Below are 120295 nucleotides of genomic sequence, written 5' to 3' on the forward strand. Positions count from 1 at the left end.
AGGCACCATTTCCTCTGCACATATTGATGAAACAGTACTAGTAGAGACAGATAAAAAAGGACATAAAGTAAATTTCGTGGGCAGCTGTTGTAGATTGTTGTGCAGCGTTGAATTTACAGCAGCTATATTTTTCCCTCTTAAATGGAGTTAAAAGTCTCACCATGGTTAAATAATTGGCAGCTTGGATGCCAGTTGTTTGTCAAGCAATAGGAAAACAGCCCAGCTCTTTGATAAAATAGACTGGGCAGCTTGTTTTGCTGCTGCTTTGCAGATTTATTCTCTTTGGGAAGGTTGTTGCTTTAATGACTTCTTAAAATATTTTCTCTCCCTTTGAGCAAGTCTTTTTCTCTCTTTTCCTTACTCCCTTTTGTGGTATGTAGTGAGATGGAGCATTTAGCTACAGGAAAATTTAGATTAAACTGCATTTTTATACAGTCTTCATTGTTTACCAAGGTTTGTTTGCATTCAGCACTCTCTCATGGGGAGTTGTATTCTCTGGAATTTAAAAAGTAGCAGTGTTTTTATTACGTTATTATTTCTATTTCCAACCAGAATGGACGTTTTTTACCATACTAAGGGGGCATGAACTGCCTTACCAGAATAATTCCTTTGTGTGATTTCACATTTAAAAAACGATGCAGCTTTTTTTGGTCAGTCTTCACAGGCACTGGCTGTGTTGTAACTGCTTGGAAATCCAGCACACAGCTTGTGATACAGTGAGTACAATTCCTGGGATACCAGGAGGATGTGTGACCAGTATCAGAAAAGTGTCTTAAAAACTTCAAACTGGGAAATTTTTCAAATTTCTATTTTCCAGGTATGGATTTGCAGCACAACCCCCGGAAGAGACATCTCTGTGTACCTGTTTATAGGACCCTGCCAAGCATCTGGGACCACAGCTCTGGGGTTTGCAGCCACCTCCATCCATGGAAACCGTAGGTACTCAATTCCTTGCAATGTTTCCTGTAACAAGGAGCCTAAAAAGGCCTTGTATCACTGGGCTGTATTGCCAGAATTTTGTTTTTGGTGGGAAATACATGAGATTGCCACAACAGGGAGTTAAAAACTGGGAGCACTTCAGCTGGAAGAAAGCAGGCTCCGAGTAGCCCTGAGGAAGAAATGCACTGTGGCAGCTCTGAGTTTTCAGCAACTAGTTTTAGTTTTTCAAATTTCTCAGTTGTGTGAAAACGATATAAAGTGAGATTGCTCTGTTTTAAATTCAGTCAAATAGAGAAATTCAGGCATCTCTCTATCTGTAGGTACTTGGACTTATTTCCTCCACATATGTGTAACAAACCCAGAAGACTTGGGATGTTAATGCTGGATTTCCAAAGCACTTTGGAATACACTTTGTAATGTGCTAGCCAGTTTTTCCTCTTTGTTTTGGGAGTTCCAGATTATAGTTTCGAAGATTAAAAAAAAAAATTACAAATTGTCAGGTTATACAGCAGAACTTTATTCCCCTCTGTATTAATGCAGAGCAGCCTCTCAAAAAAAAAAACAACAAACCAACGACAGAAAGACAGTAGAGGCTGCCCAAGAGGTATCAGTTTTTTCCTCTGGAGGTTCAGGTTCAACTGACATTCAAAAAGTACTTCCAACTTCAAGTTTTGAATGACTAAATCATTTGCAGACACGAGTGTTTGTAGGTGGTACAGACAGACCTTCTCAGGGATGGATGGCTTTATGAAGCAAAACTAACAGCACAAAGGCATTGCTGCAGCAAAGGTCGTGTGTAGCCTTAGGTTCTGCATTTTTCTTTGTCAAATGGAAGTGAAATAGGTGAGTGTTAGGTGCTCATATACATCTGTGCTCCAATCCCTGGTACCAGTTTCCTTCAGAGTGTTTCTCAGTGCAGAATTCCAATTCCTCAGCTTTGCTCAATGTGCCCATCCAGGTACAATCTTCATAGTTCAAGAGGTGAATTCATAACAACTTTTATAAAGATGCTCTAATTTGAATTAATTAGATGTGTTTGACAGCTTCCTACTTGTCTCTTCAGTCAGCTGGTGGGTAACCCCTTGGGAATAAAAAAGTTAAAATCATTTGGCCATCTCAGTATATCCTTCTTGGTTTTCTTCAGCTGAAGAGACTTGGTTTCCTATTAATGGTTTGGCTTTCAACAGTTTGGCTCTGTTGAGATGGATCTATGGTCTCTTGGCATTGATCATGATTTCACATCTATTGTCACTTGTAACTCTTTGTATCACAACATTTTTTTTGATCAGTATTTTTGGAACATACACGTTCTCTCTTGTGAGCTTCATGCATTAGAGACAAAGTTATACTCTTCGTCTTTCAATAGGACAAAAAAAGATAGCATTTGGAATTAATGTTTTTTTTAGATTTAAGGCAATGACTGTTATCTTTTGTGAAGACATTTGATTGGGAGATCCTATTTAATTAAATTTCTACTTAATTCAATTGCATTTATCATCTATTCCTCTTCTCTCATCGCTACCCAGCAAGTAATTATATGAAGCAAAGCAGTAAAAGACCTGTGGATTGAGGTTAGTAAACTGCTAAAGCATCTTCTTTACTGATTTTCCTTTTGCTTCATGATCTGAAAGCATGAAATACAGCATTGAACTGATCTAACGTTGTTAATTTTAAGATGACAATAACATTATGAAAATTTGTTTGAAATTCTGATAAATGCAGCTCTTAAAAGTTGAAAGCTCAGTGTTTTATTTTTTTTCCCGGTTGTGATTAAATACAAACATGTTCTGAATATCTTGTTTTGCTTTCAGGCAGATTCTTCCAGCACCAAAAATGTAGTTCTCTGAAGTGTTACATAAAAAAGGAAAGGCTTTATTGGAGCATTTGGTTGGAAACTAAAACCTGCCTGCACGCTTAATGAGGTTTCAGTCTTTCTGGTGGCAGCTGGTGTGGTATTGCTGTTGTTACTCTGTTTGAACCATGGAAGGATTCTTGATAAATCTTGATGCAGAGCATGTCTTTGCTTTTTGCCTTAATTTTCCCTGCTCTGGATTACACAGGAGGTGAATATACCCCTAAGTGTAATCTTAAAGCAAGTCGTGACTGTTTATAACAAATCCACTTTTACCTTCCAGTGAACTTGAAACTTCCATGGTATTAATTTAATATCTTTAATTTGAATGAAGATGATAATCTCTTGGCAACAATTAATCCTGAGCATGTAGCATGACAAACCTTATAAAAAGCTCTGCCAGACCATTTTCAAAGTGCTGGTGATAATCTGCCATCTCTGGACGGCTGCCACGCTCTCCTCGGGAGACGTGCTAGGGCTTGTTTTTTCTGATAAGGACAAAATGGCTCCACATGCAATGGATACGAGCTGACAAACTCATTTTTCTCTTTAGTCTGAGTATTAAACTGATGATCTCAACATAGGGAGTGTGCTTACTTCTTGTTGATATTTGGCAGTGTTAGTACAGCTGACTGCTCGGGGAAGAGAAATCCCAGTGTGCAAGACTGGAGGAGGGCAGGTTCTGACTTCCCCAGACAGCACAGAGTGGTAGATGTGGTACCTTACTGCACTGAAACTGGCATTATTTGAGCATCTCAGATTTTTCTTGTCCTGTTTGCTGTAAAGTTAATTCTAAGGATGTATTCTTCCAGGGAGAATTCCCATACATGCTCATATTTCCTCTGTTAAAAAGTAGGAGGATTTGGGGTTTCTCATTAAAATGCAATCCAAAGATGTGAATCTGCAACATTCTTTATTAGGATAGCTGTGGTGATTGTGGCACTCTGTTAAATCACTGCTCTGGCTTGTTATAACAGCTTTATTTCTCCAGAAATGCTAAAGCTTGAAAAAAAATACCCTTAACTAATCAAGAAACAGGTCAGAGGGTTTGGTATAACAAGGAAGGAAACAAAATCCGTAATCTTAGCTCTTCCTTTCTGAAACTCTCATAGTCTAATTCATTCCAAAGAAAAATTCATCTTATAAGGACTGATGAAAAGATGAGTGTTTTTCCACCTTGAGTAGAGTAACCAAGAGATGATATTTCAGCCTTAAACTATTGAGACATTCAAAAGTACACTTCCACAGGACTTTGAGTGTCCTAGTTTATGCACAATGAAGGTTGTAAATCACCAAGTGAAATGATTAAAAGACTTTTATCAAAATCATAAATTGCTTTAAAAAAGTGGTGGGATGGGTGGAGCCTGTGTTACAATGGCATTACTGCAGTCCTTTCTCAGTAAGCTGTCTATGCTGCAAAAGAAATTGTGACCTTGACCTTACCTAGAAACCTGCTCCCAGTGGATACTCAACACAGTGAAAAGACAGCTCTTCCAGAGGTATATTTGTTGCTGGAAACCTCTTATTGCCTTGGATTCTTATGGTAAACTATGTGGGATTTAAGTGTAATGCTGTAATAATGACAGACAGAGGAATAAAGGTTTTTTTAGATGCCCCAATCTATTGTTTTATATTCCCAGAACAAAACACTTAAAGCATTTCCATAATAAGAAGGCACCAGTTTACTCAGTTGAATCAGGAATTGTGAAAGCCTTTGAGTTTGTAAGTTAATAGTTTTCTCAAAATTGCCATTGCAGAGAACAGATGATCATTATCCTTTTGTGTCCCTTATCTGTTTGGGCTCACACTGTCCCTGTGAGTTGTGCTGCAGTTTATCAGTGGGGAGATTTTTCCAGCTCATCTGTGTTCTCTCTGTCAGGGCCCTCAATGCAGTAATGGACCTTAATGGTCCTGAGCAGCCTCCTGTGGGACCCTCACCCACTGACCCCAGCTGCTGTTCCTGGGCCTGGGAGTAGCTACTTCTGTTTGCAAACACCCCAAGAACTGCCCATCCTAATCAGGGTGGAAATGATGGGTTTGCCTCTGCTTGCACATTGCAGGGGAAGCTGTCCCCTGTGTCTCTGGACTAACTTTGCAGAGGTATCCTAAGTGCAAAGGAGAATGCTCTCTGTCTTACCACAACAGGCAATAGAAATTGCCTGGAAAAAAGGCAGTAAACTAAAGTAGCTTTTATTGAACTCCTTCATAAAATATACATTTAAAATATGATAATATCCTATGTAATCTGGGAAATCTCTTAGCTGAACACTGGCAGTTCTGTGATCCAATTAAAACACTCCCTGAACACATCCCATTGCCAAAAACCTCTAATGCTTTAAACCTTTGTGCATCACGTAACAATTTGTCTTCAGTTGCATCCTCTGTTTGTACTTCTTGAATGGGTATAAGCTTGCCTGATGTTTTTTAATCAGGAAATGGTATAAATTGACAGCCTCAAGCTGTCATTGCACACAGAAACAGTGAGACGTGGATCTATTAATTCTGCCGAAGGAGCGCGTTAAATTCCCGCTGTTCGTAATCTCCCCTTGGAACCAATACTGGCTAATGACTTTAATGGTATCGCACTTGGCAAAAATTAAACACATCTTTCATCCTCTCCTAACGCTGTTCCTGTTTTAAAGCACTGTAGGTAAGCAGGCAAAGTGGACAAAGAGTGATACTATCTGTTGAATTTCAGAGAATGCTGCAGAAATGAGTGAGCCGTGCTGGCAGATCTGATGGCGTTTGCCCGGAGTTTCTTCCCTGGCAAAGAGACTTTCACTCACTTCTGACAACCTAATGATTTTGATGACACCGTGATAGTTTTTCGAGCTTGGGTGCAATAAGTGGTGTTGAAAAGCTGTTGTTCACATACTGTGACAGGGAGAATTTGCTGGATTTTTGAGGCCAGTGCAACTTTGCCAACAAAATGAAGCCTTACATCTTCAGAGGCAGAAGCAATTCTGTGTTTCCTTCCCAGGATAATGACTACTTTACATGGAGCTGTGGATAACAGGCAGCGTGCAATCAGACTTGCTTTACAGAAGTGGTTGAACTGCTGGCCTTCAGAGTCATTGAACTTGCTGCCACTTTTGAAAACCTTCCCAGCCCGAGGCAGAGGTTATGATTTAGGAAAGCTGGGGGTATGCTTTCTGTAACATCTAAGCAGGTAGGTCCTTTTCTGTGGAGGGCAAATCGGTTGGATGCCGTTTGTAAGCAGGGGTTTGGTTTAATTGCCTGTGTCTCTATTTGAAGCAAGGAGCAGTTCACTCTTGCTACGGATAAGTGGGTGACACCTCACAGAGAGACAGAAATAGAAGCAGCTATTGAGGGCGTGCATGGGTGAGAGACCTCTGCTCTCTGCACTGGCTGCTTGCCATGAGGCAGGGGAGCACTTAGATTCCCCAGATGCCCAGTTCCAATTTGCTCTCTTGCTGCTTCAGTGTGCTGAAATGTCCCTGAAAGTTAGGTTTTATGTCTTGCTAATCTCTCAATATTTTCCTGGGACAATGCAGAAGAGCACTATTGTGGTGGTCTTATTCAAGCCACAAGCAAACACAAGATGTCAACTATTCAATAAAGAAAGACTATTCTTTGCCCTTATGCTTTAAGAATATGCACACAGTAAATATTATTATTTATCTTTAAAGAACAGTTATGTTGTGGAAAATCTCCTTCCATAAGTGGCCTGTCTACATGAGAAGAGAGAATAGAATATATTCTAAATATCAATTGAAGTAGTATACAGTTAAACATGGCAAGAATAGATTCAAATGGGTGTTACATATTGCATGTGGAGACTTTTTCAGGTTCAGGCAAACACAGCTGCCATCATTTGGGAAGTCAAACCATAGGTAAAATTCAACCAAGTAGGCTGATTTCCAGTTTCAACTCAGTTCAACATTATTCCACTAATGGGCACTCTTTTTTTTTTTAAATTCTAAAAGCGAGGTCGGTATCTAGAATAGAAGACAAAATTCTGTATTTCCTGGTGTTCAGCTCAAACTTACTGATGTGCTTTCTCCTTTGGGAATGAAGAAGGGGGACCAGGATTACAATTCAGAGTGTTCACAGGTTTGAGAACCAAGCTGTAAGAAATTACCAACTCGGTGCTTTCCCTCCTTTGCCAGTGGTCTGTAGCTGTGCCTGAAGGTGCTGCACTTGGCTGCTGTTCTTCATGCTTTGAAGTTACCTCTGCCCATTTCACCTGGCTGGAGAGCTCAAGAACATCTTGTGAAGTCTGAAAAAAGCAACAAGTTTGGGCAGCCATCAATTGATTTGATCCTCTCAGGGAAATACGTTCCTGGCCCTTTAAAAGGCTGGTGGCCAAGTATCTCCGTACAGTCTCTAATCTGCTGTTCTGTTTGAGTGAATCTCTGCTGGATGAAAGCAGATAGTTCCCACAGCCTTCTAAGTGCTTTTTCCCTTGTGGTATGTGCCTTCTGCTGGACTAGTGACTGACTCACTGATGACTGGTCCAGCTTGTTGCATTTGAAGTTGTACCCCGTGCTGAATTCTTGTGTTTCTAAATGCTGAATACCTCAAAGCTCAGTCCTAACTCTGAACCTGACAGCCCATTCAAAATGCGTTTTTTCAAGGTCTCTCATCATCTGAACACTGCAACTTTCAAGACCAAAGTTTTACAGCTTTTAGCCCTTTGCTAGTAATGAGTTTTACACCTTAATAAGAGCTTCAGCAAAGTAGGATCTATCTGCAATTTCTGTTAAGTCACTGAAGAGTCTCTGATTTCATTCAGGCATTGTCAGCAGTACAAAAGCAGCTTCTCAACAGTCTTCTATAAATTAACTGTTGCCTTAAGAAACAGCTTCCCATTACTTGTTCTTGTATAGTTACTTTTCTAGCCCTATCACATAGTTTGAATTCAACCTTGTTCAGTCTGTTATAAAAAGCTGTCTATTGCCTCCACAGAAATTAGCAGTGGGGAGGTTTTGCAGAACCTCCCTGAAAATGCCTGATCATTGCAGAATGGGCTGTTTCTAAAAAGCCTTCCAAATCCTCCTGTTGTTTATACCACAGAGGCCAGGACTGAGAATGATCTGGCAATTAAAAAAAAAAAAAAATGACATGTCAATCACACTTCCTTTTCTCCACCTTCTTAGAGGGTTATTTCAGGGTGTGAAAAGATGCCCTGTGCAAGGTCTTATCTCTGTTTGCTGCACTGCTCGAGCACTTCTGCTGCTGCACACTGGCACTGAGCTCCTACATGACTGATGGGACAAATAACTTCAGGACTGCTTTGAGAAAGCAGTGCTGACAACCAAAAGATTCAGAGGACTTTAATTCTTTTAAGAGAGGAGGGAGAGGTGTGGGTTAAATCTTCAAGTACTTAGGCCTGGTTTGAACCTGTGACTGTAACCACAGCTACCTGGAACCCTGGTTTTATGAAGAGAATGAAACACTGACATTGCAATGTAAAAATGTTCCTTTCAAAAAAGTCAGCAGCCTGTAAATGCAGAGGAAGTGAGCCCCATGAACAGCAAATCAAATTGAGTGGGTTTTATTCTGCCAACTGTTGATGTCCTGAAATAATAAGAAAAAATGCTGTAAACAGTGCTGGATTGAATCACTGAATCACCAAATCTAACTCTCCTTTTAATTGGACTGTCTGGAGGATGAGCCTCTGCAGTGTCTAGAAGTGCCCATGAAAACTCAACAGGGAGAAAAGGAATATATTAAAGCAGCTAATTTGTAGCATGGTGCCAGTCTGCCCTTTCCATTCTCCCTGTCAACAGGAATCATAACAAGCTAATTCCTTGCTGTAAAACGTGCTTTGTTATTTTGACTCGTGAAGATATTGGCCCCCTGCACGGAGTGGGAAACAGGGAGAGGGGCTGGTGCTATCAGAGAAAATAATCATCTCATTCCCTTGGAGCAGCACCAAAAGTTGTTCTGCAGAAATGCTCAGAGGGGAAAAGCTCTTTGCTGCCACAGGAAAAGCAAAGGGATTTTCCTTTTCTATTTAATATTTTAAATCACATTGCATAGAGTTTTAGTAAGAAAACTTGGTGAGAAAGAGGAGCTCCAAATTCCAGAATCTTCTGTTGTCTTTATCTACCCATATTCATAGCAAAAATGCAGGAGCTGTATTGAAGAGGGACCCAGGCTCACACCAGCTACCCGAGGACTGGAGAGGTCTGTGAGTGCTTCCCCCTCCTGCAGGCTGTCCTGCCTTGTTGGCTTGCAGTAAATTACCAGTAAAGGCACAAAGAAGGATTGTTTGGAGGTGTTCTGTTGCTCCTGTGTTGGCTGCTACAAAATTTAGAATTATTTCCAGTTTTGAGTTCAAGCAAAAAGAAAAATAACAAAGCAATCCTTCCACAACCAAAATAGAACCCGAACCCCTGGCAGCACACAGCTCTGCTGTCCCCAAATGCTGCTGGTCAGAGAGATCTGCAAGTGCCTTTAAAAGCCTGTTATAGCTTAAGTTTTAATGTTTATTCATTACAGTTTTTATTTGGGCACAATTTAGCCTAGCATTGTAAATCTTATTAGCTGCTGGCTTTAATTGTCAGGAATTGTACAAAGATGTTGCTATTTTGCTAATTAAAGTCTCTCCAAGTGCACAGCATCAGGCCTTGGGCTCTTCTGCTAATTGCACTGAGCTTTCTACCTGTTGGTTTATTTGGCTAAATATTATCAAAAGGCTTTGATAATTAACAACTATTCACGAAAAGTGCTTGTCACTACCCTCTCAGATTGCATGTTTCCGGACCAGGAGGCTGAAGTTTTATTCCCTAAAACAGCATATTAACATGCCAAGCAGGACAACTGAAAGAAAGAAGAATGAAGGTGAAGATTTTGGTGCTCTAGAAGTAAGGCAGAACCTTGGTTTTGTCAGAGCACTGGGCTGGCACTGGGTGGGAGCACGTTCAGATCTCAGCTCTCCAGCAGTCTCCTTACGTGGTGTTGTACAGATGGCTTCGGTTCTGTGCAAGAAAAATCGAGGTAATTTTAGTTCTTTGCTTTGTTCAGTGGTGTGGAACCATGGGCTTAAGGGCAGTGTGTTGTTTCTGAGACCTTTGAGCATAGCTCAGAGGTGACAAGAAAGAAAAGCTTAAACTGAGCCCAAGGGGGAGAGCAGAGCGTGATGCTCAGGTGTAATGGATGGTTGCAGATTACTGCTCTTGACTCTGAGCCCATAGGTTTGTTTTACTGTGCAATGAGGCTAAAATATTCTGGAGGCCACACTGCAATGCAGGTAGCAATCCTGAACTGAGGGTTCTGTGCCCCTGCTCTGTGAGCACAATGTTCTGCATGCACAGTGTTTGATAAATGCACTTCCCATAGTGCTCAGATGGACTGAGCTTTCCTCGTGCCAGAGATGCTGTACGAGACTTCTCTAAGTTTTTAAACAGTATTTTTTCCCCCCTTCTCTAGATATTAGAGCTTATGCAATTTTCAGCTGTATCCTACCATTAAAACTGGCTTTGGAGTTAATTTTAAATAGATTAAATTCTTGACTGTTGAAATCCGAATGGTAAATGCACATAATCTAGTATAGCAGTTTTCTTTGGCTCTGCATCTTAAACACCTTCGCACAGATAAGGAAATAGTTTGTACTTTTGTTTAAGAAAACAAGCTCAGTGATGATGTATGAAGAAACTTTTCCTGCCTGGTTCCTTCTGATGTGTTTGCCTTTTCTTCTTCCCAGCAGCAGGAGCGCTGAAGGCTTTCCTGACTGATGGGTTCATTCAGGACGTCTTGGAGGTAGGTAGGGAAGATAACTATTGACTTAACAGATGATGGTGGTTGATGTGAACCAAAAAGATGAATGCATGGCTAAAAATGACATCTCAGATCTTGAAACATGATGCTTTCTGGGGCTGTAAATAGTGTCTGTTTAATACTAAAAAAAAAAAGTGAAGCTGAAACTTAGTAATCATTCTTTCTTCAGCAGCGATCGGTCTGTGCCGGGATATTTTTATAATCCTACCTATTGATCTTCTGAAGAGCTGTTGTGTTTGAAATAATTATTTCAAAGAAAGATGGAAGAAAAAGCAAGATCATCTTTGCACAAGAGCTTTTTTCATCACCTAAATATATTCACTGTAGAAACATCTCCCTCAAAAGAGGTGAAGATCATTCCCAGCATCCCGGGCTGCTGTTTTTCTGCTCCATCTGCCAGAAGTTTTGCAGCTGGTACAATTCATTAATTCTGTTCAATCTGTGTTCTCTCAAACCAGCAATGAATTTGATAATCAGCGTGCTGGGTTTTAAACATACGGTTTTCTTTCTACTCTGAGCTACTCACTGAGTATTAACGTGCAACACAGCAGCTTTTTCCAGGGCTTTCTCTGGAGAGACACAGCAGCATATGGATGCTGTGATGGAATCTCCATCTCCTTGGTAGGAAACTGTTTAGTGCTGGTAGTGGAGCCTGTTAACATCCAGAGAGCTGATGCTGGGAGGGACTGGCCCAGCAGTGATAGAAGGAGATGGTGCTGCGCTTGAGACTTGTTGAGCAATGAATTTGAGTGGCCCAGCTCAGTTCTTGGCTACTTGGCTTGAATTTTGTTGATCAAACAGCACTAAGAGGGAGCCAGTTCTAAAATCATCTTGAAGGGAAAACCCCACACTTGCCAAGATGGCCCAGGGCATCAGAGCAGACTGGGAAAGAGATTGAGAGGAGGGAAGAATTTGTAACAGGGAACAGGGACAGGGGTGTAGGGATGAGGAAAAGTTACAGGGGCAGTGGGAATGATCAGTGATAGGGAAACCTGCGAAGTCCAAAGAGAGAAAAGCACGTGCCAGGAAAAAACCTATATAAACTTGCATAGATGCAAGTGTGGAAACAGGGAAATACAGGCATTTATGACCATCTCCATAACACTTTATACCATTGTTACAACCTCCAAAAGCATACTGCCTACCTGTTCTTCTAAAAATTACCATTTTCTGGCAAAAGCTCCTTATACATAATTCATGTAAGAACAGGATTCTGTGCTTATTTTACTCTTGCAAATCTTCCCGGAGTACTCCAGGGAGATCCGTTTATCAGGTCCAAAGGAAAGCTTTGTTTTTCCCCTCTCCTCCTTGGCAAAAAGCTCTCAGTGGGTGCTGCTGCTCAGAACCTGACGTGCTCAGGACCCCACAGTGCCACGTGAGTGACAAACGGCTTCCGCCTTCATCTCTGCACGTGTGCGAGATCAGCAGCTGATTTGGTGACCCCCAGGTCTCCTTTCAATGTGTCTCTGTAGAACTGAGGCAATACACACAGTTTTTTCTGGGAGAGAGATAACAGATGGGTGATTGAATGGAGAAATCCACCCACTCCTTTGACTGCCCTGTGCTGATGTTGCTGTGGCTGCTGCTGAACTGAGAGCTGCTGAACTGAGAGCAGCGTGCTGGGACAGGAGCTGATCCCAAGATCTTCAGCAGACCAGGGCTTCCCTCGGGGTTGGGGTTGTCTGGGTGAGCTCTGAGGGTTAGGGTTGTCTGGGTGAGCAGTGGGGACAGCAGAGATGCCCCTGTCCGTGCACAGCCACGCTGCTGCCTCCGTGTCATCCTTCCACCCTCCCCATCCTCACTTGCCCACAGCACCGTGCACTCCCCAGGGAAGCAGTCTGGAGTGTGGTCAAACTGGAGGGAAATCCTTGCCTCAGTTCACTGCAGGCACCTCAGGGATCCTTGCCTTACACAAAAAGCCAATAGGGCACCTCAAGCACAGTGCTCCACACAGCCCTGATCCATGCTCCGTGTTGTGCCCTCCATTGCTGCAGAAGGAGCCTGCTATGCACAGAAAATTTTATTACATTTATTTTCCCTGTGCCCCCTTCACATACCCACATTATTTGGTGTGAAAAATGGAAAAACAAAGATGTTCCTTTACATAATTTTATTCTTTCTTCTGCTAAACGTGGATTAGCTTTTTCTGATGGTTATTGTTAAAAGTCATGCTACTGATACTCATGGTACTCTTACTGTCAATATAGTTAAAAAATGACTGTGTGTTAGTTCAGAAGCCAGTCTTACTGAGTTCAATCTGCAGGTGCCATTCTGTTGCTTTCATTAGCATTTCAGCAACTCTTCAGCAGCCAGTTAAACCCATGTGCTGTTGGTGATGGCCTTGTTCCTACAGAACTGAGGGAGGATTCAGGAAATCTGGATTCAGTCCTGAGGATCCACTTCAATGTATTTCCTAAGTACCTTGGGCAAAGTGACCTCTTTGACCTGTCCCTGTTTGCAAAAAGGTGAGTTGGGACTCCTGTCCCATGGACTCAGCTTAAAGGACTGTGGTGGGTTGACCTTGGCCAACAGCAGAGTGAATTCTTTCTGTTGCTGGCTGTTGAGCTGTGTGTCATGTTTCCACTTTAAAATCCCAGATAATTAGTTAAATATACCCAAGGAAACCCTAATTCCTACAAGCTCACTGAATAATTGGTACATTCTCTCAAAATTAGCTAGATTGGAGCATTTTCTGTTCAGCCTTTGCCAATACCCTCTGGAAGTGGTGGAGATCTGTTTTGCTGAAGACAAGGACCTCTGAGACAGGTAAAACATGACCTTTATGCTCCTGGGGCATGTCCTCTTGCCTCAACACACTGGCAGTATCTGCTCAGGAGAAAAGGGAGCTGGGGATGGAATATGAGAAGTTTTTGATCACATAATTGACTTCTTTCTCCTCCCCTCCCCCCCGTGCACTGAAACACCTGTAAAAGTGCCTTACCTTCTGCTAAAAATAAATACAGCAGCAGCCTCTAACACCCAATTATCTCAGACTGGCAGGAACAGTTATGATTAAGGTTTAAGGCAGCCTTCAAACAGGCATCTGAGAATATGTCCAAACTGCAAACGTCGGCAGATGTAGGGCAGAAGGGAATGTGGATGGCAGTCATTGACTGGAGAGGTGCACGGGATAATAAAAGAGGTGTTAGTAGGTGGGAGATAAAAACACAGGGATGTGGGAAGAGCACAGTCTGTGAAGTAGCTGTTGATGGAAGAAAAAAAGTGGGAAACTGCTTGAGTGGAGCTGTTTGGAGGAGTGGTCCAAGGCCACCAGCACTCGGGCAGGAGAGCTGGCACTGCTGGCTGTGAGAGTGGGTTTGCCTTCTCTTGCGAAGGGAGAGCAGGGAACAGGGTGCTTTATGGAGAAAAATCAGTTTTCCAAATGTGTTTTTGTTCTTTTCTAGAGCAAAACCAAAACCTTTCTTGTGGTCCCTGTGCTGTGCTGCCCTGGCTGCACCAGGGCTGGGCTGGGCTCCATCCTGGGACAGAGCACTGTGCTGTGTCTGCCAGGGCTGGGTCCCATGGTGAAGCTTGAGCTGCTTGGTGTAAGTAATATACATTTGATCAGGGAAGGGCTGGCAGGGTGGTAAAAGTTTTCTTCTGACAGGCAATAAACCTACCCTGAGCAGAGCTGGGGCTCCTAAACCTCCATGTCCCCCTTGCTGCCATCCCTACCCACAGCAGCCCCCATGGATAGTCTGCCAAGGCACAAATGGTTTGGTTTTGTCAAAAATGCCCCAGGCAGCCCTTGCAGTGCTGCAGCAGAAGTGTCTTTGATGCCTCCACACTGTGTGCTGGGCTGTGAACCCAAGCCTGGGCTTTCCCTCAGCTGCTCTGCATGCCCACTTTCTAGTGGTCCCTTCCACAAAATGCCCTGAAACTCTGAATTCTGTCTGAAACCAAGAGCTAAGAACTCTAGAAATTTAGTATTATTTCCTCCAAACACCTCCCAGGTTCTGGCTGAGCAGGTGGAAAGACAAAACCAGTGCCCCTCTCAGTGCTTGCAGTGACCTGGCACATTCCTGGCTGCTGGAGGCAACCTGAGCAGCTCCAGGGCCTGTTCATGACACTTCCTTTTCTTGTGAAGGAAATGACATTTGACTCTTTCTCAGGAAAAAAAACACCCTACAGAACTCGAGGGATTCACTGCAATTGCCAACAGGCTTTCCTGAGCACGGAAATGCTCGGAGAGGGGCAGCCAGGGAGCGGCGTGGCTGCGGTGCCTGCCAGGCTCAGAGCTGGTGCTCCCCCCTGACATCCATCACAACACACGTGTGGAGGCCCAGAGGGAGACCCTGAGCGAGGGCAGGGAGGGAGCAAAGCTCCCAGCCCCTTTTCTGCAGTTGTTTTGCAGCAGGAACAGTTGGGTTTCTTTTTGGATTGAGATTTTGGATGTCTAGGAGGGACTTGGGCGAGGGATGGTGATGCTTGTAGGGGATTCTGCTGCTTGTACCAGCACTCAGAGCTGAGTTAAGGGACTTGATGTGGCAAGAGGATGAGGACACAGAGTCACTGTGCAATCTAGCCCAGTCTGTGAGGGCAGGGAGGGGGACTTTGGTCGTGCCTAATGGAGTGTCCTTCAGAAATGCAGTGTTTGCCTCTGGGAATGATGCACTCACCCGGCTGAGCCCGGAGTGCTTGGAGTGAATTAGGCTGTATAATTTCAGGTTGCCTTTGAGCCAAAAGAAAGTTTTTGGAGATTTATTCTTTATTTATTGATGTGTTTTCTTTTGCTTCAGAGAAAGAAAAGGAAATTTCCCGCAAGAGGAAAAAAAAAAACCGCTTTCCATCTTGTCTGTAAAAAGTGCCTCAGGATTTTTATGAATTCCTTGATAGAGATTGCCAACAAAGTTAATTGGAAGACTGGACAAAAACCCAGATTATTTTTTTGCTTTATGTGAATTCTTGCCTGTGCTTTGCCTAAGAGCACTCAGTGCCTGCGATATTAAATCTGTCCATGTGCAGAATGAAAATGGATTGCAAAAAAAAAGCAAACAAAACCCAACCTAGAATTGCTCAAAATAATTCTTGCATTATACCTCGTTGGCTTAAGGCTGACAGTACCTCAGATGCACAAAGACACAGCCCTTCTTCCTCAATAAAGCAAATTGGAGCAGTAAGTGAAGCTTTTGTTGTGCCCTCTGAACGTGCCCGATGTTTTGTGCTTCCCTTTGGCTAATTGGGGTGGCCTTTCCTGGTGCTGGGGATCTGTTCTGCTCCAGCAGAGGGAATCCCTGGGGCCTTTCAGAGCCTCCCGTGCCTGTTTGTGTCTGCATCTCCTCACAGCGGAGCGGTGAATTTATGGAACACCTCTGCTGGGAGACCACTGGCTTTTCTTCTGGTCCGGCTCTCGCAGCGGTGGAAGAAGCAATGATCCATGCTGAGAACAAACAGGAGGGAACAGGTTTCAACATGCTTTGCTGCACGGGAATTACAGTGTCACGGCAGCTGTTATCACTCACCGGGGGCACAGAGGCTGCTCCGTGCGGGAGCGCCGCCAAGGTGAGACCCGCTCCGTTATTTTCAATAAGAGGTGTGCAGAGCATAAACAGGTCGGGATCTCCAGCCTGAGCAGCAAAACGGTGCTGGATTAACTGCTGTGTAATGCCCTGCTTTATCTCCAGCAGCTCTGGGTGTGTGCCCCTGTAACAGCTCTCCCCACGTTTAACAAGTGTCCCGACCCGCTCCCGCTGCGGGTACGGCCCTAAATGAGCATCGCTTCTCGGGCTCCTCTCTTGGCTCTCAGAACAAGGCTTGGTGCAATTGATGTCATCCTTTTGTCAAGCAGCTTCCACACCAATAAGCAAAAATAACTCCTGTCTCCTGCCTGATTAAGGTTTTGGGGCTCAGGATTCTCTCTTAGTAGCTGTGTTCTGTATCCCCTACGGGATGGTCCGGTCTCAGTCAAGCCCTTTCACAGCTGTTTTTGTACTGGTGAATACAATCATATCCAGGTTGTTTCGGGGCTGGATGCTACCGTTATATCCCAGTCACATACCTGAATGGCAGCCAAGGTTCTCTGCCTGGTAAAGAAAATATATAGCAGCAAGTTTTATGGCTTTACTGACAGTACAGACAGAATGCAAGGTGGAAAGTCTTTCTTAAGGCACATTCATTTTCATCAGAATGCACTGCATTTTAAAATAAAAAGGTTATCCATTTTCCATATGTGCTGGAAAGCACAGAGAATCATAGAATCATAGTATATGCTGATTTGGAAAGGAACCACCAGGATCATTGAGTCCAGCTCCTGGACCTGCTCAGGACACCCTAAGAATCCCACCATGTGCCTAAGGATGTTGTCCAAATACTTCTTGAAATCAGACAAGCCTGGTGCTGTGACCACTTCCCTGGGGAGCCTGTTCCAGAGGCTTCACCTTCCAGAGAGGGTGTGTTGTCTAGCACAAGGGACTCTTTCTCGCATGCTGCTGTGAGTGTCACTGCCTGGGCTCACAGCTCACTGGCTCAGACACCAGTTCAGCAGCCAGACCCTGCTAATGCTCCCAGCACCCCCCGAGGTGCTTCTGCTCCCCCCCGACAGCAGCAGTGCTGCTGGCAGGTCCTGGGTGGGAGCCTGGCACCCCTCTGGTGCATTTAGAGTGAGAGGGAAAAGAGGAGCAGGACACGTGAGGGGGGAGAGCTCAGTGTCACAGTCCAGCAGCGACAGGATTAATGCTCAGCTGCTTTTTGTCTTGCATGAAATACCCAAGAGATGGGGAGTGAAGGGAGCCGAGTGGTGACTGAGTGAGTGCCTGGTACTGGGGTAGTGAAGTCAGTCGTGTCAGTGGTTTTTGAGCACGACTGGAGCCACCAGCCAGGGAAGGAATGTGGGTCTGGTTCTGCCCCTAGAGATGCTGCCCTGAGCCCTGCACTGATGTGCAGGGGGAGAGGGAGCCAGGGGGACTGGCACAGCCTGCCAGCACAGCACCTTTAGAGCGTGGGGACACTCCTGCCCAGGGGCTGGAAGCCTCATGGTGAGTGAACCAACCTGGATCCTGCACGGTCTTGTTGAGACAACAGTGTCCTCTGTTATGGATCTGCTCCTTTACCACTGGGCTCATGGATCTGAGACAGCTTGGCCTGGACTGGACACGCCACGTGAGCTGAAGTGCCTATTTGACATTAGCACGGTTGGTTTTTGGAATAACTTCTGCCAGGCCTTTATCATCCGCTGCTGATTGCTGATATTCACCTCCCTTAGACCCAAGCGAGGTGCAAGAGCCTGGTAATCCTTTTCTCTCAGCACATTAGTGTAAAGCCTCATGAATCTCTATTAAATTTGAGAGAGAACATGAAGATAGTTTGCAGCTGCCTTGTTGACTTTATATTTCCTCTCATTGCAGCGCCTCGCCATGAAGCTGAGAATTAAATGGCTAATAAGGCATCTGCTCCAAGCAGGAGTCTCAAGATTGTGACAAAAACAGCTTACATCAGGGTTTGGGTTATTGGTTTTTCTTGCCATCATATAATCATGTTATTAAAATCTTTAGGGATACCTGATTAGAGGTAGTGACTGTCAAAGGCAGCTCAGCTGGCAGAGCAGATAAGTAGGAGGTATGTCCTGGTCTTAGCTGGGTGCTGCAGCTCTGCCTGGAGATGATGGGGTTCCTCTGAGCCCCAAGTGCCTGTGCATGGGGGCTTGGGTGGGATGGGTCTGTCTCAGGAGGAGAGCTGAACAGGCATCTTGGAGAGCAGAAGATGCACTGTGTTGGGTTGGGTGCATATAACTAATACAATTTTTTTTTTATTTTCAAAAAATCTATTAAAGAAAATATATTGTCAGACCTGTCATTTGCATGTTAACTTGAACTCCAAGTTCACACTAATTCAGTTAATTAAAGCTATATCTTGATAGAATGTGTTTTATCCATTGTGACTCTGGTCTTCAGTGCTGTGATTAGCAATTCTTGAAGATAAATATTTTCAGTTGTGCTGGGCATTGCTTCTGTTGCTTCCATTGCTTCCAGTTAGAAAGTGTTGCTTATTGCAAAGTCTCTGAGACTGCTACAGTGATGGGCCTAGGAAAAATAAAATCTGGTTTTTAATGATGAAATACTGAATATTTGGTTAATGGAAATTTGTTGTAGGCCATTTTTAAAGATGAGATGCAGGTTGTGATGCACTGAACTGCCATTACAGGCCGAATAGAGCTCGACCCATGGCTTCCAGAAATAGAGACACTTTGGCTTTCCATGTTAAAAAACAAACATTAGCAGTGGAATAATGATCATCCTGTGTGTGAAGCAGAGCTGATTCTGCATTGTGGGTGGCCTTGTACAAAAACCTGTCTGCTGGGGACCTCTGAACTTGGATGTTCCTTGTGGTGTTCAGTTCTTTCTTCCCAGTGTCTGGGCTGTGGTACCCAGAACAGAGGTGTCCCTGCAGCTCCTGCTGCTGCAGAGGGCATGCAGACCAAAGGACTTCACGGTCATTCTGGTGATTAAACCTTCATTAAAGTTCACCTTTACCATCTTCAGCTCCTACGTGTTTCAGTACAGTTATAATTAACTTTTAAATGAAGACTTATCTCTAATAAGCAACTGTGTTTGCTGGGTCTTTGGCTGCGTGGAAATCAAATTGAAGCATATGGATGTTTTTATTCTTTGCTTTCCCACCTCCTCAGGCTTAACGGGCAGGCTCATCTCAAGTGTAATGTCACCAATTTCAGGGATTAATTAGCCCCACATTTTGTGGTATAGTTAAAATACCATAAAGAAAAAAAAACTCTTGCAAGAGATTTTCTGCTCTGCTCTAAACCTCTAGAGCTGTGTGAATGAGGGAGGCACGTTTGTACCAGCAAAGACAATTTTGACAGTTCCTGATGGATTGGTGTGATTTGGCACCTCTTTCCGTTGTGGTTTTTTTTTTTTCTTCCCTGCAGATGAAAATTCGCTGTTAAAATTGGAATTTGCTGTGTTAGAAATCATTCCAGTGCACCACCTTAGCCCCTGCTTTTGAATTTCTCACATGAACAGCAAGAGCAGGAGGCTCGTGGTGACTGATTTTGGGGAGGACTTGCCTGCATTCTGGGTCCTGCAGAAGGGGTCAATCCCTTCTGTTCTGTAGGTTCCTATTCCTCCCCTCCAGTAGTGACCACAGATGCCTTCAGGCTGATTTAAGTGCTGTCAGGCCTTGTGTGGACTATACAGAAAAATTTTATCCCTATAAAACTCTGAGGATGCAAAGAGCAGTGTGCCTTCCTCATTTGGCTGCTCAAACTCTCCTGTCTCTGCTTGCTGCAGGCCGAAACTCTTCCTCTGGGTTTTCTTCCCTGTCTTCTTGAAAGGGGAGAGCTACTAAAGCTTATAGGATTGTTTCCAGGATGCAGGACATTGTAGGATCATTTCCAGGCCGCTTCAGAGCAGGGCCTTCAGGTGAGTTTGTTTGGCATCAGCACCAGGCTGGGATCTGTGTGCAGGGCTGGTCCTCCCTCATCCTCACTTGAGACAGTCCTGCTGCAACCTGACCCTCAAATGCTGCTCATGCAAATCGTCCTTTGCATAACTAATGGCTGTTTATTGATGCTAATCTCACCCAAATAAATCATTGCTTATTAAAACCCCATTGTCTTCTCCTGACCTTGGACTTATTCTTGAAGTCTAACTTAAAAGAAAAGGACATTACATTGAAAGAGTCCTTGAGTGACTGTTGTCTTGGCTACAGAGAGTTTTCCCAACACAGTGCAAGCTGCTTTGGCTGGTTTTTTACTCTGGATCTCCCAGTTTTAAGCATGTGAACATGTATCCATGTTTCTCACACTGCTGCTAACTGCACCACACCAGGGGTTGCCTCTCTCTTAGTCAAGAGTCTTTGTGCTGTGTTTGTGTCCCTGGTGATGGAGGCAGGCCCTGCATGTCCAAGACAGGTAGTCACTTCACTTCCATTTTAAACATCTAATTCTACCTTCAACAAGGTTGGTCTTCACCCTTTCCCCTTTGCTCCCATCAAGTTAGTGTTAAACACCTTCCACGTCTTGTCCCGTTTGGTTTTAACATGCTCAGATTAACAATGACCATGTTCAGTGGGTAGGAAAGAATATATATATTCCACTTGACTTTGCTAGTGCTGTTCAGGTCAGTGGGAAGAAATTTCTCTGGTGATAAAGGGAAAGGCCATTTAAAAATAAAGCTGTGACAGCCTGTGCTGATAGCACATGAACTGAAAGGATGAGTTCATTTGGGGAATGTTACCTCCCCTCCTGAAATACTTCACTGCCCGTTTCTAGTCACAGCAGGTATGTGTTTGGCCCCAGCCACTCTCAAAGAACAGGATGGTGTTGGTGGCCCAGATGAGGAGCCATGGAGAGGCTGATGGCTGATCAGGCTTTAAAGCTCAAGAGAACCCAGTTTCCAGCTCTGCCACCAAACCCTGGCTGATACCTCAGTTTGGGGGAGTCTTTCTTGTGGTTTGCCCCAGGCAGGGAGTCCCTGGCTCGGGGGAACATGAGGCTCCCACAGCTGATCCTGCTGTGTGGGCAGCCAGGACACATCTGGGGCTGCAAAGGACACCTGTGATGGGGCACAGAGCTGAGCTGCTTTGCCCTGGTAAGGATAAGCTGAGCTGCTTTGCCCTGCTTGTTCTTCTGTTGTCATAAAGACAGATGACAGATGATCTCCTTGCAGACTTTGGGATCTCCTCCCAGACTTTGGGATCTCCTCCTTGATGCCCATTGTAGACATTTCTCCTTTCTCTTCCCCTCCCCACCGTTACATTTCTATGGCACAGGATGTTAAATTATGGAGTAGGAAATCATGAGGTGGATAGACCTGGGGCAACAATTCCAGGACCCATGAAGGGCTGGAAGTAGTGGAAGTGCTATTTGCTGGTCTGATGAGAACAGCATCGATCCTGACAGCATCAGGTGAGGGGAGAGAATGGAGTGGGGCATGAAATCCATGTCAGGGAGGACCAAGGGCCAGGGATGGGGTTGGCTTGAACTGGGACAAAATGCTTTGTGACTGCCTGGGGGGGGGGGGTAAAATCAGGATCCCTCTGCTGTGCTGCATCCCTGTCATCTGCCCTCAGATGTGCTGGGGAAGGGAGGCACGATTCCACCCTCCTCCGTATCGCAGGAACAATGATAAAATGCACGCCAGGAGCGCTTCCCGGCGGCGCCGGGCTCGGAGAGCAGCGGGATGCTGCAGTCTGCTGTCGTGCCGGGGGACTGGCCGGGGGACTGACCGGCTCACTGCTCCCCCTGCACCGAGCTTGGTTTGCTCAGGCTCTGTAAGGTGGCGGCTGCTGGAGCTCAGGGGTTTTGCGGCAGCTTGTAAAGGTCAAGAGGAAAGCTCTCAGCTCTGTCTGGTTTGCTTGTCAATACCTGGGCTGACAGGGCTGCCCTGCAGCACTGGGGTCACTGTGTCCCTCCCAGGGTGATGCCCTGGCTGTGAGTGGGATCAGCTTTGCTTTCAACAGAGGGCAGAGACCAAAACCCTTCGTTAAGAGCTACAAAACCCAGCTCTTAAAGCCCACACAGGCACCCAAAATCCCTACAAAGCCCATAGGGCAATGGACTAGAAGAACCTCCAACACAACTGATGATTAAGCTCCACTTTGACCTCACCACCAGTGCTCCAGTTTATCACAGTAATTTCCCACAGCTCCACACCTGTTGCTCTCGCTGGGAGCAGAGATGTCACAGTACCTGGAGAATGCTCAGGAAAACTGAGGATACAAGAAGATACTTCAGCCTGGGATCAGCTAAGGGTCCTGGAGTGGTCACACAATTAAATGAGACTTGTACCTTAAGCACCTGAAAGTCTTATCAAACAGAACCTGCTCATGAAGGATTTGCAATTTATGTTAAAGTCCCTGAATTTAGCCCTTAAACTTTTGGGTATTGGCCTGATGTGCCCACTCTGAGGATGTCTCAACAACATGTCACATACCAGCTTTACTTACTGCATTACAATAGCATTCAACGGGATTTAAATTAGCTCCAGCACTCTAATCGTGTTGCTTTTATAACAGCAGCGAGATAACTCCCAGGCATTGGTTATGTAGCCTCTGAGGGAAAGAGATTTCAGATGTGTTCAGCAGAAATGCACCGTGTGAGCCATGGTTATAATTTCATTAACAGGATGCTACTCAGCTCCTACTGGGAGTCGGAGGAGATTAGCATTATAATGGGGATCAGGCGCCTCTCCTTGTGTTCGCACCACTCTCCAGCCTGCAGGAGGATGAGCTGTCGGAAGATGTGAATCCTCAGACCTCCAGCCCAGTATTTGACCCCAACCTGAGGCTTCTCGGAACAGGCTGAGCTCTGCACAGCCCCGCCTGGGGGAGGCAGTGCTGCCATCGGCTGGGGGTTGGGACATTTGCTGGTGTCCTTTGCGGCGGGACCCGCCGGGTCTGGCATCCCGTGCTCAGGGAAGGGCTGTTCCCATCCTCAGGAACCTCCTCTGACAGCAAGGCCTGACCCACAGTGATGCTGAGGCAGCCGGGGCTCGTTTCAGAGGGGTGGTGGGATGCTGCGTGGGAGGGGAGGAGCCCAGTCCCAGTGGGATGTGCCTGCCACCCCTCACTTCCCTGGCACTGCCCCATGGCAGGATTTTGCTCTGCAATGCCCAAGGCACAGTCCTTGCAGGAGAAACCTTCACTAGGCACTCAGACATGCCCCAGCTGGATTGGGGCACCTTACAGAGGCAAGAAGCCTTGATTTACTGTCCAGGCACCTCCAGGACCCTGGAAACCTTCAGGTCATGTCCAGCCACCCCTTCCCCAAGCATGGGGACTGGCTGCAGTGTCCGGCTCTGGAGATGGGCAGGTGGGAATCCACCAGTGGAAGCCTTGGATGCTTGCCAAGGGAGACTCACAAATACTGACATTTAACTCCCTGCCTGCTCTGCAGACAGGGAAATGCAGCCCCAGCACACCAAAGCTGTACAAGGCTGACATTTCCAAGAGCCCTGAACACCCTTTGCTCAGATTATTGTGCTGTCCCTGGCTGTGAACTCTGTGCCAAGCACTCACAGTGGGCATCCTGTGGGAAACCCAAACTTTGCATTAGTGTCCACAGGCCAGCCAGTGCCAGCAGCCAGGTCCCAGCCCTGCCACCAGCCTGGGGATACTGAGAACAGCAGTGGGAAGAACAGGCATAGATATCTCCTCAAACAGAACTGCACCAGCACTGGCACACCCCATCAACAGCAATTTCTAGGGGTGCATTTAACTTTTTGTGTCACAGCAGTGACAGGCATGGACCACACAACCACAGGCAGGAGGCAGGAGCTTTCCAGGAGCTTTCCAGCAGTTCCTGAGCATTTTTAGAGGAGATCCCCAGTCCTGATGCAGACTGTGCACGTCTGCACACTCATAACCCCCATGGGAGCAGCAGGACCCCAGGAGGGGACAGGGACACTCGAGAGTGGCAGCAGGCCCAGGGCACGAAGCTCTCTGTGCCACTTTTCCTATTGCTTTTCTACAAGTTTATACAAAGTTTCTCTGGGATTTCTTCTGGAACTCCACTGTATCTCCATTGCTATGGCACCATCTCAAGTCCTTTCATGTGCAGAAGGCCCCGAGGCAGTTGGTTTTGCTGAGCAGATTTCTCACCTTATCACTTACTCCCATGGTTCATTTTCCTCAGCTCCTCTTATGCATTTCAGCTCAAAACATAAGATTTAACTCAACCTGTCAATGCCAGGATCAGACCCAGCAGGTTCACCCCAGCTGGGGACTATCACTGAGGGCTATTCCCCCAGGAAGGAGCTGGCCCAGCCCTGCACCAACTGGAAAACCAGGACTGAGATATGCCTGGAGGCATTTCCTCTCTTCCAGCAGTGCTGGGCATGATGTGGTGGTTGAATTCTCCAATGCAGGGAGAATATGTCCCAGAGAGGATCAGGTTTTGGCCCTGTGAGCTGCTCAACCACACATATGAGCAGGAGCTTCATATTTTTGAATAATGAAACTGTACATTTGTGGTAGAAAACTCCAAGTAGTTCACAAACTTTTTTTTTATTATTATTTTTAATTAACAGATCAAAGCATGTTAAAAATCAGAAGGGGAAAAAAAATAGTGCCCCTTAACATCTATATAAAGGTGTCAGCAGTTTTGTTTGAGTGCAGTGTGGGTCTCCTAACGCTCTGCAGGTGTAAGACTCTTCTTAAGCCACAGCTGCTGTCTAAATAGGTGGGGGATATGGATTTGTAAGGTCTGACATGTCTGATTGCTTAATAGGTAGAAGCTGGGGCTGGGAGGCAGCTTGAGAAGGGCACTGGAGCCCAGCTGCTCAGGGGTAGAGGATAAAGCCCCTGAGAATTCCCAAGAAATGGCTGAAAGCAGGCTGTGTGCCTGATGCTCTTGCCTCTCTCTTGGGGATGTGGGAGAGCACGTCTGAGGAAAATGGTTCAGGTAAGACTAAACTTGTGTGTTGTGTAATTTCTACAGTTGTATTGAGTGTGAAGGTGAGACAGCAAAGAGAAAAAATGATCTGGGAGTGCAGTTAGTCAGGGACCAAAAAATGAAGTGGCTCTGCTTTCTCAGTGTGGACTTTTTCTTTTCTAGTTATGTAGAGTCATCCTTTATAGAAAACTCTTAAGACAACGGCTGATGTTTAAAAAAAAAAAAAAAAGATCTTTTTTGCAAAAGAAGTTCCTCAAGTATCTGATTCTCTCAGATAAGAGAAAACCTTTGAACTAGCTTAGTTGAGGCAGCTTGCTGGGTTTCAGTGCTGTTGTTTTTTGTTGTCACTGGGTTCTTTCTGGGGTTGGTCACTGGCTGCTGTGGTGGTGACACACCTGACTGCTGCTCCTTCACTGGAGCACTCCAGAGCAGTGAAACCTCTTCCCCTGCAGAGGTTTGTGGTGCTTGAAGGGAGGTGTATCTTGCTTGGGAACTGAGCAGAATTGTGCCTGGGCTGGGGTGACAGTGCCACAGCTCTGCTCAAGCAAAGGGATGCCCAGGTGCTGAGAAGTTGCAGAAACCTCAATATTTTACCACAACCTCCTCGTTCAGTTTCTGATAAACAATAATAAAATCCTATCAGGGCAGCTTTTCTGTGGCTGGGTACCCAGGGCACTGCTGCTGTGGGCTCTGCCTGGGTGTGTAACACGCTGCCTCCCTGACACCGCTCTGGAGCAGCCAGAGCCGTGTCCCATCCCCAGCCTGGTATTTGCTGGGGTGTTCTTGGCTGCTTTAGGGTTGCAGGCTGCTAGGAGATGCTGAGGGGGGAAGCCTGGTGCTGGTCTTTGTGCTGCAGGCTCCGGGAGAGCCCTGCTGGGAGCTGCAGAACAGCGGGAAGCCTCTTCAGGCTATTCCCTGTGCAGAGCTGAACAAGGGCTGAGTGATGCTTTTGCTGTGTTTCTGTGCAATTTATGTACATAAATGTTCTATAAAGCAGTGGGATTGCTTCCCTTCTCTTGGTTACCGGTGCCAATAAAATGAGATTTCTCTCTGCTACCTTTGGAAGAAATTTCAGTGCTTATAGGACAGCAAAACTTTTCTGTCCCCTTGATTGTGGCTGTAAAGGTCCTGAGGGCTGTGAGGAAAAGAAAAAGTTTTATGGGTGGGGGAGAGGAAGCAGGAAAACACCCAACAAGAGCAGCAGTGAAAAAGCACTGCAGTTATGGGTGGAGAGCAGGACCTTGGCAGGGACAAGCTGCCCTGGGAGGGGGGATGTTCCTGTGCCCCTGGCTGAGTAGCTCTGGCCGTGGGGATGTGGAGGCTGATGGGGTGCAGTGCCCTGCCATCCCAAGGTGGCTTTCTGGGTGAGCAATGGAAGGTGCTGTAAATCTGTGGCATTGTAAATCTGCGAGCAAGGAGCTGTTCTTTGGCTCCTGACTCTCATAAAGTGCACACAGCTGCCTTGGGGCCTCACTTGTGGAGTTTAAACACTGCCAGGCTCTCAAGAGGCACTGCAGTGAGCTGGTTTGGAGAGTCTCTCCTTTTTATGGCTTCCACAAGCATTGGAGCTGCATCTCCCTCTCCTTCTGGTCACTGTCTGAGGAGAGGCTCTGGTTTTCCTTTGGCTCCATCTCCCCACCAAGAACAGCCCCAACCTTGGGCATGTCCACAGCCACGAGCTCAGTGCCAGGACTAACACCAGATAACCAGGATGCACCTGAGCAGATCAGAGGTGTGCAGGGCATCATTCCTTGTCCCCAAGCCACAGGAGCTGGGGGGTGGCTGGGGGGTATCATCTGATGAAATTCATACTGCTGGCATTTGGGAAGGCACAAAACCTCTGCTCCAAGTGCCTGTGAGTGACTGGCTATAAGCCATCCCCACTCCTATGACTGGGACAGGCTGTCCCTTCCCTTTCCTCCACAACACTGCCCATCCTGCCTTCTGGTCATGGGCTGGCTAAAGGCACCACACTAATACTGGGGTGCAACAATGCTCCTGATCCTAGTTACTTGTGTGAGCTTTTTCCAAGTGTTTCACTTGCTGTGCAGCTGGAACAGGCTGATGAGACTAAGCCAAGCCCCTGGGAGCTGCTTGGCTCAGGTGGGCACCAGGAAACCTGCAGATCAGCTGGTCTGGTGTATCCAGACAACCCATCTTTGCTGGGGAGTGATTTAAGAGGGACAAGGGGAATATGATGGTCCGTGGTTAGTATTTGGGTAGCCTGGGGTTTTTGGTGCTGGAGAGCTCAGTTTACCAGCCCAGCACTGCCTAAGGAGCCCAGCACTCGTGCTGGGGTGAGTTCCCAGTATGGGCTAATCACAGTGACTGGGGGATGTGGTAACTGCTGCTGATGTATAAAACAGCACTTCAGCTGCTCCTCTAAAGCCTCCCCAGGGCTCCAGTGAGTCTCCTGCTTCTTATTTGCTACACGATGGAAATATCCTTGCTTTTTAGTTGGCTGCAGTCAGTCGCTTGTGTTTATGGCCCATTTGGGAAGGTGAGTGCCTTCTCCCAGCTCTCCTCCTTAACCTCTCTTCAATCTCTCTGCTGATGGCACATTCAGCAGCTCTTCCCACTGCCCATCGGCAATTACTGATGAAATTATATATCTGTTACTACAACCTTTTGAAATAAATGACTCTATTGTAACTGTTAAATCTTCATGGCTGTCCTTTAAAAATCAGAGTGAAGGAAAAGTGTTTTGTTTTGGCAAGACAATTTAAAAGGAGGTGGAAACGTAATTTATTATCTTAATTTTTCTACTTATTGTAGATGGTGGGTTGTTTGGGGTTTTTCCTGCTAGTTTCTGCAAATAAAACACTATCTTATTCCCTGTAGATATACTGCTGTGCTTTTTTCCCTCTAAGGGACCACTTGCCTCTCTTGACACCAAAGGGGTCTTTTCTACCTTTAAGGTCTCTGCAGCAGCCCCTGTGATCCTCAGCTCTTGAAGCAAATATCAGAGCAAAACAGGCAGGACATGGCAAAGTTTGAGAATATTTTTATATGTTCTTGAAGTATCTGTCTTTAGGCATGTCTCTGGAGCAGGAGATGTGATGCTGTGATGAATTTCAAATCAGCCCTCCGTAGGTCTCCTATTTTTCAAATAGGTTTTATTTTTTGAAGCCTGAGGAAATAGTCTAATTATTTTTTTTTTCCATGGGAAAAGCTTGTCAGAGGGATACAATAGCTTTTGCACATTTAGCATCTGTGTGCAGAGCAAAGGATGTGAGAGGTATATGTTAGGAGACTTTATTTAGTCAAAAACTGGTACCTAAGATGCTCCTGATCCTGTAGGAAACATATAAAGATCAGTGAAACATCATGGGCACCAGCAAATACCGATTTGCACTAATTGTATTCTGATTTCTACTTCTTGGGTGGTTCCCCCTCCCCTTTCCCTCAGTGTTCTCAAGTGAAGCACCAGCCCTGTGCTCCCTTTGGAGTCACCCAAGTCTCATGGGAAGGGGGCCCTGTGCTGGCTGTATATGTCAGGCTTCCTTTGGCAAATCTTCTTGGTTGCTTTTTTTATTATTATTATTTATTCCTTCTACTTTTCTCTCACCTCTGTTGTTGCCCATCTCTCCCTGTCCCTTAACTGTAGCTGCCTCTATGCAGGAGCAACCAGAGGGCTCCTGGCTGGTGACCTCTGATGCCACGCAGGGTCATGGCAGAACAGGCTCATCCCAAATGTCCTGCCTTGCCCCAACAGATCCCCCCAGGGGCATGTCCCTGCCCCAGTCCCACCAGCCCTGTGCCCACTGCCCTTGAGCATCGTTCCAGGAGGGACAGGACAGAGCCCTGTCACTGCTATTGTCTGGTGACTGCAAAGTGCCACTAACAGAAGGAGCTACAAACACAGGTGAGCTCCTGTGCTGAGCCAGCATACTTGCACAAATTAAATTACATGTAGGACTAAGCCTAATTGTACCAGACAGCAATTAGTATGGCTTCATCGTCTGGAGACAGCTTGTCCTGGGCAGGGAAAGTTGCTCCTGTCCCCTGGGAGAAGACTTGTGTTCACTGAGAGCTCCTGAGGGGTGGCTCTGGTGGGATGAGGGGCTGCATCTGGGACAACGTGCTTTGCTGTGGGGCAGGAGGTGGGTATTGAGGTGCTCTGCAGCAGCACACCCCTCACAGAGCCCCCACAGCCCTGTCCATGCACACACTGACTGCTCCTACACACAGGCACAGCTGAGCAGAGCATGAGCATCCCCTGGTGTGGGGCAGGAGCAGGGGATTTCTTGGAAGCCACTGGATCTGGGATCCTGGACCTTTGCTGTAGCAGCCTCCCTCCTTCCTGCAGACACACCACCACAATAACTGAACATTTCATGCTCTGTCCTGTGTCTTCCTCAGGGAGCCTCTGAGACACACAGTTCTGCTGCCAGATTGGGGTGTCCTGGGGGCTGCTGGTTGTGCCCAATCTCACATGGCATCTCCGGGCCAAGGTGCCACCTGCTCACCCACCTCCACATAGCTGCCCCTTCTCAGGACAAAGCAGGGACAACAATGAGCAGAGCAGGACAGTTTTGAGCCTCCTGCCCACTGGATTCTCTTCTGACTGCTCAGCTGAGATGAGTTCAGGTCTGAATCACTCAGCAGAGAGGCTTTAGAACCCCCAAATTCAATTGACTGAGGATTTGCAGGCACTAGACCTTAGTCTCCTCGTTCAAGCTTTAATAACATTGGGAATTAGTGATAAAGTATTGGATGATTTAAAAATAATAAAACGTTTCTCTGGTGAAGCTTTAAAAAAAAAGGCTTTTGATTGTGCTTTGATTAATCACAGAGAGAGGCTGTGTATAAACCATCCCTTTGGACACCTCACTGCTATCAGCAACATAATGAAAGTTTGGTTTATGTAACAGCTTGTAATGTATATGATGCACTTTAGTCTGCACTGTGGACACAGAGATGAGCTGTGCTGTGATTGCCAGGAGCTGTGGTAATCTGTTATTCTGAGGGGGTAAATAAGAGCTTTTCTGTAAAACAGGGTGACTTTTCAGTAAGACCTTTAATAGAGCAGTGAGATTTTGTGCCGTATATACCTGGGCATCACTGCAAACAGGGAGATTTACTGGTAGCTTCAAGCCAGAAGGTTCATGAGCAATTTATTTCTGAAGCACTGTGCTAACGCATATGTTTGTTCTTTGGGAAACCATTCAGGGTTTTGGTTTGTTGGGTTTTTTTTTTACACTGGTCCAGGTCTGATGCTGTTCTGCCTGCTGCAGCTTCAGCTTCTAATGCAACATGACATCACTGGCTGCTTAGGATCCACGGAGTAGAGAGGAGTCGTTAAAGTTGAATCCTGAGAAATAATTAAGTTCCCAGTGTTACTCCACAAATTATGCTACTGTTGATTTCACATGACTCTGACATACAGAAGCATAATCCTCCCAGTCCAAATGGGGCTTTCATTCCTTGCATTCATCAATCCAGAGGAGGGCAAAGTAAGAGAAGGATGTTCCTCCTGGGACCAGACCTTGACTTTCCAGTAGTGAAGCCTTCCCCTTCCAACTTCCTCCTCCAACAGAAGCTCCTTACTTTCCACCTTGATGTAAACTGTCGTGGATGAGAACAGCTGCAAAGGCAAAATGAGTTTTGCCACCAAGAGCAGGTTTCCTTGTAAGGATCTGCCCTATTTAACTGATGTTCTTCCTTCAGGATTCAAGCAGGGAGGACCCATCAGGCAGAGGAAACTTTCCTTTGGTCGTTGCTTTGCTGAGAAGGTCCAGAGGAAGCTGTGGAGCACAAAGCCTTGCAGGTAATGGTTCCTCTGGATTGAATGCACTGAAATAGCTGTGCTTGAGAGGTGCAGGGTTTTCCTGTTGGGGCATTAGCAGGGAGGCTGAGCAGCACTGACAGCTGTCCTTAGGTTGTGCTTAGCTCTGCTAAGGGCCACTTTAGTTTTGTAGGTGGTGTATTTCAAATAGATGAATTGTTTATAGCAAGAGAAAGCCCTGAATTTGCAGTGCTGGCTCCAAAATGTCCCTGGGTTTTGCTGATGTTTTTAAAACAGGTTCTGTGGTTGCCAGCTGGGCTTTGTAACCAGCTGGGCTGGGGAAAACTCCTGGACATGTAATTTGTTAAGTGTTCAGCTCTGAATCCAAAGCTGTGGCTCAAACATGTCTTAAAGGTTGTTTGCTTACTGAAGAAAAAGTTGAATTTGAAAATTTGGGTTCTTAAATCCCATTATGTAGGGGAAGCAGCTTGGGCTGATCTCTGTGAGTGCAGCAATGGCTTCAGGCTAATGGCTGATTTTCCTCACCTTTTGAACTTGTTCATGAAGATCTTAAGGCAAGAAGATCAAGGTCAGATGAGGAGCACAAGAAATAAAATGTAAAACAAGATTAGGAAGACCATGAGGAGACTGTTCTCCATCCTCCTGTACCAGCCATGCCACCAGCTGGTCCTGAGAGCCTCTTTAGTCTGGTGGTGGGGACCCCACAGCCCTTCCAGGCAATGGGGTTAAATACTTCACTATTTTTACAGTTTTCCATACATTTCTCACATTTTCTATTTTAATCTCCTTTCTGCTTGTCCCATCTTCATGAGGGATTTCTTTCCTGCCCCTTTTCTGATGATGCTTTCCCAAAAAGCTGGGTAGGGTCAATCTGAAGTCCTTTCCCATAAAACATCTGAATGCTTTCTGTTGCTGGGTTGTGGAACACCAAGTTCCAAGTGGAACACTTCTCTAGAAGAGAGATTCGTAGAACTGGACAGTGAAGGACACCAGGATTTATCCAGAGTTCAAACCCAGGGCTCTTAGCACCTTAAATAGCCATTGCCCTCCAAGAGTAGCAGTCAGGGATGAGAGGGGAAAACTGAACTCAGTGGGGAGCAGGGTAGAGTCAAAACCCATTTTTCAGGGATTTCACAGAACTGGAAGGATGTATATAAGAAGGGTTGGGCAGAGGAAGAATTTAGGGGTAAAGCAGGAAGAGCAGAGCAAGGACCAAAGTTTGGGGGGTGCTGTTTGCAGGTGAGGGCTGTTATCCCATCACCCCTGGCTCTGTGATGGAAAGCATTGCAGTAGGAGCTTTACTGACCTTGCCAGCAAAATCCCCCAGTTGTCTGAGCCAGGTGTCTGGAAAGGTTGTCAATCAACATGTCAATGCTGAAAGAAGATATATGGCTACATTTAATTGAAGAGATGCTCTGCCATTACTACAGTGTGTATCTGTCTCTGCAGGGTACAGTGAACGTGTGCATATAACAGATTGCTGGCTTTTGATGTAGGCCACAGAATTTGCTGCCTTCCTGGCTGACAGAAAGCACAAACATGTATTAAAGCCTTATAAAAGCAGGTCAGAGGGCTTGTGGTTTTCCCTGGCCAAAGGACAGCCTGTTGCGTCTAAGTAGTGTTAAAATTACTACTGTTTTCCACTGGAAAATTCCATCAAGTGCTACTTTATAGTTTTTAAATTTGGTTGGTTGGTTGATTTTGCTGGACTTTTTTTTTTTTAGTAAAGTGACTGTGTTCTACTTCTCATGAATTAACCTCTGAACTTCTTGTCATTGCTTAAACAAGACATCAACATCTTTTCATGTCCTGTTGTTAAAAAGCAATGGGAACAAGGATGGGAATGCTGCTAGTGAAGAGAAAATTACACTTTGGTTTGCTTTAACGTGGCAGTCTGGCCCGTCTTTCTGCCTGGCTTGTTATTACAAGATCTTGATGGAGGCTCTGGTATATTGGGGCCACTGCAGAAAAGCTAAGCCTGGAGAACACGAGCTCCTTTTGTATTGTTTTATAATTCATAGGTATTAAAGCCTCAAACACTGCTCTGTGAGAAGCACATGATGCAGCAGGGAGGCAGAAGTGGCCAGAGTTGTGCTAGATGGTGTGTGCTTGTGTCTGCTCACTGGCAATGTGGCCTTGAGCTGAGTTTTTGGGTGTTGTAGCCATCACTGGAGTCACTGCAGTGCCAGGGCAGTCCAGCAGCAGCCTGGGATGACCTTGTGTTAGGTGCCTTCCTCTTGGAACAAAGAGCTTACCCGGGAGAAGATGGAAAACGAGGCGTGTCTGCAAGCAAAGGAGAGGAAAGAAATTACAAAATAATATCACCCAACTTCTTGGAGTGCAGTTGTATTGGAAAAAAATATACTGGGATGGAGGGGTGGTGTCCTGATCTTATAGGGTGTATATAAGAGCCAAAGGAGGGATGGCATGGCTGCCTTAGGTTTTCTTAGAAGGAAAAATTCCCAGGCAGAAGGGGCAGCATAGAAGGAAGTGTGAAATCATTTTTTAAGAGCCCAGCAAAGGAAGGGAGAGGTGGATTTCACGGCCAGGTGGAGGAAGGAGCTGATTTCTTGGTGCTAAATGACCAATAAAAGACAAAGCTGGACTGCCTGTGAAAATCTGTGAAATAAAAGGAGCACTTTATGTTTGATCTGATAGAATTCCACAGAGAGAACTGCTCAAGAGGAGTGCTGAGAGATGGTCAGCACGTTAGGCTTGGAAAAAGATCTCTGAAACAGAATTTGCCGCAGATACCTGCAGGAATGTGGTTGGCAGGGGGATAAAAGGTGTTTCCAGCAGAGAAGAGGGCTGGGGAGAGCTGCAGCTGTGGGGAAGCCAGGAGGGCTGTGTTTTTCAGGTGTTACCTGAGAGAAATCTGCAAGGTTTAGACCTGAGAGTGAGTTAGAGAGGACTAAGCTTTGTTGTTAGTGAACTCCAGTGGGGTGACAGTTAGTGCTGTCTCAGCCTGTGGAGCTGGCAGGTGGACATCCACGAGATGCTGGAGGTCCTTTGTGCCAGTGTGTGATTAAACAGAGAAGAAGAGCCCTGTGGCCAAGAGCACTGTGAGCATCTCTGCAGCATCTCTCTGCTCCAGAGCCCTGGCCTGCAGGAAAATACTGATTCCCCTGCTCCTTCCAGCTTTGGTTTCCATCCTTTATTTTTAAGCTATGAAAAAATGTCCATAGGTTGATTTTTTTTTTTTTTTTCCCAATTAGAAAACAAGGAAGCAAAAAAGTGGTATCCTCCCAGGCCATCTGCAAATGCCCTGATCCACTTTGGGTTTAATCCTGGAAAAGAAAAATTTCTAAACTTCCCATGAGTAATACTTAACATATGTGTAACTAGGTGTCTACTACTGATCTTGGAAAAATAATTGCCTTTTTTCATTATTATTGCTCACTCATCAGTCCTAAGAGCAGGCAAGCAAATAAATAGTTTCTGGATGATCTTAATTACAAGTGAGCAAATTATATTCCAGCGACCAGTTTTGTGGAGGGTTTGTTTTTTGTTTTCCCCGTGGCTACCAAAGCTTCTAGAAAACAGGAGGATAATATCACAAGTGTTCTCAATCTCAGACTTTGCAGCATAAACTGATTCACCACTTGGGCTCAGCAAGAAGTGTGTGGAGCACGGATCCCCCTGGGAATGTCGTGTGTGGAGCAAGGATCCCCCTGGGAATGTCGTGTGTGGAGCACGGATCCCCCTGGGAATGTCGTGTGTGCTGTCGGAGCGGCTGCTCCTGGCCAGGGGCCACGGCAGCCCGAGCCCCCCTCCCCTGCAGCACTGCAATTTCTGTCTCCCTGCCTGATAGGGCAGAAAAATTTCATTTCTAAACTCGCCAAAACACGAGCATCCGCAGCGATACAACAGGGCAGGAGAAGTTGTGGAGCGTCTACTGATAAGAAGTGCTGCATGTTTAATGCAAGGGGTAGTCTCAGCAGAGCTGTGTAATTGGGAAATTAAATCTTCTGGATGTTGTCACACATGCTAATTGTGCTAAAGACATCGAGGGGAAAAAAATCTTCATCTTGCACTTAGCATGTATAGTTAGAAGATAATGACATTTTAAATTCATGCTCGCCATCCTGGTGCACGAAGGTGAAAATCATCTCAGGTCCTGCATTTGGCTGGAATGTATGCGGAACGAAAATAAATTGTGTGTTTGTTTACAGGGGTTTTTTTCCCCAAACACTGACAATTACGGGCAGATCAGGGATATGTGAACTTGCAAATCAGCTTCACCAGCATTTCTTGTTTAGCATGGAAGTTTTGTGCTAAAACAGACCATAGGTATCACCATAAACAGCTATCTGCTCCTTCCGATTTGCTTGCTCTTACTTACAGCTGCTCACAGTTATCTCCGTTCTGTTGTTGTGCAAAGCAAATATTTTTGGCTAAAACGTGTTGAAATGCTGGTTTAACTGAGTCATTCATTTGCAATAAATGAAGCATAAAGAATGCATTTTGGAAGCTACACTTAACAGAATTAAAATCATCACTCTGCTCCTTCCTTACATAAATTCTGTTCAGCAACTTGCCTGGGTAATGAATGGCAAGAAAACTCCATCTATCCTCGCTTGATTCTCGTGACATGAGCACAGAGTTAAACCTGTGCCATTGAAGTGGGTTTTTTATTGACTGAAAAGAGAGAAAAAATATTCATAGTTCAGTTTGTTCTAACCAGGTTCTTCTTACTGCCCAGTTCTGCTCTCTGTAGCTGTAAGGAGCTGATGGCATCCATACAATCTGCCTTGTTATTTTGGGCACAGCTTCCACCTTCCCAGGGAGAGCTGCTCTTTTATTACATTCATTTGGTTAGAGTGAAGTCAGTGTGATTACTCATATGCTTAAATTTGAATATATATCCTATATATATATACACACATAAACATAGAGTTTAGAGTTTCTCTGATATTCCTTTGGGTCTTAATGATCAAGTAGTGTTTTGTTGGAGGAGGAAGTCTCATGCTATAAAATTAAACTATGAAAGAATCTCTCCCAGCTGTTTGTACATGGCATGGTTGTAGATTCTTTTGGTTTTGTAATTTGTGACTGGTTTTGATTAATGGATAGAAATCTATCTTGTCTCTTGTAAGTGCTTATAAATACGTTGGAAATTACTTTGAACGTCGTAAGGGTACAAACAAAGCATCTACTCATCCAGTGTAAATAACCATTCACATTGTAGGTCCCTGTGGGGCAAGACTGGCTCTGAGGTGCCAGCACAGCACAGGTGCTAATAACTGATATCTGGGCAGATGGTGAAACAGGGCAGGTATTTACAACTGCAGAGGTCAGAGGATGGGAAATCCAGTGGGATTTGGCCACTTAAAACTGAGGTTTCTGTGGGATGAGTTGTTTGTTTTCTTTGAAAATCTCAGCCTGGTTTGCAAAACTGTTCAGTTCCTACTGTGCATGTGGCTCTGCTCCAGTCCCAGTCAGAGGAAGGATCACAGCCCTGGAAGTGAGCCCACACCAAAGCAGTTGGGATGTGAGCAGGGATGCTCAGCTGAGGTGCTTCACTGAGCAGAACCAGGGAGGCTGCCCATCCAACCAGGGATGTTACCAGGAGAGAGGGTACTGGCCATAGCTTGGGGCCATCTCTCCATCTGTTCCACAAAAGCCAGTCTACCCCCTCAGGGTGAAAGCCCTTCCTGCTCTGCTGGAGGCAGGAGGCTGTGTAAGGGACAGCTGATGGGAAGCCCCTCAGTGGGAGGGTGGGGTTGGCAGCTTGGGCCGAGTCTGCTGCAGTGAAATGTTTTACAAATACCCCAAACTCTGCAATTACAACCTGTACCTGTGTGTAATACATGCATGTGAGAAACAGCTGTGGGGAAAGTATTCTCCTGCAATATGCAAATTTAGTATATCCCACATTTGGTGAAAATGGGTATTTAATGCCACAGGAAGGAATCTGAAAGGATAAAAGCACATTTGACATGGAGTAGCATCTTCCATTTGCCCTGCTGTCAATCTGCTTAAAACACCTGCTCTGACAGAAACTGTGCAGATTTTTGTCCCTGATGTGCTGCTGTGAGAGGATGACCTATGAGGGGAACATAAAATGGTAGCATGTGCCCTAAAATCTTGACCCCTTGAAGTTAAGAGCAAAACTCTTTCAGCTGGAGTGGGCTCAAATCTTTATCTTTGCTCCAACAGCTCACAGGCTGCCCACGATGAACCTTTATCCTTCATTGACCACTTCTGAAAAATGGGATTAAAGGTCAGTGTGGAGCGTGCAGCATCTTCCAGAAATGCAAGGAAGGCAGCTGAGGTAACCTTGTTGCTACAGGATGATGTGGCCAGCATGGGAGAGGGGGCACTGCGGATGTGGGGTAGGACCAAGCCCTGGAGCTCCAGGCTGCCCAGCACAGGGACAAGGCTGGCATGCAAACTGTGCCATGCAGAGGGGAAACTGTGTGTGCTGAGCCGTTCTCAGAGAGCCCAGAATCCCTAGAAAGCATTTCCAGGTGCTGCTGAAGCGTTTGCCACTAATAACCCCAAGCCTATGGCATGTCAGTGAACTTGGGCTGGCAGTTTTCACCCTGTCAGTGCTGCCACCACAGAAGCTGCTCACCCTGAGGGCTGCAGGTTTGTCCCAAACTCTGTGATTTTGAGACACTGCTGCACACTCCTTCCAGCCCTGTGTGCCTGTGTCCCCTCTGCCTTCCTCAGAGAGTGGCTCTGATCTGCCCCCAGTCATGTCAACTGTCAGGAGAAATGATCCCTAATAAGAAGAGATTCTGGAACTGCTTAGCAGGAAATTACTACGTGTGGTGTTGCTAAGCAATGTCAGGCTGGCCTGACTGCCCAGAATAACGCTTCTCTGTTGGAAAACCCGGAAAAGGTTGTGGGGTGGTGGGTGGCTGCTGCTTTCTGCTCAGAGCAGTGGAGTCTGGAATACAGCAAATAACAGTCCTTGTCTCATAGGGGCTGGTGTGACACTCATTGAAAGTGAGAAGGAGCTCTCCCTCGAGGGCAGTGGCAGCTGCGGGATGGATGGGACAGGGCAGGAGCAGCAGGAGAGGCACAGAGGTGGAGTTGAGTCCTGCAGAGTGGAGAGGGGTGTACAGAGAGGGGGAACCACTCCCCAGAGAGAGGGGCTTACACCTGGGCAGAGGAAGAGTGTGCCCTTTGGAAACCCCCTCTCTGCACCTGTGGAACCAGAGGCTGGGCTGTGCTGGGCTGTTTAAGAAGCTGAACTTCACTTTTGTATGGAGTAAAGCTCTCAGTATAACAGCTCTTGAGCTACAACAAGTACCTCTAGTTGGTGAGGCTCTGAGCCCTGTAATCCAGTGGTTTTCCCTCTAATTTCTCTGGTGTTGGAGCAGTAGATTCAGTCCAGCTCACAGGGACACAGGGTAGTGCAAAATTGCTTGTGGGAAGTGAGGTCTCCCTGTTAATTCCCTTTAACCAACTTCTTTTGGACAAAGATTTCTTCTTTCTTCTTCCACTGCTTTGCTCTAGTCCTGTCTGATATTAAATATCTCTAGAAGTATCTATGGTTCATTGCCAAATTCATCTATTTGTGCAGAAGATGTCATATCAATGTCTATTACAATTTTGCCCCAGTACCACCTAGAAGCAACTTTTCATCTCTGCCAATTCTTCGTTATTTCCACTACTTATTTATCATAAAACAGAAACTGCAACTGTACTTTAAAAACCAAAATGAAAACAGAAAAACAAACAAACTAACAAAAAATCAAAACAAACCCACACTTCTTTAAAGATCGTTTGCAAAGCTGTCGAGTGTATTAACGTGCCAATAGGAACTGGAGAAGGCAGATGCTGAGTAGGAAGTACATGTTCCTCCTGAACTGGCTGGAGCTGTCAGGGTCTCCCCTGCCATCTGGCCTGTCGGAGCATGTGGCAGATTCACAGCTCTCCGGGGAGGACGCGCTGCAGAGGCCATAGGATCCCATTATGCTGTTTATGGGGACAAGCCAGACATTTGTCTCGCTGAGACGGGATGTCAGTCGAGGATGCTGACACGTGAACCACACGTTCATTTCCACAGCTCCTCAAAAAACTCGGAGGTGCGGCTGGTACGCAAAGAAATGCTGATGCTTAAAAAGAACCGTGTCGGAACCTCGACGCATTTCAGCCAGACGCAGATACCAGAGCGGGCGGGCACCGAGCCCTCCCCACGGGGAGCAGGGCCGGGGCCGGTGCCGGTTCTTGGTGCGGGCGCTCAGCGCAGCGCTGTGCCGAACCCCCCCGCACCGCCGGAGCCCTGACACCGCCTCCCTCATTAGCATCCCTTCCTCCTCCTCCTCCCTCCTCGCTGCCCGGCCGCCTGAGGGGTGCATGCAGCAGCGACGGAGCCGCGCCGCCCCCGGCAGCAGCAAACAGCAGCAAGGCAGCGAGCGCGCCTCCGCTCCGCGCCAGCGCCCGCAGCAACTTTGCCGCTCCGCGGGGTGCGGGAGCGGGGCGATGTGACCGCGCACCCGGCAGCGGAGCACCCCCGGCAGCGCGGAGCGGAGCAGCGAGGAGCGGAGTCCCCCCTTGCTTCCCTCCCCGGCTGGGGCGGAGCGGAGCCCCACGCCTCCCCCCCGCCTCCATCCTCGGCGTGAGCGCGCGGAGCGAGCGGAGCCCCTCCGCCTCCCTCCTTCTCTCCTTCCACCCCCCTCCCTCCCCGGCGGCGCCGCAGCCCGGGGCGGGAGCGCGGATGCCGCGCGGAGGCCCGGCGGAGCCCAGCGCGGGGGCCGGGGCCGGGGCGCCGGGCGGGCGGAGCGCGGGGGATGCTGAGCCTCGCCGCCCGGCACCTCGCCCGCCGCGGGAGATGCTCCTTTCGTGGCTCGCCCTGCTGGCTGGCGTTGGGCAAGAAGCGCCCGCGGCGCCGACCCCCGCGGCGGAGGACATTTCACCCGGGGAGTTGTGAGTAACCCGCGGAACCCCCCCTCCTCTCCGCTGCCCCTTCCCCGGTTACTCACCTCACTCCGGGCAGCGCCGGCCCCGCGGCGCTGGCAGCGTCGGCGGCTGAAGCGCTCCCCGGCGCGCCCCGGTGCCCCCCTTTGCCGCCGCGTGTCCTCCACCTGCTCCCGGCTGATCGGGGCCCCTTTACACCGGTGCCCCCTCCAGCCGTTTTATCCAACCTCGTGCCTCTCGTTGCACCTGGGCTGCCCCTGCCGCCCCCCCCCGATGCTCACGAAGGGTTCGTTCATCCCCCCCTGCACCCAGTGCCCCCCACCCCGTGCTCTGCACCGAGCCCTTTGGAAGCCGGAGTCCCCCTCCGTTAAATTCACTGTGTCCCCCTGCACGCCCCGCCCCTCCGTTAAATTCACTGTGTCCCCCTGCACGCCCCGCACCCCCAGCACGGTGACCCAACTTTCCCTCAGCCCAGCATCGCAGGGTGACGGCCCCACCAGCTTTCGCACATGGATGGTGATTTCCCAGGCGCCGGGAAAGGGCCGGCCTGTCTCGAGGGCTCCCTGCCTGCCATGGAGCCGCACCAACTCCAGCGGCAAGCCGGGTGAAATGGCACGTTTGGAGTCGGAGCGATCCCTGGGGACTGGGACGCGCTCGGGGATGCGTTAGGGGCTGCTCTGTGCCGGCAGCAGGTGGAGGGTTGGCTTCATTGCGGTGGTCTGCACATTGCGGGCATCCTTGTGGTCCTGCTGCTCCGCTCACAGGTGCCTGCTCGGTTTGCAGGGAGGTGACAGGTTTTAGCAGCCGTTGAGAGCTCAGGTCATGTCCCAGCCAGGTCACGGTGCCAGCAGGTCTGTACAGCTTCACGCCATCTCCTCTGAGAGGGGAGAGATGGAGGCTTTTCTGCTGGAGGAGGAAAAGTTTCTCATATCTCATACCAGCCGTAGCTCAGAGAAGCCCCGCGACTACGTCAAAGCTGGGTGTCAGAAAGCCATCTGTGGCTGGGTGTGGGCGGGCAGTCCTGGGGCTGGACCCGCCAATTTGGAGAAATTCCCTGAAATTCAGCGAATTTCAAAGTGCTGCCTGTGCAGTGCTGGGAGGGAGGGAGGGAGGGAGGGTTTGCAGCACGGCAGGGTTATCTAATGAGCAGGGCTCGCTGCGCCAGGACGCTGCTTCCCCCGCCGAGGCTCGGCCACCAACGCGTGCTCCGGCTCGCAGGCTCCGGCTCAGGCACCTGCCGGGAAGGACGGAGCGTGTCGTTCCCCATCAGTTCCTAGCAGAAGAAAAAACGTGGTGAATATGAGGTACATCTGCATCATTATGGTGCAATTACTTCCCCCTGTAACCAAATGTTAAAGCTGGAATTAATATTTCATGCAAACAGCACACAAATTGATGTCTTCTGCCCCAATCAATTTGACTCAAACTTTGTCTTTGACCTGCTTTTATCCTTGCTGCCGTATCCACTCTGCACTCAGCTTTTACAGGGTAAATGTTAATACTCAAGGGGCTGATTAGTTACTGCTGACAACTTTCAGGCACTAAGGAACCCTTTTTGTCCTGGACTGGATTTGAGCAGTAGCTCCAAACCCAGCTGAAGAGCTGGGGCCATCTCGCAAAGCAGAAGGTACCAGAGATGGTGGTTACACAGCAGGAGTGAACTGCAGGAGAAGGGAATTACATCAAAAGAAGTCTTATTTAGGCTGGGAAGCCTAAATTTAGGGTGTCAGATGAGTGTCTCTGTGCTATCTCCCCTCCAGTGGGAGTGCTTGCTGGGGGCCAATAATCTCTCCAGCTTGAGACAGCACTGGTGGGATTCCGAAGGGGTTGAATGTAAATCATGATTGTGCTTATGCCCTCTAATGAGCAGCAGGGAGCATAAGATGCCAGGTATTTTCAGAGGTGTTTGTCAGGAAACTACCACTGTGTGTGGGAAGTGAGAGCCTCGAGAAGAATTATTTGACATCCGCTTTATGAAGCAACTAAGAAATTAAAGATCTGTGAGGCATTTAAATCAAATATTTGAAAACTAGGAAGCATGAAACCATGGCAATAGGAAGCTCTGCTAACCTTGGAAAATTATATCCAGCAGTTCTCTGCAGTAAACAGAGCACAGTATCAACAAGAGCTTTTACATCCCCCCTTGCACCTGAGAGGCTGTCAGTGCTGAGCAGGACCATGCCTCTGAGCTGTGTCCTCTGCTCCACTCCTGCTCTAAGTTTGTTTTAAATGAAACAGTGGTGCTGGGCCAAATTAAAGTTCAGTGAAATGAAAGAGGGCTATAACTCAAAGGCAGTGCTTGTTAGAGTGCTGCCCAAAGCAATATAACATGGAATGATTCTCCAGATTTCATTACTAGTGGAATATCCTGCCCAGTTTATAAATCTAACTTGATTATTAATGTTTTTATTGTTCTCCATTAGCTGCCCTAACAAAGAGGGCATAAAATAGCAGATGGAACAGAGCTTGACTTGAGTGATTCCACTGAATTTTTAGTACGCCACTTTTGAGATTTACGACTTTGCATTTCGCACTGCTGCCTTTACAGTAAACCCCAACCTCTCCTTCCACAGCATTCACAAATTGCATCTTTTTATGGCTGTTGAGCTTGGGCGTCTCAGGGGTGCAGGCAGCAAAACCTCTCTATACCTTGGTAGTAACGGAGTAATGAGAGCTTTCACCTCAGTGGGCTTTGAACCACGTCTGGGGGGAGGTCTCCCTTCAAGTTGTACTTTTCAGAAGAGCCGGCGTGTGGAGTTTGAACAGCGAAGGTGTTGACCCGGAGACTGGCTGGTTTGGAACGGAGCCAGCTGTTAAACAGGCAGCTCCTGCCCATTCCTGCCTGCTGCAGGTGCACAGCTGTACAGCTGTGGCAGGGCAAAAGCTCTGGCTTGGGGATGGACTGATGCTCGAGGCTGAGGAAGCGTGGCTTGAGGGAGGCACTTTGCTCTGGGGCGTTGCTTTGCCCTGGCGCTGGGGTTGCAGGACAGGAGATGGTGGTGGTGGCCTCACTGAGATCATCCCGTGTGGACATGGGCTCTGGTGTCATCACCCAGGGATGCAGGAGTGCCAGGAAAGTTTTAGTTTGGTTGCAAGAGCATGGGTGGGGGAAAAAAAAAAAGACTGTGAGCGGCTTTTTCTTGACTTTGTGGCCAGGGGTGAGAGGGGAGATCTGTTCGTGCCCCCAAGGCGTTTCTCCAGCTGGGGATTGCTGGGCATTCCTGGGGGCTTGCGTATGACCAGTGCCTCTCTCAGCCTCCTGCTCACAAAGCCCTGTCTGTGTTGTTCCCAGAGAAGTTGCTCCCAGGGGATGGAGGCATTTGCATTCATCGGTGGAGACCAGGGACCCGCGTCCCCCTCTGCCGCCGTCCCAAGCGGCTCTTTGTTCAGGGCAGGGCCCTCGCCTTTGTGGCAGCTTCTCATTTGAATGACAAGGATGCACTTGTGGGGAGAGCGGGGTGGCACAGAGCCCTACCAGGCTGTGCCCCCCCGGCTGGCTGCGGTGGGCTGGGGGATAGACAGAGGTTCCTCTGTGTGCCCACGTCAGGGAGAGGAGGGGCAGGAGTAGCAGCAGTTTCCTATGAGTCTGTGCCCCGTGTCTCACAGGTGCCAGATTTCAGACTAGAGGCCAGCCCGTGACTGGGATATGGGTTCATCCTTGCTGTTTCTGGGGTGCTGCCCCGGGAAGGGTAGGAGTATCCTGCTGCTGCCGCTGCCAGATGCCCAGTGCAGCTGCACATCCTGCTCCCACCTGCCAGGAGTCAGCCAGGAACTCCCCTAAAGTGCTGCATTTAAGCACCCGGCGTCGGGCATGTCCCTGAGACATGGCTTAGCTCCTGTTTCAAGGCTTGGGATAATCAGCTTCTTAAAGTACAATCCTTGTAAGAATATAGGCTGTTCCTTCTATCAGGAGAAAGTACCAGGCTTCTTCTGTTTCTGCTAATGGGGAAATTAAAAATTGATAATTCCAGTTGGAGCTTCATTCATCCTCCTAAAATGGCGAGTCTTTAAGGACAAAATGCTCAATAGATTCCCTAAACAATAATGCATTCAGGCCAACAGCACTGAGGAGAGGAGCTTTGCTTGGCCCCCCTGCCACTAAAACACTTCGTGCCTTCCCATATGGAGCAGGGACCATCCCAGGTCCATGAATTCCCTCCAAGAAAGCTAAGCTACCATATTAAAAAAAAATGATAAAATGAAGTGCTGTTGGTTACATTTTGAGGTACCTCTTGAAGCCAAAGTACAATGCAAACTAAATTGACAAAAGGCTGGCTGGAAGCTTTCAAACAGCCGGGCTGCTGTGAAAGCATTTAATCTGGTATTAAAGCCCTGGCTGGTGTGAACTGCTCCTTCCCTTTCAGATTTGAGACTTCCACATACAGTAATGCAATTTACTCCTGGACTTGGCTGCTATTGTGGGCCCAGCCGTGGGAATTACCCGGGCCAGTCACTCCAAATTACCCACTTTAATGAGGCTCTGCCTTCGAGAAGGGTTCAGAGCCAGTGGGTGAAACCCTGCTGTCACCAGGGACTGCCCCACGGTTGGTGCTGGGGATGGAGTATTGAGCTCCCACCTTGGCCCTGCTCTTCATCCTTGACACTGTGTTGGGTATAGAAGCAGCTCCTGGCTGGCAGGACCCCCTGTCTGGACCCTGCCATCCCTGAGGGCAGCATGCAGTGGAGCTGTACGTCCATACCTCCTTTTGCCCCTAAGAACTCCTCAGAAGGGAGATCTCTGCCTGCGTGACTCAGCTTGCAATGTTTCGTTATTCTCCCTCATTAAGTCAGACGTGCAAAGAGGCAACACAAAACTCAACGTGTGCCCATCCCTGCCTGGCTCCAGATGGGGCTCTCCTGGTTCGGGGCCTGGGGGTGGCTCACCAGTGAGACCATGTGGGTCACGGGGTGACATGGGTGATGTCATCATGAAGCTGGGGGGCTTGGGTGTGTGTGACACCCTGTTTGTCCTGGCAGGTTCGGTGGTGCCGGCGGCGGCTCGCTCTGACTCATCGCCGGGGCCGCACACTAATTTCTCATTATTTACTCATTGGCAAAAGTGCTGCAGGAATGGGCTGTGTGGCTCCGGGAAAGGTTGTGCTGCGGCTCAGGGAACCTTTATTTCTGGATGCTCTGGGGGCAGGCGTGTCCCCTGTGTGGGTCTGGGGTCCTGGCTGGCCCCGTGGAGGTCACAGCGTGGGAGGGAAAAGCCCTCACATCTCAGGTGATGGTGAACCTGGGCCACCACTTTGTCACTCTTTAAAGTATCTTGCTCAGAGTAGAGCAGCACTTGAAAGCTAAGGATTTGATTTCTAAATAACCTGAGATCTGACAGCAACAGTTCTCAAAATGCTTTCTTTAATCAAAATCACTTTAAATGGGTAGATTTGGGAGTTTCGCAATCACTTGCTGCTGCGCACGTGCAAGCTGCATCTTCTTTGTCCCAGATTTTTATGAGGATTGTCTCTGTTTTCTGGGTCAGAGAATTAAGAGATTTGATGTTACATTAAAAAAAAAACCCACACCAAACCACACATGCAAAGTTAAATCCAGTGCAAAACAAAGCAGACGTGCGGGGGCGAGGGGAAGGAGCTGCTGAAGGACCGGAGAGTTTTAGATCAGCGTAATGAGAAACGCCTTTGACCACGGGTTTGTTCCAAGGGAAGTCCTGACGTGGAGTAAATGCCGATGCTCACCGAGGAGTGTGGTCTTCAGCTGGGACTCTGGCTCTTTGATTAGCCACGATGATTTAATAGAAAGGAACCCAATTAAATCTGAGGAATTTCCTGCGTCAGAATACACCGTGTGCACAGGAAAATTGTTCTTCCAAGAAATCTGGAGATGATCTACAGCTCCTGGCGAGAACAGCCCAAACACGGTGACTTGGGAAGTGGAAGTATATTCAGGAGGTTTTTTTCATATTATTTTTACAAGAGGGAGTTTCTGCCCATTGACTGTCAGTGGTCAGGCGGAGTTCTTCATGCTGGCTGACATATTATTTCATCCTGACAATATTGATCTTTTGAGTGAACAAAAGCAATTTTACCTGTGTCACAGAGCCCTTGCTTGAAGGTGATGGACACGTTTGGATTACATCGTCTTGTCATTTAACAAACTCCAACAGGCACCTGCTGTGGTTCAGCTCCCAGTGCTGCCGCTACGTCCTGGTTCTGCTCTGCAATTCAGGTGTGTCCTACAGAGCCCACTGCACATGTCCTTCCTTAAGGATGCAGGACAAAAAGTTCCCTCATCCAAAATACAAGTGGGAGATAAGAGATCTGGACTGCTTCGCCCACAGGTTTGTCTTCATTTGTCGTGCACCGTGTGGGGGCATTTAACCCGGGGCTCACATCCCAAACCACCTGGCTCTGGATTTTTCTAGTTCCCACCAAGTGCCCCTTGCTGGAGATGGCAGGCTATGAAGAGATCAAAAGGAAACTTCACAGGCTGTTGCCAGACTTTGGGGATTTCACTGTCCAAGGCTTTTCTGAGGCTGAGGAAGCAGATCTGAGGGCGGTGCTGGGATCAAGGGAGCAGCTGAACCCTGGAGGGCACCCAAATGGGATAAAAAGATGGAACAGACCAGGAAGGGGTTTCTATGGGATCTCTTTTGAGAAGCAAGCCTGGAAACACTCATCTGAGAAAGCACCCACTTGATTGGCAGCTGTAGACTTCCCAAAATACTGCGAGTTCTAGGCTGTAGTGCTTGTTCTCAGGCTTTGACTGTCTACATATCAGTCAACCCTTCATTAAGATTCGCTTTTCTCAGTGAGGTGTTGTCACGTGCAGAAGTGCTGCTGCTGATACTGTGGCTGGAGTATGTCTCAGGAGATGATTTTCCTGTTTCCCTCTGTGGAAGCTGTGACTTCTGGTGCCCTGAGCTGCTGGGTGGCTCTGCTGGGCTCCTCCATGGCCATAATTACCAAAAACTTGGATGGCTGTTGGGCTGAAGGGTGTAACACAAGAAAATGCTCCTTTTGTTTTACTATTGCTCCTGGGGAGTTTGATTACAGGACCCGAAGGAAAGCACAAGGCGCAAAATGATACTACGACTGCTAGAGACAGTCCCACCAGGACTCCAGATCTAATTACCTGTAAGCTCTGGAGCTGATGAATTCAGCCTTTGGGAAAGGGTGTCAGGTCTCATTTATCACTGAGCAAGAGAAAAACAAAGCAGTCTCTCCTGTTTTTCTTGAGCCCACCACGTGCAATCTCCTCCGGAGATATTACATCCACTCCACATTAGTTATGTCCTGGCTGGTGCTTGGTCGAGGCTGTACCTTTGACAAGGCTCGTTTTGGGGAGCATGGGGAGCTCCCCCCAGCCCACAGTCTTGTTCCCACCCTGTTGCTTGTGTTTACTTCATGGTTGCTGTTCCTTTCTCACGCTCATAGTGTCCCTCTGGCACGTCCACCACAGAAGGGCAATCAGTGATGCTGCTCAAGAAGCGTTTTTCTCCTTTGATAAATTCTCTGCATTAAATTGGCTTTTATTTTTCTTGTTTGTTCTCCATTTTGATGCTGCTTGGCAAATTCCCCGTTGCTCTGTACCGAGCCGTGCTGTCTCTACCTTTGCATCCTTCACGTCAGAGATGCATTTTTGTTCAAAAGTGAGAGGAAATTGGATTCACAAAAGGGAAATTCCTCACAGACGTGCCTGTGAAATGGCAACGTGTTTTATATAAAGGCACAGCTAAAGAGAGGTAGGTGGTTTGGGACTTTTGCCACATTTTTTTTTTATGTTGCAGAAATGTATCCTCCAGGTCTGATCAACGAGACTCTGAAACGAGGAATAATCTTGCCTGGCCTCAGCTGGCACTGAATTGTACAGCAATCCAGTCCTTCCTCCCAGGCGGGATGCATGTCATATTTCATGACAGAATGACAGCCCTGACAGACAATCTGTTGCTGTTTTGGCATTTCTGATACACCTTGTGCTTTGGTACACACTCACTCAGTGTCCAGCAGGATCAAGATAATCTAGAGGAAATGAGCTGACACAGTCCAGGGTCCCAATATGGGCAGTGAACAGGGCAACACTGATTTGAGCAGTCTTCTACCTGCTCACCTGGGTTAAAAAACTCACCCAAGATGATACGAAAATTTTCTTTCTCTGCCTAAAGCCCACAGCATCAAGTGCATGATCACATGCCAGGCTCTGAGACACCAGACAGATGTGCTTGTTGACCAAGCAGCCTCACTGAAAGGTGGCCTGAGCTCCAAGCACCACATCTGAAAGTCAAAGGCTTCCCTTTGTGAAGGGCATCCAGTCCAGGCTGGAGTGGGTGGCTTTTCTTTGCTTCTCCTTCACGTTTCTGTTACTAGGGAGTTACTTTCGCTGGTTTATCTCTTCCCAGCAAGGTCTTTCCCTGCATCAGGGTTTACCAGGAGCCCAACGCGCCCTTCAGGCAAAGCCCTTTCCCCAGAGGGAACGGCTCTTGAGGGTTCATGCTCCCTGCCTGGGATGTGGAGGAAATGGGTGACACTGGGAGCCCCTCCGTTCCCCTCCCTGCAGCCCCCCGGTGTTGGCAAGAGCTATTCCAGAAAATCGCCTTTTTCAGCAAAAGGAGTTTATTTCTGCAGTAACAAACGTGGTGGTGAGGCAGGGCTCCAGAGCCGGGGTCTCCGGGGAGATGTGCATCAACCGCTTTCCTTCTGCGGACAAAACCCCGGGCGAGCCCCGGCCCCGGCTCCTGCTCGGGGACCCCGGAGCGTCCCGTCGGTGTCGTGCCGGTGCCCTCTTGTGGAAACTGGGAAAACATCCGAGAAAAATATGTTGGTGCTGGGCTGGGAGCGGAGGTTGGAAACCCAGCCGGGGGAGTGGAGTGGAGCGGGGTGCCGGGTGTTCCCCCCGGGGCTGCGCTGTGCCCCCTCCAGCCCGAGAGCCTTTGCCATTGCTGGAAATGGTATTATTGCCATTGAGGGAGATTGTATTAACCGAGCCTGGGGGCAGGGGCTCCCAGCTCTCAAATCCTGCCCCTTGGTGCACACCTTTGGGCACTGAATCCCTGTGTGGTGACAAATGTTCATGCTTTAAGTGATAATGCTCCCAAGGCACCTCTGGACCTCCTTGCTCTTGTTCTGCAGTAACTCCCATTTCCCTTGTAGCAAACCTTTATCAACAGTGGCACACACAGACTCTGAATTTCTTCTTGAACCAGCGTGCCATGGCCCTGAGCCTGCTGGGTGTTCCCTGTAGCCACAGAGCAGGCACAGACCACCCTCCTTGGGAAGACGTCACACAGCTTTGGTCACCTCCCAAAAATGTCAGCTGGTCAGCATGCCCAGGGGACTGCAGGGCCATCGTGCTGGCTCTCCCCTTCGCAGCCCACCACCCCTCTGTCACACTCTGCAGCTCTGTCTGCAGCTCTGGCTGCAGAGGGTGATGAATAGCTGCCCTGGAGCAGCACCTTCTGACCCCACCACCCGCCTTGCTCTCTGTAATAGCTGGCAGAAATAGCACTGTGCTGTGTAGGAAATGCCAGCCTGGCACCATCAGTCTGTTTTCCATCCTCTGTTCTGGTTTCCCAGCCCTGTGGGACCCTGGTGAGCTGCGGGTCCGTCTCCCACATCCACCAGGGGAGCAGCCCAGGCAGTGGATCTCGTCCTGCTGCTCGGGAGCCCCATTCCTGCGCCTTCCCTGAGTTCAAGTTCTTGCCTTCTCCATGTTTCCCTCCCATCTAATTTATTAATATCCTGAAAAAGCAGCCCCTTTTAAATTTCTAAAGAATTTTAACTATTAAAACCAACTTGTCTCCTCTTGCATTTCCCAGACTTGGCAGCTCTTCTCCCTTTAATGCTTTCCTGGAAAGCAGTGTCTATAAAAGCCCAGCTGTGTCGGGGAGGTCACGAGGGCCAGCCCAGGCAGGGGCTGTGCATCGTTGGAGGTGAAAGGGAGCTGCAGTTGTGGGAGGTTTGTGCCCAATTCATCCCGAGTCCATGGGGTGACTCGCTGTCCTTCCTGCATCCTGCCTGTCTGTGTGATCAGAGATACTCATTTTTGCTTGTCTATTTAGAGGAATAGATTCTTTGAGCAAGGACATGTGCTTTTATTTTTTTTGTTTGTTTTGTAGCTCTGGGATCATCTCTCAGCCTCTAGGTTATCTAGACCCGTACTGTGTCTGAACCCTGCCACTCCTGCATTCATTTCCTTTTGTCGAGGAACAATATTGTATTTCTGATGTTCTGTACAGGGAATTCAGTCTTGGGAGCCAGACTTGTTCAGAGCCAGGATTGAGCAGGGACAAGGAGCTGAGCTCACATGTTCAGAGAGGCTCGGATCTTATTCAGAGCCAAGAGATACAACTGCAGAAATTTAATTAATGTTGCAAACCCCTTCAAAGCAGAGTTTCTGGCAAAATTGCCATCTCCACTGTGCAGCAGGTAGGATGCCTGAGAGGCCTCCACAGGGATCTGTCACAGAATAACAAATGTTTCTTTACCTGGATAGTTGCAAGGACAACAGAGAAAATCAATATGATACGCTCCCCTTCTCCAGGGTAGCCTTGAACCCTAACGAGAAAACTAATTGGCAGCCAGGCCCCCAGCACATCACCAGCTGGGAGTGGGGTGATGTGCAGGCTTGGACGACCTGGGGAAGGGCACAGGGTCTGCTGAAGGGCACTGTGGGTGATGAAGTAGGGCTGGTGGGGAGCCCTGAGCAGGGGCTGGTGCAGAGGAGGGCATCTTAGTTTGCAAATTGGCCATGGATTGTTTATAGTAAAAGAAAGAAAAAAAAAAAAAAAAAAAAAAAAAAAAAAAAAAAAAAAAGTGATTCCTGCAGCCAGGACTGAGCCTGGAGAAATCATAGTAATAAAGACAGTGGCAGCTGGAGTAAAATATCACCCAGCTGGTTCCCTACAAGGATGAGAGGGCAGGGGGAATTGCTCTTTAAAGATAATCCAAATACCTGCATTTTTCAAGGGCTTCCAGGTCTCCATCCCCATTGTCCTGGAAGAAGGAACTCATCCCTAGCGGGGGGTCTATTCTGGGAGCAACAGTGCTTTCTACTGTGATTGTATTATCACACTCCAGAAAGCACATGCTCAAACCATCCAAGAAGGTGGTGAGCAGAACTGGCCCATCTGTGGGGACTCTGCAGAAACAGAGGTGTTCAGCTGAGGAATCACTGCTGGTTCTCAGCTTACCCTATTTTTGTGGGGCACGAGGGCCTGTTGGCCAGGGAAAAGGATGATTCTGCTCCTAATCAAGAAGCGTAAAGGAAATTAGTTGTTTCCACGGCATCAGAACAGCTGAGGGAAGCTCGGGTCTCCCAGGCCTGACTTGCTGGCATGTGGCAGGGTGGGCAGTAACCTCAGCACGAGCAGCAACCAAAGCAGCTGCAAACAAATCCTTTAAGGACTCTCCTGACATAAATAAACATGGAAAATAAATGATGTCCCCAGCACTCTGCCCTCAGCTGATGAGAAACAAGCTGCATTAACAAAGTAGTTCAATAACCTGGAAGAGCTTCAGAAGAGACCTGCTTGGCAGCCCGAGGAGAAGGGGGAGCGCTGCCTGTGAGTGTAAAAACAAGGTTATGAAATGTGGCAGAGCACGAAATGATACAGTGAGAAAGTACTCACAACTTGAATTATGAGTGATGATGGTCTTCCTGCGAGGAAGAGCAGAAAGGAGAAGAGTTGTCTGTAGCTGGTGGTGGATATGCAAAGCAAGGGCAAAGGGTGCCAGGTTTGTGTCCTGAGTTTTGGAGCTGCAGCCTGTGTTTTCAGTCACACAAGCAGTGATCATGTTTTCTGCAGGGGAATATGCTGTGAGTTAAGAGGAGGGCACATAAAGCCTCCTGGGGGGCTTGGTGATGTAAGTGCCATCCCCAAAGGTGCAGCAGCAGGTGCCTTGGCAGAGGGGGTGTTGAAGGGGCTGCTCCTGCCATCATGAGCGGCTGACCTGGCTCTTTGTGGCACAGAAAACCTTGAACTTTACCCCCAGCCCACTCTGCTCCTTCCTGCTTCCCACTGCTCCAGCCCATCTCCTGCTTCATCCTTTAATGAGAGGGGACGGGGCGTTACCCGCTATTCAGCGCTCCCTGAAAGCTTCTCCCCTGGATGGATCGGAGCGGTTACCGCTTCTTTTATTCACTCTTGCATTTCTCCGGCTCCTCTAGAAAATTCCCTTTGTTCATTAAACGACCTGTCTGTTTAGGGGCCCAGATGGCTGCTTTTCTCTCGGCTTTAGAAATCGCCTGCTTAATTTCCCTGGTGCCCTGCCAGCCCCGCTCCGGGGCGGGGGAAGGAGAGGGGGAAGGAGGGTGAGCACGGCGAGGCTGAGAGGCTCTTGCAGGGCTTCCCCGGCACCGTCCCTGCCCGCAGGGACAGCTCTGAGCAGACGGGCAGGACCGAAAACTGCCACAGTCTGGTGGAGCGATGGCTGGAGGACACTTCCCACCCGCTCAGGGTCTCCTGGTGATCCCGTTTCTCCCCCCTGCCCTACTAAAACAGCACCCAGGGAGGGGCTCAGTCCCAGCACTCACATCTCTGACAGCCTTGTCCTATTTCCAGCCTCCTGCTAGTGCTGTTTCCTTGTGATTTGAATTTAACTCTTAACGTTAACTCTTGATTTCAGTGTGCAGTGCTGGTGATGCCAGTGAGCTGTGCCTGCAGCAGGCACTGGCTGCCCAAGGCATCCCTGACCACCACCCGTGTGTGTCAGCAAAGGGCTGGGCACCCCAAAAACCCCCACACCATCGGAGTTCAGGACAAGAAAACCAGACCATTTGAAAGCAGTGCAGGTGGTTTAGGCGGGGGGAGAGTGCTGTGACCCTGGCTGGGTTTGGGGTGATGGGAGAGGTTTTGCAGGAATGTGCCCAGCTCTGCTGTGGATTCATCAGCAGGAAAGCCAGGCTGGCTGAGAATTGCCTTGGCACTCGAGGGAAGGCGTGTTACAACCAGGCAAGGCATAAATATGTTTGATATACTGACTTTTAACATGCAGCTCCATTCCAGAGGAAATGTTGTCTGGGAGGAGGCTGCTGTGCGAGAGCAGCACCCCATCAGGGCAGCCAAGAGCAGTGCCCTGCCACAGGGGCAGCCGTGGGGCTTCGCTCACTCGTGTGTCCTGTAACCCTTTCTACTCTCCTGGTAAAGCCCCTGTCACAGGAGAGGTCCCTCCAGGAAGGCCAGCCTGAAAAATGGGTTTGGTGACAACCAACGCTTACCAGGGTTAGTCTTAATGGCAGAAGGCAGCTTAGGACCTGCTAAAAGAAACCACGTCTTGGCTTCATCCCAGTTGTGTGTTCCTTTGCTGCAGCATCATGGGGCAGTGGCCTCTCTGCTGAGGGGCTCGGGGTGGCTTTTCTGGAATCAACTGTTGCTGGTTTTCACTGCCTCGTTTCACAGACTCCCAGTTCCATGGGTTTAGAGATTCCAGGTGCATTTAGAGATTCTGTGGCATTTATGTGGGAAGATGAGCTTGGGCCTGAGCTGGTTGAGGGCTGTGCCTATGGGGGTCCAATATGCCACTGAGGTGCTGGATGCCATTTCTTGCTGGAGGATGAGGTTCAGCAGGGATCTGATGTTCCTGAACCCCTCCAGTTCACCTCTGCCATGGCTGCCCTTCCTGAGGGTACCACCTCTCCTTCTCATTTCAGAAATAATGCAGAAAATTATCTTGCCTTGATGCAATCCTGATAAATTTAAAGCTCACCTTGGCAGGGTGGCCCAAGGTGCGAGTTCACTAGTCCGTTTCATGTCTCAGCATCCCCTGGTCACATCCAAGTTTGGATTAGCCTCCTTCATCTCTCAGTCCATCCTTTTTGACTGATTCAGCTATCTGTGCCATTTTTCCTAAGAGAGGAGAGGAGGTCTCACTGACTGCCCCAAAAGGACCCTTGACAGTGACATTTTATTGCCAGGTGATGAGAGAGCTTAATTGAATTCCTTTGCCCTTATTCTAAGGCAATTGCAGAGTAAAAGCCTCTCGTGAGAGCGCTTGGCCGCAGCATGGGCGGGCTCTGACACGCCACTGGGCCATCTCCCTGCTGCTGGAGCTGCTAATTCAGGAGCCTGGGGGGCTGATGGCCTCATGGCAGCACTGGAACGTAATTGCTGCCATGTCTGAAATATGGTGGGATGTTATTTGCAATGTATTAAATTATGTTAAGTACCTGAGTAAATGCTTATATAAGTATTCATGTAAATCCATGCACATGCCCTGGTGTTAGCTCTCATCCATCCCCATCCCACCTCTGTGCTCACCAAGGGAGAAGTGTGGTTTTCACCTTCTCAGTGTCCATTTTTGCTGAGGAGCAACTTCACCTTCATAAAACCAAACCCCGTGGGATGGCCCAGCAGTGTCACACTGCCGGCTCTCAGAAGCTGGCAGGCAAAATTCAACCACTGCACGAACTAAACCTGCTTGCTTTCCTTCCTTCCTCCAAACATAAGGCTGGAGACTGGTGGCTTCCTCCTGCTCTGCTGTGTGTGGGAGGCAAGCGGCTTCCCCCGGGGGATGCTTCTGCTCAGTTCCATTTAGCACAGTGCTCCCTAAAGGATGCACAATGATGGGGTTTGCATTGGCTTTTCGTGGATTTTAAGAAAGTCCTTTACCTGCTCAGGTCTTTGGCTTCCCACCCGTTGTGACAGGCTTGCAGTAGCCTTCCACCTTTAGCAAAAGGCTTTGAAATCTTCTGATTTTATAGAAAATATGAGTGCTGTGGGTTACTTAAAAGGGATGTCAGAAGCCAGGTGGGTTTTGTTGGCGTGGCTCGATTTGCTGTGCCCGTCTGCAAGGCAGGGGCAGAGCCAGGGGTGCCTGGACCAGTGGCTAAGGCTGTGCTGGGCAAACCTGGCTGTTGCCATCCAGATGAGGGAGCTGACCTCAGCCCCAGCAGCAGAAGCCCTGTCAGGTCTGCAGTAACCAGCCGTCACCAGCCGTGTGATGTTCCCGGGAGGTGAGCGGCGGAACAGCTCACGGCTTCTTCCACTTGACAAATGTTTCCTGGCACCGCCGGGGAGGTCATCCTATTTCCCCCAGAGCCATTTGTCTTCTTGTCCCCAGCCTGTTTGCATTCCAACCACATCCAGCCCTCCCTGGCTCTGCACAGCCCCAGGCTGTGCCTGGGAGATGCCGCCTGTCCCAGGGTGCCGGGAGCGAGGGAGGGCTCAGTTCAGCTCTGGGCGGGCTGTGTTTGGCAGGAGAGGGTGTCCCTAGGACTGATGCTGCTGCCTGCACCCTCAGAAACAACAGGCTGTGTTGGAGCAGAGCCTAGGGAATGGTGGGATGTGAGAGAAAATCCCTGTTGGTGCATATCCAGGTCCTCTTGCTGCCATCGCTGGAAACCTCTACCTTATTTTCCAAGTTGCTCCATGGGTCCAGCATCCTGGGTGGTGGATCTGGCAGCTCTGTAGGTGATGCAGCCATTGTTCAAGAGCTCTCCCTGCTGTTGTGGAGCCCTGCTCCTGCTCCTGCCAGTGTTTCCTCTGCTCCTGGCAACTGCTGCCACTCTGAATAATTTACCAAATAACTGACTGGCTTAGAGGAGCTGCTGCTGCCCAGTGCCCCGTGCAGGGCTGGCTGGCACAGGTCCTATAGGGCAGGGCATGTGCTAGGAAGCTTTTGCCTGCTGCTGATGGTAGGGCAGGAGGACAGGCAGCAAGCCAGCAGCCTGGGAAGGTCAGCACCAGGGAATCAAAGTCACCCTGTGCCTGGGGAAGAAGCCAGGTCTGGGACCTGCTGCTGTTCCCGGGAGCAGTGGAAGCGTCCAGGTGGGATCCAGCATTGCTGGGGTTTTACAGGCACGAGCTGAAGACTTGGATGCCTGGTGTGGGTCCCCCACCCTGAGAAAAATCTTGGCTTTGAGTAAAGCATCCAGAGCTGCTTCATGGTGGCATGTAGAAGGAGAATTAGCTTTTGGAGCTCTTCTGGTGACCATCGTCTGCCCATTCACGGGGCCCGAGGGAGGGTGGCAGCTGAAGAAATTTTCACAGAAGCAAATATCCAGATCCAGTGAGCAACTTCCTCACTAACACCAGCACAACATGGCCTTGCTCTGCTGGTGCCCCCTGCTCCAAGCCAGTGACCCACACTGGAAGGAGCATTCAGTGTGTGATGCCATATCTTTAGCAAAAGATGGAAGCCACAGCCAGCCCCAGACAGTTTTGCCTGTGAATCAATATTTTTTGCCTCATTCTCTGTTAAAACTATAACTTCAACCATTTAAAACAAAAGAAAAACAAGGCAATAAACAAAGTCTCCAAAGGACTGAATAGCAAGACCTTGCAAATGAGATCAAGTAAGTCAGAGGAGCCTGGAATTTTAATGCTGGAGGAAATGCCTATTCCTGGATTTATTTCCCCTGGAAAGGGTGAATTTGCTTCCAGCCAGCACAGGGGCTGCTTTCCTGGGGAATGGAACCTGTGGTGCTGGTACCCATGCAGAGGGCAGCAGGGAAAGGCAGGAGGTAACCAAAGCATCTGGGAAGAGGGAAGAAAGGGCTGGATCCAGCCCCGCTGCAGCAGAGGCAGCACAGGGTGGGTGCAGAGCCCGAAAGCACCGCTCCCACTTTCCCTGGGCTTCACCACTGAAGGAGCAGAGCGTGGTGATGACAAAAAGGCCAGAGGAGGTGGGAGTCTCACAAGACAGAGAAGCTCTGCAAGGGAGAGCATCACTGCTTGGGTAGCCATTGTGTGTTGGAAACCATTCCCTTTCTCGTTGCTTCCCTCTCTCCTCGCTGTGCCGTGAGATGGTTGGGCTTTTTCCAAATCACTCCCATGCGGGTGGAGAGCTGGGGGGGGGGGGATGTGTTTCACATTTCATAATCTGTGTGACTTGATTAATTCAGCCGTATGTTCAAACCTCATGAAATTGGCCAATTTTGCCGAGGTTTAAAATAGATTATATCCATCTCCTGCCGTCAGTTTTGCAAATAACCACTTGGCGGCTTCTTAAAATGTTAAAGATAGGGAATAGGCTGCACACTGCCAAGGAGAAGTCATATTTAAAAGAGATAATATGTCTTCTGTGTGAGCTCAAATGAGGAAATGGATGTTTGTGAAGCTCTTTAAAGCATGGTTATGTCAAGAGCAAGAAGATCACATTTGTTTTTCATTTGTATGCAAGGTGAAGAAAGGACAAGCCATTTTTTCCTCCTCCTCTGAACTCTTACAGTCTTCCACCGTGGAAATTGGTGATAATTGCTGCAAAATGGCCCAACTGGGTCAAGGTGTAATTTTGAACCTTGAGTATCTTTCACCTGGCGAGCAATTCAAATGATTTGACTTTGACACCTTGGCAACCCATCACTGGAACAAATAGAAATCTGGAGAGTGGATGGCAGCCACAGAGCAGCATCGATCCAGGCTGTGAGCAGCCCTGGGAAAGGCCAGCTGCTGCCTTTCCCCACAGCCAAGAGCCTTTTCCATCAATTCACCTCTGTTTTGGGTAATTGGCTTCTGCACATCAGGCTGGAAAGTGCTCTAGAAGCTGCTCTTTTCTCCCCCCCCTTTCCTTCTTCCTGGAAGATTTTCTTAGCTTTGAACAAAGAAAGGGTAAGTTTTGAGTTGTGGGGTGAAGATGAGCTTGGAACAGCGGGATGAGGGTCCTCAGGCTGAACCAGTGCATGGAAGTGAGACACAGCTCAGCAGCTTTGTGACACTGCTGCCAGCACCAGCCACAGCCCTGGGGCTGGCAGAGCTTGCTGTGGATGAGATTTTGCCTTGTGTGTGTGAGTTCCTTCCTGTCCCTGCTCACAACTGCTCCTCTGCCAACCACCTCCCTGGGACAGCAGAAACGCCTGTTTAATTACAGCAGCTTTGATTTTGACAGCACTAATTTCCCTCGCCGCCTTCTGAACCTTCAAGGTTCTCTGCCAGCAAAGATAAAGCCCCTTTGCAGAGGCTGTTTGCTCCTGGGAGGGTGCTGGTGCTCCCACACCAGATCAAAGCACAGAGAGGAGCAGAGGGTGATGGGGCCACAGTCATGGGACCGTGGCCTGACGATCTTGAGGATGCCAATAATAGGAGTTAACCCAGCCTGCACAAACCCCTCCTGGTCATGTGTAAATGGGGCTGGAGAGATGGGGGCTGTGGTTTGGGAAATGCTTGGCAAACCCTTGGGAAGGGTTGGTGGGAGCAGGGACCCAGGGAAGCTCCCCACATCTCTCCCCTTCCATTGAGTAATGCAAAAATAATCAGTTTAAGGAGGTCTTGCCTCAGTGGTGGGGAAGCAAAAAGGTTCTTTGTGATGGCAATCAGGCTGATCCAATTTGATGGCTTAAAAGCACTGATTCAGCAATCAGTAAAATATGCACATGTGTATTCTCTTCAGTAATTTATTCACAGGCATAAAAGTTAAACACCTGCTTATTCCCATTGACCTCACTGGGTCTCAGGCACAAATGCTCATTGTAGCAGGGCCAAGAGAGAGGGGAAAAAAACAGCCCAACTTCCATCTGCAGGTATCTGTTGTTTTAACCTCTACATTTTTAATGCATCTTCACTGGAGGAATAAATGGCAGTGAAAAAATGTAAGGCAAAAGCCTGGCTGTGTGGATACCTGTGGTGAAAGTCTTACTTCCACTGGGAAGGAGGCTGCATGAGTGGATTTGTTTTTAATTTCATCTTATTGGAAGGAGAAAGGGAGGCAGATATATGAAAAATTAAGGTGTTATGCTGCATATCTCGTGTAATTAGAGAAGCTGACAAACATAATTAGAAAAATTTGTCTGCTAAGCAAACACTGACTGTAGATGAGGGTAACTAGCAGTGTTTCCTCCAAGTACAGCTGGGAGGTGAGGGTCTCTCTTCAGCTCTCCTGGGTTTATTTTGCAGGGATGCTGGTGTTCAGCAGCTGCTATCAGACCTTCATTGCTCTGTATGTTTTGATGTGCTGGAACAACTTCTCCCCCCTAAGTGTGGTGGTGTGGTGCCAAAGGACTTTGACAGGGGAGTGTTCTCGCCCAGCCCAATCTGTGTAGCTGGTTATAGGTCTCCAGGGCAGAGAGGTTGGTACAGCTGAAGGTTTCTCTTCTTTCTCTCTGTGCAGCTTTGAAGCTGGTGTCACAAACTCCCTGGCAGTCTCTCCTGCCTTGGTGCAAACCAAAGACCTCTCTTGTATATTGATGATCACCTAGAGATGCTTTTCTTGCACAAGTTTCTCAGCTACAGCTCCTAAATGAGTGTGTGTAGCTTGGAGGAGCTGTATATTGCTGCCTTCTGGGTGCAGTACAGCCAGTAGGACATTAAAGTGTCAGATGCTGAGAGAGTTTCTGGTGGCCTCATTCCAGGATTGCTGCTTTTGGAGAAATTGGTGCCTTGTTGTGCATTAAATTATTTATAAGTAGTTTGGTTGGTGGCTGGATTTGAGAATTAAAACGTACACGTGAAAAAAGGTTTTCAATAATGAAATAAGGTAGCAAAAAGATAAAGCCATTATATGCATAATTAAAATGATACATAACTATATGTTCTTTATGTAGCTGCTTCAGCATCTCAACTAACTTATTAGGCTGAGTAATCAGCCCCTGAAGCCTCTCCCTGGCTGGGTTTGGCTCCTGCTCTTGCTAAAGATGTTTCAGAGCTGCCTGGAGCAGGGCCCTGGCTGGTCTCTTGGGGATAGTGGTCCCATCTTCCCCCTTCTACCCCAACTCCTGGGCATGGAGAGTGGGACATCATATGACAAGGTAGAAAAACAAAGTCTGTTTTTATTGTATCCCTTCATTAGTGTCTTCCTGTTTCCAGGTTTCAGGGTGCTCACAGCCTTTTGAGGGTGCACTGAGGGGTTCAGACACACCCTTATGAGAAGCAGTAAATATTTTCTCCCTATGAACTAATCTATTTATTGTCACGGTGTAGAGCTCAGACACTGAACTGCAAGAGGCCAGACTGGGAATAATTTCCACAGGATAGGAAGCTCTCCCTGCAGGCATGTGGTTGTTGAGAGAAGCTGGACCAAAACTTCCTTAAACACTGCTCTGGAGCATCCTGCATCTGTGACAGAAAATGCCGTGTCCTGCTCCTGTGGGGCAGGTCTGCTGTGAGGGGTGCTGGATGAGGGAGGGATCACGGCCCCACAGGTGCCCCAGGGAGTGTTGGCCACACTGGACCTGCTCTGTCCCTCTAATTAACCAAGGGGATAAGGAAGGGCAGTGTCTAAGAATGCTGCTTTGGTTTACCCTGGGGTAAACCTGGAGACTCCCAGTCAAAAAAGCCACCAAATGAGTTTGAATGAGAACATACTGAGCCAGCTCTTTAATTAAAAAAATGTGGTTTCACCACTTCTCTCGCTAGTCCCAGCTGGAGCCCTCACTGTGGTGAGTGTGCAAATGAAAAGAAATGTCATCTGCAAACTCTCTATTTTCCCTCGAAGCCCCAAGTCCTGCTGCAGCCAGACCCCACGTGGGGCTGCACTTCCAGCTTCCAGGATCTCAAGCAACATGAAAGACTTCTGAGCCTCCAGATTCAGAGAGAATAATTTAAGCTTTAACCTTTCCTTACAAGATGCAGTTCCAAGGGAGCCTTGCTGTAAAGTCCACCCTTATGTAACATTAAAATGCACTTACACGTTGGGGCTCTGGGGAGGGCTCCCGTTCCCAACTTACCCACTGTCTCCTACTCCCCACTCATCTGCACAGGTAGGAGGGAATTTTGGCTTTACCCCTGCTGTCCTTGTGTGACTGGACAGCTGGCATCTGCCTGGTGTGTGCCCAGGTCCTGCCTGTGCTGGCCAGGAGGGTGCTCAACCCTGCTCGTATGGAGAACCAGTGGAGCCTCCAGCAACAGAGGGAGGCCTGAGCCACACACTCATGTGATTTTTCTTGCTGTTCAGGTCAAATATGTCTTGAAATTACTCTGCTTGTAGTTGTTTGATGGAAGTTTTCTTGTCCAACGAGCTTGCTTGCCTTCTAATAGTTTTGCTGTGGTGGTGGATTTATTGTTGGGAATGTTCTCATCAGGCTGCTCAAGGTGTCAGAGATCATCTCCAAGGCGTTGGGCACAGGCAGGAGGATGAGGCAGTGGGTGCAAAGGCAGGGGAGCAAGGGGCCACCTGCCTGTTTGTCAGTACCTAACCCCCGGGGGGAACTGTGATGGTTTTGTGGGCAGCATTGCCCTGGAGTGCTTGGCAAGCCAGGCAGGATGCAGATGCTGCACGGGGGCATGCTGGGGGGGGGTGAATAACTGCATGAGTGATGCTCCTGGCTGGCACAGCGTGCTGTGGGAAGCTCCCTGCCTCTTGCAATGTGCCTGCCCCCCAGCCTGGGGGTTGGAGGGCAGCAGGAGGTGCTGGGCTTGTGCAGACTTGGCAGCATCCATGGGAGTGAGGCTTATCCCAGCACCAGTTCCTTCTTGAACCTGCCTTACTTTGGTAATCCCTGGAATGCAGGTCACTGCTGCAGTTTTCTGTTTAGCCAGATCTTCACCGGGGTCCGTCTGCTCTCGGCTGACACTTGCCTCCTCTTACCAAGCAGTCTGTGATGTCTTTATCAGAGTGTGCAGTGCTTGCCTCTTGCCTTCTCCTTGCACTTCCTGTGCTGCTTTTCCACGTGCCAGGCTTTGGGTGTGACCTGGTGGTGCCTGCCCACCCTGGCATCCCACTGTGTGGGCCCCCAGGATGAGTTATCAGCCCCTCGTGCCCTGAGAGCCAGGAAGCTGCTTTAATGCTGCTTACAGTACAAGATGATGGCATTCAATGTGCTCACTTATACACAGAGCAAACAAAAAGCCCATTAAAGTGGGCCCTGCTGGGGTTACTGTGGGCACCCTCCTGCTGCTGCCTTTGTGGTGGCAGCTTTTAGTCAGATTAAATTGTGTCAGAGCAACCCAAATAGATTTCCTTCTGTTCCTCCTTCTCCATCCATCCATCGAAGGACGCCTTCTGCTGACATGTTTGTACTCCCACGTGGTGTGAGCTGTGGCTGATGCTGGGTCTGACTGAGGGGGTGGGTAATGGAGAAGGAAAGGGACTCCTCAGACCTGGGTGGAGGAGAAATCCTGGCTCCTTTTGAGCTGTGGGAGTTTTGCACTGGTCTTGGAGGAGCTGAGATTTCACCCTTTCTTTGTCAGCCCCAAAACCTGCTAGCCCATGAAGCAGAGACTTTGTGGCAGTGGAAGTGCCAGATTTTGTTCAGTGGTGGCCCTCCAGAGAAAGGCACTTTATAGCCATGGAACTGAGAGAAAAATACAATCTTGTAACTTCTGTACTCCTCAGCATGACAAGGACTTGGTCTTCAGCTGTCCCTCTGCAGGGGTGGGTGGGGAGGAGCACTCAGCTCCATCCCTGCCCAGTGCAGTGCTCCTCCTCCAATTAATCTGATATATTTGGGCTCCTGTTTGATTCTTTATCTTCTCCACCCAATTATCTTTCCTTTTCTCCTGAGTTGGTTGCAGAGAAACTGTCTCCTGTGTGTTTTCTCCCAGTTTTCCTCTGGAGCTCTGGTGTAAGCTCCATACTGGTGCCTTGCCCTCTTTATTTGGGCAGTTTGTGGGGAGAAATGTGTCTTTCCACCCTGGTATACAGCTGGACTCATGAGTCCAGTGTGGTGGTGGAGAGGAGGGTTGCCAGTGAAGGACACTGGCTCCAGGAGCTCTGGTGGGAGCACAGTTCTCACTGCTCCAACTCTGAGCCCATCCCATGAAGGGCAGATGTGCTCTTGGCTCCTGCCAGCCCTGTCCATAACAGTGTATGAAATGCTGCTTCTGAAAGATTCCTTCCTGGCTGGTGTCAGTCAGTAATTAAAACCTGATATATAAGAACTGATTTGATTTCTTTCTTCCCCCTCCCTCCCCCGCCCGTTGCCATTATGTGGCTTTGTATAGCTTGAAATATTCCTGATGGTCATAAAATTATCTTGGCCTTTTTCAAAGTCAATACTTGCTTCTCAGTAAAGCCACGAGCCTGTGGGCTGGAAAAGATTCAAGTCTTACTAGCTGAGCTAAAAGGCATTAATTCACAGAATGTATACATCACAATGCTGTCCTGCCTTGCAGCGAGTCCTGCCTGCAAGATTTCTTCCCTTGTCTGCTAGATGGACTTTGGACATCTTCTTTTATTGCTTTGAAAGCTCAGCCTGATGGATGGATTGGCCAAAGTCAAGCGAGGGCTTTGTATTAAAGCAAGGAAAGAGACAGGTCAAAATGAAGTGTTGGGATGACTGAGATCAGCACAGGCTGGGAGAAGCCACTTCCCTCTGAGTTGTCAGTCCAAGAGCAGTGGCAGAGGAAGGGGCTCTGAGATCTGATTTTGGCTGCTGTGGAGTAACTTTACCTTTGCAGCAGCTCAGTTATTTCTTCTCCTGTGCTTGTTCTGCTCCTGCTGTGCCTGGTTAGTGGAGAAGTCTTGTGCTGCTCGTGGTGGGGCTAATCCAGGGGAGCAAGGAGAAGGCAAAGATGCAGCAGATGCCTGTTCATTTTTAATTGGATGTGCAGGGGAAGGGGAGCCATGCCCACCTCAATTTCTTTGCCACATCAAGTAAAATTCACCCTGCCAAGCCCCTGCTGCATCTAAGCCCCCTGCCATGGCTCTGCCTTAGTGGTAACACAGCTGACAAAGGTTTCTGCTGGCTTTGTCCCTCTCCTTGTTGGACTTGACTGGTCTTTGTCCCCCTGTGCTGGCTGGGATGTCCCCACATTTACAGAGAATTGGGCAACACAGCCCCCAATAGCCAAATCCAAACGACTTTCCCACCCAGGGAATTTTGTTTCATTGGGACCACAAGTGCTTTTATTTGGGGGCCCTTGGGGAGCCCTGCATGCCTCAGTTTCTCTGCCTGCAGCCACACTAATGGCTTGTTTGCAAAGCAGAAAGGAGAGGCAAAGAATGGCCAAAGGCATTCACTTAATGAAATAAAGGAGAGAAAATAGAAAGAAAGACTCTTGCAAACTCTTCTCTCTTCCCACACAGCCAGCTGACATAACCTCATTAAATGCAGGCACTTGCCTGCATCCCTGTTCACAGAAACCTGTGGAAAATTCACAAGACACTCACATGCAAATCCAGCTTTTCCCAAGGGACTTAAAAATAGTGGCATTAAATGAAGAAAAGGAAGTGAAACAGGTTATGAGGGGTTTGAGGGGTTTGTTAACCATTCTGGCCTGAGGTGTGCTGATGAGCAGCCAGCTGACAGCATCACTGCCACCTCCCCAGCCTGTCAGCTGCAGGTACTGCCCAAAAGATAAAAAGTAGTAGTTAAAATAAAATTTAAAGCCAATTTTAAAAAAAACAAACAAACCAAAACAAACAAAAACAAACAAACAAAAAATAACAACCCATTGGTCTATTTTTAACCTGAGGCTTTAAGCAGGAAAAAGGCCAGCCAATAATGCAGACCATAGAGCACTGCTGTGGATGATTGCTGAGAGGCACCGAGGTTTGGTGGCCAGGCCATCTTCCCCAGGAGGTGTGGGACATATGCTCCCTGCAGTGTGACTCCAGCCCACCCCTCCTCCTCCTCCCTGCTTCCCTTTTGCCATTTCTCTTCCTCATAGAGATCCCTCTGGGGGAAGGATGGGCTCTGTGTATCCCTGTGGGACAGCAGCCTCGGAGCCAGAGATGCTATCACTCACTGAGGATTATCATTTCTACCACTGCTAGAAGAATGTTCATTTTGGTGCTGCTAGATTAACCAATGGCATGAATATGCTTAAATTTGCATTAATTTAGAGGTGTGTGTTTTGATTTCATTGGTTATTTTACGAAGAACAAGGTTAACTTGGTTTAATGGCTTGATGGTTGAAATTACCCTAATTATGCTTTGGAAGTTGCATCCCTCTGAGGAAGGAGCCATGTCCTACCTCAGTGGCTGCTGCTGTGGCCCTGCTCAGGGACAGCTGTCTGACAAAGTGGGTTAATTGCACCACAGCAGCAGATCTGCTCACACTGAGGTGCCTGTGTCCTTGCTGTGGAAGAAAATAAAGGATAAAATCTACACCAGCAGCTGTGGCATATAGGGAAAAAAAGAAAACAAAAACTGAAAAAAACCAAAGCTAATTTATTATCACAGCTAGACGGGTCCCATCATCAAACCTGCTTAATGCTGCTTGAAAGCTCTCTGTGCTACCCTTGCTGGATGTACCCCAAAACATCTTCTGAAAGGCAGGGCTGGAGCTGCAGAAAGAGGCAGGTGTCTGGAAAGGTCAAATTGTCTCGCTCCTGTGGTAAAGAGGGAGTAACACTTACTTCCTGATATCTTTATGGCTCTCCTGTGCCAGCTGCCATTTGAGCACAGCAACACCTTTCCTTTCACAAGCAAAGCAACTGGCACATTGGTAAGGAGGAACAGGATTCACCCCGCTCTTTAGGAAGAGGAAAATAATCACCTGCATGAACAAGCTCATTGGTGGTCGAGGCAAAACCCTCTGCCAGGCAGTCAGCAGAACCTGGTGCTTTGCCTTGGTCCCTCCAAGGATATGCTCATTCTGTCTTCTTCAACCTGGTGAGTTTTCTTGGCCTCTCTCCATAGCAGTGTCTTTGTAGCATCACTGCTCCAAGCCCTTGAGCCCCAGGGTGCTGCAACCACGACCATGTGCAGGTCCTAATCCCTGTGTATTGCCCAGCTTTGTGAGCTTTGGAAATAGATGTGTCAGCAAACTCTGGGCAGTTTTAGTCCAACTGGCAGCACCCACAGACTCTGCAGTTGCAGGATGGTGCTGATTACATTTCTGAACAAGGTTCAGCAGGAGATGAAATCGTTCTTGTGGTATTTAGGGCAGGAGACAGCAGGTCTGGATGGTTGGCTTCCATATAGTTAACAAATGGGACTTGATGTATATGGCCAGAGAGAGCGGTGGCCCGTTCAACATGCCAGGGCATGTCTCTGCTCCTGATGAAGAGCTGTCCTGGTGTCACAGGGAGAGCAAGTCTGCTCCTGACGTGATACAAATGGTCACTTTGACATTTTCGATCAAACGTGTTGACAGACCTCGTGTCGTGATGCTGAAGAAGTAAAAATATATGGGGCTTTTTAAAAAAAAAAAGGGCAAAACAAACCTGGCGTGATTAAATGTATCCAATTTACCAGATGGATTTCTGCTCTGCTGTGCAGGATGCTCTGTTCCAGGAGTTTCTCTGCATTTCATATTCTGCTTATGTAGGAATGCGAGACCTCTCCATTTAATGAGTTTGATTTGTACCAAAAGATAGTCTGCATCGTTCCTGCTGGAATAGATCTCTGGAAGGGACCAGGGGATGAATTTCTGCATAAATCTCGTGAGCACGGAGCAGTGGCTGCCCATAACTGGAGCCATCTGCCTTGTCCTGCCTTGACAGCCCTCACAGAGGGGAGGTGTACTTTTAGCAAAGAGTCAGCAAGATAGAAACATCCATCTTCCTTTATTGCTTATGCTCTATGGGTTATGATGCAAAAGGCAAACGAACCAGGGGTGCTGGGGCAGCCGGATGGGATCCTTTCACCTGGCTGGCAGCATGGGCTGCACTGCTGGAAGCTGAAATCCCTTAATATCTGTCTGCACTGCAAATAGCTCTAACAGGTATGTAAAGTCTGGCTGTTTACACTTTAAAAGGTGAGGGATGCCTCCAGCTGTGTCAGGCTGTATCAGCACCACGGAGAGGCCACAGAAGATTGGGGATATTTTCCCATTAGAGCTTTTTCAAATATATAAGTTTTATAATCTTTTTACTTCGTCGTTTTCTACCCAGTGGGGGAGAGATGATCCTTGTGCATAACTGTGCCTGTTGCAGCTGTGCTGGGAGGGGACGTGCAGAGACACAGGCTGGGGTTTGGTGGGGACAGCCTGTGCCTTTATCACCACCCTGCAGTGGCTTTTGATGTGTAAAATCACAGGCACTGCCTTTAGTTTCCACATCCCATGTTTGTGTGATCAGGACTGCAGAGACTGAAGAGACACTGCTGTAATTAAGGTCAGGGTTGGATCCAAGGTGCTGCACATGGTTGGGGTCAGGCAGGTGCCCATCATGCTGGGAAAGGCTCCTCCCTGCACAACGGATTTGGGGCACTGCTGCCCCCCACCCATCCAAGGCCATGTGAAAAATAACACAGAGTTTGGAGGTCTGCAGGCTGGTGAGAAGAAGCCAGTGGCAGCAGGGTGACCCTGTGGCCATGGGCACGTGGCACTGAGGCAGCTGGCAGGAACTGCAGGGTTGGTGCCCCAGGGATGCTGGTGCCCGTGGGGGACCAGCCTCCCAAAGGGGTTGTTTGAAGCTCTGTGGGGGCACATCAGGACAGTCTGTCCTTCAGTGCCTGCCTACCCAGCCCCCTGTCCTTTCAGATAGACATGAGTCACAACAACACTCTGTACCAGTGTTCTTCAAGGGAACATTCAAAGCCATGGAAATATTATTTATTGTCTGCAGCCTGTGCATAATGTGTCACCTCTGACCGAGTGGCTGCTGTGGCCAGTGCCATCAGTCACAACAGGCATCTCTGAGGCTTCTTGCTGCTAGCAATCAGAGCTGGGAAGGAGGACTCCTAATTAGGAATGTTGTTGCTCACAGATGATGCTCAGCTCAGCCTGCTCCCCCCCACCAAGCCTCAGTTTGGGGGGACACTGTGCAGGATGAGGGCTTCCCTGAAGCCCCAGGCTTCAACACCCCCCTTACATGACCCTGGAGATGATCCTGAGCACCTAAAATGCCTGTGCTTAAAGAAGTGCCCTAACTGCAGGCTGCTGGGTCACTGTGTAGCCCATGGCTTCCCTCTTCCTCCAGTAAATGGTGCCAAGCTGCCCTGAGCACAGCTGGTTTTTGCTGTTTGCCCAGCCATGGGGGTCTGGTACATACATGGGTGGTGCTGTGTAATTCAGCATGGCTTGTAATACCTAAATAGCAGAGTGTAAAGACAGGCAGATTTATTACTCCTTAAATTAGCATTTGGGGTGAGGGAAGTGCTGGTAAAAGCCAGCTCTGTGTTGTGTGGTTCAGCTTGTTTGCCAAAGTCAGGCACTGTATATTCGAGTCTCTCTGGGGAGGAGTGTAATCTGTGGGTTTGTTTGCTCTCTGTTTCTGTTCTGGTTGTTTTCTGCAAAGCTGCTTTGGTCCTGGGTCATGATTAACACCGGTTCTCACTGAGAGCAGAGTCATCTGGTAGCCACAGGAAAATGCCCCGGACTAGTCATAGCAGGTTAAATTATTCATTTTGGTTAGTTTGTTTTAATAATTAAAGATACTTTTTGTCATGTTTTGCAAATTGTCCAGCACCCTGTGGTGATGCAGGGCTCTTTTTTCCATCTGCCACTGTTCCATGGGTGATTTCTTCCAGCCCATCCAGCCTGTGGGGTGCTCCTGAAGGACTTCCTGGGATTTGTACCTGAGGGCTGGTCGCCTGAAAACTGTGATATTATTGCTTCCTTTGGTTTAATAGCCCTGCTCATGAACAGAAGGCTCCTTTTTTTTCTGTTCACCAGTTGCCCAGAGCATCAATAACTGTTCAAGACACTTGTAGAGCTAATAGAAAGAGCCTGTCAACAAGAAAAGCTCATTGTAATACCACTGCTTTAAAGAGACTGGGAGAAGCAGCAAAGCCAACCAGGTATTAAATGTGTTGTTCCTGTAGTCACATAGATCTAGGGACAGGAGACATAAGTAGGGCTTAATTCTCTCCCAAATGGATGTTCTATTTCACACCCCAGCACAGCTTCTGATTTATGGATTTCTTAACATCACAATATTTTCATTGCTAGGAACTAAGTGGGAAGATGCAGCTAAGTCCTGATCTAAAAGCTGCTGAGGCACATTTTCAGGGACTGCAGCTGCTGTTAGTGGCCCTTGGACCAGTCCTGGCACAGAGCATGGTGATAACAGCATTTGAATTCCCACTTTGCAGAGGACTGGAGAATTTCTGCCATCTCTTGAAAGGGATATGGGGCCACGCTGCAAGCATATTTAAACAGGCAGCCTGTGTCCTGAGGTTATCTTGGAAACCAAGCCTGGTTAGTTGGAGCATGATGCTCTGAGGGGGAGGAAGGAAGCCACTCATCTGAGAGCTCATGAGTGGAAGAGAGATGTGCAGCTGAGCTGGTTCATCAGGGTGAAATGTTGTTGGCTGCTGTAATTGAGGAATCAGTGAAGCCATGCTGGAGGTTCAACTCTGAAGCCAGAGATGGAGGCTGAGAGAACAAAGACATGAATGGGCCAGTCGAGTCTGGGGTCCATCCTGGAGAAGACATGTCCTAACAAAGGAGCTGGCAAATGGAGTTAGCAAGGATTTGTTTTGATGTATGGCAGTCTGTTCAGTTCACTGCCAGATGTGGTTTGTTTGATGATTGAAAGTGAAGGAGTAGGACCAGGAGAGAATATACCTTACAGATTAGCACCACTGTGCTCTCAGTGTGTCACTGACACTCCCCATGTACCGTGAGCAACGTGCTGTTCGGGTCTGATGAGCTGGACAGGCTCATTAAACAAAACCAGGACCTCTCATGTCCCCCCCTTGGAGAACCTCACTGTGTATTCTCACTTTGGTAAAGAGCATTTTGTACTTTTTTGAAAAGAATTCATCATTTTCTTGCTCATCTTGGTCCCAATCCAGCTGGAAGATAGGAGTGTTTGGAAGTTCTCTGTGCAGTCTGCTTGGGTGATGTCAATAGCCCTGTGTCAGATGCTTGAGAGGCTTGGAGATTTTAATTAAAAGTCCAAACATCTGTGTGCTGACAGAGCCTCCCCGCTGCATGGAGGGCAGGCATCCTTGTCCCAGTGTTTGAGAGGGCTCAGGGAGCCTCCTGATGCTGGAATCCCCTTGGACGTGGGCCACAGCAGCTGCCCTCCCTGCTGTATGGATGGGACATGGTGGAGGAATGTGGGGAGAGGAGGGTCAAGGCACGTTCAGTTCCCTCTGTCCATCCAGCAGATGTTTCCTGAGGAGCACTGTCCAGCTGGCTCTGCTCACAGCACCCCCCAGCAGCTTTGGACTCCAACGAGCCTTGCACAGAATCCTCCAGGAAAACACAGGTAGTCCTGTGCCCAGAAAACCCTGAATTCACAAAGTCTTGGCTTTGGTTTTCCTTCATGCAGAGGGGATGTGACTTCAGGGATGAGGCAACATCTCACTGTGATTTACTGTGCTGTGCTGAGCAGGGAAACCTCTTCCCTGGCTCAGTGTGGATGGCAGCTGGGTACGTGGGGAGAGGAGTTCTGGGCTTACAAATGCTGTAAGAATTGTATCTGGTGACACTTAATTTAACCTGTCACCAGGACATGGTGCTGTCAGGTGAGAGATTCCTGCACCCACCACCAGCAGCCTCCAACTACACCTGTGTGGAAGGAGCAGAGTTGTTTTAAGAAACCATGCTAAGTGATGAGTTATATGGTTTAGAGCTATTTCTGTAGCAAAAGGATGCTGATTCAATCATTTACCTAATTTCCCATCACAGTTCAACAGACACCAGGAATTTCTTCTTTTCCCTCCTAGATAACTCGTTGATGACAAAGGATTCTTCACCACAACAGGCAGCATAGTACAAAACTAGGACTGATTTAAAAACAAAAAACTGTTCCTGTTGAGACTGCTTTTTGATGGTTATGTGGAACTTCAATTACACACTTTTTTTTTTTTTTTGCATCGTTCATTGCCTTAGAGTGGAAGTTTTCAGAACATGCTGGAAAACATCCAGCGATTGAAGGACTCCCTAAAGCCCTGGTGTATTAAATCTCCACCAAGAAAAATACACATTTATGTTGAAAATGCAGAATAAACTGTATCTTGTTTATATGTTTTGTCTCTTTTTCGTCCTCTGAAAAGAAACCTAAAGCAGCTGTAGTAAACATTGTGCTGCACTGCGCTGCTCTGCTGCCTTCTATGGGTGGGAATTGGTTCTTTGATCTTCAGTTCAAAGGGGTTGAAAAGGCTGTTTCTGTGGTCTGCAGAGAATTCCCTTCTGCTTCTGCAACATCACTTGATTAACTCTGTGTTTCTGGGAAGGCTCTGGGTATCCATCCAACCAAAGAGATGCTTACACCTTGTGTAACATCCACTGCAGAGTGGATGAAGTTTGCCTTCAGATCACCACAGCCTCTTTGCACCCACCTTGCCCGTGAGGACATCCTCCCCCAGCACCCAGGAGAGTGGTAACGTGAGCAGAGTCGTGCAAACAAGCATTTGAGGCAACATGCAAGACCTGACCATGTCTGACAGGATGTGCCAAGTTGGCATCCAGTTGCTGGCTGGGAAGAGCTGTGCTGGAGCAGAGGTGCTCTCTCCACTGGATCTTTAATGACCTGGATATCCCAGATCCAGCGTCATCCCATGGTCTGATCTGTCCCTTGCCAGGTGACCTGCTGTCTTCAGAACTTGTAGGTGGCAGCCTTTTCCAAAGCCACTGCTGTTAACCTAATGGAACACTTAGCAAGGAGTAGGGAGAGGAAATCATTAGCTGCATTAACTTCCACCCTGGGTTCCGTGCACGGCGCTCGCTCCAATTAAAGAGCTGTTTGCATTCAAGCAACTCCTCTGGCCTGAGCCAACGAAACCGGTTCAGCGGCGGCATCACCCAAAATCCTGGTTGTAATCCAGACTGCAGGTGTTTTTTCTCCTAATGAATTAATCAGCTGATTGCGTGCGTGCGATAGCTCGTTAGAGGGGTGCGTGGCAAGCTTTGGAAGGGAGGTGCTGGCTCCGTGGGGCCCGGGGGCTGATCCGTGGCAGAGTGTGCTCCTCCGAGGATTGCGGCACCATATGGGTTGCTCTAATTAACGGGTGTAGTTCCTGGGGTCTTTTGATCTCAGGAAAATGACTGTAAAAATTGTAATACTGTAAACCTTCGATAACTTGGAAGAAAAACCCTCAAACAGCCCAAAGCAATTTCCTTTAATCTGGCATGTGGTGTTGGTGATTTTTCTTTTTTTATTTATTTTTTTTTTTAGATTTCTTTTTTATTTTTATTATTATTTTAAAAGCTTCCACCCTATTTAATGGTAGCTGTAGAGATAAAGCGAAGTGTAATTTAGAAATTAGTTCCGGATGTTTGAGTTGTAGCTTTATTTTAGTAATCTGGGTCATTAATTTTGTTGAATAGCATGTTTGGATTTTCTTCCCCTGCGTGTGTGAAGCGCGGCTGAGCCCAGGGTGTAACGGGACTTCCAGCAGGAAAGGGAGCTTTCAAAGTTGTCTTGCCCCTCGGTGACCCCACCAAAACAAAGCCTGTTTTTCCATAGTCATCTGGCATGGAAGGCAAGGAGATGAGCCGTGGAGATGAGTGCTGGGGTGGTTTGTGCTCCTGCAGCCAGGGATGTGGGGAGAGGAGGGACCAGGGTGTTCCTGCTGGAAAACCTAGGGCCAGGTTCAGGTCAGGGTGAGGGTTCAACCTCTCAACCGTGACAAGACCCTTTTTAAATGAATGAAACCTACTTGTTGCTTGACTAATGAGGAAAAGGTGCACTTTGGTAAAGCTTTTCAAGGAGTATTAATGAAAGGGATCCTTTGAGTGGAAGAAAACCTGCTTCTGCCAAAGCCTTGGACTGCCCTAAAAATTTGGAAATTGGGACATACCAACGTGCTCTCAGTGCATGTTGCACATCCAAAGGGTCTCTGGAGGTGTGTTAGTCACTGGCTGCAAAGAGGTGTCTGGAGCAGCACCGGTGGCCGTGGCACAGACCAGGGAGAGCTGCCCATGGGTGTCACCACTGAGAGCCCCAGGGAGAGCACTGTGGGTGTCCCTTGCACCCCTGCCAACAGCAGCTGGAATTTAAACCCAATTTCTTCCTTTGGCAAGGACGGGATGGGGTGGAGCCAGCCTGGGAGTCTGGCAGGCTGGTGCAAAGCTCAGTGTCCTGTCTCGGGTACACTGAGGGTAAAGATCTCCACCCCTGAGCAAAGGGAACGTTACAGCCTCTGCAGCATTAAGGCTGTTTTCCCCCCCGTGTGTTTATGCAACATCAAGAGAAAAAGAAAAACAACTCGATTTAAGCTTTAGAAACATGGTCATTTTAGTGCTACAAGAGCAGGCAGAAGTGTGGAGCTGGCTTGGGTGGAATTTTTCTGCTTATCCTGTTATTGTTTATCCTGTTTATCCTCTCCTTGTTATCCTGAACTAGTTTGTGTTCTTGTAAACGCCAACCTACGACCCTTAGAAAGAAATCATCAGGAAGAAAACTTGCTGACTGAGTCTTTTCTCTGCCTGTGGCAGTCGAATAAGCCCATCAGCTTATATAATATTAATATTTGTAAAAGCAAACCTACAGAGCTCATAAATCTTCCATAAAAGAGGGACAGTATCTACGTCTATTTTAAAATGAAGCAGGTAAGTAGGTTCTGGGACAAAAGGGTATTGATACAAAGGAAGTGGAGAGATGAAAGAAATGAAATTGCCATTTTAATCTGAAAATTGTCTCTGAATAAGTAATACCAGAGGCCTCACTGCTGCTGGAACCAGTGTTTTTCTCTGGGTCATCATTTGGCCATGGAAAGCCCCAGTCTCTGGCTATTCCCTGGTATTCCATTCAGGTGGGTTAAGGAGTAAAAAAAAAAGTCTAAAACTGAAGCAGGTCTTGTTTGTTGAAGAGAGGACTGCATTACCATCTTTCTTAACTTTGTGCTCCTCCAAAGGAAAAAAATAAAACTGCAAAAAATATGCAGGTTTGGACTCTGTTAAACATTTTTGAAGGCAAGAAGCAGGCATTTCCCCATTATGTATGGGAACCCAGATGAGGAAAAGAACAATACAGTCTATTTTTAGCCAACCAAGTGGGCAGTCTGTCTCCAACCACACACACGGAGCAGCTCCGTGGAGGAACAACACTGTGTCTCCACTAACCCAGTCCCTTTTTTAAAGGAAAACTGTGCTTTGGAGCAGTTGCTTTAAGACTTTCTTAGTCTTTTATTGAGTACTGCCCATGGTGGGATGGGAAGGGCAAAATCAAACCATTTGGAGATTGTAGAGATTTATTTTTTTTTCCTGTTCCAGTTTTCTTCATCTCTTGAGTTGTGATGTCTGTGGATGGCTGGTCCCCTGAGGCTGCAGGGGATGGGGCATGGGGCAGCACCCAGGGTGTCCCCATTCCCGGTGCCACACGAGTTGAACATGTTGTGATGGCTTGTCCCCACTCCCAAGGACACAGCACAAGTCCCACCATCCACAGTGGGGCAGGGGGGACCTCCAGCCCCACGCAGGGACAGTGTTTTGATCATAAACATCCCAGCTGTGGTTTGTAGGGGCATGTGCTGCAGCTCAGAGCTCTGGCTGGCAGCTGTGTTTATCCAGCATGATGGAGAGGAGGGGCAGAGGAGTGGGTGGGTTTGGATGTCTCTGCCAGGCATGCAGTTCTTCCTTTTTGCTTTTTTTATTTCTTCTTTTTTTTTTTTTTTTTTCCTCCCTGGACCCGAGCCAATGGGAAACCTTTAATTCTGCATTGTTCAGAATACAGAACAATGGAGCTGGATCAGAAGATTCATTGTGTGGACTTGGCTTGGTCTGTCCAGCTCCCAGCCCCATCTTTGCTGACTCCAGCCCTGCAGAAGTCCACCATGTGTGCCCACTCTTGGCAGTGTCTGTGAAAAGAGTTGGCTGGATCCAGCCCAGCAGCCCCCCACGATCAGAGTAAAGCAGAGGTGGGTGTGAACTGCTCGACAGAGTTCCCAGTGGAAGGAGACAGAACCAGTAGGTGGGAGCCCAGGAAATACCATTACATCCATTTTAGAGATGAGGAGCCACAAAGAGGTGATTCCCCCAAAAACTGAGCTGGGATCCTGTGAGCCCCAGACCAATGGCATGACTCATGTAGTGCAGCCATGCTCATTCCCAGCTCCTCTTGGAGCTGGAGGATGGTCAGACATTGGCTTAATCTGAATTCTCTGACGAAGCATTTTTTTTGCTTTTTGAAATAGGGAGTTGTTGAAGCTGAATCTTCTCATGGGATTAGGTCAATTCATTTAGTGCAGCACACTTTTAAGGAAAAGTTTTTATCGTGCCAGCTCTGGCAAGAAATATGTTCACAGAATTTTAGTATTCAGCTGAAATCACTGTTTCATTTAAACATTTTAAGCTAATGAGAATTGGCAAAAAAAAGCTTGTTTTGTTGAGAAAAGGTGGAAATAAGACGGGAACGTGTTGAAGTTATCTCAGTGGAAGAAGTTTTCATATTTTTTCATTTACGGAGGTTTGTAAGTTTAGCTTTTGCATTATTAAGGACAAGAAAATATCTGAGAAGCTTGCACAAGGCACACAGATAACTAGTCTGACAATACCTGCTGGTGTGTCTCATCTCCAAGTCAGCTGCATTTTCCTCCGTGAGATTTTCTGCCACAGCAAAGGTGGAACACAAAAGTTCAATGTTATGGATCAGCTTTGCTTACAGGGAGAGAGGAAACCAGCCAGAACCCCTACACTGGACAAGAGATGAATGAGAGCAATTTCACAGAGGTTTATAAAAATTATGGAGAACCTGAGCAAGGCAGGATAAACATGATGGTCTAGATGAAAAATCACATGCAGGGAAATCGGTGCTTGCAAGGTAGATCAGGCAAAGGACCTGTGATATCTGTCTGTTCGTTCCATCTTTTCTGTAGAGAGCTCCTGATTTGCTCTGGGGGGTCCACCTGTGTTTGTGCTTTCTCTGTCCCTTTGGGTTAAGAAGGAGAGAAGGCCCACGGGGCCTTTGCTGGGTGCTCCCTGTGCCTTCCCAGCCTTTTGCTGCCGCCTCCATCTCCAGGAGGGGCTGAGGACAGCCCAGTTGTGCATATCTCTGGTGTGGCAGTGTCTCCACTGTCATTAGAGGATAAATGACACTGTCTCCATGGCCAGGGAAGAAACCAAATTAAACTCCACCATCCTCAGCGATTGATGGGCCGGCTGCCGACCTCTGTGTCACAGCCAATTTCTCACGAAGAATCAAGGGTGAATTGCATCTCTAATTTCTGTCACAAATGGTTTTTGCTATGCAAAGGGACAAACAGCAGCAGGGAGAAGAGGAGAGGGCGCTGGGCTGGCCTTCAGCCCGATGGCAAGAGGAGACTGTGATGATGCTGAGATGTTCCCAGGGAGGGGGTGGCTGATGGAGTCGCATCAAACAACAAGAAGTGGCCAGATAAGTGGCTGTTTCCTGGGCACACCATCCCCCTTAGAATAAGGCAACTGTGAAGGGGGGTGAGGAGGGAAGGGAATTGCTGGTGAGAAACCTGGCACAGCAGACTGTGCTCCCCCAACAGGGAGTCAGACCAAGCGTGGGGAGATCTGTCCTAAAGCTCTGCAAAGTGTGAATCTGTTCATCTGGGCTTGCCAGAGAGGGGCTGGGGATGCTTTGGCATTCAGGGTGGCCACTGCAGGTGACACCAAGCTATGAGACATGCAGAGTGTAGCAATAAGCAGGCACTGACTTCTGGCACTAATCTGACCACAATGCATTTGTGGCGTATTGACTGCGGTGGAAGTCTGGATCAATAGCAGTCTTCAAGAGTCTCGACAGATCAATGTTTGATACAGATAAAGAAAATAGAGGGCAGGTGTTTATGGCATTCCCTGTGTGCAGTATGATTATTCCTTGCTCATCCTTCTGCTGAGGGAGGGGAGGGAGTGAGATGGAAGGTAAGAAAGGATTTAGAAAGATAATTCACGAGACATTTAAAAAGCAGTTGGAAGGAGGAGATTTATGGCTTTTTTTTTTTTACATCAGTTTTAGGCTGAAAAGAGGAAGAGAAGAATCTTCATGAAAGTATATCGTCCTTTGAGAGACAAATTCCTATCAAAGAGTGGGTTTGGGTTTAATGAGGCGCCCATGGCAGGGGATCACTGGGACATGGCTGTGCTTGCCAAAGCTTTGGGAAAGAGGGATGTGCAGGGGTTCCACTGGTCCTCGTTGCTTTCTGGTGGTAATGAGACCCATACCTGGCTCTGAATACTTTAGGGCAACTGGCAGGGAGATGATTAAAGCAGAGAATGTGGAAATGATGGAGAAGAAGGCTCAGTTTTGTGTCAGTGCTCGGGTCTTGGACAACTGTGTGGCTCAGAAGGGCTTGGAGACTTCGTGGTTGGGTTTATTTCCAAACAAAATCCTGGCGTTGTGAAGGCTGGAGTAAAACAAGCCATCTCCATAGAATCATTTAAGTTGAAAAGGACTCTTAAGAGCCGTTTATTAGCAGAGACCACATGGTTCTGGGAAACTGGGAATAAACATGTAAACATGAAAGTATTTCCAAGCAGAACAGCGAGGACCTTCAGAGCATCTTTTCTTGTGTCTGTATTTCCTTCTTTTCCTTTTCTCATCCCCCCCTTCTCCTTGTTTCACAGGACTGGCTGACAAAATTTGGGTATCTGCCTCCTCCAGACCCTGTCACGGGGAAGCTGCAGACGCAGGAGATGCTCACCAAGGCCATCACTGCCATGCAGAGGTTCGGGGGGCTCCAGGCAACAGGGATCCTAGGTCAGTGGCTCATGATCCCTCCTCTCTTCAGTGCAAAGGGAGGCAGGGATGGCTCCTTGCAGGTCCATGGAGGAGAAGGGGTTTGGCACCGTGTCGTGGAGCAGCAGCATCCCCAGGAAAAGCTCACGCAGGTGTAACACACGGCCCAGTTTGCAGCTCTAAGAGTAATTACATGGCTCAGGTGCTCTGTTGCCTCGTGCTTTCAAGAACCTGAGGCAAGCAATTATTTCAACAGACCCACAGACCCTTGGGGTTCCCAGTGTGCTTAAAATAGCTCTTGGTGTGTTCCAAAAAAAAAAAAAAAAAAGAAAGAAAGAAAAAAAAAAAAGAAAGGTGTCCTGTTCAAAGCCTTACTTGCAGCATCAAATTGAATTGAACAAAAATCCTGATTTAAGCTTCCCAATTTGTGTATGTAGATATTTTGGGTTCTTTGCTGCTGAGGCACAGGCAGGGAAAGGAGGAAGAAGATGGTGTTGCATCATCCCAGTGCTGCTTGTTCTTGCTCAGGAGTCAGGGGGAGCCTGTGGAACTGCCAGGGCTCCCTGGGGCTCTCCTTGGATCTCATTCAGCCACAGAGGCTGTGGGTGCTCTGCAGTCACCCCCAGCCAGCCAAGAGCCCACCTCCTGCCCCAGCAGCTCCAGTGCCCATCAGGAGCAGGGCAATGAGTGGCTTCCCTGTGGCAGGCACATCTGGCTGGGAGGGAGCAGTCCAAGGCCAGGCTGGAGCAGCTCGAGTTGCCCAGCGTGGCCGGGGTCATTCCTTTCAATGTCTTCATTGAGGGAAGGAGAAAGCCAGCATTATCCCAGCCCAGGGAAGGGAGCCTCTCTGCTCTCCTCCCCTCCCTGACACACGGCTGTGACCTCCTGCCGTGGGGGCAGCTTGCTTCCTCTGCTCAGGACAGGATTAAGGAGAAGCTGCTAATTAGCAGGCAGGTCTCCATCCATCCCAACATCCTGGAGCAGCGGATGCATCCCATCACTGGGACTTGCTCTCTCCTCTCTTAATTGAGCACGTGCAATTGTTTCTGTTCCACCTCACCACAAGCTGCAGGAGACCCAGGAACAAGGATGGCCTTTTGAATGGACTTACATTTGCATTTTTGGAAGGGGGTGTTGGAAACAGGCTGGGGGGCGGCTGCCCTGGGCAGGTCATAGATGTGGGTTTGTTCATGAACACAGGGTTTAAGAGGTAAAGTCAGCAGGAAAAGGGGTGAATGAAACAATATGTCTGTGTTTTGGCTTTTGAGAATAGACACTTCAAGCTTTCATTCATTTTTAAAAATAAATAAGAAGGAATAAGAACATTCTCCAAATGAGCTCCTAGTTGAACAGAGAAGAAGTTTATTTAGATATGAATGTTTCTCCTTGTCAGAGGAATAATGGGAAATTCAGCAAGAGAGAACAAAAGAGAATAATTTAAAATATACATTCTAAAATATCTTCAAAACTGGCCACAGATGGTTTTTTACTTAAGTTTTCGAGAGCTGTTAAAGTGTAGGGCAAGAGGTGACCTGCTGCATTTTCTCCTGAAATCAGTGAAACTGCCCCCTGACCCCAACAGCAGAGCTGGTGCCTGACCCCCAGCCAGGGGCTGGCATCTCCCCTTCCCTCTGGCAGCACCAGCTCAGGGGTGCTTTGAAGAGATGGGTTCCCAGCAGGAATTGTTGCCAGTGGTGGGACACAGTGGGCTCAGTGACCTGGGGGTGTCACCACGAGTGATGCTGGGGCTGGTGCTGTGCCCCAGCGAGCTGCTGGGCATGGATTCTGCTCCTCTGCTTCATTCTTACCACTTCACTGTCCATCTCTTTGCCTCCCCTGGGATTTCTTAGCCCCCTCTTCCCATGATTTCTCGTTTTTTCCCCAACCCTAGATGAAGCCACACTGGAGCTGATGAAGACCCCTCGCTGCTCTCTGCCCGACCTCGCCACTGCAGAGACCAGGAGGAAGCGATTCATCCAGGCTGTCACCAAGTGGGGCAAAAGGAACCTGTCCTGGAGGTAGGAATTCATCTACCCCTGCTGGAAGCTTGCAGGAAAAGACCAATTCCACACATAGACCTGTGCTAAATATGGCTTTAAGATGAGTTTCAGGGTGATGGTTAAAACGTGTCCCTGCGTGCTGCCAGGACCCCACAGACTATTGATCTGAACTCTTCTCCTGACAGTCCCAGCCTTGACTTCTTGGACCCACATGGCAGTGACTGTGAATTGTGCAGTTTTGGCTGGTGGATTAGCTGGAAGCTTTTTGCTGGGTTGCAATGATTGTTAGAGCAACTCTTTTCTTGAGTTCATCAGGACTTTGTGCTTTCTCAAGCAACCACCATGGCTGGAGCTTCTTCTCTTGCCTCACCTGAGCACAAGGGTTGGGAGCATTTTCTGGGTAATGGATTTGCTTTTTTTCTCCCAGTCTTTGCCACAGGGGAGTATTTCTCCCTCCATGTCAGGGAGTGACACATGTGTGTCACTGAGCCTGTGACACATGGAAGCTCAGGTCCAACTTTCAGAAATGCTGCAGGTCAGGGTTGACAAGCAAACTGATCCCTGTCCCACCAGGATTTGTCCTTCTTGGGACTCATTTTTTCTCCCTCAAAGACCACGTGCTGTAGTGATTTTTCCTCTGAGAAAGGTCAGCACCATAGGATGCTCATAGTGTCCTGAAAACACATGTGGATGCTATGGAGAGTTCTCCCTTTTAATTATAAGCTTCTCTTTGATCCTGACATAGCCCTAGAGTGAGTTCTCTTCCCACTGCAGTAACAAATCTCATCTTGGCTGTCGCTGTTGACACGTGTTGAAAGTGTGGCATTACCAGGGATTTGGTCCTTGTTCCAGCAGATCCCTTTGAGACCTTATTTTGAGAAAAGATAAACATAATTCAGCCTCAGTAAGAAAGAGTTTTGGCTCACAGATGGATTCATGTAGTGAAGTGACCCATTATAAAAACCCAGCCCTGTCTGGGTAAGAGGAATGAACTTCATGTTTCAGAGAGGGGAAAATCCTTTGGGTGAAACAAGAAAACCTGCCCTGATGTTCTGTGAGCTGCCAGAGCCAGGTCAGGGGCATGGCCTGTGCACAGCCTGATTCCAGCAGCTCCTGACAAACCTGAGTGTCATCCCATGGCAGGGCAGGTGTGGTGGCTGGGCAGCAGGGTCAGGGCAGGGATTCTGCAGGTACCACCAGGACTCCAGCCATACTGGCACAGTATGCACAGTGTCAGGCTGCAGCAAAGCATGGAGGTGAAATGGGGTCAGGCTGTTGTGGTGGATGCAGCCCTGGGATACCCCCCACCTCCCATGCCCTTGGAAATTGTGATGCTGCAGCAAAGATTGCCATAAAAAGGGGTTTAGGTCTGAGACAATATTATATGTAAGACATAAAAAAAAAAAAATCCATCTCCTGACAAAGTAATTTCTGCTTTTTATTCTTTGGTCCTTTCCAAAATCCTGGCTTTTGTCCAAGAAAGGGCTGTATTTTATAACTGTAGGTTGTATAAGCCAGCAGAAGACTAAAGCATTACAGAAACTCCAATGTAGTATTTACATCCAGCACTTTAGATTAAACTGGCTCTTTGGAAACTGCCATGAAAATCAGCCAACTGAGACATAAAATTTTACACTCTTATCTTTTACACATTGATTGAAGATTTTGAAAGAGGAAAACAAAACTAAATTCTACCCTGCCACGGATTTAAAAGTTGAAGAAAAACCCGAACATTTGCAAGGCTGGAATAAATGGGTGAGCAAATCTATATGAAAGGAGGGTCACAGGACAGGCACCTGCACTGACGGAGAAGGCAGCATTTGGCAAAAAAGAAAACGTTATAGGCGTGCAGATTGCTCAGGTTTCTTCTTTTTACCCTTGAGTGCAGCCAGCCCGTGGGACTGGGAGGGCTCGGGGAGCTCAGGCTGCTCAGGGTACAGCCTCAGAGCATCCCAGCAGAGCGTCAGACACAGCCTGTTTTCTGCGCCTCATCCCCGCGGAAAGTCTCCAGGATATTACAGCGCGTAAATCTTCTTTTCACGGGGTTGTTTTTGTTTTTTTCCTCTATTTTCCCGGCGCTGTCCCTCCCCGGGTTGCCGAGGCGCTCAGCAGCCGGTGTGCTGTGGATGCCCTCTGCCGGCATCTGCGCCGGAGCCGCCCGCAGCCTCTTCCACCCCCCGGCGTTTGCAGCCTGGCTTTTCCTTTTGCTGATTTTGCTCTATCGCTTCTGGCTGTGCCCTGCCGAAGGGGAGTTCGCAGCCGGCACCTCCGTCTCTCCCCGCGGCGCTGGGAAGTGCAGCAGCAGGGCCGTGCCCCTTCTCTCCGCATGCTTTGAGCTCCCTGGGGCAGGGGAAGCTGTTGAAGCCAAGCCTTCTAAATTTCCTGGGTTTTTTTTCTTGCTGAAGTATCAGCCCAGTGTCGAATTGAGGTGACTTTCATCCGCCTTTAGTTAAGGATGAGTCCCTTGTGCCGCTTCCATCAGAGCTGCAGCCTTTGAAACTGTGATGCTCAGGCCATGGGGTGCCAGAGCTGCAGCAGACACTGCTGGCAGAGGAGCAGTGATGCCTGTCAGTCACTGCCCACCATCGCTGTGAGGCTCCTGAGCCCACCCAAGGGAAGATGTGTCACTGCCTGAGCCCAGAGATGGATTTACTGAGGCACAGAGGGGTGGCAGCCAGGCAGGGATGCCTGGGTAAGGGTGTGCAACCCCCAGTGCTGAGGGGAGGACCCCATCCTCCTGCTTTCATCCTTTAATCCGTGGCATCCCACCACGGGGACCTCCCAGCCCAAGCCCAGCTGGTCACAGACTGCCTTGTCCCCCATGTCTGGGCATGACAGATGCTTGAGGGGGACAGTGTCACCTCTCAGTGTGGAGCTGCTCTGGGGTTGTTATAGCATCCTCATTCCATCACAGGCAACTGGGACCCTCATAGGAAAAGCCCTGAGCAGCTGGAGCAGAGAGGAGGCAGCTGCCAGGCTGGCATCCCTTGCCAGTGCAGGGCCATGATGGCTGGGGGGTGACTGGCATTCTGTGCATGTTACAGGCCAGGAGAAAGGCTATCACTCAAAAACGTTCAGCTTTTGCAAAGTGCTGGGAGAGGCCTGATGGAGGGTGCAAACACACCCACTGCTTTCCCCTGGCAATGGGGTGTTACAGCAGTGCCAGGGTAGCACCAGATCGGGGCTGCTGTGCCATGGGTGGCTCTGGGAAGCTGGAAAAGCACCTTTGCCATGGCAGCAAGTGCCCACCCCTTCAACTGTCCCCTCTTCCCTCCCTCTCCAAAAAATATCAGAGTGGGTTTATCAGGCAGTCCTTAGCCTGCTGTGTTTGGTAGTTCTCAGCATTTATTGTATTTGTCTGTGGTTTCAGGGCTGGGAAGGTGCAGGAGTGTTTTCATTAACCAGCTATTGATTTCTCATCCATCACTCTTCCACTTTTGGAGGACAAAACCCAAAAAGGACCCCAGAAATCGAATTAAACATTGGTGTGGGTGCCCCTCAAAATAGCAAGAGGAGGCAGATCAGTCCTTTCTGGTCTCTACTTATGAACAGTTCTGGACACAGAGTCCCTTTGGGGTGGGACAAGCAAAGGAGGGATTTGCAGAGGGATGTGACCGACCCTGAGGCTCGAGGCAGTGTTGGGGGGGTGGCTGGAGGGGAATGAGCAGCCCAGTGTTTGTCACCTTCCTGCTGCTTGGCAGGGGCTGTCTGGAGCAGAGAGATTTCTCTCCAATCACATCAGGGTTTTGCCCAAAATTGGAGCTCTGTAAGGGGAGTCTCAGGAGGTATTAGCAGCCAAGGAGTGGTGCTCTCCACTGGGGACCTAAGCACCGTTTACTACAAATAATAATAATAATAATCAAGGTAGGAGGAAGGTTATTAATCTGCACGATGTTAAAAATGTGCCTCCTTTTCAGTGGAACTGGGTAATGCAACGCTGACAAAAGTCCTATCAGCATAATAGTCTTTTTCTAATCTCATTGAAAACAATTAGCAGAGCTCCAGCAATCAAATCAGATGCTGAATTGAAAAACCCTGATGGGATTCTCCTGAAAAATGATGGTGATAATGAATAAAGGATGGGGGACTTTTCACTTACACCTGCAGCATGTTAATAAAATGTGGGTCAGCTCAGAGGTGCAGGACCTTTTATAAGAAGCAAAATAGGTATTGATACTGTTTCTGCCTTAATCTAATGTTTCTGGAGTCAGGGCTTGGGATGAATATCAATAATGTTTGTCTCTTTAGACAGGGCTTTTTATCCCCCATCCTTTTACAAGAGAGGTCTGATTTATTATCCTCATTCTACAGCTGGAATAAGAAGGAAAGAAAAGCTCACATGGCTTGTGAAGGAAAGAGCAGATAGTGTCTCTGAATGTGAGTCTGTGCCCTAGGCACCGTGATCTTGGAGAAAGGTCATAATTCCTGGGCTAAACATGGTGTGTTTTACACATATAATGACTTATTCAGCAGAAATTAAAGCAGTGAAGGCTTTACCTAAATCCAGAGGAGTGTTGTCGAAGACAAAGACACCCAGTTAAAGAATATCTGGAAACCAGGTGACCTTTCTCTACTGTAGAGGATTACATCCAGCCAGAGTCTCTTCTATAAATTATAAATTGCCTGAAAATTTTATTTTCTAATCCCATGTTCATACTGTTTGTACCTCTGTGCTGCCTTCTTTACAAATGTGTTTTCTTTAAAGTCCTAGATATCTGATGTTACATGTATGTTAACTCATTTAGAGTAGTTGATAAGGTCTTTCTTTGCCCAAAGCGTTTAGAGATAGCAAAGACAAACATATAAATGACTTTGGCTGTGATGTGTTTTGCCTGATTCACCCATCCCATTCTCACCATGTCTAGGACGAGCTTCCCAAGCTCTTCAGAGAAACTGTTAGCGAGATTTCTGCTTGTTCCCATGAGTCTCTTTTTGTTCTGTCCTAGATTTAACCCTGACTAGTTTTGCCCAGGCTTGGGCTGCCTGTCTCTGAGGGCACGGGATATATGCAAATATTTGTGAAAGGAAGAGCTCCCAACCTCAGCCAGCAAGTCATTCCTACTCCCCATCTCTGATCCATGGTGTCTCCTGGCACCCAAATCACTACCTGTAGGAAGAGCTTGAGCAATGTGACATCCCATTCTGACACCTGTAATTACCTCTTGAAGTGTAGTCAGGTCATTAGTGCACACTGGTGCTGGGGAGTGGTGTGGAGCTGAGAGATGCTCTCCCAGCTGTATTATGTGGGAGGGCAAGCAAGGTGATCATAATTGTTGCTTCAGCCTTTAAAAATCTCTCAAGCCATGAATATTTCATGAACACTTTGGTTGGTGTGCTGGTGCACAAGAAATAAAGTATCTGTTATTACTGGGGCAGAGCTGGCCAGAAATTTTCCAGCAGAATTGGTTTCTGTCAATAATTACTCAGTCAACAGTACATTTGCTTGGAAAGTGTGTATATTTTTGTCAAAATTGTCAATGAAAGATTATCTAAACATATTCCTTTAGAAGCCAGCGTGCCTTGTTTCATCTTTGTCTTTTCATCTCCTCTATTAAATCAACAATATTAGGAATTCTTTTTCAAAGTTGGCTTACACAGGAAACATTGACTTTTTTCCAGCCCAGCCCAAGAGGGAGGGTGGAACTGTGCAGCTGAAGGACGGATTCCAGCACACAGGTTGTCCCACCTGGCTTCTCTCCCAGGCTGAGCTGGGGACCATGGGAGGCAGTGCTGATACAGAGAGACAGGATGAATGCAGAAGTGTTGCAAGCTCCTGCTCATCAATGCTTTTTTCTACCAAGAAGCAAGTCAAGAGCTTCTCAACTGCAGTGCTCCATCAGGTCGCCCGTCTCCTTCAGGCAATAGGCCTGAGGCATCCTGAATTTACATAAAATGCATCCTTTCCTCCTCCTCCTTGTTATGGATTGCAGTCTGTGAGATTGCTGGCAGTGCACTGGTTTCAAAGTATATTTTATAACTCCAGCAGACACGCTGGGAAATATATGGAGGCAGAAAATCCGTCCTGGATTTCTGTGTGTGTGCAATAAGAATGAGCAATGACCTGCTGGGGTTTTTTTTGCAAGAAAACTGATGGGCCTGTGTGTGAAGCAAAGGCTTCAGACATCAACAGCATTTGTATATTTGGGTTGCACGTGGACGAATAAGTGGTGAGAAAATAATTATCAATAGGTCTGAAATGGAGCTTGGGAAAAAAAAAAATGGGCAAGCTCTGGAAGGGGAGTCATGATGTTGGCATTTCCAAGGCTGGACAAGGGTTGTAGTCCTGGGGTCCTGGGCATTAACAAGAGTTTGTGCACGAAGTGTGGCTCTGGGGCTGACTGCCCCCTGGCACAGCAGGGTTGGGAGGTATCAGGATTCAGATGTTGGCTGTATTTCACACTCTGGTGGGCAAGACTGGCTTGGTATTTCTGGAAGACCCAAACTCAGTCTCTGAAATCCTCACAGCCCTGGAACCGATGTGATTCCGAGGTTTAAGGACACACCCATGAAGGGTGTTAGGGCACTTCAGGGGAGCACCAGGAGCTCCAAAGGCCTCGCTGAGGCTCTGTGATGCACCAGCCAGCTGCACAGCCAATTCCTGTGGCCCGTGGAGCTCTTTGGTGCTACTGACCTGTCCTCTTCTTTGCCCTTGTTATTTCAGAGTTCGCACCTTCCCCAAAGAATCCCACCTGGGCCACGACACGGTCCGAGCCCTGATGTACTATGCCCTGAAGGTCTGGAGCGACATCACCCCGCTGAACTTCCACGAGGTGGCAGGAAACAATGCTGACATCCAGATAGACTTCTCCAAGGCAGACCACAACGACGGCTATCCCTTCGACGGGCCTGGTGGGACGGTGGCACACGCTTTCTTCCCTGGAGACCACCACACTGCAGGAGACACTCACTTCGACGACGACGAGTATTGGACCTTCCGATCATCAGGTAGGTCAGGGTGGGAGAGCTGCAGCCAGGCACAAGGGCTCCCAGTTTCCATCTTCTGCTCTGGTGGTTAGAGTGGGTTAGCCTCCGCTACACCTTGACCCCAGGCTTCAGGATCCCACCACCTTCTTCTGATCCCCCTCTCAGCCCTGCTAGCAAAATCACCCCAGGCAGAGTTGAGGGCATTCTACATTCCTGCAAGCCTCAATGGCATCTCCGTGGTTCTCCCCATCATGCCAGCAGTTGCAGAGCTCCCCATTGCCCACCCCCAGTTCCCATCTCTCCTGGGCCTGGAAGGCTGCAGGTTGGGTGTGTGGCTGCTTGGTGCTCTTGAATGGTGACTGAATTCTCTGACTTTGATATCTTTTGGGTGGCTTCGCTGCCACACATCCCAGTTTTCTGTTTTTTAAAGTATATTGTTGTAAGGTGACCTGCTTGGAAAGGGCTCTGTGTTCTGCAGGTAAAAAGCCCCCTGTGATGTGAGCACTGGGTTTTTCCTGCCATCTCATGTACATTACCTTACATCAGGATGGTTACCAGTTACAGTTTTATTCCTTTTTATTTTTTATTTCATCTCCTCTGGTTAGAGCAGAGTTTTAATAAGCAGAGGGACTTTCAGAAGCAAGTGTTCCTTAGCAAAGCCATCTGTGGGGATCAGATCCCCAACCTTTGTGGCGCGTTTTGACAGAGTCACTAGCTGCTAATTTACTTGTCACACCACCTCCTTTGCCAGCCTCCCCGGGGGGATCTTGCTGCCTCAGCTTAATGGCTTTGTTTAGACCTAATTGTCTTCTCTGAAAGCAGCTAATACCTTCTTCCTCCCCCCCTCTCTCCTCCTGCCCCCCAGTTGACCTCCGTCCATCCCCCTGAGTGTTCACGGGCAGGAGTGTTCACCAGACATGCTGGAGGAGGTCTTGAGGTGAAGGCTAAAGGTCTGGACAGGCTGATCCTTCAGGATTACACCTGCTCCTTGGTTCACGCTACTGTGCTTTTGGTTTATTGGTCCTTATGGGGAAGGGAAAAAAGCAGCAGCTGTGCTCTGTGGACACACAGGGCAGGGGGAAGCGCTGCAGTCAGCAGCTTGCCACAGCAGATGCGCTAGTGATGGGGTCAGGATGGTGCCCCTTGTGTAGCTGGTGGTTGGGACACTCATTGTGAAACAAATCCATGCGAAGGAGTGAGCTCAGAGCCAGCATTCCTGCAGGGAGTGTCCCTCCAAGCACCGCCGGGGGATGAGGGGATGAGCCCGACGGTGAGAAAGCTGCCCTCTATTTTGAAAGTCTTGGAGCTATCTGAGCTTCATCTTTTATTTATTTTGTTCTCCCTAGTGATTCAAAAGCAACAACTTGGTAGGTGATATGAAAATATCCCCAAGGTTGTCGGTTTGGCATTAAAATGTCAGAGAGCATATGTCTTTTTCTCCCCTAGTGCTGGGGAAAACAGCACAGGTTATAAAAATCCCAGCTCTTCACAGACACTGTAAATAATAGTCATGAAGGAAAAGGCAAAATTCAGCAAAAAATATCCCCCCTCCAACACCCCAGGACTGGTGGGGAGCACTAAGGACTGTGCTGGATTAGCCATGGCTGCTTCTGAGCAACATCTCCTTTGGCTCCAACCACACTCAGGGAACGTGACACTCCCCTGAGCTCCACTGCCTGTTTATTACAGTACTTGAAATCATGATCTTTGTAAGAACCACGCTTCAAATCATTGCTGCCCTCTGGTACTGCTCTGCAGGGCATTGCTGTGCAGTGAAGGGCAGAAATTGCACAGGCACTTGGCCCAGCAGTGGTCTGGGGACTTGGTCTGGGGCTGGGCAGTGGGAGGGCACCGAGCAGGATCAGTCCCATACAGCTCCTGGGAGCATCTCCTCCTTTGCTTTGGCAGCAGTGATGTATGTTTGGAAGCAGGCATTAACCCCTGACCTGAGTGTGTGAGGCACTGGAGAGGATGGGATGGGTGTGTCTGTGGGTGTGGGTGAGGCACTAGGGCTTGGATTGCAAATAAGGAATCTTGGGGAAAAGAATATAGTGGACACAGCCCAGACAGAGGGGAAAAAGTCATCCAAGGAGGAGGTATCGGTGTCCAGCAAAGTCTCTCTGATGCCCAGTATGGTGTGTGAGGATCAAAGTGTCTGCCCAAGGGAACAGATGCCAGAGCTGCAGCCCTGCCAGCACAAAGTGTGGAACAGGAGAAGATGGGTAAATCCTCTAAAAACGAGCTGGACATGGTCACCTGCCCCTGTCAGGGCAGCAGTCACACGAGCAGGTTGGTGGCTGGTCAGCCGGGAGGGCAGATGGTTGTGACCTGGGTGCTCTCTCAGCTGTTTGTCCGGCTCTTCCTCAGGTGCCAACAGTGATCTGGGTATAAGAGGCTGGTGTGGGCTGATGTCTGGCTTGTTTTCTATTTTTGTATGATACACTTCAGTCTCCAGCTGGAGGAAAAAAACTTCACCTGCTCCAAAGCTTTTCTTTCCCGTTCATCCAACATATACCTGTACTTTTTCCCACAGCCCACTCAAATCCCCCAAATACAATTGTCATGCAGTGACTTTTATTTCAATTGGGTCTTTATCTCCAGATGCCCACGGGATGGACCTGTTTGCTGTAGCTGTCCATGAGTTTGGCCACGCCATTGGCTTGACCCACATCTCTGCCATAGAGTCTATCATGAGACCCTACTACCACGGTCCAGTGGGGGACCCTCTGAAGTATGACCTGCCTTACGAGGACAAAGTCAGAATCTGGCAACTCTATGGTAAGTTTGTGTCCCTCACCCAGCTACAGCCCGTGTCTGCTGTGGGAGGACACACTGGAATAGCTGTTTCTGGAGCGAGTGGAGCTGGTGGGGAGGATGGTGTTCCTCACGACCGCTTCTTGTCTTTCCGCACAGGAGTCAGGGAATCCGTGTCCCCCACAGCCAAGCCTGAAGTGAGCAAAACAGATGACCATCCCATCCTGCCAGAGCTGCCAGAGAACCGCTCCACTGTCCCGTAAGTCAGATTTGTTCCTTTCCTGCACAGGATGTGTGGTAGCAAAGCTCTGCTTCGTCAGCCTGATCACTCTGGCTTTGGTATTTCTCTCTGGACCTCTGGATGATTCCCTGAGTCTCAAAATTTTACTCATACTAAGGGAAATTTGTCCCCATCACCCTCAGGTAAATTCATCCTTGCTGAAATTTTAATCAAACTTCCTCAGCAGGATCCTGAATTGCCCAAGCATAACTGACCTAAATCTTTCCATGGTGAGCAACTCCCCGATGTACCTGTGGGGGTGAATATTGGAACAAGTGGAGCGATAGCCTGACTCCAACACAGGTTTGCCTTGGCAAAGGACTGCTTACACTGATGTCATCAAGCAATCAGCATATCCTCATTAAGTTCTGGATCTAGCTCATTAATAAACGTTGGAGTTACCAAATTGCTTTACTGCCAGGACAGCAGGACAGTTAAGAGAAGAAGGAACACGGAACAAAAAGACAGGAGGTGATGGTCACACACATTTTTGCCAGATACCAGGAGTGCCCCAAGAGTGGCAGAGATGGAGCAGGTCACCTTCACCTCCTGGTTCTTTTTTTTTGGGGGGATGTGCTGAATGCCATTAATTATCTTTCTCCCTGTGTAGCTTCTAACAGCACTTGTCCACAGGGCTCTCTGTGGCTGTGTTTTGACCTAGAAAGGTGAGAGCCTTTCTCCCTGCTGCTGACTCCTGACCATCATCTCACACCAGCTGCAGGAGGAGCAGAAAACTTGTTCGTGCCAACCCCCTTGGTCCTGCCCCATGTGCTGGGAGGGTGGGTGGGGTTCACCTCCACATCCGTTATTTTGTGGCCAAAGAGGGCAGTGAAGCTGGTGCTGGCAGCCTACACAACTTTTCTATCAGCAGATTAGATTTATGTTTCCCTGTCACCCACAGCAGCTTTTCCATGTGTGTTCCCAACATTCTCTCCTTGTTCCTCCATCAATCATCATTTGCTACATGGGCTTTGTAGCTCTCTGTCCTTCATATTCTCTGCCTTCCCCACCCACCTTGTTAAAGCAGCTCAGTATCTCAGCTGCCACTTGCTGGGTGCCTTTCACCAAATGTTTTTCAGAGGTATCTTTCCCTAGGTATCTCGTGGCACCATTGCTCCTCCAGGTCCCTCTGTTTTGGCTCAGCTGCTTTCTGCTTTGCAGCTCTGTCACCTCTCACTGGCGTTTTGGAGCTCAGCCTTGGAGCAGCCATGTCCTGAGCTGCTGGAGTGAGATGCTGCTTGGCTGCTATCCACGTGTCCTGCTGCCCTGGGGCAGCCACGCTGTGCCACGGGGGACTGGGAGGCCAGCTCAGCCCTCACCAGCTACACTGCCTGGTAGATGCAGAGCGTGTCCTCGCTCGACTCCCAGCCTCTGGTGCCCAGGGGTGTGTGCCACGAGCTGTCTTCAGGCTGAGGGTTGCCTGAACTCGCCTCGGAAATCCCCGGGCACGTGGCTGGGTTTGAGCATCAGGAATGTCAGGCAGGCACAGCCTGTAGTCTTCTGCCAGGGGCTCCAGAGCAGGGGTGACACAGTCTGTGGGATGGGAGGCATGGGGGGGACACAGCCCCTCCCTGTCCACCCAGGCTGTGCTCACCTGGGTGCCTTTCCACAGGCTCCGGCGGGATGTGCCCAACAGATGCAACACACACTTCGATGCCGTGGCCCAGATCAGGGGAGAGGCTTTCTTCTTCAAAGGTGAGCACTCACCAGGGCTCTGTGCCTGTGTCACCCTGTGGTGGCAGTGCTGTGACAGCACCAAAGTGCAGCCAGTGTGGGATGGGCAGTGAGGATGAGCTGCCTTGGGGTTTGCAGTCCCTGGGGCTGCAGACCCAGGGAGGCACCTCCCACACCCGGGGGCTGAGAGGGAGGAGGAGGAGAAGGGATGGGGGAGCAAAAGATGGAGCAGAAAATCAAGCATTTCTTTTATCCAAAAAGAAGAAAAAGAAGGGAAAAGCCAGTGAAACTAAAACACAATTTATTTTAAAATTATTAAAATTGATGTTGTTTAACCCAGAGCGTAATGAACCTGTGGGATCTGTGGCCAAGAGCAGTTCCGTGGCACAAGCAGGGGGCTTCTGGTGGGTGGTTAGGGAGGAGAGACCACTGGAGGCAAACCCACCTGCCCAAGTCTCCACGGTGTGCAGCTGGTGTGGTCCTCATGAGGGATGTGTGTCCTAACTCCAGACAGAGCAGGTGCGTGTCCATGTGCCAATCCTGGGATTTAACACTTCCCTCTGAAGCAGCCGGACTGGTGACAACCCAGGAATTGTACTCTCATCCATCCCACTGGACTGCCCAGGTGAAGAACTAAAAGCTGACGTCTGCACTATCAAAGTCAAAATCGAGGCTGAACCAGGGATGAGCGGAACAGCAACAACACTCCACTGGTTTTCTGAGATACTTCCAACCTTCCTTCCTTCCCTAATGCTGCTTGCTGTGAATCACTCAAAGACAGCATGTGTGCAGTTGCAAACCATCTGGTTTCGTGCCAGCAAACACTTGCTGTCAGGGTGTCCCCAGGGTGCCCGGCTGTTGACAAGGATCCCATTGGTGCCTCCTCAGCTGTACAGAGCCTGTGTAGGCTGGACTCTGTGGGGTTTCTTTCTCATCTTTCCGAGATGTAAAAATGCCCACTGGGCACTTCTTTCCATCCCTGGCCACCCCAAAGCCATCCAGCAGGGAAGCAGAAGCCCCAGGGATGAGCAGCAGCGTCCAGGCTTGTGTAACCCATGTGGGTATCACAGTGTGAGCCTTGGGTCACACACGGTAACGGGGTTCCAGAGAACTCAGTGCTGCCTGTGCTCTGCGGGGAGCACAGTACAGAGGCTGTTCCACAATGTTCTTTGTTCAGATGCCAGCTCCAAAAGGCCACAGTGAAGAAGGGAAAATCAGAGACATGGACTGGTGTCGGGATAAATGGCTGTCTGTCTTTCAGAGCGGAAAAAATGATGAAGCAGAGATAAATCCATCTTGGTGTCTATTTTGGATATATTTATTCTGGGCCGAAATGCAAATGTAAAGAGCACAGGGTCGGTGGATGCCAGCTGCACATCTGCCTGCAGAACCCAGCACCTCCTTCAGAGCCCCCATCGCTGCCCCCAAACCACCCTGGGCACCAGGGAGCGGGGATGTCACCTCTGGGGCAGGATTTTAATGACCTCTAGTGCTGAGCTCCCTCCATCGATGGACATTTTGTTCTGAGCTGGTCCAGCTGGTTCCCTGGCTGGAGAGCAGCAGGACTGGAGCTCCTCAGGGCTCCCAGGATTGTCATATTGAAGGCAATGGTGGGTTCTCCACACTTCAGGATCGCTCCTGGCTTTGATGTAGGGGCCTCACTACAGACTCCTGAAGTTTTAAACACCGTTGACCTGCCTGTGTGTCTGCACAGTGTGTGCAGCAGTCTTGCCAGAGGCATCCAAAATCTGGACAGCGTGGTGCACAGCTGGGATCAGAATTACCTGGGATTAAAGAAAGCAATTGCCTGAACCCACCATCCACATACTGGGACAGCAGGACTTGCACTTGGCTTTTATCGTGCTTAGTTTGCCAGCTCAGAGAGGGGTTTAAATGGAGCTTTTTAAACAAACACGAGGTTGGGGGGTTGTTTTTTGAATTGTTTCTGCATGCTAATGGCAGCAATTCCCCTGTGGAACTCGCTTTGGCTGATGATCATCCATGCAACAGCAGCACTTCGGGGAGCAGGCCAGGCCGTCACATTCAGAATTCCTTGCTACTTAACTGCTTTATTTCCTTCCTTTTTCCTGATAGTTTATCAAAAACCCAACCAAAGCAACAAACGGCTCAGGCTATGCCTGACTTTGGGGGTAGATTTAAGGTTTGCTTGCTGCAGCTGCTCACCTGCTGAGCCCAGGGCACTTCAACGTTCAGATACTGGTCTGCTAAGGAAGGAATTGTGTTGAGCTCTATTCCTTGCTAAAAAAAAAAGTGAAAATCTGGCTGAAAATCTAGTGCCTTGCTAATTAGAGATGCAGAGATCATCTTTATTTAATTCCATGTGTTTCAATCAATGTAAAATGGCCACCAAATTTGAATCCTTGGGTTTTTTTACATTCTTAAAAAGAATCTGTAATTATGGCAATTCCTACCACACTGGGATGTATTATTCATTTGTGTGTTTCAGTCAGATAGAGCAAATAGGCAAACTGGAGTAGAAGAACAAGAATATGATATAAATCCATATAATTAGAATAAAACTCCCTCTCTGCAGATGTTTAAGTGTTAGGGTTTTGCCTCCTGCATTATTAGGCTAAGATCCAATTTCCATAAAATTTTAAAAGCCAGTGTCACAATTTGCCAGCTCTGGAGAAAGGGCTGAGTGTCATGAATACAAATCTGAAAATGCCTCTTTGGTTTCTGTTGCTTATCTCCCCTTGGGAATCCACGCAAGAGCAGATGTAAATAACATGCAATAATTTCTAACAGGCAATAACAAATATGAGACAAAGTCGAGAGTTGCCTCTTAGACATCTTATTCTGGCTCACATCACTTCGTGGAGCTCTCCAAGGAAAACACAGAATGGAGAGTGCTGCAAAAACTCAGGCTGAGAATCCCAAAACCAGTGCAGAGTTGCTCTTTGAGTTACCCCTAAAAAGCATTAAGACTCCTCAGGAAATCCCACATAAGGTTCTGCTAGCAGGAAAAGGTTTGTCATCCTTCCCACAGAGGAACCCAAATTACCTAAAATATTCCAGAAATACCCCAGATATTCCAGAAATACTCTTTCCAAGCTGGGTCAGTGCTGCTGCAGGTGCTGAAGTGTGTTTGTTGGCACCACCAGCACATTCATCCCGGGAGCTCCGCAGGACTGCAGTCCCTGCTTATCCTGCACCTCTATATGGTACCAAAGTCCTTAATTGTGCCTCCTTCCCAACCTCAACCCTTCCAGATTTATTCATATGGTTTCCTCCCCCTCTATTTTCTTACTGCCTTTCTTCATTTAAAAAACCCCTCTTATATTTTTCATCATGACATCCTAGACATTTCCAAATACGAAAGCAGCTGGGCATTTGTGTGCAGGAAGCTGAGGCTGCTCTGGGACAGGAGGAACAGGGATGTTTTTTTGGAGACAGGTTGTTGGTACCTGGTGCAGCCTCAGCTGCTGCCTGCTCCCACCTGCTCCCAGGAGGTCCCGTGCAGAGAGGAGATGAGGAGGAGGAGATGAAAGTCTCCTCTTGCCTGCCCTGGCTCAGTGGCACAGCTTCACACCGTGGCCAGGAGTGTAACAACTCCAGTGCAATGTCCAGAGGATTATTTTAATCCAAAAAAGAAGGGGGTTTCTTCTAATGGCTGCCAGAAATAGAAAGCAGTCACAGCTGCTGCTGCAGAGCAGGACAGCTCCAATTCCCAGCTCCCATCTCACACGCTTTGCTTCCTGCCGCTGCCGCCCGCCCGCCGCTCATCCCCCGGCGACGGTGGGTTGGGTGTGGTTCAGTAATGTCCAGTCTGTCCCTCCAGGCAAGTACTTCTGGAGACTGACTCGCAATAAGCACTTGGTCTCCCTCCAGCCGGCTCAGATCCACCGTTTCTGGCGGGGTTTGCCGCTCAACCTGGACAGCCTGGACGCGGTCTACGAGAGAACCAGCGACCACAAGATCGTCTTCTTCAAAGGTGAGAGCAAACACAGTGCAGGAGGGAGCATGTGTGTCCCCTTGGTGTAGAGCCTGGTGCCAGGGTACCTTGGCAGCGTTTTGACCTCTCCTGCAGGCAGGAGATACCAGTGCCAGCCACTGAGCATCTCCCAGGGCAGGTCCGAGATCTGTTGTCTGTGAGCAAGGCAGGAGAAAGCAGCTGGCAAGGAGGGCAGGCAAAAGGTAGCAGTCACGTTCCCCAGAAAAGGAGGGAAATGTCATTGAAGATCAAGTTCTGCCAAATGTAACTGAAATCTGAGCTTTTCAAGAATGAAACACAAGCAGAAACCACCCCCCCACACACACTCCACAGATGCTGTGTCCCTCCTTCGGGCTCTTCTCTTTTTAGTATTTGTTGCTGAGAAGAGAAGAAGTCATAGAGGGGACAAAAATGAAACTGAAGAGCTTGGTTTTGCTGATTACATTTCTGTTACTACATTTTTTCTTAAAATAAGTGGTGTCATCCTCTCTTTTTGTTTTAAAAATCTCACTTGTTTCTTTCAGAGGAGCTGGAGGAACAGACTAGCTCTTGGTTCCTATACAAACATCTAAATCCCCCAACCATCCACTCATGCTGGTTAGATGCCACCCATGCCCTCAGTGTCCTCCAGGCTCTTTGCAGGCACTGACTCTTGTTTCGGAAAGGTTGTGCACTTGAAGTGCTAAATACACCCCAGCCCTCTGTGCTTCCTGGCTGGAAATTGCTTTTTGCCTCTGGACTGTTCTACTCCCAATGTGGTGCAATTCTCAGTTTCAGAAGTGCTGAGCCAAGCCCTTCCGGAAGCAATAATTCTGTTTCAGTTCCTCCAGCCAGGCTGGAGGGATGGCTTATGCCCTGTGCAAGCCCCTATGCTTGCAGAAGTCTTTCCAAGCACAGGCAAAGCCCTCTTGGACTGCTGGCGTGCTGAGCTCTGCAGAGATGTGCCAAGCCCTGCATCTCCCCACGGAGCAGCACATGGAAGGCTCTGTGTGTGTGTCCAGCTGCCTCAGGCAGCCTCCCCCACTCTGCTTTCCCAGAGAGGGAATGGGGCCAACTGGAGCATGGCAGCCCTTATGCCCGGCACCAGACACTCCCAGTCTGGTCTGCAGACCACAGCAGCACTCGCTTCCTTCCCTTCCTCCCTGCCCTGCCTGCTGGGGACGGACAGACAGACAGCAGCTCAGGTCCAGGGGCTCCTCCTGGCTGGAATTCCAGATGTGCCACAGTTGGTGTCTTGCCCCTGCAAGGCAGAGCAGTTCGTGGTCACTGAACTCTCTGCATGTGTTAGTCCTGCCCACCTCCTACCATGAACTCAGGATTTTCCATCCAGCTATAAAACACTGTCTCATTCTCTCCCTCCGGCGCTGTTTCATTGATCCCTGGACAGAAACCAAAGCACACAAATTACCTTGGCCTCTAAGGTCCTGCTGCTGACACACGGGCATGCATTTAAGGGCCTCTTCAGATATTCTAGAAAACCGAGGGAGGAAAAAGTCTGATCCTTAAAATAGGTTGTGTAATACCTAAAAGGACATTGCAGGTTCCCAAAGAGATGTTGTAAAAAAGACTTCCCCAGTGGTTAGAGGATTATGAAGGACATCTGGGTTCATTTCCTTGTTCTGACACAGACCCGGGCCCAGTCACATCATGCTTCATTTTTACTGGGGAAAAAAAAAATCATAGTGATGGTTCTTTACTGCCCAGGGTAGGGCTGAGGAGGTGGCTGTGTAGACACTTGAAGAGCAGTGAGCTGCTCAGCTGGGATTTGTCCAGCCTTCTTACCTCCTCATTACATCCCTTAAAACCCACAGGTCCTTCAGCCTGTCTGGCTCTCTTCCAGAGGGGAACTACATTTGGCTTCTCAGGAGCTCAATACCAGGCAGAAGGTGCCTGTTTTGCCCACTAAAAGTGCATGGAACTTTGTTTCTTGCAGTTGGATATCAGGCAGAAATCCAGGGGGCAGAAAACCAAATGCCTCCACCAAATGCATAAAAGTGACAATGTAGTAACTCTCTGGACATGTTCATGTCCGGGGACCATCATGCTTTCAGAAGCAGAGCAGGGCTATGTCCATGGAAAGCCTGACACTAAAACGCAACTATTCAAAGCTAGAGGTTCCCCAGTGGGCTGAACCCTTCCCTAGCCATCCTTAAATGCCAAGAGCTCAGTCCTGAGGCTTGTCACCACAACAGATAATGAAACATCAGCTCGTCTGTGAGGCAGTGCTGGTTTTGGCCATGAAACAAATGTGATTTTGCTCTGTGCTTCTTTCCTTTCCACAGGAGACAGATACTGGGTCTTCAAGGACAATAACGTGGAGGAGGGATACCCACGGCCCATTTCAGACTTCGGTCTGCCACTGGGAGGAATCGACGCCGCTTTCTCCTGGGCCCACAATGACAAGACTTATTTCTTTAAGGACAATCTCTACTGGCGCTACGACGACCATGAGCGGAGGATGGATCCCGGGTACCCTTCAGAGACCATCCTGTGGAAGGGAATACCAAGCCCTTTGGATGATGCCATGAGGTGGTCAGATGGTGAGTCCACATGCCAGTTCAAAAAAAAACACAAGAAAGAAAATAGTGCTGTATTGAGCTGTAGCCCTTTCTACCCTCCTGCCGACATAATTGCTGAGCCCCTGATGGGATGGCAGTTCCCAGTGTCTGGCAGATGAAGAGGGAGGTGTGCTTCCAGCCAGAGCTCCCCACACTGCTCACTAAAAGACTTTGTAATTCAAACAGGCAACAAAAATATCCTGGGGGGCTAATAATTTCATTTTATTAAAAGAACACAGTTGACGCTGCTTTGCAGTGATTTTTATCCTGGTATGGGCTGATTTGCTCCTCAGTGGTTTTGTTGTTGTTGGATTTTTAGCTGGTTATATGAGGATGCAGACAGAAAATACTTTCAAAGGGATGTTTTCCCTAGAGTTACGACTTATTTTCTGGGGATGAGATTTCTCAGTGGTTTCTTCCTGCTGAAAAGACCACAAAAATTTTGTCACAGGAGACGTTTACAACCAGCCATTCACTCACAACAAAGTGGCACTTCCAGGGTTTATTTACTGGCAACCTAACGGTGTAATAGCAGTCATTAAACCAGGCAGAGGGGAAAAGCTGAATTTTCAAAGCTATTGAGAGTGATAAGCCATTCCTGTAGGCAGGAGTCCTCCTGAGCATGGGACCTGCTTAGAGAGTTCCCAGCCTCCCAGTTCAGAACAGAAAAAATGCACTTGAGAGCTGAAGGTTCCCAGGGACCTGCCAGGCTCAGGTTATTTTTCTGAGCCCAGGGATGGCAGCACATACCCCAGGTCATTAACAGGTAGGTGAGGTCTCCAGCCTTACCATGCCCTGTTACAAGGCAGTCCACTGATGGCCATGGAGAGGTGTGTATGGTGTGTCCAGCTGGGAATTCACAGGACCTTGACCCCACACACCCACAGCACCAGGAGGTGCATCTGCTCTAGGACCCACCACAGAAGAGACAAAATCTCACCATCCACCTCCAGCTGTCTGGTGGTTTCTGTCTGCTGTGAGAGATCCCAGCCAGGCACAGCATCGTCTTCTGGAGCATCCCTCCTGCAGCAAGAGGGAGTACTGGCAACAAGCAGTGGTGTCTCATGTGCCTCCACTGCCCGGGGCTCAGCTGGGGTGGGAATGCTCCTCTGCTGCTCCAAGTGACCCTGGGGTTAGCTCAGCACGGTTCTAATAACACCAAAGTCATGGGTTTGATCCCTGTATGGGCCATTTACTTAAGAGCTGGACTCAGTGACCCTTGTGGGTCCCCTCCAACTCAGAACATTCTGTGATTCTGACTCAAGTGCTCCAGCGGGAGGGCGCCCATCGCCGCTCACCTTGCCTTTGGCTTTTGGTCTCTTTGCAGGGGCAAGTTACTTCTTCAGGGGCAAGGAGTACTGGAAGGTGCTGGACAGCGAGCTGGAGGCCCAGCCCGGTTACCCGCAGTCCATCGCCAGGGACTGGCTGGTGTGCAGTGACATGCAGGCCGACGCCCCGCCGGCAGCCGGGAGCAGCAGGACTGGGGCTCGCTCCAGGCCGGGGCAGCACGACGAGAGCCGCTCCGAGAACGGCTACGAGGTCTGCTCCTGCACCTCGGGCACGCCGCCCCTGAGGGCCCTGCCCGTGCTCAGACTGACAGCCAGCCTGGGGCTGACAGCTCTGTGGACAGCAGCACTGCTCTGTGCAGCCCTATGACAGCTCACCCCACCGGCGGGACAACACCATGGTGCTCCAGGATACAATTCCATGATGCTCACTGTTGCAAGCAGAAAAAAAAAAACAAACACATTCCTAGGAACATGCCAGTGAAGGGTTTGAATTCTCCATGAGAAATGAACAGTGGGTTTTGGTTGGTTGTTTGTTCTGTTTTTTTTTCCTTTTTAGTTTTAAGGTTCAATAACAGATTTTGAGTTCTGCACCTCCTTATTCCCCCATCCTGTTAAAGATGAGAGCAGCCTAACGTTGAATTTAGAAATGTTCCATAGAGATGTGTTGCTCTGGATGTTCAAACACGGCAGACGAGGGAGGGGAGAGCTTCTGGGATGGAGTGGGGACAGAAGAGGTGCTGCTGAGCAGCGACATCCCGGCAGACAGGCGGCGAGGCTGCGGGCGGGAGGTGGTGGTTGTGTGCTGACACGGTGTTCACATCCCATTGGATGTACTGGGCAGAGGGAAAACTGTGGCTCCCCTAAGATTAACGGCAAGGTGATCGTTTCACTGTCAAACCTGCTGTGGTCACTGGTGTCTGGGTAACCTCCATCAGTGTCTACAGGTCAGAAACACCTTTGCCTTCCAGAAGGCAGCGCCGCTTCTCTTTGTATCCGACTCGTTGGAATTTACAATTTCTCTAATAAACCTTGGCTGCCTACACGGAGATCTCCCAGTCCTGCGCCAGACCAAGCCTGCCACCTGCAGTGAGGTGCTGGCTGCTGAGGCTCTGAGCAGCCTCACCTCTAGATGAGCAGCAACCTTGCTGCGTGCAGCTAAATGAGATGCAATTACACCCCAGGCTGACTCGTGCACATGAACTCCTGCTCTTGGAATTCGTCTGTCAGGTTGGATTATGTTTTGGGAGGGATCAAGATGTGTTGCATTCATTTGTGACTCTTCCATACCTGGCTGTGCTGAAAAGGATGAGCTGGAGCAGGGAGGGATGCTGCACAGTCAGCCTCAAACTCCTCTTGATGCCTCTGCCGGGAGTTTGGAGCGGCAGAAGCAAGGTCAAGCACTGCATTGGGATGTTCCTGTTTGGGTTTCTTCCTCACTGCTAATCAATTTTTCTGCTGTATAATTTCAGTATCAGAGTCCTTGAAAATGGTGAGCGAGAACTTGTGCTAAGAACTGTGACAGAGATGTCAGAGAGGTCAGGGCCCTTCAGACTGCTTTTGTCAGGGAGTGCTAAAGGAGTGTCATGGGCAGCAGGTGTTGGGACACACTGTTCTTCTCTGCCCTGCTTCTGGAAAGCTCCTGCAGAAATGTCTCTGGCTGTCCTGCCAGGTCCTGGGGGAGATCTGGCAGCAGGCAGTGTCACTGTAGGACCCAAGGCTGCCCAGAGCCCCTGGTGCCAGCCAGGGCTTTTGCCATGGGGCCAGGTGTAACACAAAGCCCCCTGGGGCACAGTGGGAAAGGCAGAAGTGCACAGTTGCCTCCTGAGAGAAAAAAGGGGTCACCTTGAGTTTCCCTCTCTGCTATTTGCATTTTTAAATAGTCCCAAGCATTCACAAGGTGCAGCTATTTTCAGGATGATGTGCTACAGTGTGATTTTAGGGGTCATCAGTCAGTGGAAACATCCCATTAAACCATTAAATATCCTTTAAGAAAAATACAAACCAGAAAACCTCAGGCATAGCAGCTCCCTCTGCTGAGTAAAGCTGCCTCTGGTGTTCCCACTGCACTGGTCCTGCTCTGCTCTGAGCAGCTCCCCCCCAACCCTCTGCCTGCTGGGCCAAGCACAGGCTGCTAGAGCTGTGGGAGATGGGCAGTTCCTTCAATTCACACCACTTTTCTTCCTCTCAAGTCATGAAGACACAGCTTTAGTCCTAAGGATTAAAGTGGAGTGACACTGCATAAATATCAGCATGTTACAGGTTCCTCTTGGAGATGCAGCCAGGTAGGGGCACAGCATCCTAGGGAACACACCCTCTCTTTTTTATTCTCTCTTTTTTTTTCCTTTGTATGTGTGTGGTTTTTTGTTGTTGTTGATGTTGGCTTTGTTTTTTATTTGTTTGGGGGATTTTGTTTGGGTTTGTTTGGTTGGTTGTTTTTGTTTGGTTGTTAGCTTTGTTTGTTTGTCTGGGTTTGTTGTTCTGCAAAAGAACTATCCAAAAGCTGCACATGAGGGATCAGAGGAGGCAGGGATGTGGCTAACACTGCTCCCATGCCTTCTCCAGCCCAACCAAGGAGCCTGCTGTGGTGACAAGGACCAGTGGCTCTGCAGCTGAGGTGATGCAGTCACTAATGGGTCCTCAAGTTAAATTAAGTTTATTTAGTGTGGGGGACTGTGATTTAGAAATAAAGCCTGTGGAAAGGCTTTCAGTGCACCCTTCTCTCCTTCAAATCATGCATTTTGATGATCAGAAATGGAGTAGGAATCGAGGGAGGCACTGCTGCTGCTGGACAGCCCTCAGGGAGGATGGAGGAATAAAGTGGGCAGCACCTAAGAAGCCGCTTTCAAATGACAAAGCCATGGTAACGCCTGGATTTTTAAAAAAATTAACGACATGTCATCTCAGATGACCTGGGATTTAAAAAATTGAAAAACACAATAAAGCTATTGAGAAGAGCTGATTCAAACCATAAGACAGGCATGTGTGCTGTAAAAAGGTTCCTGCCTCCCATAGCACCCTTACAGCTGAGAGGAAGAATCTCAGCCCTTACCCCAGAGGGCTTTTGTAAAATGGAACTTTCTTCCTTATTAAGAGTGACATTCCTCTTCTCAACCCCCGATTTAATCCGAAAATGCCCTCACACAGCTGTGGGCCAGGAGAGCAGGTGGTGGGGAGCAGCTCAGGTGGAGCTGCCCTGGATGATGACCTATATCAGAAGGTGGGCACATCCTCCTGAAGCCTTCCTGTCTTGCTGCAGGTCCTAGATGTGGGGCTCTCTTTTGCTTCTCAGATGCCTGTTTGGGACAGGACAAATACCAGAGCTGCTTCCAGCCTTGCAACCTTGATTTTTTCCATCCCCTCTGCCAGGTGAGTGTGGTGTATGAGTTGGGACTGAGCCTGGTGCTGCTGTAAGCAGCAGAAGCAAGCCCAAGGGATGTTTTGTCCAGGAGAAAGGGTCTTGTCCTGGATCTCTGTGTCCCAGCAGTTCCTGGTAAGATGGTGCTGTGGATTGCTTTACTTGTTTCTCTGAAATTCCTGGACAGGGGGAGCTGACTGGCCTCATGGGGCTTGAACAGGCAAGGGGAGGGATGTAGGACAGCCAAAAACAGGGAGTGTGTAACTGAGTAATAGTCTATAAGAAGACCAGCTTGGGCTAAGAATAGGAGAGGGTAGGAAAGCTGGATGGTATGCAGAGGATTTCTGTAGGCATGTGCTAGGGCTGTAAATGGGGCAGCACAGGGGCTGTCTCTAGAGTGTCAGCAGTACAAGTGACTGCTGACCTTGTAGCACTAACAAAGCTACTCTAAGAGCTGCCAGAGCACTTCCCTGTCCTCCACCCAAACTTTTGGTCCCTGGTTTAAAAAAACCCCTCTGGGATTTATGGTTCTGTCAGCAGTGAAACCCTGACTCAGCACTAGGTTGCCCAGCTCCAATGGACTTACAGCTCAATGGTGTGGAAGGGTCTGGGGGTTTTGTTTTGTTTGGGTTTTTGTTGTTGTTGTTGAGCGTTTTTTGTTTGTTTGGGGTTTTCTGTTTATTTAAGGGCTTTGAGCTTGACTGCACACCCAAACCAGTCAAAGTGAGATCCAGGCCTGACTTTCACTGGGGCAGTGATCAGTCTGCTATCTTTCAACAAGCACAGTTTGGCAGGGGCAGAGCTGCACTGGCAACAGGACCACTGCTGCAGGGAGGACAAGATGTCACAAGGAACTGTGTCAAGATTTATGGGCTGTGCTGCTCAGGCTGTGGCAACTTGTCTTTGGGCTTCGTGTGAGGAAACACAGATCCTGGGCAGAGGCATTATCATCCCAGATCTGCCAATCCAAACTGAGCCAATGTGTTGTGCAGCTGGAAACCTTGGGAGCGAGAAGGTTTCTTGCTCCAGACCAAACATGTGGTCTGTTCTTCTCTGTCAGAATAAGAGGAGGGTTTGGGGGGCAGCACAAGTGGCTCGTGGAATCCTGTTTATATGCAGAGTCCCTCCACTAAATTCCAAAGGGTAGAAATGTTCTGTTTTGCTTCCCACCCAATCTGTACTGCAGAAATAGCCAAGCCAGGATGGCCCCTGGCATGTTCTCCCTGTGGAGTAGGGCAGGGAGCTGGGTGGTCACAGGGCAACTCAGTGACAGCATCTTCTTCCTCTTTCCAGCCTGAGAAATTGATGGTTACTCTGGGTTTGAAGCTGGGTTTGTCTGGGGAACAGAAAATTGTGATGTTGGCCCATTTTCATGTGACAGCTGCCTATCATCAGCTCTCTTAAAGTACCATGGCCATCTCATGTCCTGTAACTCCTCTGCTCCTGGGGACTCACCCTCCTACTCCACGTTTATTTGGGTGACAACTCCCCACTGCACACCCGCCCCAGCCCCTGTGTGCCAGCAAGGCAGCACTGCTATGGGCTGGGTTTGCTTGTTTCCAAAGTTGCCAGGCAATGGAATAGCTGTGGCCAATGAGGGCTTGCTGTGACAGAGCTGTGCTCCTGCCTTGGAACTTGTCTCTGAGCAGAGCTCACAGGGAGGGGTTCCCAGGAACTCTTTGCTCCACTTATTTGCATCTCGGTGCTTGAGCTTATCTAGAATGTCATCATTCCTAACTGCTCTAATTTCCTGAGCATGTAGAAGCAAAGGGCTCAGTGTTTTACAGCAATTATCTGCCTTCACCCTCCCTTTTACTACTGCTGTGTTCATCTTCCTTTTTCCTCGTCTGCTGCCATGAAGTTCTCCCTTCCCACTGGGAAAACTCACAGGTTGAGCTGGAGTTGGTAGTCTCTTAGTAAAGAATATCCTGGAGCTCTGCAGGCACCAGTGATTAGAGCTTCTGGTGTCTCTGTATGGATGACCACCACCCATCAGAGGGCAGCATGACCTCAGCCAGGGTCACCTTTGGTCAACCTCCAATAGTCTGACCTGGGAATATGCAGTTGAGAGAAAGCAGGCGTGGAATGGCCTAGGGAGATCTGTGTGATGGGATTTGACAGGTGTCTGTGGTGCTGCTTTAAAATATCTGTCTAGATGTGTCTGCTGGGCAGCAGCAGAGTTCCCAGGTGAGGAGACCATGAGGACAAGTGGAGCAATTTGGCTAGAACTCTGGATGTTCAAGTGTGTTTTTATCCTGTAGTACCCCTGCAAACCAGTGAATTCCTGCTTTTCCTAGCCCTGTGCCTCAGAGGAGTGCAGAAGTTTGACTTCCCAGAGAGGAGAGAGTATTTCCAGCACTCAGCAAAAGGGGGCATGGCACTCCCACACCCAGTCTCCCTCATATTCTCCCTTCTGTCACAGGGGGTTATAAGAGGGGGACCATGAGTTCCTGTCACATGAGTGCAGCTTGCAGTAGGTCTTATCCAAAATCAGGACATGGATCCTATTCTAGCCTCATTAGAAACAATGCCTTGTGTAGGCTGCTGAGTCTTCTACTGGAAGAGAGGGAGCAGCTCATTAGGAATGCACTTCCTTCATCTCTGTTGGCTGTGGAAGGCTTTCATGGTCATGTACCATCAGGACAAACAAGTGAGATCAGAAACCCTCTAAGCAAAAGCCATGCTTGGGCGAGCAGAGCTTTGCAGGGCCCATGCTAATCCTGCTTTACAAAGCACATATCAGACACTTGGCACCTCCTGCATTTATAGGAATGAAGGAAGTCATGTCCTTATTGGCCTCCATCTCCTTCAGGGGTATGGATGGGCCCTAGCTCTCAAAGCTCTTCTCCCTGTGAGCCTGCCAGGGGAGCAAGCTCATGGCTGCCCTCGGGAGCCTGTCTAAATAGTTCTGGCAGCATGATGTAGAGGAGCCTGGCTGTTATTCTTACCCCTTGGGTCACTCGAGGTAGCAGTGACGTAATGGAAGAACTTTGCTCCGCGTGCTCTGTCGCGGCAGCTCATCTGTCGGCTGCCCCGCTGAGATCTGCACCAGGGCTGGTGTTGTGTTTGTCATGCAGAGGGGGTGGCCCCAGTGCTGCTCCACTGGCAGAGGCTGTTTCTCATTAGGAAAGTGAAACATGTTCCTCTGGGCGCTGCCAAAGGCGATCTGTCTACCCCGCTGGGAGCCAGCGCAGGTGTCCTCGCCTCCCACTTTACCGTGAGCGCAGGGCTCTGTGCTTTGCCCTGCTCTGCCAGTCCCTTTGGCATGGGCAGGATGGAGTGGCTATAGCTGTGTGAGCTGGCACCTCTGCAGATCCTGAGCAAAGCCATTCAGGGGTAATGTCTCTCCTTGCTTGAGTATCTGAAGACTGGTACGGGCTGACTTGGTAAGTGCTTGCCAGGAGATGTTGACCCTTCAGCAATTCCTGTCTTCTTGGGTCCCACCAGGAGGCTGCCAAGAGAAATGGTCTTGACAAATACCTGAAGGGGCTGCTTTACCAGCTCAGAAGAAGTATCCCAAAGCATGGGAAGTGCTCTAATGCCATCCTGAGCCTTGCAAACACAATTGAGGCATTGAGTTTTAATCTGACCCTGCTCCCTACGTGCTTGCCCGTGTCTCTATGGGTGAACAAACAAACACCAGCCAGCAGACTCTGCCAACAGGCAGAGCTGTGTGTTTCTGCCCACGCTATCTCAGGTTTGTTTGGGCTGGGCTGGGCTGGGCAGGTGTGCCCAGGGGAGCTCTGGGGCTGTACCTGTGCAGCAGATAGCAGAGAGAAAGTGCCCTATTGTTCTCAGCCTGGAGTCAGGGCTCTCACCTCGCTTGAACCCAGCTCTGGGCTGTGTTGGCAGAGATGGATGTGAAGAGCTCTGGTAAATGTTAAGCAATAATTCAAACACGTATCTGTGAATATCCATCCTAGCACTGAACTTCTGAAATGGGTATTTTGGGTGGCTCTTCCCAGCACTGCAGAAGAGCAGCTTGTGCTGCTGCTGTGTCTGGCTGAGCCCATTGTTACGGGCAGAGCAGCAAAGACAGTGCTGCTATTGGATTTTCTCCTTCACTTCTTGCCTTTTGAAGCCATGATTGCAGGGCAGATTTAATTTGGCTTTTTTTCATGCCAGAACAAATGCCTAGGTGCAGTATTTGGTGTTATTTAGTACTTAGCAAAACATACTGGATTAAGGCAGTGAGAGAAACGTTGGAAGTTAATGCTAATCTTGCCTTTTATATTGATTACAAGTTATGTCACTAGGGACTCATATTCCAAACAGGAGACAAGCAGCCCCTTGTGATTGCTGGTGAAATCCAGTGCCAGAAGGGAGAGTGGAGCAGCAGCCAGCTGGGGAGACAGTGCCCTCACAAGTGCTCCTCGGCTTGTCCCAGTGCAGGTCCCTGCTCAATAACCTCTGTGGTGGCTGTTTGACTCCAGGCCTGTCTTCTGAATCCTTTCCTCTGTGCTCCCAAGCTTTGCTTCTTGGGCTGGGAGCCAGGGAATCAGGCTTATCAACCACCAGACTGTTTGTTTTTCCAGCGGGTGTGTAAATTGTGCCGTTGTTATCAGTGAAACCAGGTCCACTCGCGGCCTTCTGGGCTGCGGGCGGTGCAGGGCTCTGATCTCCTGCTCCTGTGCTTTTTGAGGGTGGGGGAGTTGCATGAGTTTCCACAGCATCAAACACAAGGTGTTTGGATTTGTAGCAGATGTGAAAGCCGTGGGACACACAACTGCATGGTCATGCAGCCAGGGCTGCTGAGCTTTCCAGTGGTCCTGCCCTTACTCTGAAAAAAGGACAGGAAAATGCTGTTGTTTTGAAGAATGCTGTTTGTCTGGTTAAAGGTGTGCTGTGGTCAAGTGGGATGTAACAATGCTGGAGCAGTTTTGAAGAAGGTCCAGGTCTGGACCCACCGGGGTTTTTGCTCAGATCTGGAGCAAAAGATCTGTATCTTTTGGTGGTTGGTTCAGTTCTGCTCACAGTCCCATAAACAGAGGATTTACCCGTGGGAGACTCTGCCCTGTGCTGCTCTTCATGATCAAAAATCATCCTTGATCTACACTCTGATAAGATTCCAGGAACCAACTCGTCCTGCCTTGATAAAACTACCTGTTCTGGTGCTCCAGCCCTGCACACCTGGGCACAGCCCTGGAGCAGCCTCTGCCTCTCCTGTGTGCTGGATTTGGCTCCTACCCAGCTGTGTCTCTGTTGCTTCTCCCATCCTAGCAAAACCAAACGCAATCTGCTCGTGTGTGTGCTGCAAGAGCCCTGCCAGGAACAAAGAGAAGTCCAAATATTTGTATTGGGTTGTTACTCTTTCCATTCAAGCAGTAAACGATAAACTTCAGCAGAGTCTTTTGGTGCCCAGTGTGGGATTTCCACTGTACTGGCTCCAGCTTCACAAACTCACCGAGATGAAACACCTACAATTAACAGCTGGGTTTTAACTTGAGGGGAAATGACTGAGAGTGATTGAAACATAGCCTTAAAAACCAAGCAAACAAAAAACCTGAGACAAATCATCAGACCATCCCTGTGTCAAATGAGAAGTGTCTGGTCTTTCTGTGCAGTTTCATGCAGAACAGCATTTTCACTCTGAACTCTGGAGCTCTGCTAGTGATTTCTGTCCCAGTGCCTGGGACACAAGCTGTCAGTCTGCACACAAATATTTCAGAGCTGCCTTCCTTTGGAAAGTTCCAAGCTTAAAGCCATGTGGAGGCCTGAGTTTCTTTGGGACTGAAGCATTTGGGAAGCTGTTGTGCTTTGCTGCTTGGTAAACCCAGGAACAGAGTGGTGAGACAGCCCCAGGCGTGAGCTAGCTCAGGAAACAAGCTAGTTTGGTATCACTGAGCCTGTTCAAAACTCAGGGTAAAGGAAGGAAAGGCATAAACCAGCCTTATGGGATTCCATATGCCAAGATCAGTAGCAAAGCATGACAAGGAATGCAACCATCCAATGCTCTGGCTACAGCAATGTTCTGTAGGTTAAAATCTGTCCTAACACATAAGGTAAGCAGCACTCAGGGCAATGACTGAGATTTGCCCCCCTGCTCTATCATACTAAAATAGATGTACCAGGTAGTCATGAGTTGAATGTCTGCAGTTCAAAAAAAAAATAGTCCCAAGGAAACCCACACTGCTCTGTCTGTGGGGTCTGCTTGGCTCTGTGCAGCTGGGGGTGTTGGTTCAGGAGCAGGATCCACGGTGGAGGAAAAAATAGCAGGATGTTTCTGCCCTGGGGCTCAGTTCAGAGCAATAGGTATGATGTGCTGATGGCACTTTGGCTTTAAAATAAACTGGGAATATCTGTGGGATTATTTTTTTTGGTAGGATATGCGAGATGTTTTCATCAATTCCTGCAAAAAAATTATCCAATCTGTGGCAAGGCTTAATCTCTAGCTAGATGGACTTTCTCAGTAGCACAGGCTTGGAGATCTCAATGTGCTCTTTGTGGATTCTACCTTTTTTCTTCTTTCCCCCATCCCTCTTGGTCTTTTTGTCTGTATAACTTGAGATCTTCCATAATTCCCAGAAAGTCACAGCCTTTCCTGGGATCAGTCTGGACTGGATAACTACCTGTGCTTGACAAATTCTGATTGCTTTCTCAAGTTAATTAGATATTCCCTATTAGTCCTACCATGAGTTTTCTGACTCAGAAGTTTTTTATCAGGAATTCATTAGCCCTGAAACTTAAAGGATTGACTCTTCAGGCTCAAATACTGCCTATAATTACTTTCCCTTTGTGCTGTACTTTGGTTGGTATTTCTAGTGTTTCATTTTACACAGCAGACAGTACTAATATTATAACATCAAGTTAAATCACATCTACTTTGGGTAACTGAAAAGCTATTAAAAATGTCAAGAGCTTCAGAAAAAAAAAAAACTAATGTCAGAGGTGGAACTCTTTCTGGCTTCCTTTTTTATCCTTTTCATCACACACAGCAGAGACAAGAGGCACTGTTTGAGTCTGCTTCAGCTGCTCTCTGTATTTCCAGAAAGGATCCATTTTTGCCTCTTTAAGCTCTTTAAGCTCCCTCCTTCTTACTTAGGTCACTTCTGAGATCACTGAAGAGCTGAGGAACCTCCCAGTAGCCTGCTTCTCTAAGGGCTCTGTCCTGTTTTGCTTCTGGGCTCAGGCTGACACTTGACAGTCATGTCTATTGGGGCTGTAATAATGTATATATTAAAATGTATATATTCCAGGCAGAGAGTAGAAGGTGGGTAGGCACTATATTGTCCACATTAGAAATGCTTAAATTCAATTTATTAGCATAACCTGACCCTAACCTTCACTGAGTGACACCTTTGAGCAGTGGGTAGCAAAGGGCTAAATCCTTTACTGCCCCTGGGTCTTCAGCACTGGCAGTTGGTAGAGGTCAAGGCCACAAAGAGATAACTCTGCTAAACATATTTCTTTTTCAAGAGAAATGAAATACAGGTCTAAAACAAAACCTGTGCCAAGGCTATGTATGCATCATTGTCTATTTAAAAACAGTTGATTGATAACAGTTCTTGCAGTCAGCACAGGGAGTTCTGTTGGAAATTTTCTGGAAAATACATGTACACAAACCTGTTACAGTGAAGTGTATGATAAGAGGATTTACTCTTCAATGAAGTTAGAGGGCAAACAGCAAAGAGGCCTTGATTTTTCTGGATAACAAGGAGAAGGAAAAAAAACCCCAGATGTTATGTAAGGCAGCAGTGTATAAGCTGGTCACTTTGTGTAGTTACAGAGTAGGTTTAACGCTGCCTTTATTCATCGCTCATTGTGAATCTGGAACATTTTCATTACTCATGTTCTCCTGAAATTTTTCATCTCCCCTCCCTTGCTAGAGGCAATTAAGGCAGGAATTCTGGCAGCCTTTTCTGCCAGCCCAGTGGTTCTTCATTGCTGCTTGCAACCTGTGGCACTCCAGTGAGGGGGTGTTTGTGTTGGAACAACCCAGCACTGGCAGGGCTGCCCTTAACAGCTCCAGGGCTCTGCGAGAGGAAAGCCACGAGGGGCAGGCTGGAATCTGGAACATGGTGTGCTGCTCAGGAGCTGCCAGCAGGGATGCTGGGTAACTCACTGCTGGGATGACCAGGGATGCCTCCACCTGGCCCAGGCCAGGCTGATGGCCAGGGACAGGCAGGACATTTCCCTTGTGAGGCAGAGCATGTGCTCCTGGATCATGAGGGAACTGGTTGAACGATTACAGGGAGGACACTTGATCCCCCGTGTAACAGCAGATCCTCTGTGATTCAGATAAGAGCACGCTCATGTTGTCAAAATGGTGTAATTTGCTCCAGGGCCTGTTTGTGCATGGTCTTTCTAACTGAATCCAACCACAAGAATTTCTCTGATCAAATTAGACAGGTTGGTTGGCCGTGGGTGGGTCTGTGGGTGGCAGTTCTTATCCTCAGTGACAGTGCTGACTTGCAGTGCCTGACAATGTTTGTATTTTCATTGTTCCTGGCATATTTTTCTTATATATATATATATATATATATATATTTATTTAAGTGGGGCATCCTCTTCAGATATGGGGCACCTTCCCCTGAAGCTCTCTGTCAGAAAAACTAAACCTCCCATCCTCAAAGATCTGTTCCTCTCAGCTCTCTGTCACCTGGGATGATCAGAAGGAATATGCAAGCATGGGAGGGAATGAGTGTGCATCTTGCTATGGCTGCTGCTGCTCAGGTCCAATGGCTTTTTCTTGTGTCAGAGTCACAGGGACAGCTCTTCTGTGCCTTACACAGCACACTGTGCTCACTCAGGTATCAGCAGGTTTCTTTTTTATCATGGCCTCAATTTCATGTCCTGTGACACGTTAAATGGGTGTCACAATGATTACACATGTCTTTCAAACTGATTCTCCTCCTAAGCATGTTGGCTGGCATTACCCAGCTCCTCTCCTGGTGCGAGTCAATGTAATTAGAATTGTTTCATCTGGCTGAGTGAGGCTCCAGGCTCCTATAGGGGTGCTACAGTAAATTGAGAATGGTTGAGTAAGGTCTTAAAACACACAGCCTGAGGATGATGAGGGGCTTGGAGTTTTTCATGAAGTATACTACATTAGTTTAAAAGATTAAGACTGTTGACAGAAAAATCTGATTCTCAGTGTAAACCCTGAGATCTGAAGGAAGTTGTGCCAAGCACAAATCCTAGTCTTATAAACCACAGGATGTCATTAAAAATAAACAAGTTTTCTTAAAACAAATAGTTCCAGTGTTCCTCTCTTTCCCCTAGCTGCCATTTAAACTCTATTCTTCTGCTGGCTTTTCTCCTCTTTATCCATCATGTATAGCTTCTGAAGGAGAAAATCTTGAGCATACAGTCAGTATTGTTGGAATGATATGTTATTTAAAAACATATCACAAACTGATTGTGATGTTTTGAAAGCAGAAATGTATTGCATTGCTCCCTAGACTTAGGTCTATAGTATTATATCTCCAAGAGAACTCAAATAGGCCATTAGGATCCCAGAGATGGGAAGAGTCAGGCTGAGAATGAATGCCAAATTAAAAATAAAAGGGCATTTTCTATCCCCTGTAAGTCCCAAGTGGACAAGCTTTCCAGTGCCAATTCCTTTGTGTTCCTCTGGAATTTACACATCTGACCAGCAGGATCCCAGACCTTCCTACGGCCTCTGTTACTGCAGTCGATCACTGGCCCCACAATATTTAATGTATTTCATCCTCTCTACTCTGCAATTCCACCCACCCTGTTTTAGAGGGAACAGAGAGGTCTGTCTGCATGACTTAATTTACCACCATGATTATGTTGTTGCTGATGCAGAGGTGCCCAGAGCTTCCCAGGAAATTCCTCACAAAGCAGGGAGCACGAATGCATCCAGGACTTTGGATATGTGTGTGCAGACCCCCTTTCCATGCCCTGTCCATGGGGCCAGGTTACTCTTTTTACACTGTTGAGCAAGTGCATAACCTTTTGGCTGGAGGGGAGGCAGACAGCCTTGTCTCCTGTATTTTATCTTGTGGTTCATTTATGGCTACATTCTGGTTTCCATGTATTTGTATTTTGTTTATTTGCACTAGAATGGAAGGGAACTGCAATTAAATACAAACTGGTATTAATAGCTTGTTGCATGTGGTTATGCTTTCTGTAACTGGATTCTACTAATGTTGCTATTCAAGCCTCAAAGCTGCAAAAAGTGTCCCATCCTAATTACATAACCCCAGCTGAGGTCCCTTGGTAATAAGTGAATGCATAAAACTCTTCCTGATGAGTTTCTCACGAGTCAGAAAGAGGATGTTGGTATCCTGCTTATTATGCCATGTTAATTTTAAAAGGCTCTTGTCAACCAATAACCCAATAACTCTTCTTCCCTCTGGGTTTTGTCAGGTTAATCCCTGAGTCATGGAATATTTGACTACGAATTCATGAGTCATGGGAAAGCACCATGGCCCTCATAGTTCTGGATGATCTTGCTGTCTGGTACTGCCAGGTCAAGTGTCTTCCCAATGCCTGGATGTGCATCACAAATGCATCCTGCAACATTTTATAGTGTCAATAAAACCAAAATCCTCTACTGGGAAATATTAGTGTTAATCTGACTTATTAGCAGAACAATTCTCTGGGGAGAGCATTAGCGATGGACAGAGAATTCATAAGCCGGGGTCATCCTTTTTCCTCTTGCTTTAATTCAGATATTTGTTTTTATTAGTGAATGTGCCTCATTGAGTTTGACAAGGGACAAATGGCAAATGCTGAGCTGTGTACATTTCTGGTCTTTAATTGGACATAACCATTACCATATTAGTTGGTAACCAAAGTAGTGCAGAAATAATGATGAGAAATTAGATCTTCAAAGACTTTGTCATTTACACAGATAAGGGAAAGGAAGAGACAGTCTAGGGGACTGAATGCCTAAATACTTCTCAAAAATGCATCTCTGATTTGTCAGGCAAGAAGTCAACAACTACAGACCTTTGATCCCAGGCAAGTGCTTCACCTAAACTGCATTTTGGGCAATTGCTCTGTGAATTCATAGAGCAGAGAGCTCAGGTGTGCAAAAAGAGAAGGAAAGAAATAATTTTTAAAAATCAGATTAAAAATAACTTATTTTATTATCACCTTGTCCTTAGGTCTTCTTCTTTGCTGTGGAGCTATAAGTGCTGCAATATAGATATGGGTGGGTCCGACATCTTAGCAGAGCAGTTGTTTTTATATACTTTTTAAATGGATTTGAAAGCACTTAACACTAAAAAAACCTTTCTGATGCTCCACTGGAAACTTTTCTTGCGTGCCACTCATTGATTTGGGCTTCTGTGTGGGTGAATTGTCCCTCTGCTTTCCTAGAAACACACAAGGACTAGGGATCATTGCTCTGGAGTGTGGCAACACAGGTACAGATCCCAGCTGCTGCAACCAGCAGTGGCCAGGCTCAGCTTTCAAGTTCCCGTGAGCAGCCTGTCCTTGTCAGGTGAGAAAACTGATAACAGGTCCAGAGGAAGAGCCTGAGTATTTTTTTTCCCTAGTGATCTTTCTTGGTATACATAGGAGTGACAATTTCTAAGGAGAGATTTAGGAGTAATTGCTCATCTTGGGCTTTTAGGGAGAGAAACTCTCAGCCTCTGCCCAAAACTAGAACACCGAAAATAAACCACAGAAATGGGAAGAGAGCTGGGCATGGCACAATTTGCTTGTCCAAGGACACGATTTGTCCTTGCCTGTGTCATTCCTTTCAGATGTTTGCCCACCCTCATCCAGGAAGGCTTCAGCAGTGGTAGTGCTTGGCTGTCTGGGTACCCCACTCCCCTTCTGAACTTGTCAGCAGGGGGACAGATCTCCTTCACAGCTGCTGATACTTCTTATGCCTTGTCCTATCTGCTGTGGACATTCCTCGCTGTTACAGCTGTTATTTACACATCTGTAAATGAAGGAAGCTATCATTTCTGCCCAGCCTTTACATGGGCTGAGTAAGGCCTTGGCTGGACCAATGCCTACTTGAAATTGTATATGCTGCTGGCCAACTTGAAAACACAGACACCTCCAAGCCACTTAGTCATAAAGAGGAAAGTTTCATTAACAGTCCCTTCCCAAGGCAAAGCTGAAAGCTTGCTGGAAGCAACTGGGAATCCCAAGTGAGCTGGTCCCAGGAGTAGGGTGCTCCTGGCCCGTGCCTTCCCTCCCTCTGGGCACCAGTGCTGAGGCACCAAACCCTAGAAAGAGCCCAGACAAAAAGAAAATACCAGAGAATGCCATGTTTAGGTTGTTGCACGTCTTGGACTTCCCAGGTTCATGACAGAGAGTCATGAGTGAGTATTTCTATAACCCTGCATGTTTCTGTGGCTCTTTGCTGTAATCCAGCAGTGAAAGGGTGTTAAACCTGCTCTCTAAGTGGCAGGTTTTAGAGCAGGAAAAACAACAAAGGCCTCTGATTCATAACAGGACAGATGCAGGCTTCTCTGGGAAGTCACTGCTGACTTCTAATATTTTAGATTTCATTGGTGATTTTTGTCTTAAGGCTGCTTTTAAGAAGGTCAAAGACACCTGAGGTGATAATGTGACTTCACTGTCAACCTGGACTGCTTTAGACAGACTTTATTGGGCTGAAAGGTTCTTTCTGACCATGAACTTTAGCTCTCTCCTGGAGAAGAAGATGGTCCTTAAACCTGGAGCCTTACCTTGTATTAGTCATGGCCCCTTCTCATCCATCCCACCATGGCCATGCCCTATCTAAAAAGAAGTCCAGGCTGAGAGCAACCTTCTTCTGGCTTCCTAAACTATGACTCCATAGATGTGAAAGAAAAGTCTTCCTCATGCCATGAGGTGACTGGTTATTTCTAATGCAGAGGTCTCCAAAGCCAGGGCTGGTGCCAAAGCACGTTGGAGCTCCTACAGAGGATCCTGTTGACTTGAATGGATATTGGAGGGAATCCCAGAGCACAAAAGTGAGGCCTGAGTCTGTACCTGAACAAACCCTGGCTTTGCCAGGACTGCTTTGAGGGGCCCCATGGATGGCACAGAGCGAAGTGTGTGTGTGCAGCTGTGCAGGGAGGCTGAGGGTGGTGAGTGTGGGTCTGCTCCCATCAGAGGCAGAGATGACATCTTGTGAGGAACTGCACAGTGATACCTGCTGATTTATGGACAAGCAGTACTTGTTCTGGCAGAAAATAGCTTCCAATTAGCCTGAAAACAGACTGCTCTGGGTGGAGGATTTGCAGACTCTCTTATTTATTGGCAAACCTCATTTTAATATAATCAGCTGCTTGACAGGCAGGTTAGGTAATGATCCTTGATGTGAGTGCTAACAGATTTGAACACCACGTACAACCTTTAGTGCCCAGAGCCCTCTGCCAGTAGGTGAAATATATTTGGTATTAAAATGCCATAGGAACCCAGGAAGCCCCTTGCCAGAGCACCTTGCTGAGTACATTGAAACACTGCCTTCAATAATTCATAATATCTGTTCAGTAAGCTGGTGTGTATGTGTGGGGAGGGGGTAATAAAACAACTCAGACCTGGCCTGCCAGGATAATTTAGTGGCCAGTTAAATCTCTCAACGCTATTAATCAGTGAAGTGGCCCACAGCATAAATAAATCCCAAAGTAATATGACAGGGCTATGGAAGCACATGGGAAGCGATTCTTCCTCTCCTGTGTGTGATGCTAAGTGCCATACTGCTCCAGCAGCTGGTATTTGAGTAACCTCAATGCTCTAATACCTCAAACATTCAGGCTTTCCAGCTGTGTTATCCCGTGTTTAGATGTCACCTAAATGTTTTCCACTCTGCTGTGCGTGCGACACAGGGAGCAGTTGGCTGTGAAAGCTGGAGCAGATTGTGAACTCCACCACTTAATCCAGTGTCTCGTTTCACTGATCAAGAGCTGATGTTGTGAGTGGAGGATCACTCCCTTCCTAAGACAAAAGCATTTTACCAGAGTTGGAATGTTGTTTCTGCAGATCCCTGGTGAGGTATGCACAAATACTCTTGACACGACTTATACTGCTGCTGTAAATTTACAGGTGCTTTCAGGACTCCAAATTAATCTACTCACTCAGCCTCTCCAGGAATGCAACACAACAATTCTCCTATCCTGGTGGATTTGGTGCAATTCTACTGTAATTTGTGTCTTACCCTTACTGTACTGAGCCAGAACCCAACCTAATAGCAGACATCAGAAATGGGTATGATTAAAGGATGTAATTTTAATTTTCCATTAGATTCAGTCCGTAGCTTCCCTTCTGTTCATTAATGCTGGGCTAATATTTACTTTTATGACTTAGATATTTGTAGACTTTCCACATATTTCTTCCACCAAACTGATTTTCAGCCAAGCACTGCATATTCAGTACCTTCACTCCTTCCTGATGAATCTGGCAAAAATTCCAGCTTTCAGGTTAGTGTTGGCTCTGCCCAGATACTGGCAACTACCCTTAGCTATTAGGAGGTTTGTGGAAAGCGGATGTGTAACTGCCTTAACATGCCTGAATTTGCATCAGATTTTGAATCCACACAAATACAGTGTGTGCTTTTCATCCAGATGTACCCTGAAACTCATACTCTGATCTTTCCTCCTGTGCTACTCTGTCCATCTTTTTTGGCATCTGCTTCTGTGAAGAAAATTAATTACCCAGCAACAGCACTTTATAGGACTGAGCTACAGCCTATATTAAAGCTCATCTTCAGGCTTTGCACTCATTTCACACAAAGAGGAGACATGGGATCAATTATAAGGCTCAACCCATGTGTGGTAACATGTTCAATCACATCTTGCTCATAGTCTGGCATTTCCCTTCCTCCAGAAATGCTGGGTTTTTTTGTCCTGGTCTTCAGTGTCTGTGAGGCAATTGCTGTAATAAACAGATTACACAGGAGGGCCTTGGAAACTCTCTCTGCATCAAGCAGAACTTTGATTTCAAAACAGAGATATACAGCAAGGGAAAGAACTTGTTCTTTGTGATTGCATCTGGCCAAGGGTTCCCCCACGCCTTCCAGATGCAGTGGCTCAGCTTCATGGGTGGCTTCTGATCTCTCATCGGGCAGTGTGGGGAACACCAGGATGGAGTTGCTGAACTAGAAAAGCAAAGACATCAGGATCTTGGGGAAGGTGGCTGTCTGGCCCACATTAATGCTTGTATTAAGAAGCTGGAACTAGAAAAGCATGAAGAAATGTGTCACACATCTGACACAGGTTCTCTGGGATATGACAGCTCAGGTCTCGGCTATACAGGAGCACATGTGAAATGTCACTGGTCATAGAAGGCACAGGCAAAGGGGCACATCTTGCTCTTTGGGTGTAGGGACTGAAGTTTCACATAAGTGTGCACAGAAGCTCTGGTGCCTACAGCAAAGTACACACAGCAGCAGGCAGCTGAGCATGCACCAGCTCTCCACAGCATCCACCTGCCTTCCAAGTCAAACTTTTGCAGTCCAAAATGAAGTCTGTGCTGCTCCAGGTTCCTCCAAAAAGAGCTTGTTTAAAAGTTGTACCTACGTGAGCTTCAGACACACCCTGAGCTACTGGTTCGGTACATGCATAATTTATTCCATAGGTTGGACTGTAATGAGAACAGTTTAGCCCCAGATGGAAATCTTTATTCTGTCTTTATTATAAATCTATACTCTGAGTTTGCTTGCTCTTGCATAATTCCCTCATAATTCTGTAGCTTTAACCAATTCCCCAGCCCAGAGATAATTACATTGTGCCTCTGCAGCCCAGAGGTAAGGATGGCACTCTGAGCTTACAGGAGACAGAAACAGCAATATTTATGACTCCTGATTAAAACATGGTATTGGAAAAAAGTATCACTTAAGTCATCAGGATATCAGTTGGCCGTTGTTTTCCTACACATTTGAATTAGAAAAAAGAATAAAGGTGCATTAAATTAAAAAGATAATTTCAAGACAATATTCAAAGGTTTCCCACAGTGGGTGTATGCTTATTTTTTTCTCCACCCATCATAAATCTCAGCAGTAGATCTTTCCCCACTCATAGTTTGCATTAGTAAATTGAACTCTCTGCTCTGTCCCCTCAAAGATTAATGCCTCCATCTGAGGAAGTAGTTGAATACGTGCTGGCGGTAGTGCTTTCATCATTAGCAAATGGGAGACTGTGGGAGGAGAACAGAATTTGCATGTGTTGGATGTTGGCCTAAACATACTCAAACTGAATTCTGGACATCAGGGAAGAATTGATAGAGCATAAGCATTTAATCAGCAAACCACAGAAAAAAAATATTTGAGGAATCCTACTTTTAATTAAAAAGCTTTTCATCCCTCTTTGTTCCAACATGAACAAATGTGTCTGCAGAGTGCACTCCAAACATCTCAAACCCATATTTGCTGTCAAGTGGTATTACGTTTTATTAGTGATCCTGGGAAAAGTTTTTAAATCTCTGTGGAAGTTTGAAGTATTTTCACTACTCTATTTTTTGAAGACGCATTTGAGAGACATTTAAACGCTGAAAATGTTAAACTAGTGGTTCAAAGCAAGTGTGGTGCCTCACGTGTGCCCATGGCATCCAGTATAACTTGGTCCTGATCCTTGTACAGACCCCCAAGTTCCTTCACAGTTCTTCTGCTACCTTGGAGTTCCATTTATTCCCCAATGAGCCTGCTTCAAACAAACCCAGTTTGCTTAAAATCGAAATAAAATGTCAGCAGAGAGGAGGTTGGTTGACTTTGCCACCTGGCTCTGTAGACAGCCGTGTGCAGAAAGCTACCTTAGGACCCACCTTTAATCAAATCTAAGTTACATTAAGCTTTTTTTTTTCACAACCAACAGCACGTGAAGGAACAAAATAAGCACGTGCAGTACAGAACAAAGTCCATTCATCAGCGGGATATTTTGGCCCCTAATTGAACAGCAGTCATATCGACTTCCTCCTTTGCCCAGCTCTGGGACTGAGTGTCTTTGCTGTGCTGGGGAAGGAAAGGCAGAAGCACCTGTGGGCACTGCAGATTTTACCACAGTTCTTGCAAGAGTGCACTTGCTAACCAGGGTGCTCTGGCTGCTTTCCAGCCAAGGCAGATACGAGATTTTTGCCTGCCTTGAAATCATCTGAGAAGTTTCAAAACATTTTCTTCACTTCCTGCCTTAAACTTCTGCAACTATTACCTTCTGCATTAGAGACAGTGGCTTTTAACAACAGGTAAAATTAAATCCTGTGTCTGGCATTTGCCAAGTAGCTTGATATTTTTTGGAAGTTTGATGATGTTTGACATTTTTGTCTGTGTCTGTGTTAGTTTTTTAATTATCCCCTTGTGATCATTGGCAATGGCCTGGAATTGTAGATGTGGAGGATACAGGCCTAGAAGAGTGAAAGAAAACAAGTAGCTAAGTATATTATATCTTTTTAAAAGCAGGTTTTAAATTCATTTCTGCTGAAATCACAAAGGTGCTCTAGTCCTGTTTAAGTTTGAAGGCTACTTCAACAGATAGAATCATCAGATTCCCATTGAAGAATATCCTTATGACCTTTACAGTTCCCACAAAGCACTAAATAACTGTTGGGATCTGAGACACCAATTATGACCAGTCAGGCACTGCTACTTTTAGAACGGCCTTTGGTATACGCTGTCATCTTTCTGCCAAAATTTTAAGCAGAGGAAGGTACCTGAACATGAGTTACGCAGGAACCAAGGGCAATAGACCAGAGGCCAGACATCTTATCAGTCAGCCACGGCTTTTGTGTAGATAACACAGCCTGACGCTGTGAAGTGCTGCTTGTTCCTAATTTTTGCCGTGAACAGGGATAACTGGAGGCACTCGGCGTCACGACACCGAGCACCCTCTGTGCTGGGTGACTGCGGAGCCGCTGGCATCGTACGGGCAGGGCGTGTTTGGTGTTGCTGCACTGACATAGGTCAATACACCAGTCGATACCGAGCAGTTGTGTAAAAAACAAACTCCAGGCTCAGTGTGCGAGCAGGGGTGCTGCCCGCGAGGCACGTTGTTTTCTCTGCAGCTGGAATGTGATGTTCTGCCTCAGATGTCGTGATAAGTGTACAGACTGGAGGGAGTGTGCAAGTGCTCCGGATACCGCCAGGGCTGGTGGGTTTGGGCAGTCTGGAGCAGAGATTGGGGCAAATGCATGAGAGGTTCCTGCGGCAGAGGGAATCACCTGTGAGCCCACACCCACAGGGCAGAGCTTGTGGGTCGGCAAGAGACTGGGGACGGCCAAAACGCACACCAGGCTCTGGCCAGGAAAGGTTTCTTATCGCAGCAGTGGTTCCATGCTGAGCTCTGCAGCTCAACAAGGGTTTCTCAGAGGAAAGCTCCATGGAGGCACCCTCGGGCACTCTGGAAGCCTGGTTTGCTCCCCACGGAGGAGCCGTGGTCCCCCAGCACGGGAGCGTGTGGAGAGGGGCCAGAGCCTGTGGAGGAGGAGGTGGGTGATGCTGGGGGAGAAGAGGGGGTAGTGGGAGTGGGATCCATCTGGACCCTTCAATGGCTCCTGGGGTGAACTTTTAACAGTTCACCTGAACAGGCACGTTTCTTTAGTTGTTGGAAACATCACTTGGTCTGTTCAGCCTGGAGAAGAGGAGAGGGAGAGGAGACCTTATCGAGGTCTACAACTTCCCCACGAAGGGAAGTGGAGGGGCAGGCACTGATCTCTCCTCTCTGGTGACCAGTGACAGGACACGAGTGGATGGCCTGAAGTTGTGTCAGGGGAGGTTTAGGTTGGCTCTAAGGAAAAGGTTCTTCCCCCAGAGGGTGGTCAGGCACTGAACAGGCTCCCCAGGGCAGTGGTAACAGCACCAAGCCTGACAGAGCTTGAGAAGCCTTTGGACAACGCTCTCCGGTACA

General features: G+C 48.2%; 1 protein-coding gene across 1 annotated transcript; it reads left to right on the forward strand.

Moving 5' to 3' along the window:
• Positions 1 to 39304: 39304 nt before the first annotated feature.
• MMP17 (matrix metallopeptidase 17) lies at positions 39305 to 99231 on the forward strand. Its single transcript, XM_018076194.2, has 11 exons — positions 39305 to 39513; positions 40389 to 40509; positions 76646 to 76778; positions 78649 to 78775; positions 85419 to 85702; positions 88283 to 88459; positions 88595 to 88694; positions 90328 to 90410; positions 94192 to 94344; positions 96627 to 96884; positions 98230 to 99231. Exons 1-11 carry the CDS (start codon positions 39305 to 39307, stop codon positions 98556 to 98558), a joined length of 1974 nt encoding a protein of 657 aa, XP_017931683.2. The 3' UTR covers positions 98559 to 99231.
• Positions 99232 to 120295: the final 21064 nt, after the last annotated feature.

The sequence above is a fragment of the Manacus vitellinus genome, unplaced genomic scaffold, assembly GCF_001715985.3.
Source record: "Manacus vitellinus isolate BGI_N305 unplaced genomic scaffold, ASM171598v3 scaffold_31_pilon, whole genome shotgun sequence".
Classification (NCBI taxonomy): Eukaryota; Metazoa; Chordata; class Aves; order Passeriformes; family Pipridae; genus Manacus; species Manacus vitellinus.

Bases quoted from the DNA above. Each gene is read 5' to 3' on its own strand.
- MMP17 (XM_018076194.2), top strand. From the start codon at position 39,305: ATGCCGCGCGGAGGCCCGGCGGAGCCCAGCGCGGGGGCCGGGGCCGGG. The intron at 40,510-76,645 runs GTGTGGGCGGGC...CTTGTTTCACAG, and splicing joins AGAAAGCCATCTGTGGCTGG to GACTGGCTGACAAAATTTGG. The intron at 88,460-88,594 runs GTAAGTTTGTGT...CTTTCCGCACAG, and splicing joins CAGAATCTGGCAACTCTATG to GAGTCAGGGAATCCGTGTCC.